A 144,179-nucleotide genomic window follows, 5' to 3' on the forward strand; every position below is an offset into this window, starting at 1 on the left:
AGTCACTCTCTCCCCTCCTCCCCTCAGTCACTCTCTCCCTTCCCCCTTCCCCTACTCTCTCCTCCCTCCCCTCCCCTCAGTCACTCTCTCTCCTCCCTCCTCCCCTCCCCTCAGTCACTTCCTCCTCCCTCCCCTCATTCACAACCCCTTCGGATGGTGCAGACGGAAGATCTCCGGGGGAGGTCCATCCCTCCCTCGCACGCGGTGCCGCCGCTACTGCTCGCCGGCGTTGCCACCGCTCGTGCTCCTTGCCGCGCCATTTTGGTTACTGGCAAGCTCTGACCGACGTGCTGCCCGCGCATGCGCGGTAGAGTTGCTCTTTACTGCGCATTTGCGGCACGTCGGTCAAGCTTCATTTATCTAGTAGATTCTGTCCCTTCCTGTATAGATTCCAGACTTCACTCTGATATCCATACAGAATTAGTTAAATGAAGTTATCAAATAATTTTGAGAATAGATATCTTAAAGGTTGAAACTTTTTAAAAATTGCACAGAAGGCTCTTGGGATTTTTCTTATTATGTCTTTTTATATAGCCAATTTCATCCTCTCAGTGCCAATTTCATCCTCTCAGTGCCTTTGTGATCAAGGCATCTGCCCCTTGAAAGCCAGACCTCCCATTTAACTCCCACAAGAAAAGAGCATGTGCACATGTGCGCGCGCGCACACACACACACACACACATACACACACCACCTCTTATTGCTTCAGAATACTTCCTAACCATTCTGGAAGATCCCAATCTTCACCACAAAAACGTTGTGAGAGCTGTCTTTCCTGCCCGTCTGCACTCCATCTTTTAATTCCTTCTAATAATAGTGTTGATAGTGGTGAAGTAACACTAGAAGGTGCTATTTGACAGAGTGTAGCAGTACTCTCACATCAGTCCTCCTGGTGAAGATTGAGACTCTCCAGCATGGTAAGGAAGCAGTCCAGAGATGGGTCAGAGATCTAAGAACATAAGAACATAAGAACATGCCATACCGGGTCAGACCAAGGGTCCATCAAGCCCAGCATCCTGTTTCCAACAGAGGCCAAACCAGGCCATAAGAACCTGACAAGTACCCAAAAATTAAGTCTATTCCATGTTAACGTTGCTAGTAATAGCAGTGGCTATTTTCTAAGTCAACTTAATTAATAGCAGGTAATGGACTTCTCCTCCCAGAACTTATCCAATCCTTTTTTAAACACAGCTCTACTAACTGCACTAACCACATCCTCTGGCAACAAATTCCAGAGTTTAATTGTGCGTTGTGTAAAAAAGAACTTTCTCCGATTAGTTTTAAATGTGCTACTTGCTAACTTCATGGAGTGCCCCCTAGTCTTCTATTATCCGAAAGAGTAAATAACCGATTCACATCCACCCATTCTAGACCTCTCATGATTTTAAACACCTCTATCATATCCCCCCTCAGCCGTCTCTTCTCCAAGCTGAAAAGTCCTAACCTCTTTAGTCTTTCCTCATAGGGGAGCTGTTCCATTCCCCTTATCATTTTAGTTGACCTTCTCTGTACCTTCTCCATCGCAATTATATCTTTTTTGAGATGCGGCGACCAGAACTGTACACAGTATTCAAGGTGCAGTCTCGCCATGGAGCGATACAGAGACATTATGACATTTTCTGTTTTATTCACCATTCCCTTTCTAATAATTCCCAACATTCTGTTTGCTTTTTTGACTGCCGCAGCACACTGAACTGACAATTTCAATGTGTTATCCACTCTGACGCCTAGATCGCTTTCTTGGGTTGTAGCATCTAATATGGAACCTAAGATTGTGTAACTATAGCATGGGTTATTTTTCCCTATATGCATCACCTTGCACTTATCCCCATTAAATTTCATCTGCCATTTTGATGAATTTGAGCTTGATGATCTTGTTTTCATGTGGAAGTCGAGGTTTGATGATATTGGGGAGCTCTGCTGGTCTGGCGCTCATGGGGGGAATCAGGGCTTGATGTCATGGGGACCTTGACTGAGGAGGAATCAGGGCCTAGATTGGGGGTATCAGGGCTTTGATCAAGGATTGGTGTTTGTTCAAAGAGGGAGCTGGGCCTTGACTGGGGGCTAATTTTGATGGTGAAAATGAAATCCACTATGCTCACCGCCATTTAACTTTGGGCTGCTTAGCACATTGGATTTCGATATGGACCATGTGCATGATATACTTTTAGTGTTAGTGTGCTTATTAATTTTGTATGCTCACTAAAGAGGCTTCATCTTACCTGGTCTGCAAAGAATATAGGGGTAGATTTTCAAAAAACGCGAATAGGCGTACTTTTGCTGGCGCATCAGGCGCCAGCAAAAGTACGCTGGATTTTAGTAGATACGCGCGGAGCCGCGCATATCCACTAAAATCCTGGATCGGCGCGCGCAAGGCTATGAATTCTGTATAGCCGGCGCGCGCCGAGCCGCGCTGCCTACCCCCGTTCCCTCCAAGGCCGCTCCGAAATCGGAGCAGCCTTGGAGGGAATCCTCTAACGCCCTCCCCTCATCTTCCCCTCCCTTCCTCTATCTAACCCACCCGCTCGGCCCTGTCTACACCCCCCCTTACCTTTCTCCGGGGATTTACGCCTCCCGGAGGGAGAAGTAAATCCCCGCGCGCCAGCGGGCCTCCTGCGCGCCGGGCCGCGACCTGGGGGCGGGTACGGAGGGTGCGGCCACGCCCCCGGACCGCCCCGGGCCGTAGCCACGCCCCCGCACCCGCCCCCAAAACGCTGCCGACACGCCCCCGAAATGCTGCGACGACCGGGCCCGCCCCCGACACGCCCCCGACACACCCCCCTCGGAGAACCCCGGGACTTACGCGAGTCCCGGGGCTCTGCGCGCACCGGTAGGCCTATGTAAAATAGGCTCACCGGCGCGCAGGGCCCTGCTCGCCTAAATCCGCCCAGTTTTGGGCGGATTTAGGCGAGCAGGGCTCTGAAAATCCGCCCCTTAGTGCATCCCTTATTAAGTGGTATTTTAGCCTGGATATTAATATTAAGTGAATGCTTGCTAACAAAAATGTAGGGCCTGATTTTCAAAAGCATTTAAATATATTTTACCCATGTTAATCACCTTTTAAAAGTTGCTACAATATATGCTATTGAACTGTCCATAGGTTTTACCCACATTACGTGCACTTAAAGTGGTTAAATGGCGTTTGAACATTGCTGTGATAGTAAGTTACATTTACATGCATAACTCCTTTGAAAATTCACCTATTAGTGCAAATTCTAGTGTATAGGTGTTTATATCTATGGAGGCAATTTTCAAACTATGAACTTGGGGGCAAATTCTTTGGGGATTTTTTACCCACAGATTTTGCACACTTTTCCATAAGCACATTTGCTCCTGACTTTTTTGTGGATTCTTTTTTCATGGAAAATAATGTGCATAAAATTGAAAATGCAATCTATGTACATTATTTTCCTCCCCCAACGAAAACATGCCTCAATGTGGCTAAAAGTTAAGGACCGGATTTTAAGATTTGTACGTGGGCGTAGATTTGTGCATGCAACCTGGCGCGCACAAATCTATGCCCAATTTTATAAAATGCTCGCGCAGCTGTGCGCATGTTATAAAATCCAGGGTCGGCGCGCGCAATGGGGGAGGGGTAAATTGTGCACCTTGCATGTGCCGAGCCCTAGGAGAGCCCTGGTGGGTTTCCCTGTTCCCTTCCACCCCCCCACCTTCCCCTCCCTTCCCCTACCTAACTCCCCCCCAAACCTATCTAACCCCCCCTCACCTTTGTTAAATAAGTTGCGCCTGCCTCTGGGCAGGCGTAGGTTGCGCGCACCGGCACTCGGCCGGTGCGCGATCCCCTGGCACAGCCACTGTCCCGGAGGCCTCGGTTCCACCCCTGCCCCACCCTGTCCACTCCCCGCCCCTTTTTTCAAGCCCCGGGACATACGCGCATCCCGGGAATTGCGCGCAGTAGCGGGTATAAACGGGTTACGCGCTTTTTAAAATCCGCCCCAATGTGCATATGTTTATTCAGGAGCATACATCTTTGACTATGGGGTCAGACAATGAATGTTTTATTATTTTATGTTATTTACTAGTTTTTTTAATTTGATTATGTATATTATTTTAAATCAGTTATTGTATGCTTATTTGTCATGGATTATTATAAATGTTACCTTGAAAACAGCTCTGAACATTTGTAGGTAGCAGCATAGAAGACTTTGGAACGAACAAATAAATAAATAAAGGCAGAGGCCATGCTGTGGAATGGGCATGATGTATGGAAATGTCACTTTGACTTGACCCTCTCCATACTTAGCTTTCTCCCCATTTGCCCACCACTCAAATACTTCTGTGCAGAGATGCCAGTGTTCAAGTCAGTCTAGCAGATGCCAATTGTGTGTGTGTGTGTGTGTGTGTGTGTGTGTGTGTGGGGGGGGGGTGGTTCAAATAGGAGAGTCATTTTGGAGGATTGGAGTTCTCTTGTGGGAGTGTAGGAGAATAGGAACTGAGCGAGATAGTAGTCAGGGTCATTTGGTTTATGCATTTGAAAATTAGGCAGAGAGTTTTGAATTGTGTCCTATATTTGATAGGGAACCAGTGTAGTTGCCTTAGGATTGGCCTTATGTGGTCTCTTGTTTTGTTGCCCACTAAGATTCTGGCAGCTGTATGATGTAGGAGTTGGAGGCGTTTGAGATTATATTGTGAGATGCTGGTAGAAAGAGAGTAGCAGTAGTCAATATGACTCGTGATTAATGCATGTTTAATGGTAGCAAGGTTTTGTTTCTCTGAGTGATAGCATAGTTGGCAAATGTGTCCAGAAGAACCTAACTACACTTGAGATGTGGGTTTTCATTGTGAGATTATGGTCCAGATGAACTCCTAGGCTTCATACTGAGTCTTTGGGTTGTGAGAGTCAGGCAAGAGAAGAGAAAAAATAAGAAAAGAAAGTGAAAGAAAAGATGAAATAAAAAACAGAAGACCATTTAAATGTAAAAGAAAAATAACCATATTATTATATAGATTAAAGAAACAAACATTAAAAAAATTATAGATTTTCAATAAAAATTTGTTTTAGCAAATATTTATCTGCAAATGTATTAAATTTTGCAACAGAACTTCTACATAATACCAAGAATTTAGCTATACAATGTTCTAACCCTTGGAGCAGAATTTACCCTGAGCTGCAGTGGGAGACTTGGAGCCTTTATTATAGCCCATGAAAAAGAAGTGAATTAGAAAAAGCTACAAAGAACAATTAGGGAAAGGGAAGGGAAAAGCCGGCAAAGGGCCTTGTGGTACTCCTTACGATGATCAATAGCCCTTATATGAAGGAAACTTGCAAACAGAGGCTTAGATTCATCAAAATGGAATAATTTTTGCATGAATAATGCCTATGATAAGGAAGAGGGGTGTGGCTTTGATAATTTTACAGTTACTGTACATGAGAGAGAGAGAGAGAGAGAGAGAGACTCTTTGGGGCCGATGCAGTACAGTGCGCTCAGCCGACGCGGAGTGAATGAGATAGCGCTCATCACATGCAAATGCACGTGAATGAGGCTATTACTCATTCACTCCAAATGCAAAAAAATAAATGTGCGTCTCAGATGCACATTTATCGCTCAGATATTAACGCCTGCCGGGAGCAGGCTTTAACAGCTGAGCGCATGTAAAAGAAGTACAGAAAAGCAGAAAAAAATGCTTTTCTGTACTTCTTCAGTAAACAAACAAACAAACAAAAAATACCTCGGCAGACTGCCGAGTTATGAAGACCGGTAAACGTGGCATCAGTTTTCAATATCGGCCATCTGCCAGTAATGAAAATGGCTACCGCTAAACTCGGCATCCATTTTCATTACTAGCAGACGGCCAGTTATGAAAACCAATGCTGAGTTTACCGGCGTCGGTCTTCATAACCGGCAGCCGCCACGGAGTCGCATTAGCAAGGAGGCGTTAAGATTGTGCAAGCGACCCTAGCGCCTCCTTGCTAGCGTGACCCCCTAATTTGCCTATTGCATGGCGCCCCCCTTGCGGGTACCATGTGTGCATTAAGAAATTTCCGCGAAAATTATTGCATCGGCCCCTTTATAAGGCTCTCATAGTAGATAACAATTTATATCACTATAGGAGGGCCAGTTAATAACTCGAGGTGAGGTTTTGGTGGTGGTCTAGGTGTATCAAGCTACGGCAAGAGAACATTGTAGAAATCTCATCTTTGTGTGATTTTCCTCACTCAAGATCACGTCAAATCTTCACTGATGTGTATTGTGCTGTTCGTACGTTTCACTATGCATGTAAAACTGGCCCCCAAACCCTAGATCACCACCAAAACCTCACCTCCTATAGTGGTATAAATAGTCGATTACTATGTGTACCACCCAAGAGGTTCTCTCTCTCTCTCTCTCTCTCTCACTCACAGAATTCATGATATTTATCATGAATTCCATTTTGGGCTTATCACACAACTTAACGCCAGGAAAAAAGGTGTAGTTATTAGGGATGTGAATCGTTTTAGGACGATTAAAATTATCGTCCAATAATTTTAATATCGTCTTAAACCGTTATGGAACACAATACAATACAGATTCTAACGATTTATCATTATAAATCGTTAGAATCGTGAGCCGGCACACTAAAACCCCCTAAAACCCACCCCCGACCCTTTAAATTAAATCCCCCACCCTCCCGAACCCCCCCCCAATAACTTAAATAACCTGCGGGTCCAGCGGCGGTCCGGAACGGCAGCGGTCCGGAACGGACTCCTGCTCCTGAATCTTGTCGTCTTCAGCCGGCGCCATTTTGGAAAATGGCGCCGGCCATAGACGAAAAAGATTGGACGGCAGGAGGTCCTTCCGGACCCCCGCTGGACTTTTGGCAAGTCTCGTGGGGGTCAGGAGGCCCCCCACAAGCTGGCCAAAAGTTCCTGGAGGTCCAGCGGGGGTCAGGGAGCGATTTCCCGCCGCGAATCGTTTTCGTACGGAAAATGGCGCCGGCAGGAGATCGACTGCAGGAGGTCGTTCAGCGAGGGTTCCGGCGCCTCGCTGAACGACCTCCTGCAGTCGATCTCCTGCCGGCGCCATTTTCCGTACGGAAACGATTCGCGGCGGGAAATCGCTCCCTGACCCCCGCTGGACCTCCAGGAACTTTTGGCCAGCTTGTGGGGGGCCTCCTGACCCCCACGAGACTTGCCAAAAGTCCAGCGGGGGTCCGGAAGGACCTCCTGCCGTCCAATCTTTTTCGTCTATGGCCGCCGCCATTTTTCGGCGCCGGCTGAAGACGACAAGATTCAGGAGCAGGAGCCCGTTCCGGACCGCCGCTGGACCCGCAGGTTATTTAAGTTATTTGGGGGGGGGGTTCGGGAGGGTGGGGGATTTAATTTAAAGGGTCGGGGGTGGGTTTTAGGGGGTTTTAATGTGCCGGTTTTTCGATTTTTCGATTTTTCGATTTTTAACGATTTTTAACGATTTTTCACGATTTTTCACGATATTTTACCCCCCCAAACGGCAACAATACGATTCCCTCCCCCTCCCAGCCGAAATCGATCGTTAAGATGATCGAGGACACGATTCACATCCCTAGTAGTTATTTCCAGTGTTAAGAATGTGAAATAACATGCATTATGCTATCACATGCTGTGATAATGCCCCCCCATTTTCATAGATCCCACCCAATCCCTCCCCTTTGAATAAATTCCAAAAATTTGATTTCACGCCATGCGTTGCAATAAATATCGCATGCATTATGGTGTTATCGCAGGCATTAGGGCCCTAATGCCTGCAATAATGCCATAACACATTTTGATGACTGACCATGAGAGTTATGAACAGATAGTTTCATGACAGCTGAAGGAGCCATAGGTGGCCCAGGGCACAATAGCCTAATTGCAGAGTATATCAGTTAAGTTAGAGAAGAAGTGTTGCCTAGAAGTGCTTTCACTGGACTACATTGCCAATCTCACCTCTTTTTGTAAGTTGGAGTCTGAAGAATTTAGAAACATAGAAACATGATGGCAGAAAAAGACCATATGGCCCATCCAGTTTTCCCATCTGTCCAATTAAATTAGCATTAGAATTCTCATCATTTCCTTAGAGATCCTCTGTATTTATCCCATGCTTTCTTGGATTCAGATAATCTTTTTGTCTCACCTCTTCCACTGGGAGGCTGTTCTACGCATCTCCCACCTTATCTGTAAAGAAATATTTCTTAAGATTACTTCTGAGTCTATTCCCTTTCAACCTCATCTCATGACTCCTTGTTCTAGAGTCTCCTTTCAATTGAAAAAGGCTCACCTCCTGTGCATGGAAACCTTTGAGATATTTGAATGTCTCTAACATATCTCCCCTATCTCGCCTTTCCTCTATTTAGATCTTTAAGTCAATCCTCATATGCTTTATAACAAAAATTACTGATCATTTTAGTAACCATCTCTGGACCAACTCCATCCTGTTTATATCTTTTTGAAGGTGCAGTCTCCAGAATTGTATTCAGCTTTCCAAGGGAGGTCGCATCAGGGACCTAAATAGAGGCAACAGTACCTCCCTTTATCTGCTGACCATTCCTCTCTCACTGCAGCCAAGCATCTTTCTGGCTTTTACCATTACTTTATTCACCTCTTTGACCACCGATCTTCAGATACAATTACCCCCTTAGATTTTGGGTTTATGGATTTCACAATGAGTTATATATCTTAAAAATAAAAAAATAAAAATGGGGGGTGGGGGTGTTTGGAGCTGTGCCCAGTACTATAGATGCTGATAGATGTCCAGTAACACAGGAGTTACATGGGGATTGGGGGCTAACATTACAGGCGATACATGAGCCTCATTCTGGATACCCTAATTATTCTGATTTCATTTCAATAGTTTGCATTAGACCCTTGCTATTAGCAGATTAGATTGCAGTATTATGCCTAAGGGAGTACAAGACAAGAGGTGAGATTTACAAGGTAATATTGGTCATCTGGATCCATAACTTGAAAGCAGAATAAGGTAGGAAATGAGTAACAGGGGCCTTGCAATGGGCAGATCCCTTGCAATTTGCTCAGGATGGATCTTTAGCCATGTCAAGAATTTAGATTGGCAGAAATTTCAAGGTACAACAAAACATACCTCCTTTCATGCAATAAGGAGATTACAGATAACATGGATAGCACCTTCATTCTTGGTCTGACATTACACCTCTGCTGTGTGGGTCTCTTGAAAAAGGAAATCTCAGGACTTGAAAGCCAATGTGTGAGATGAACTTAGTGTCAGCAGGACAGGACAGCTGCCAGGCTCAACATGATTGAGCATCATTAGGATACTCGGTGTTATCCAGATCCGAAGTAATAAGTCTGGAACAAATTATAGCTGACCACAGTTAGCAATAGGGGCACTCTTGCTGAAAATTCAGGTTAGGTTTCAGCTTTAGGTGCCAGTGTGTGTGAGACCTGTTATAAATTGGAATACTACCCCATGCCTGTGGTGTGGTACCCAATAGTGTTTCAGTGGTGGCAAAATGTCGAGGAGCACCCTTGAAGGGCTGCTCTCTCAGGAGGGGGGAACTCTCTTGGATGGGCAGCCCTGAAAGGGTCAAGTTCCTGATAGAGTGGCATTGCAGATCGGTCCAGCTTGTGGGAACTGCAGTGTGAGAAGCCACTGGATATTGCATGGCATGTGCAGGACATAAGCCCTCTTGTAAACATAACAAAGTGAGCTCCTTGGAAAAGCAAGAGGCCCCATAGTTCAACTACGGCTCAGTCTCGTGTCTGGGATTGCTATCACACCGAAGGAGGCTGTCACTGCTTTTGGAGTTGTCCAAGTTGTCCATGGTACATCCAATTTCAGTAGTAGTCCAACATCTTTTCTTTTTCTTGCATAAGTCAAGCATTTGTGACCGTTTTTGGAAGTTCAGGACTTACAACTTTTAGTTCATGTTTTCATTCCTTTCAGGATTGATTATTGTAACATCTTATATCTTGGTGCACCATTGACTCAAATGAGGCATCTGCAGTTGCTGCTGAATGCAGCAGCCAAGGTAATCTTAGGCCTTACAAAAATCTGATCATGTCTCTCCTGCTTCAAAACGTTGCACTGGCTTCCTATTCTATGTTGTATTAGATTTAAGCTTTGTTCCTGATATGTTGATCTGTTCATAAGGGCAATTACTGTCTTTATTAGACTTGCTGGTTCCATATACTCCGGAAAGAATGCATCATGTGACCTTTTACAGATCCCTCCCTCATCTGTTATTGGGCTCAAGAGGACTCGCTATTCATTATTCAGTTGTCAGTACTTTGGAATGCTCTGCCTTTTGATATTCATCAACAAATGAATGATCTGAAAGGCAGGAAATTAGTGAAGGCATTGTCGTTTAGTCAGGCCTTCAGTGATTAATGGGTCCGGGATTAGGACATTCCGGGACATTGTTTAATGTTGTTGATTTAATGTAGACATTTCCTCTCCAGAGATATTATTTGTTCGATCTGATGAGGATACTGTTGTGTTGATGGTTTTAATGGAATACTAGCTGTGCCCGGCCACACGTTGCCGTGGCTCAGTCTGGTTTAATTTCACAATGCGCATTAGCTCTGCTCCGGCCGTCCCAACTCCCTCCCCCTCTTCCCTGACGGTGGACGGACTGGCTCAGCGACTCTTTTGCCCTTTCCTCCTCCAGTGTGTAACTGTCCGGCAGTCCCTACTCCCTCCCCCTTCCCCAGCGGCGGAGGAACGGGCTGAGTTGTTTCTTGAAGTGCGTTGCCGTGGCTCAGTCTGGTTTAATTTCACAATACGATTTAGCTCGGCTCCGGCCGTCCCAACTCCCTGCCCCCTTTCCCCAGTGGCTGTACCCGGCCACGCGTTGCTGTGGCTCAGTCTGGTTAAATGGAAAAGAAAGAAAAGAGAAAGCGCACGTTTCTGCATTTGCTCTGCTCCGGCCGTCCCAACTCCCTCCCCCCCTTCCCCGGCGGTGGACGGACTGGCTCGGCGACACTTCTACCCTTTCCTCCTCCCCTCTGTGACACACAGCACGTACCGCAGAGCTCTATGGTCCACACATGCATGATAGAGCTGCTCTCTACTGTGCATCTGCGGTCCGTCGGTCAGAGCCCATTTATATTGTAGATAGCGTGTGTTGCTTTTACGTCCAACAGATGGTGCTGTTTTTGCAAAAAATCATGTTTTTACCTGTCACAGGTGTGACATCTATATAATATAGGTATATAAAAACACGCGCGAAATCGAATGCAACGTTGTGTCAAAATGTCAAAGCAATCGGTGAAGAACTTTCAGAGATTTAAGATTTTGAACAAACGAACATTTACATTTTTATTTATATAGATGGTTTGTATTTTCATTTGTGTCCTTCTATTTTTATGATATTTGATTATGTATGTTATTTTAACTATTAACTAATTTGTTTCTTTCTGATTAGAAGTGGTATATTAAATTCAATAATTAAGAGGTAATTGAGGATAAATAAGAGAGAAGGATTTGAAACTTAGAAAGATGCAAAGGAGAGTAGGTTGCCGTCCCTTTTTGCACCTTGCCATCTCTCTTCCCATTGTCCTTAAGAACCTGCCAATTGCTGCCTGCTAGATAGCTGTACTCCAAGTTCCTTGCTGATATGATAGCATAGTCTGCTGGGGGTATAACCCTGAAGTTGGAGTGGTCAGTACACTGGTAAAGTGAGTCAGATAGGTTCCAAATGGAACAGTGGCAGGGCGTCTTCTGCCTGTGATGGTCACCTTCTCCTTGGGTTGAGCTCTCAGGTGCTGGTGGTCAGCAGGGCTTAAGTAGTAGACCCCAAAGTAGAACTACACAGAAATGCAATGGGGCTGATTTTCAAAGCCCTATACACGTAAATCCAGAGGATTTATGCACGTAGGGGGGGTATGCACGCCGGGCGTATTTTATAAAGCCCCGGGATGCGTCTAAATCTTGGGGCTTTACAAAAGGGGTGGGGTGGAGGCAAGGGCGGGGCGGGGCGGTCTGGGGGTGGGGCGGGGCATGGCCAGAGTCCTCCAGCACAGCAGCCATTTGCCTCTGAGTTGGGGGATCGCGTGCTGGCAGACTGCCGGCATACGCAAACTGCGCCTGCCTCTAGGCAGGTACAAAAGATAGAATAACAATTTTGGGGGGGGGGGGGGTGGTGGTGGTGGTAGAGTAGGGCTGGGAGGGAAAGGTTAGTGGAAGGGGTGGAAAGGTTAGTTTAGGGAGAACAGGGGAAGCCTGCGGGCATTGGTGTGTGCATGTTATAAAATTGGGCGTGTGCATGCCAGGTAGCGAGCGCACATGTATGCCCACCCGTATTTTGTAAAATCTTTCCCAATATGAAGAACAAGTGAACATTGGAAACAGGAAGGCTAGATGAGAGAAATTAGCAGATCCGGGGAAGTGAGGAATATGCTGGAGTCTACGCTACAAGACGAATTCTGGAAGAAGGATTCTAATGAGGGGGCTGGAGAATAAGAAACAAGCTCTGGTAATATGCTGACTGGAAGAATGGAAATTATATATGTCCAGACAGGAAACAAGATGACCACCAGCAGGAAGCATGGGCCAAATAGCTGGAGGTGGGATTGACCAACTAGTCCCCAAAGCCCACAGAGGCTCCTGTTGGTAGAAGGTAAGAACTGCCTACTGGGACCTTACAGCCACCTACTATCTACTTACTCTATCTTCTTGTAAGGCTCAGTAGACTTTTACAATAGAGGATAATGGGGAACTTTTCAGTAAAATGTGTAACTGTGGAAGTATGCTCTTGTTCATGACCCAACCCTACAGGCAGGATCCTTCTTCTAAAACTATAAGTGCTCATTGAACACTAGAGGGGGAGAATGTTGATAGACTCCAGCAAGGGAGAGGCAACATCTGGTTGTGGCTCTTCTTGCTTTAAGAGAGGAAGAGGCAGATTGCCTTTTCTTTCCATTGGGAGAACATTGCTTAGTTTCTCCTGTGTAATGTGAACTGATGGTTGGAAGGAGTTCCTGGAGGGACCATTGAAATTAGTGTCTGGAAGGCTATAATGCCAGTTCCAGTGGATAGGAGGGCTTACAAAAGTGAGCATTTCACCTACCAAGAAGTGGGATAAATCTAGAGTGGGGGAAAAGGATTCATGGGCATTGTTGCTAGCAGCAAGTTGTTCTGGGCCAGAAATCCAGAGACCTAGCTGTCCTGTTGCTCTTCTCTGCTGTTTCTCTGTTGCCCACTGTATCTTCTATCTTTTTCTCTCCTCTTCTCCTCTCCTTCACATTTGTCTCTCTCCTGCTTCTTTCCTCTCTGTCTGTGTCTAGGCCTGAATTTAGGCATAGACAACATAGGCAACTGCCTCCGGTGTTTCAGTTCCACATGGCCATTTCTTTACCAAAGCTGACTCTCTGGCTTTAGTTTATAAAAAAAAAAAATATGGCAATAGGGTTTTTATAAAAAAAAAAAAAAATTAGAAAAAAATGTGTTCTTCCACATTTTCATTCAGTTTGCATACTGTTAAAATTATCTCTGCAAAGTATTTGCTGCACCCCATAATTTGTCCTGCTACACCGGTTATGCTCAATAAATGATTTATATAATGGCAAAAATATGTGAGCACTGGTGAGATTTGCACTCATCAGCCTCAACTCAGCAATAGGTTATGCTCAATTACTTTAAACTTGAAGTCGTTTTCTTTTCTATTTTTTTTTATATTACTGACAAAAAAAGAAAAATGAATAAGATAGTCATTGCTGGACAGTGACAGCAGAAGTTATATATATTCTTTCTACAATTTATTCACGGGCAAGGTAGTTGCTTGCCTGGCCTTCCCCGAAGAAAAGCTAGCGTTTGTAGCACTACTCCTCCAGATTCCCCCTTCACTTAACTGAGGTAATCTCACGGGGAAAGAGGTGGATGCCATGCTGTTGCCATGGAGCCTGTTTTTGTGTTTTTGCTTCAGCTTGAGGTTCACAGTTAATCTCTCTAAAGGACAGCCCTTGGAAGCATTTACCAGTGATAGGAATTTAGGATCAGATTGTTGATAGAAAGGAATCATAGACAAATAGTTTTAAACCCTGTGCAGCTGTGCTCATAAGAGAATGCACGTGTACACATAATGCAGTGTTTGAATACATGAAGGAAAAATGTTAAAAAAAAAGCTTACATTTTTTATTATTATTATTTTTTGTTATTTAAAACTGGCCTAGAAGTAATACCTACAAAAATAAAATTAAGAAGCTTTGAAAAGCAAATTAGCTAGTAGAGTTAATTGGATACGGTATTTACTTCTATCTAATAACCTTTTAAAACCTACTTGTGGCTTTACTTTGCTCTGCCTCTTGCATCTTAAAACAGACACAGAATAGAGTTGAATTAGCATAAGTTTGAAACTTGTGAGTGGTCACACTAATTGTCAAGGCTTCTGTTATACTTGCTGGATGGCCCTGCGAGCGGCTTCACTCACCCCAGACACTGCCGGCAAGCTCTGGCGGCTGGATGCTGCCGATGAGTGGCAGATGCCACTGCTCCTGCAGGACTTTCCTCTAGGTGCATGCGTGCCGAAGGTTTGCAGCCTTAAAGGGCCAGTGGTGGGAAAACCCATGACGCCCTTGCATGATGTCACAACTTGCTGCCTTGTTGCCTCAGCCATGTCTCCATTCAGTCCTGTTTCAGTCCTGCTTTGGTCCTGCTTAAAGTCTTTGGTGCTATTTCAAGTCAATGGTCCTGCTTCAGTCTTCAGTCTTGTCGCCAGCCTTCAGCCTGTTCCACGCCAAGTCTTCAACCTGCTTCAGTTGTTGGCCCAACTCTGCCTCAAGTCTTCTGCCTGCTTCAGTCTTCAGCCTCGCTCTTTCCAAGTCTTCAGCCTGCCTCCATCATAGTTTCCTGAACTCTGTCATACCAAAACTTGCTAACCCGCCGTTGACGCAAACCTTAGGGCCCAGCCCATGACTAGGCGCCAATTGTGCTACGGCAAATAGGGCTGACGTTCACAAGAATTTCAACCATAGCTACTGTTCTTTTGCATATCTTTCTTATACATTCATAATTCAAATCAGCTTAAAATATACGTCCATAGTAGAAAATATATCTCTCATTTCCTTGCTTCGGCCATTTCTGATCCAAGTGTAGTAAGCTACTATAAATCAGGTTCCTGCCCCTATGAACTTATCATGTGTTGAATCCTTACAATGTGGACTGAACTGTGTTGGGATCTGAGGGATGTGTTTTGGACATGCCAAAAAGGGGTTTTTAACCCAATAGAGACTACAAGCCACCTCAGCCATGGTGAAGGAATATAAAAATATGTCAAAACCCCTGTGTGCTCTCCTGTGAATGACAAATGCTCTGCAAGAACTAGAAGCCAGCTCTCACAGTGTTAACAAGATGGGAAAAGTGCTGTACTGTTTAGCCTGCCCAGAGAACAACACTTCATAGCCAATAGAGAAGGAAGCCAAAGGAATGCTGGGAGACCATTTAAGGAAGAAAAAGCGCAACTTGGCTGGCTCTGTGTGTGAGGAGCAGGGATGGCCAGAATTAGAGCCAGAAGCCAGGAAGAGAGGAGTGTATCTGGCAGCTCTGCAATCATTTCTTCTCCTGAAGAACTAATTATCAAGAGGGAGAGACAGAAGTCTGCGCTCTGAGGAAATAGAAAGACAGACAGCTGTTCTTGCTTCATAGCTGAGCTATATGTAAAATCCCAACAAGGGTCAGAGGAGCTTGGAGCTGAGATACTTCCTTTCCAGAGATATCCAGGCCCAGGACACATGGCTGGATCACTCTTCTAAGAGACTGAGTTAAGTTATCTAAACTTTGCACAAAGGGTATCATAGCAGAGGAGGGAGAAGGTTTATGTCCTTGCCTTTTGTCCCCAAATTTAGTATCTCATCTTAATTGTTTCAGCCTTTCAGCCAAAATCAAGCACCCTTGCCACAGCCACACAAAATAGGGCAGGGAAAGAGAAGCTGATGGACCATGGTCATTCTGTTAGAGACTGAAACCAGGCCCACTTTCTGTTTAGTACCCAGTAAACCATTTGGGGAAGAGTGACTCCTTCATTTTCTTGATTGTTTTTTTTTCCACACAATTTTGTATCTGGAACAGAGTACACCCTTTACAAACTGGTGACATTGGGGTGTATTTGTTGCCCCCCTTTTTGAGAACTCAGGGGTAAAGACAATTTTTGAAAGCTGTGTACTTCACTGCATTTCCCCATAACCTTTCTCTAATAGCGTTCCTCATTTTTTATTTACTATCCATATGAGTATGTTGGTCGCCCTGGCTAACAGGCCATACCCAGTATTATTTTTGCATTGCTTGATTTAAAATAAGAAAACTGCAAGTTTATATTATACTTCATTACTGTACTTTTCCCATTTAATTTTCTTGTTGGATTTATTGTCTTCTTACATAATACAAGTGAAAAGTTTAATTATTGTGATGATTTTATCTGGTCTGTGGTGCCACAAGTGACAGGTTGTTTGGGAAGGGCACTCAATTGTAGTATTGGGGTGACCGGGGCCCTGTCTCATCCCCCACTCAGGCTAGGAACCCAAAGAGAAATCATATTAGTATATATAGTTTCTCATGTGCTATTTACCCATCCCAAGCATGGGGGTACTTCATTGTCCAAAATGGGGGGAGATATAGGAACATGGGGTAATTAAATGTGAGATATAATCTCCACTCTGAAACTGAAAACCTGTTCAATGCAGATTTCAGAGGATAAAATAAACAACAACACATGGAAATGTAAGTAAATCCCCAAAAAACCCTCCCAAAATCTACAACATACTGTAAAACAATAGAATGTAAAACATCAACTAGTACTGCCTCAGCATGCTACTCAGAAAAATACACCACATGAAATGCTTTTTGCACATGCACAGGGAAATACATGGTAGATCTATTTTACCAGATAGAGCTAGACTTTCATATACCTGAGAGCTTTCTTTAAGCCCTTGGGGGGAACCGTGCCCTCTACATTTCTGCCTTGTGGTATTCAAGATCTATCTGAAAAGCAAAACAAAAAAGCACCCATTAGCAGACTGTATACAAGTGCAAAATAAAATATTAATTAAGAGAAAAAACTCATTTTATTTAGCAGCAGATCTTGGATTCATTAGCAAACAGGTAGATTTTAAAAGGGTTACGCGCATAAGTTATGTGCGTAACCCTTTCAAAACCCCCTGTGCACGCCGAGCCTATTTTGCATAGGCTTGGCGGCACGCGCAAGCCTCAGGATGCGCGTAAGTCCCAGGGCTTTGCTAAGGGGGCATGTTGGGGGCGTGTCGGGGGGGGCGTGTCGGGGGGGGGCGTGTCGGGGGGGGGGGGGGCGGTGCGACGTTCGTGGCGTTCCGGGGGTATGGTGCCGGGCCGGGGGCGTTTTGGGGGCATGGCCGAGGCCTCCGAAATTGCTCCCGGGCCGGGGAATCACGCGGCGGCGGCTGATCGGCGCAGGCGTAACTTTCACGATAAAGGTAGGGGGGGTGTAGATAGGGCTGGGGGGGCGGGTGGGTTAGGTAGGGGAAGGGAGGGGAAGGTGGGGAGAGGCCAAAGGAAAGTTTCCTCTGAGGCCTTTGCACGTGCCGACCCCGGAGTTTATAAGATACGCGAGGCTATAAAATCCGGCGTACTTTTGTTTGCACCTGGTGCGCAAACAAAAGTACGCGCGGGCGTACATTTATAAAATCTACCCCAAAGTGTGTGAACTCTATCTTTCTCACACAATAAAATATGAGGCAAAACATGCTAGACTTACTATAGTTGGCAGGAGGACTCACCAGGGCTAGTCCCCCTCATCCCAATAGCAGTCCTGGAGAACCAGCTGAAGAAGACTGGTGGTCAGTGGCTGGGGGTAGTGGAGAAGCTAATTCTAGTGCTATGCTGACTGTCAGTCGGGCAATGAGCATGAGCACATGAGTTCTGCATGCTAATACAGTGCCACTGGTAGGGTGATGCATTCAGAGCCGGATTTATGTTGCTGGCACCCATAAGTACGGGGGGGGGGGGGGGGGGGCATACCCTCACCCTCACCCTCACCCTCATCCTCATCCTCATCCTCTTCCTCTTCTGATATATCGGTGGTGGGGGCAACTCCCAGCTGCTTACCTAAAGCGGAGCTGCTCTGATCCTGTGCAGCAGTGGCAGCAGTAACCTAAAAGCAATTCAGTGCAGGGCCTGTGACCTGCAGCCTGCTGCCGCATGCTCAAAGCCCCGCCCCCTTCTTTCATGTGGGCTTCCTGTTACTATGGAAACCCATGTGAGAGGCTAGGGAATCTGCCATTATTGCTTATCCCAGCAAACCACAATTTACCTCCTCCGCACAAAAGGCCTAATTTACGAATTTTTTTCTGTAAGGTTATCAGAAACTCTGGTATATTGGGCGTAAAAAATAAGAACTGAACCCTGCTAGTGATTCATTGTTGCTTATTTCCAGTGATTCATCCCTTCCAGATTATTTCCCAGTCATTTACATTCCATTCCAATTGAACTGAAGGATTTTAGATTTTAAGGAAAAAATCACATTCATCTCTTTCAAATTTAATTTTTATTGTATTTAAAGAAGTGAATGCATAGATCTAGAAACAATAAAGCAAGTGTAGGATGCCAACCATATAGTATATAATTGTATGTTGGTTTCAGCACAACATAACAGGTTACGAGGAAAGAGAAGGCAGCAGCAGAAACATTAAAGAAAGAAGACTATGGCTGCCTGTGGAGAGCTAAATCAGGTTGATGATGTGAGTGAAGTGGGTCTTGACATGATTATTGGCGTAGTCAAGAAATGGTGCCTAGATTACATAAAGGGGCCTATGCAGTACACTTTAGTGTGCATGTTAAGGCCCTCGTGTGCACACTAAAAATAGTGTGCTATGCAGGAAGACCTTAAAGGTGAATTTTAAAAGCCCGACACGCGCATTACTTAGGGAATGCGTGAATATGTTGGGCTTAAGCATGCCGAACAGGTCTATAGTGCCCTAGGCAGACCAATATAACACCGCCCCCCCCCCCCGTAACCCACCCTGAGTTGAATGTGCCCATTTGCCAGTGGTAGATATATAGAGTTAAGGTCAACCTCTTACTGTTCTCTTTCCCTCCCCCCCCCCCCCCACCATGTTGCACAAATTTACAAGTGCTCCACGACTGCTTTTCACATTTCTAAAATGGCACCCTCCCACTGATGCTGCCCTAGGCAACTGCCTAGTCCTGCCTAATGGTTGCGCTGGCCCTGGCTATGTTTAGAACTTGGAGTTTTTAAAACGGGGCGGGGCGAGGGCATGGTCTGGGTAGGGAATGGGCACTTCAGGGCATGAAGCTGAGATGTGCACGTAAATACTTATATGATCCAGTGCATGCCGAAGTCCCCTGCTGCGTAACTTTACTTCTGCCATGGATGCCGTGTACGTTATAAAAAAAAAGATAGATCTGCAGGGTTTTAAGGATTGGGGATATCTGGGGCTATTAGTGAAGGCTATTAAACCAGCGGAGTTTGGAGGACCTATATCTTAACTGGACAAACTGGGGATGAACTGATAAAACTGGAAATGTCGTCAGCACATGCCCCTTTTAAAATCCCCCGACCTACGCGGTAGTAGTGACATTTGCGTGCACTTGAGCACACCCACTTAAAATTTGGCACACGTTTTTGCAGCAAGTCTGTTTTATAACGTGTGTAAGTTATAAAATAGCTGCATCCCTGAGCCTGGGCCAATGAATGTGTGCACATGTGCACCCTCACGCCGGTTTGATAGTTACCGTCCTACTGTGCATGTTAGAGTGATACGGAAAGATGTTAGTGTGAGCATTCAAAGATTTGCATGTGTATACGTGCAAATGAAGGAATGTCATATGCAAACGAGACTTTAGCATTTGGTAAATAATGTGTTATGATCAGGCTCATTGCTATTTCCCAGGCCCTCGCTAATACCTGCCTTGTAAATGTGTTAACTAGCTAACGTGCACTGTTCAGAGATCAGCTATTTACAAAAAGGGAGCCTGAAAAATGAAGGCCATAGACAGGAGATGGAACTGTCATAGGATCCTTGCTAGAAATACATTTGACTGCAGTTCTCTATGCCAAAACATAACACAGCTAGCACACATCTTTTTTTTTCAGAAATTCTTACACATATATACATATTCATTCATACCACGAATATATCTTCTCAAACAAGACAGTGACAGATCACAGGGGCTCTTCAAACACTGTTCCATGTCTCTCAAGATTATTAGAGCATAGAGTTTTCACACTGATGAAGAAATGGATGGGCTCTTATGTTAACGGCATAATTCTCAGGATCATTGCTGATATTGCTATGGTTAGTCTGGACATTGAGCACTGCAGGCTTTCAGAGGCTTCATCATGTGTATAGGCAGGCCTACATTTACACACACAGGCCTACTAGTCCAACATTTGGCAGGGGGGGGGGGGGGGTGACCGGCAAATTCTTGCCATTTGCCACTCTACAATCCAGTTGTGATCCTGATAGGCCAGTATGAATGAGGAATAAGCTTGCACTTATAGGACTGGCCTCCTATGTGGGTGGTGGGCCTTGTGAGCACAGACTTAGCTCCTACGCTCATTGATTAATAAGGATCGCAGCTGGAGCTGAGGTTCGAGGGTTGGGAAGCAGTACTGCAGCTTGGACATTTGCTGGATAGCGGCGTGTCACAGCATGGAGTTAATGTCGAGGGGCATTGGTGGACAAAATCCGACCCTGTGAATAGGGGGCCCAGCTCCACCCCCCTGACTAATCATAAAAGCTAGTGGGCCTTCCCCAGTCCTTCCTCCATTCCCTTCCTCATGTGAAAGTGTTTTCACAGGGTACTGAGGTAGTGACAAAGGAGACATACTTGTCGCATTTTCAAATGTAAATCCATCTTTATTTATACAAGGCAAATATATTTTGAAGCAATAGGTTACTAGATGACAAAGGACTTTGCTATCATTGATATTGTTAGGGTGGCCAAAAACCACTGTAGGCATTCAAAGGCTAGAGACTGAACTGCAATCTGAGCCTCAAAAGTTTCTATGAGCTGACCAATTGTTTTTAATTGAGTGTAGAGCTCAATTTTCTTTTTTTTAGGTATGAGGCTTTTTAAGTTAAACAAAATAAACTTTATTGATAAAAATATAAATTACAAAGCACTGCATTAGGTACATTGTAAATGCAAAGAAAAGTTCAAATGCAGTGCAAATCTTAAGATACTATTGGTTCTACAGAAAGTGAAATGAGGGTTAGAGCAGATACAATGCACAAAGAAACCATTTTTTTATACGATGAGTTTATTTATGGTTATTTTATGTCTTTGGATCTGTTTTAAATGTATTTTATGAATGCTCATTTGGAAGCCACCTAGAACATACAATAGTATGGCCTACAAATTTTAAAAATAAATAAATAAAATGTGGATAGTACTACCATAAATGTGAAGTTAAATAACTTGTGAGCTTTTAGGTTACATCAGATAATTATGCAACACTCTGTTACTAGCCACTTGGTATGTTCCAGTTACCCTTAGGCAGAAGGCAGTAATGGCCTAGCCAGAGTGCAATGGTCAAAGCACTTGCAGAGAGTATGTGAGTTTGATTTTGGAGAACATGAGAACTGTAGCAAGCTGGTGTATGTGGAAAGGCAGCAGTTTACATCAACCCAACTCTATTAATCATGTCAGCTTCATTGTGATGACCTACAATCACTATATACAGCATATATAGTGTTTATAGATCATCATAATGAGGTTGACATAATTAATAGTCCTAAAATATTGCCTTTATCAAAGTATTAAATTATGTGTATTCAGTATTTCTTTGTGGGAGCAAGAAGGTTCCAGTAACCACTAGGCAGAAGGAAATAATTGCCAGGCTAGAATGTATTGAGCATGCTCCTGTAGTGTGTGTGTGTGTGTGTGTGTGTGTGTGTATGTGATTTTGGAGAGCAAGGATATAGCAAGTTTCCAGAGAGGAACATGCACAGATTGATGTAAAATGTCAGATTTGGAGAGATCTCTGGTGAAGAGTGCACTGTGTGAGTACAGAGAGAGGTTTAATATAGTGAACTAAATCCTGGACATATATATCTGGGATACTGTGTGGATTGAATATATGTAGAAGATGAAACAGAAGTAATAACGTTTGTTAACATCTCGACTTACAACTTAATTTAACATTTGTATAAGGATTTAGAAAAGTAAATTCAACTGTCAACCAGCACATATAACATTGTGCCACACTGTTAAATTAAAAATGAATTGGGAATATAACCAATTGGTTTGAATATTGATTTAATAAACTGTACCAAATACATCATATGTGAAGTAGACTCAGAGTTACCTTAACTATAACCTGACAGCCATGGGATTGCTGAAGTAGAATATCACTGCACTGGGGCAAGAAATAAATATTACACTTAGCAATACAATGTGAATATTAAGTAAATATTACCATGTAATACACTGGAGTTAAGGAAATAAGCAGCAAGTAATACAAACCATATTTGTGTGGTAGATTAGCATAGTAACATAAGTCAAAGTTAGGTCACCACCAACCTGCCAGGGTTATGACCGTCGGTCGCAGATGGCTGCGACTGTATCTACTCACATCCTGTACTGCCCTGCTTCCCTTTCTGGGCCTGCTCGCGGCGGGGGCTAGCCTCTACCGCCATGTATCTCATGGTCCTTCGTGGTGGGCCAGGATGCCACCACCATCTAGGCTGACTCCGGGCCTTCCTAGGCGTGCGCGTGTGTGCCATTGTGCCCTCTTTTGAAGTTGCTACGGCGGGAACCTCAGGGGCATCCCTGATTGATGACATCATTGGATCTGGGTTCCTAAGCGCCGCCTTCTCTCCCTGCTAGCCGACTTGGCAACGAGTTCCATCGCTACTCTATTAGCTCCTGGCTCCTCCGACCTTTTGTGGCTGTCTCGGACCCTTCTTGGACTCTGGACCCTGGCTCAGGTACCTGCTCCTTGGGGGCCTCTGTGCGCTCCCTCTGGAGATGTGGTCTCCTGGCTTCCCCCGCTCCTCGGGCTAGCCCTGCGCCTTCCAGGAACTCTACCCGCCGGCTCCTGGCTCCTTGGGGTTGCTGCTGAGACACCCTTACCACTTGGGAGACCTATCTTTGTGCTTCCCCGCTCCTCGGGGCAGTGTCTAATTTCCACTCCAGAGACTGTTCATGCTTCTCCGCTCCTCAGGGCAGTGCCTACTTTCAACGCCGGTGTTAGCCGGTACTTCTCCCCTTCTCGGGGATATCTCCGTCATCACTTAGAGATCCGACTCGGGTTTCCCCGCTCTACGGGGTAGTCTATGTCATCACATCAGTACCTCCCTCGCTATGCAGCTCCACCTCCCAGAGTTGCCTCAGCAGTATACCTCCGGTGCTCCTTGCCTCGTGCTTCCCACTCCTCGGGCCTGCCTAGTGCCACCCTCTTGGAGATCTCCGCCCAGGTACTGCTCTCTAGTCTACCAGCTCCTTGTGGGGTCCCTCAGTGCTATGTCTCTCACCCCGCTCCTCGGGACCTTCCCAAAGATTCTCTCCCAGAGCTCCTGCTGTACCAGACCTTGCCTCCCAGTGGTGTGGACTTGTGGGGCTCCTCCCCACAGGTGGTAACAACTCCCACCTCGGGCCAAGGGCCCACAAAACCCACAAATCATAACAGCCAGAGAGACCCAGTTGGTTCCTAGGGTATTATAGCTTGTCGGCACTAGCCTAGCTTCCTTATGGCCTGCAGTATTCCTCAAATGAAAAAGTCATTTATTTCTCATCTTCAGCTACCGTCCACTGGACAAAATGGTCAGACAGATGATGAAATGGTAGGAGAAATCAGGGAAGCTAACCAATTTGGCAGTGCAATAATAATGGGAGATTTCAATTACCTCAATATTGACTGAGTAAATGTAACATCAGGACTTCCTAGAGACATAAAGTTCCTAGATGTAATAAATGACTGCTTCATGGAGCAATTGGTTCAGGAACCAACAAGAGAGGGAGCTATTTTAGATTTAATTCTTAGTGGAACACAGGATTTGGTGAGAGAGGTAACGGTGGTGGGGCCACTTGGCAACAGTGATCATAACATGATCAAATTTAAACTAATAACTGGAAGGAGGACAATAAGTAAATCTGCAGCTCTAACACTAAACTTTCAAAAAGGAAACTTTGATAAAATGAGGAAAATAGTTAGAAAAAAACTGAAAGGTGCAGCTGCAAAGGTTAAAAGTGTTCAACAGGCATGGACATTGTTTAAAAATACAATCCTAGGGGCGCAGTCCATATGTATTCCACACATTAAGAAAGGTGGAAGGAAGGTAAAACGATTACCGTCATGGTTAGAAGATGAGGTTAAAGAGGCTATTTTAGCCAAAAAAAATCCTTCAAAAATTGGAAGAAGGATCCATCTGAAGAAAATAGGATAAAACATAAGCATTGTCAAGTTAAGTGTAAAACATTGATAAGACAGGCGAAGAGAGAATTTGAATTGAAGTTGGCCATAGAGGCAAAAACTCATAATAAAAACTTTTTTTAATATATCTGAAGCAAGAAACCTGTGAGGGAGTCGGTTGGACCATTAGATGACTGAGGGGTTAAAGGGGCTCTTAGGGAAGATAAGGCCATTGCAGAAAGACTAAATGAATTCTTTGCTTCCGTGTTTACTAATGAGGATGTTGGGGAGATACCAGTTCCGGAGATGGTTTTCAAGGGTGATGAATCAGACGAACTGAACGAAATCACTGTGAACCTGGAAGATGTAGTAGGTCAGATTGACAAACTAAAGAGTAGCAAATCACCTGGACCGGATGGTATGCATCCTAGGGTACTGAAGGAACTCAAAAATGAGATTTCTGATCTATTAGTTACACTTTGTAACCTGTCATTGAAATCATCCATTGTACCTGAAGACTGGAGGGTGGCCAATGTAACCCCAATATTTAAAAAAGGCTCCAGGGGTGATCTGGGTAACTATAGACCAGTGAGCCTGACTTCAGTGCCGGGAAAAATAGTGGAAACTATTCTCAAGATCAAAATCATAGAGTATAAGAAAGACATGGTTTAATGGAACACAATCAACATGGATTTACCCAAGGGAAGTCTTGCCTAACAAATCTGCTTCATTTTTTTGAAGGGGTTAATAAACATTTGGATAAAAGTGAACCGATAGATGTAGTGTATTTGGATTTTCAGAAGGCGTTTGACAAAGTCCCTCATGAGAGGCTTCTAAGAAAACTAAAAAGTCATGGGATAGGAGGCGATGTTTTTTCATGGATTACAAACTGGTTAAAAGACAGGAAACAGAGAGTAGGATTAAATGGTCAATTTTCTCAGTGGAAAAGGGTAAACAGTGGAGTGCCTCAGGGATCTCTACTTTGACCGGTGCTTTTCAATATATATATATAAATGATCTGGAAAGGAATACGATAAGTGAGGTTATTAAATTTGCTGATGATACAAAATTATTCAGAGTAGTTAAATCACAAGCGGCTTGTGATACATTACAGGAGGACCTTGTAAGAGTTGAAGATTGGGCATCCAAATGGCAGTTGAAATTTAATGTGGACAAGTGCAAGGTGTTGCATATAGGGAAAAATAACCCTTGTTGTAGTTACATGATGTTAGGTTCCATATTAGAAGTTACCACCCATGAAAAAGATCTAGATGTCATAGTGGATAATACATTGAAATTTAATGTGGAAGATATGGTAGGCTGCGGCAGTCAAAAAAAACAAACAGAATGTTAGGAATTATTAGGAAAGGAATGTTGAATAAAATGGAAAATGTCATAATGCCTCTATATTGCTCCATGGTGAGACCGCACCTTGAATACTGTGTACAATTCTGGTCGCCGCATCTCAAAAAAGATATAGTTGCAATGGAGAAGGTACAGAGAAGGGCAACCAAAATGATAAAGGAGATGGAACAGCTCCCCTATGAGGAAAGGCTGAAGAAGTTAGGGTTGTTCAGCTTGAAGAAGAGACGGCTGAGGGGGGATATGATAGAGGTCTTTAAGATCATGAGAGGTCTTGAACGAGTAGATGTGAATCGGTTAGTTACACTTTCGAATAATAGAAGGACTAGGGGGCATTCCATGAAGTTAGCAAGTAGCACATTTAAGACTAATCGGAGAAAATTCTTTTTCACTCAACACACAATAAAGCTCTGGAATTTGTTGTCAGAGAATGTGGTTAGTGCAGTTAGTGTAGCTGGGTTCAAAATAGGAAATGTGGTTTGGTGATCAAATTGAAAAAAGAGGGTATATTCTTAGAGTGTTCAATGGGACTATCAAGAGCATCATTCGTGTGTTCCAATAGATTGAAAACAAATGGGACCAGATTGTTTAAGAAAGAGTAATGAAAGTTGAATGTGATTGGTTTGCAGTTTGATTGACAACTCTCTATTGGATAGCATCACAATATAAGCTGCTGCCTTTCAAATAGTGTTTAAATGGCGGTTGATTTTGATCACCATTAAGCTTCATACAGGTTCTTGAAGAAAACATATCATTTTGGAAGGTTGGTAGAAACAGTGGGCGAGAAAAGTCTTTTAAAATTTTACTATGATTGTGTTTATTTTTTGTATTAGGAACAGTTCAGAAAAGTCTCCCTGATGCAGCCATTAAGGTGAAACACTGGCCAGCTTGTTGGAGAGAGGACAATAATGTCTCATGTGAATTATCAGATTTGAAGCAAGAGTACTCCACCAATTTTGAACGAGCTAAGATAAGTACTGTGTGCTATCATTCATATAAAACGGAATGTTTCAAAATGCAGTTTTACAAAATAGTTTCCATTTTTGAGAATCAAGTATGAATGGAAAAGGAAATGGACTCTGTAAAATCATAAATACAATTAGAGAATTATATTATTAGTATTAGAGATAACAATCAGTTCAGTGTTTCTTTTTAATTAACAAAAAAAGAAAGAAAAATTTTAAATAATAAAGGTAAAATTGTTCATAAATAAAAATAAAAAGAAGAGGTTTTTTAGACCAATGATTTTGCCCTTTACCAGAATGACTTTTTAAAAATAGTCAATCTGGCATCTGACATCTTTTCCTCCTTGAAAACAAAATAAAAATAAAAATAAAAAATGTTTTGGAAATTTGAACTAATTAGCTTGTGATGTGGATTAGATAATTGAGTGCGGTATAAATTTTGCAGTTGCATATAACTCACTAATTGCCTTTATGTATTGAGTGTCACTCATAAACGATCTGGCATTGGTTCAAGAAGCCTCTGCAGTACTTTGGATTCCCACTGTAACCAGGTGGAGGTGACAAGTGAATGCCAGAAGTCCAAAAAAGAGCTGTTGCATCAGAGAAGCTGGTGCGAGGGCCAAACATTACACAGTTGTGTTCTGCACTTGACTGGGATCTGGCAGAGGTTTTGCACAGTCTCTGCGAGCTGCTGGACTTGCAAGGCTAAGCCTCGCAAAAGCTAAAGTGCTGGTGAGTCAGCGGAGCTCATGGCCTTTGGAATTTATCACAACGAGGGTAGTGGGCCCTTGTGTTGCAGTTAGGTTTGTGTATCCTATTTTATGCAAGCACAAGATAGGCTTTAACAGGCAGAAACTGATGAACCTCAGGAGTATGTCTTCTGCCTAGCCAACTGCCTCTCCCTTGGGTTGAGCCCACAGGTTCTGGCGGCTGGCAGCACTTTCCGGGCTTGATAGGTGATGATAATGGCTACTTTGGTGGTCAAGCAGAGGGATGCCGCAGTCAGTTTTGAGGTCATGGTAGGGTGAAGACAAGGCAAAGTCCAGGTCCGATATGAGGCCGAGGAAGGCTGAGGGCAAGGCAAAGTCCAGGGCTGATCCGAATTCAAGGCAGACTGAAAGTAATGCAAAGTCCAAGCCTGAACAGAGGTCAGGGCAGGCTGAAGGCATTGGCGAAGTCAAGGTCTGATCCAAGGTCAGGGCAGGCAGAAGGCACTGGCAAAGTCCAGGTTCAATCTGAAGTCAGGCACAAGGAGTCAGAACTGGAAGACCAAGACACAGGGCAAGAGGCACTGATGGACAAGGAAGGACAAGACAGAACTCACGAGGAAGTCACTAAGGAAGGCAGGAACCAGGAATGGAGGAGAATCACAAGAAACAAGACAGGAACACAGACTCACGCTGATCAACTTGCACTGCTTAAACTAGCAGAAGACCTGTTGTAAAGGCAAGGGCTAAAGATGCTGGTGGTTAAATTCCCTGGCAGGTGACATCATCAGGAGATGCCAAAGTCAGAGTTCCCGCCGTAGGGCCTATGAAGTGTGCGACTGAGCTCGTGCTTGCACCTAGGGCAGTGGCAGGGAGCATTGAAGGAGACTACTAACCACAGTAGATATGTGCGCTGTCTGACATCCTATTAGCAACATACATAGTCTTGTAGAAATATATGTACTTATATAGTCAAATGAACCTGTATATATTTGTACATACATACTGCAGCCTTGTTCACAGTCCCATTTGTTTTCCTGGGGTGAAGGGAGGGAAATCCCACCACTGACACATTCTTCCCTGCGTGGAGGCCCCAGGCACCAAGAATGTGAGGACCGATGGAGTCTGTCCAAGGGGGGCTCCCGCCAGGTTGGTCCCAGACCCAGGTAAGCGGTCAAGCGGGTGTTACAAATTGTTTTGCAAACCCATGCTAAAAACATTTTGCATGAGTTTATTGCATAGTCCTACATTTCTTATCATTGATGTTAAGGACACGAGTTTCTAAGAGAAATGTCTGCTGGAAACTTGGAATAACAGCTTATTAGACCAGGGCCTTAACACATTTACACCTCATTACAATTCATGGTCTAGCAACCTTTAAGAAGAAATATGCCAGTACAGGTTTGGTGAGCAGTTTGGAGTTCTCTGGAATAAATCTAGTAAAGCAAGTGCACAGCAAAATTCCAAGTTGTTCCCTGTGATATCTTAAATATTGCAGAAACTCCATCCTAAATCATTTGAATATGTGGGCATTCCCACCCATGAACAAGAATTTGCTTTTCAGACCATAGTCTTACCAGCAAGTACCAGGCACTTCTGGCCATATTTTGTACATTTTGGTCAGTGAAAGGTAAGTCTGGTGTAGAATCTTATATTTTGCCTCTAAAAGTGAGATGCAAAGGGAGGCTTTGCTTACATTCTCCTATATTTGGGAACATTTGACTTCTCTAAAGGACAGTATGAGCTTTTGTTCTCACTAATAAGCTCTTTGGAGAAGAGATTTGACTTCGCTCCCCTTTTCAGAGATGAGAAATGAAATAGAAGCATTGTTTATCCCTTCATTTTCACTCAAAAGTCAGCTTTATGACCCACGTCAAGGTATTCCAGCAGTCAGCACATGAAAATTAAATACAAGCAAACATAACTCTATACAGCGAGAAAATAACCTCTGCTCCTATACACTAACAAGCTGCTGAATTCCCCTTAGCAGCTGGCTGTCCCAGGCTTATTAATGAAAATTCCCTATAAGCTTGTTGATTCTTAAGCTAACCTATCTGGGCATTGTTTTCATGACAGTGGCTTAGCCCCTGTTTCTCTCTGAATGCTCCTTTGCTAGCTATTTGCTTTTCTGTTTTTCTCAGTTTCCTAATTTCCAGATTCACCTTAAAACGAATGCTCCCAAGGGTAGCATCATATCCTCACTGGCTTCCAGTGACTTCTTCAGAACTGCATCTAGTGGTCAGCTTTTCAGACTTCAGGAAAGATATGCTTACTTGCTAACAGACTGATCAAACCCCTCCTTCCATTTATATTGATAAGCACTTTTCTTAGATCTTTTTCTGTCTTTGAGTAGCAGAATCTTATACAAAATAGAGGTTTGATCCTGCAATTTGCCACAGTGTATACATGTAGACTCTAAGTGGTCTCTATGTTAAAAGCATAATCAAGGTCTTTCTATGGCATATATTGAAATGCCAGAAAAATCTGCAGCCTAATGTTTGCTGAAGCCAAATGGAAGCCGCCTAGAGCCAGCAAGGGAGAAGGGAGGAACTAATCCCTTAGTTAAAATGGGTATTGGAACTCTGACTTGGAATGGACAAGGAGAGGTCCCAATCATAATATTTTGGTGGGCTGAAGAGAGAGCCCCAACATCTGCTACAATAAAACAATCAGCGGCAGTTCAGATTTGGTGAGGTCTGCAAGTTGTTACAACAGAAGTCAGCCTCCACCATGGATCCATTCCTCTATTCTGTCTGACTCCATGAGAATGAACCCATGTCCCATTACCTCCCATCCGAGAACAAAGCGAGAGGGTGTTACACTTTCAGCACATGACCCTGTGATCACATTCGTCTGGAATCTCTAGAAAATTTGGTACTTCTTGAATTTTTTTTTTTAATCTGCTGGCAACTAGAATTTCTGCATGTTTGTTTTGTCTCTGGCCTCTTGCTGTCTCCTACCAGGAGTTCACAGCTTGTGTGTGACCCAACAGGGCCCAGAAGCAAGAAGTTTCTGGTGCCTTCTAGACAAATAATCAAAATTATTTTACTGCTAATATGTTTACAATGCTCTGCAATTATACTTCACACATGAAGCAGTGACTTCCAATGATCAGCTATGTTGAAACCCCTCTGATGAAACCCAGAGTTGTAGCTACCTTATGGTCAGTATGGCCCAGCCCGTATGCGCCATCGCCTCGAAGAGTGCTATGAGGCTGTTGCTGCTGCAGCCCAGAGGGAGAAAAATAACATGGAAGTGTGACAGGACCCCCCCAGTCCACCACTAAAAGCCCTTAGTTCCATTCCAGTCGATTTAACACCTCTCGAGCTATCCATCCCCTTGTGCCCTCCTCCCTGGGAGAGCCGGCTGACTATAAAGCAAAGATCAACCAATCCCTGGGAGAGCCGGGATTGTTGTTCTTTGCTTTATAGTCAGCCATTTTGCAGATTAAGGTGTGGCTAGTTTCAGTTCAGTGCAGACACCAGGCAGTAGAACTGGAGTTTTTTCCCCTCCCTGCCTCATCAGGTTTTTGATTTTTGAGTTTAGTCTCCTCTGTGCACACCCTGCCAGAGGAGCTCTTTTTGCTGGAAACCCTCGGGACTCCCATTCCAGGACTGAAGACCAGTGAGCCCCATTCTCTCCTTGAATGAGGCAAGCACCTGTGACAGGCTTGGCCGTGTGAGATGATGGAAGGCTAGGAGAATCCTATGTTTTGAAGGGACTCTTCCCCTTTGGGAAAGGTCATTCTCACAGGACAAGCAGGATGGTAGTCCTCACAAATGGGTGACATCGAGGATGGAGCCCTGTACGGAAAACTTTTCTGTCAAAGTTTCAACAAGCTTTGACTGACACTGGCACACTGGGTGCACTGAGCATGCCCAGCCTGCAATTATCCCTGTGAGCCACAGGTGTCTCCCTCAGTCTTCTTTTTTCCGCTCTGCAGTCAGCATAGCGGTTGGAGCTCTGTGAGGATTTTTTAACTAATTACCTCATGGAAACACTTAACTTTTCACTTCAAAAAACACTTTTCCCTGCACAGGTCTCCCTCCGCGTACGTTTTTACGACGCTCGGTGAGTACTAATTCTTATTTTTCGGTCGGTTCCTGTCACTATCTTAAGGCTGTTAACTGACTGAAGCCTTCCCTTCCCCCATTTTTCAGTTAGCTTTAAACAGCTTGCGAGTATCTCTGTGACACTCTGCTTGCTTATGCTAGTGGGGTAGGGATTTTTTCCTTAACTTTAGGACCTCTGTAGCTTCAAGTCCTTCGTTCCCTGGTACCCTCACGCAGTCGATACCCTATCGCTACACCGGGACCCTCCTAAACCGCCCTGGGCTTTTATATGTCATCAGCGCCCCTCCCCCCACGGTGCCCTGATGCCTTTATCCATGTTTTTTGCTTTTCAGTGCTACCAGGCTTTTTCCTCCTACGCACTGTTTTTTTCCTTGGGCTTCCTCGGTGCCGTCCCTACCCGGATGCATGCCATTGACGCACACGCTGTTAGTCACTGCCATGCATACTCGGGTCGCCGCCACCGCTGCCCGAGACACTTTTTAACGATCCCAGGGTCACTTCATCGATGCCACCCCCCCTTTTGGGGATGCCATCGATGCCCCATCCTCCCCACCGATGTCCAGCCCTTTTCCATCGGTGGGCATCGGTGCCACATCGATTCGTCGGTGGGCATCGATGCCGGATGGTCCCCATCGGTGGACATCGGTGCCGGATGGTCCCCATCGATGGACATCGGTGCCGGATGGCTTGTCCGTCGATGGCATTGGTGCCGGATGGCCGTCCGTCGATGGCATCGGTGCCAGGTCCTTTTGCATCGATGGACACCGATGCCCAGGTGTTTCATCCATGGGCATCTATGTTAGAATGCATCCATCGAGGGCAGTCGATGCCAGGCTGCTCCCATCGGTGAAATTCGATGCCCAGGTGGGTCCCATCGGTGGGTATCCATGCCGGCTCGATTCCGTGGATGGGCGTTGATGCCAATGCCAGCCTTATGGCTGGCATCGATGCCCATGCCGATTCCAGGACTGGCGTTGATGCCGGGATGGAATTCATCGACTGGGAGATCCATGCCATCGATTCCATACGTGTCCATATCGATGCCACCGACACACGTGTCTGGGGCACCGATGCCATGTACACTTGGAAATCTGAGTCTGTCCAAATCGATACCGTCAACGTCTGTGGCCCTATAGTTGATGCCCGTGGCCATGCCACAAACGGCATAAATGCCCGCCTCCATGCATCGATGCCCTCGACACCTCCGTTTTCCTTCGGTGTCCTTGACGCCCTATTGATTCGACTTCGACTCAGTCGATGCCGGTATCTTTTTCAATAACGGCAATGTTTTTCGATTATTCGATTCCACATCGTTTCAAAGATACCTATGCCACTGCTGTCAGTGCCTGTCACTGTCATCATTCTCCTGGCCAGTCATCGACGATTTTTCATACCCATTTTGATGATATCCTCGAAGCCCCTTAGGTTGCCTTCAATATCGTCAATACCGACATAGCACCGCCACATAATACCCTCGCCTCCTCACATTGCTCCATGCTTTGGGTTCTTTTTTAAGCCCCGTATTAGCTTAAGACACTCCATTGTGTCAGGAGCAGAGCAGGCGTGCTGACAGTTCGTCATCGATCGCCTTCCAGGACGACGAGGGCTTCCATCTCGGCGCTGGGGAAAGACCGGGCCGAGCACCGTGGCACCCATCATCGCCGACATCGTGATCGTCCGCCGCTGACGCCATCCAGCACATCGGTGCCATCCTTCTCCAGGCTGGACAACGCTCGGGCAGAGCGACATCACCACTGCCATCAGCACTGTTCCTACAGTTTTGGCAGTCCTTGGTGATCCAGAACTTCCGGATCCAGGTCCGACAGCTTCTGCATTGGCGTCACGACACATCGAGCCGCTGTGACGAGGGAAGGGAACATGAGTTCCGTTAGGGCTCCTCTGTTCCTGGCGTGCCCCACCGTCAAGTGGTGTGGGACTATGGCCATCTGTTACACTTAGCAGTCTAAACGCCACTCACGCCTGGCCTGTCTCCTCTGTACCTGTGCCACCATACCGGGTTTCAGAGCGAGATGGACGTTTACATCCCCGGCCTTACCCTCGAGGACTCCGGAGACCGTCGGAGTCAACAATCTTCACCGGCTCGTCTTGCGGCGATCCACGTCAGATGGTAAGTACCCGCTTCGGCGGCATTCCCATAGAGTTGTTTTCTCCCATTCGGACCGTGGTTCGAAAAGTTCTGGGTCATGTGCCTTTTAGAACTGTATTAGTGTCACATATCGCTATGTTAGCTATGTTAGCCACAATATCAGGAGAACCCCTCTATCTTCTTGGGATTGCAGCAGGGCTTCTTCTCTTGTCAGTAACAAGTCCCTGTGCCGACCAATGCTCTGACTCTTGGTTCCCTCCCAACCAAGGTCCAGCTGCATTGGCTGATCTGCTAAACATGAGATTCAGCAACCATTGCCCCATGTACAAGTCCACCTTGAGGCCTGGCCACAGGTCTCAGTGTCTCCTTGTACAGCATACAGAAATGCGGGTACCACTTACCGCTCACACACCTGCAGGAGCCTACATGATATCCTCCATTGGGACACCTCCTGGTCTCCCATCTGGTCAGATATCAGAGCGGCCACCCCACCTTGTACCAAAGTCCCGGTACACTCCCCCAGGCGCTACGAAGTGCAGAGGGGAGAAGGGAGGGGGGTTGGGGAGTTTTAATTGCACTATTCTTTCTTTTAACAGAAAATAGTTACTCTCCGCACATCCTGGACCTAAGAAAATCCAACTTTCTTTAGACGTCACAGGTACAATGGTATCTTTGGTTACCATCACTCCATACTGCAGTAAGTACATTATTTTAATGTTTCTATGTGCTTTATGGTGAGTCAACATTACAACCCCAAGCTCTGCCGCTGGCACCAGCTTCGGTAAGTGAACTGTCTCTTGCATCACTGTTGGTGAATGCTGTTTTCTCTGCGGAGTGTAACATCATTCACTTTCCTTGCATAGACTACTGCTAACCACTTTCAGTACATGCAAGGAGCTCTCACTTTTTTCAGGACTCACTATACATTTACTAACTGGGATTACTGTCACTGCCATAAATCCCTTCTGTAACACTTCTGGACACCACAGTCTTAAGACCCTCTTGTCCAGCATGCACACAGACATTCTGATACATTGTTATATGTCCCTGCGCATATTTTCCATAACCTCAGCCTTTCAACTTTTCATGGTTGGGCTATGGGGTTTCTTCCCACTATGCATTTTTCTCATAATTCAAAACTGCTATGGGTTATATTCAGTGACATTCTATACTCAATGGACCTAAGTGGTTTCATTGCTTTCGTCCCTGATTCTTATCCCAGTTCGAACTAGGACCTAGTCTCCTTCGACTCATGCTCGCAATTCCTTAGGGTTATAAAGTTTCTCCTGAAAGCTGTCAACCCATTATGCATCTATTGCACTCCAGCATAGTTTCTCATAAACTTCCTGGATGTTGCACCCATGAATTATGCCCTTATGCCTTCCAATACTGCTTTTGCAACAATTCTTTGTGCATACAGACAGACAGCATAGGGACAATGTGCTTTCCAACTCATAAGCACGCATTACCTCTTAGCTGCTCTGCTAGACAGCTGCGCAGCTCTACCCTTGGCCCTTGTTCACTTCATGCGTCCTTGGGCCACATATCTAAGAGATTTAATGAACGCTCTATCAGACCTTCTCCACGTAGGTTCTACCTCTCGAATGGTCTCAATTACATGTGTACAGGGCAAATCTTTTAACGCTGAGTTTAACTAAACTTTCCTCGGCGTCTGCATCATTCCATACGATGCACAGGTTCTGCTCCCTGCACATGTTTCCTATGCGTTCCCTTAGATGCCTTTTCTTCCATCAAAGGCCTCTTCAATATATCTCTTCTGCTGCCTCTCGTAGCCAGCATTCTTCTAATGTTGAACTGGGATGGGGTTCAGTATTCTTTTCCCCACTCCCTGACTGAGATCAGTATGCTTTCCCATACTTCTCAATCCATCATATCAGTAACCTTTTATTCTCTCACCAGTCAGTCCCAAATCATAGACTTACTGATGTTCTTAGGTTCTGGTAGCGTCACAAAACCTTCTAAACATAAATCTTGCCGTTTAATATGGCAGGCTTTACCTCCTGATGCTAAAAAAAAAAAAAAAAAAAAAAAAAAGAAGTATTACCCCTTTTACTTTTCCACCATTTTTTCTTACTCCCTCGGATTCTGTTCTCCAGATATCCTCCACATAGATACACCTTTCTCTTAGGAGGTGTATCGTTTTGGGAGTTGGGTTCCCGTTTTCGGTAATCCTCTCTGAGTCGGCTTACCATGGATTATCCACTGATCAAGCCGCCTCTATTTCTCTAATCACGGAATGAACATACATATTCTCCTTATAAGTCTCATACATTCTACGTTTGAGCCTTTCCATTCCTCTCTTCCACAGTTTGGCAAGGGAACTTCTTTCCCTCTTAATGTCATTCCTGCCAGCAGGGTCCGTGAGTTATGCACTCTTTCCATACTCACCTGACTCCGTTCCTCTGCCACTGAGTAGTTCTACGCATTCAACTTTCTATCCTTTTCAGGTAGATGTTGTATCTCCTTTCCTCAGGAAATACTCTATTAATTTTTCCTAACCTCTCTCTCTCGCCCTAGGGAGAGACTGGGTTTTCCACATTCCTGGACAGTAATGCTGCGCTTACATTCTATCTACATTGCACTGCATTCCATGTGAATTCCACTTGACTCTTTCCTTCATGCAAGGGTCAAGCTGCTACTTCCAGTGGCCACACAGACCTAATCCTTCTGATTAAGTGGTCTATATTTCCTTTCCTACCAACAAGCAGACATTTCACTACAACACTGTGGGTATCCACATACTGTTGTGTCCGTCTTAGCCTTAACAGCTTCCCTTTGGTTACTGCTGCTTGTACTTTTTTATCAGGTTGCAGCCTGGAGTCCTCTCCATACCTTCGCAGCCTATTATTGCTTACATTTGACTAGCCGGCATGCTCCATGTTTGGCCAGTCCGCCTACTCTTACTTTTTTCAATTCACTACCCAACATCCTTCCACGAACCCATTATGGTGTTGCGGATGCCCTCCGTTCCCATTTCCACCTCAGTCGTTACGCCTTTGCGCATCTGCGGTGTATCTGGTGCATTCCCGGGCATCCTCAGCTCGGTACTCACCCATTTGTGAGGACTACCATCCTGCTTGTCCTGTGAGAAAGCAAATGTTGCTTACCTGATGTAACAGGTGTTCTCACAGGACAGCAGGATGTTAGTCCTCACGAAACCCGCCCGCCACCCCGCGGAGTTGGGTCTGTATACTTTTATTTTAGTTTCGCTTGCGCTTTTTAGCTATAAGACGAGACTGAGGGAGACACCTGTGGCTCACAGGGATAATTGCAGGCTGGGCATGCTCAGTGCACCCAGTGTGCTAGTGTCAGTCAAAGCTTGTTGAAACTTTGACAGAAAAGTTTTCCGTACAGGGCTCCATCCTCGATGTCACCCATTTGTGAGGACTAACATCCTGCTGTCCTGTGAGAACACCTGTTACATCAGGTAAGCAACATTTGCTTTCTCACTGGATGGGCTCAGAGGACAGGGGCTGAACACCAGTGAGCCCATTCACCTCATGAATGGGGCAAACACCTGTGACAGCAGAACACCGGCCTGGGAAGGTTTTTGATTAGGAAAGTATTTTCTCTTTTGTTTTGTGAGGAGGTTTTTTTTTGAGCCACTCCTCCTCTCTGGGAACCAGGCTGGACTAGCAGGCCTCTGCACCACAGACTTATCAACCCGAGGATTCACCCTTTTCAGAACATCTAAAAGGTCCACGTAAGATCAAGGAGACCACACCTGGATCTCCACCCAAGTGATCAGGATACAGGGCTGGGTGATCGGTGAGAATCTTGAGAGCAAGGTAGGATGGCTTTTGCTATGCTGATAGGGGACCCAATACCTAGGAATCCAGGGAAAGCCACTGGGAGAGCTTTTAGTGCACAATTACCATCACTATGGGAAGCTGTTCCAGTTTGCTGAAGAAATGGACACCTACCCAGTATGAAACACCCTAAGTGAACAAGGAAGCATCTGTAACTGTGCACTTATTTAAAAATGGACTTTTATTTGCCTTTAACTAATCAGTAAATTATTATTTAACACCCAGTGCCTGGACCTGCCTGTTTTGTTCACTGCAACTCTCTCCTGCGATTGCCACAAATGCCAACACACAGGATCACTCACCACTGTTGGGCCATAGATGAGAGTCTCCCCCCATAAAAAGAATCCACCTCTGAGATAGAGAGCTCAGGAACTGGGAGGAGCGCTAACCGGAGCAGCCCCAAAGAACATAAATTAGATGTGTCCCTGAAGGGAATTACCATTCCCAAAAAAAGGGGGTTACAGAAGGAAAACTGGATTAGGGAGCAAAGTTATCTTTTCCTTGGTCTGTTCTGCCCTCTGTACTCCAAATTCTTCCCCTTCCCTCACGTTCCCTGCAAAGTAAGATGGGTGGGGGGGGGGGGGGGGGCCCTGGATTAGGGAACAGAGTGGCTTTTTTCTTCTCTGCTCTGTCTGCTCCAGCCCCTGCCTCACTCTGCACCAACTCTGCAAGCTGGCTGTTGGGAAGGGGGCTGGACCAGGAAGCAGAGGGCTGCTCTCTGCTGAATGAGATTCCCTGCATAAGCCCAGTGTGTCTACTAGAGATGTGCATTCGTTTTTGCCGAATTGGAAAATTGCAACGAAATTGTCCAATTCGGCATGTTTCAGGGAGCCCGAAAAAAATCAGGATTTTCCAATTTTTTCGCAAAAATTCGTTTTTCCGATTAGTGCGCACTAATGGAAGTCAGTGCGCGCTAACTCCCGTTAGTGTGCACTAACAAAAAGTAACAAAAAGTAACAAAATATAACGGTTTTTGTTAGTGCGCACTAACAGGAGTTAGCGCGCGCTAACGGGGAGTTAGCGCGCACTAACTAAAAATCGATTTTTCGCGAAAAAAAAGACCCGAACCGAAAAAAAACAACATTTTCCATGGCGGCCGAAAAACGAAGAACGACACGAACACAAAAAACGATGCACATCTCTAGTGTCTACTGCTAGGGGAAAGAGAGAGAGAGTTCTGGGTTTGGTTCTGGGGCATGGGACGGGAGGGGAGTGCTGGGCTAGTGCTGGAGTCATCCCTGGAGGGGCTGGGGGAGACCAGATATATGCACGACAGTGGTGGGGAGTGGAAGAGAGAAAGTTGATCCATACACGCCATCTTCCATTCCACATTAAATTGCAGTTTTCCAGGTATGATGTTTGCGGCGAGATAGGTGAGGAAAGTGGTTGGAGGGAGGGTTTGTCATTTCAGACTCCATACTAGCACTTTCCACTAGAAATGTAACCTGGCCTGGCTTTGCTTGGTAGTGTCCTCCAAAGTGGGGTAAGTCATGATCGCAGTCATAAAAAGAAAAAAAAAAAAAAAAAGAGACTGCTAGTTAGAAAACTAACCAAGTGTGAAGGAGAAGAATGCAACTGACAAGCCATATTGGACTTATGTCAAACAGAAAAATCTAGTGAGAGATTTAGCATAGTATTTGGAAAGTGAATGGATCAGCTAGGTATGTGGGAAGAGGAGTCAGTTATGCAAAACGGCTTTAGCTAACTGCAGCTACAGGCTCTGCAGTCAAGTTGTTGTTGTGTGAGTCCTGGGTGTTAGTGCTGTTATAGTATTGGCAGGGTTTTGTAGTGCATCACAATGTGCTTGGTTGTGCAGGGAGATTCCTTTGCTGTTAATGAGATCTAGAATGTAAAGAGGTCAGAATTCACTGTTATCCATCCAAATGGCAAGGATTTAAATACTGAGTCACTTATCTAGTTAAGTTTAAAGTTATCCGGCTAAAGGTAGCTGGATAACTTTTGCCGAGTTTATTCAGTGGGACTTTTATCCCGCTGAATATCTGGGACAAGTTATCTGGCCAACATTAGCCAGACAACTTGTGCAATAAATGGCCTTCTGAATATGACCCCCCTTCCACTCAAGTTTAATTTAGGCACTAATCATATAATTCAATAGAAGTAAAAGAGGCATGTCATCATCATGGTTTAAGCCTTAAAGGCACATGCTCCCTATTGAATTCCCATTGCTTAAAAGTAAAGATATTAATCAGCTGGGTAGAAGTTACAGGGTCAGTTTTGCAGGGGTTAAAGATCACGTTCATATAGACCTAAAGATCACATTTTTGAGCTCAGGATCACAATTATGTCTATTTAGAGATTATAAATAATAATAGTTTTATATTTTAAATTAACCCCCCCCCCAAAAAAAATACAAACCAAACCATTTAACAGAGTCTCCCAGCTCATGGTATCATGTGCTGTGTACAGAGTAAGTGCACAGTTTTCACTTGGCCATAGATACATTGCTTGACCTTGGCTCTGGATGAAGCTGATGTTGAAACAGCTGTGATTTAGTTCAAGCATTCTAACCCTGGCAGCTTGCTGATAGCTGCTGATAGCGGGGTCTGTAGAATGAAAGCTTTCTGGAGTTTAATAATCTTCGTACTCTTATTGTATTTGCCTCTGGTGGAGTATATGTGCTGCAGTAAAGATACAATTTGGGAATACTTGGACAGTTTGCACCTTCTGAGCTTTTGGAGCATTCATGTGTGAAGTTTTCTATGCTCCCGATTTGTTTTCACAATAATGTTGGAGCAATGTTAAGAGCATATGTGCCTGAGATGAGCAGTTAGCATCACTGGGCTGACTAGAAAGGTTGTGTGGTCTTTTTCTGCAGTCATATTTCTATGATCAAAAAATTATATTCACAAATATGCTGTAGTGTAAAATAGAGAAGGGCAAGCCAGCTCAGAATTAATTTGCGCCCCCCATCTGAACCCAAGGCTTCTGTGTGGTTTCAGATCTTCTGAGCACAGCTAACTCTGTCCTGATGTGGTTTGGATTAAAGTCAAGTTGACTTGATTAGTTATCCAAGACCTGAGCCAGCTCTGACTCAGCTCTGACTCACATAATTTCCTCAGCTCATCGAAACAGGACAAGGTTAGCTTTTGAATAAAATGCTCCCTTGGTATCTAACTGCTGCAAGATTGCTGCCAGAAGTTGTAGATTAGGTAAGCGAGCTGTCTATATCCTAAGAAATCGTCCTGCTCCCATTGACTGCGAATCTGGGCAAATCTGCTCTGAGATGTACTGAAATTCCAAGTTATTTTACATTAAAATCCAAGATGCCTTACTCAAAGTTTCAGAATGGAGGTGAGCTCGGGAAGTGTAAAGTAGACTAGAAAATGTGGATTTCCCTGTAAGTTTGGTTAGATCTGGCCTAGAAATCATAATAGAAATCTGAGTTGGACGAGCTTAATCTGATGCACTATCTGAGTCATTCACTGCTGTTTTGCTTCCTTTAAAGTGCATGGTGCACACTTACAGATAAACTATGAGGGGAAATACCGAAAGATTTATCTTGTTGCAAAAGTTTGGATCAGTTTACAAACATGAAAGGTGAGGGAGGTTATTATACATGAAATACATGAACTTTACATTTTATGATCCCAGCTGTGAAGTTTGGCTACTTTTCCATCAGTGAGCTGAGGGACAGTCTAGTAGTAAGAGACAGTAGAGAGCTTTTTTAAAAAGCCCCACCATGGAAATGAAGGTCTGGGGTAGTTGAAAAGTGCAGCAAGAGCATGAGCCTCAGCCCTCCTTCTGCATTCAGGGGCCAGCTAGCAGTGAGAGAAATGCAGTAGGAGCATAGGCTTCACTCCTGCCGTTGTGTGCAGGACCATGTGTGTGAAGGTGAAGTCAGTGGCCACCACAAACCTGAAAGTGGACCCAGGTCACGGTGGCACTTAGTCTGCTGGTGGAAGGGGGCAGCTCTGGGATAAAATAAGCTCTGGAAAAGCTCTAGCTGCTCTAATAAAGCCAGGTAAAAATAAAATAAATAAAACATAAATCCCAAAGAGACATCAAAAAATGGAGCGCCACAGCATAAAGAGGCCCCACTGTAACATACGTAAAGCAAAAATGGTTCCACACTGACAAGAGGGGAAAATGATAGAGCTGTGATATCTGCCAGAACAGTCTTGGTGCAAAGATTTTGGTTTTTCCTGATTTTTGTAAGAAAGCTCAGGAATGAAGGAAAAAATTCCTGACAATGTGACAGGAAGTTCTAGCTTTCAGGGCATATTTTATAATTTGATACCCATGTAAAAGTGTTGTTAAGCTATAAAATGTTACTTGTGTTTTTTCTTTAACTCATGTAGTTGAGTTTTTTCATGATACTATGAAGGTGGAGGGGGTGGGGGGGAGGGGCTTTGGCAATCTAAGTTATCCTTGTAAATGTATTATTAAGTTCCAGGGTGTTGAGAGATGTTTTTTTGGAACTATTTTGATGATTAAAATAGTCGTTGGTAATCCCCTTGATTCCATCCTTAGAGGGGAAAAGAACCACTGCTGAGGAAAGTCGCCAAGACCTCATAGTTTATTGAAGCCACATTAGCCAAGCTCTATTGCTATTTCCTTTATGCATCTGTATTTCCTTAATATATTAATCCTTTTGTAGCTCCTTCCTCCATATTTAGTAGTCTAATTTTCAAGAATATCAGAGATTTGTAATTTCCTGTCTATTGGTGTTTAATTTTGCTTTTTTTTTTTTTTATTATTCTGAGCTTTATTGCTTCTGTAGAAATTTTTTAAAAATATATAAACAAATAAAAAAACAATCATGGGAATGGAATCAATCATTTGTATATCATAAATATTGAAAATGAGTGCCCTCTGGTGTGGGATCTTATGAGGGGAAGCACAATTCTAAAGTTAAAATACTGTATTATTGTCAAAAGTTTATTTATTTATAAAATTTCTGTACCATCTATCAGCATTTCTGGGTGAGTTACATTATTACACTCATAAAATCAACAGTGAGGTTATAAATATAAAACCGATACAGACCAATAAATAAATAAGATAACAATAAAACATAAAACAAAGTTGTGTAACAACAGCATGACTTTGTTACATTTGGGCACTAACTGTAGCCCCTTGTCTGTATTTTTTCTGTGATGATTAATAACATTTAAATTACAACCCCCCCATAAAACAAGCTTGTTGCACTGGGACAGAAGAGCACTAGGGGGCGAGAGTTGTGTGCCCCTGCGGTAAGACGTACCTCGTCTGGGAGTGGAGATGGCCAGGCCCCTGCCGACCTGCATGCCTTTGTGAGATCAACCACACAAGGTTGGCTTCTGAGTGGTCCTCCGACTACTCCAAGCCCTTTCGGACCTGCCACAGGGAGCAGCAGAGGCAGCAGGCCGGACATGAGGCAGGACGCAAAGTAGACGAAGGCCAAAGGCACTGGAGCTTGGAACATAGAGTGAAGATGAAGACTTGGAACTCACACATGGAGGAGATGGAGGCAAGAGCAAGGACCTCCGAAGACCCGGACACAGTTCAAGGAAGAAGCTCGGAGACGAGACTCAGAGCCAGATACCCAGAGACGGGACTCTAAGCCGGAGCAATGAGGCGGGACTCGGTGGAAGGGAGGTTAAAAGCCAGGATCAACAGGAGACTTGCGCAGCCAAAGAGACAAGGACGTCAAAACACTTGGAAGACGAAACATCTGGACCACTTGGAAGACAAAGCATCAGGATCACTTGGGAAGACGAGAAATCAGGACCACTTGGAAGACAAGACATGGAATCCAGAGATCAGGAATGCCAGGCAGGAACAGGGAGCAGAGGAATCCTAAGGAGGATTAGTCCCAGAAGACTAGCTCCTTGCCAAGGCCTTGAAGGAATGGCTGAAGAACCCTTTTGCAGGGCTGTCATGGCAACTCCCTGGGAGCAGCTACCAGGTGGACCACACCACGCTGTCCCTTTAAGAAGGGGAAAGAGGCATGGCCTCACCCCTTAGGAGGGGCAGGAACAGGAAGTCCAGGAACCTGGACAGCAGTGTCCCTGCCACTGACGAGTGGGAGAAAGCTGGGCCTCAGGGCAGGTCCCAACGGGTGGTGGCATGCTGCCGCTGAAGGAAGGAGTTTCAGGACGGCCTCCTGGCCGCAGAAAGGCCCTGGCTGCTGTGGCCTCCCACTGCTTCAAAGGGAATGACAGCAAGATGGCGGCCTCTGGGCCGCGAGGTGACGGCACCTGTGGCCTCCATGCCGTGGGACAGGTCCCGGCTGCTGCAGGCTCTGGGCTGCACATGTAAGAGGTGGCTCATGGCTCCTGCCATGGGCCGAATCGCAACAGCACCCCCCTCAAAGGGGGTTCCCTTCCCTCCTTCAGGAGGTCAAGGATCCAGGGCAAACAACGGAACTAGACAGGGAACAACAACGGAACAAGACAGGGAACACAAGAGTGAGCAAGGAAATAATGGGGGAAACAAGAACAAGGATCAACACAGAAACAATGGAACAAACACCGAACAAGGCTGCAAGGAAACAAGCAAGGAAACAAGCAAAGAACATGGAAGCATGGAAACAGGAAACAAGTACAGAAATAGGAACAATGAGGAAACACAAGAAAGCAGGAGCAAACGAATGAACGAACAAGGAACAATGGAAAACACAAAGGAACAGGCAACAGAGGAACAGCAAAGCAAGGAACAAGCGGAGAACAAGGAACAAACGGAGAACAAGGGACAAACAAGGAACAAAAGAACTCAGAGACTTCAAGGAGACCCAGAAGGGAATTCAGGGTAGGAACAGGCAACACTGATAACACCAGGTGGGATGCAGGTGCCTCCTGCAGGTCGTGGAACCCCAACCTGGGAATGATGTAGGAAGAAGGTCTGGATGCAGGTGCCTCCTGCAGGTTGAAGAATCCAGACAGCTGGCACCTCCAGCAGGTCGTAGAAAGGAAGTCCCGAAAAAAAATTCTGGGGTTCGGATACAGTCCAGGAACAAACCCGGGACAAGGCTGTCCCACCGGGCACATGGCCTTGGCAAACTGTTGCACTGGGATGGAAGAGCGCTAGGGGGTGAGAGTTGTGTGCCCCTGTGGTAAGACATACCTCATCTGGGAGTGGAGACGGCCAGGCCCCTGCCGACCTGCACGCCTTTGTGAGACCAACCACGCAAGGTTTGCTTCTGAGTGGTCCTCCGACTACTCCAAGCCCTTTCGGACCTGCCACAGGGAGCAGCAGAGGCAGCAGGCTGGACATGAGGCAGGACGCAAAGTAGACGAAGGCCAAAGGCACTGGAGCTTGGAACTTGGAGTGAAGATTAATACTTGAACTCACACATGGAGGAGATGGAGGCAAGAGCAAGGAGCTCCGAAGACCCGGACACAGTTCAAGGAAGAAGCTCGGAGACAGAGCCAGGTACCCAGAAACGGGACTCTGAGCTGGAGCACTGAGGTGGGACTCAGTGGAAGGGAGGTTAAAAGCTGGGATCAACAGGAGACTTGCGTAGCCAAGGAGACAAGGACGTCAGGACCACTTGGAAGATGAAGCGTCAAGATCACTTGGAAGATGAGATATCAGGGCCTCTTGGAAGACAAGACATCAGGACCACTTGGGAGGACGAGACATCAGGACCACTTGGAAGACGAGACATGGAATCCAGAGACCAGGAATGCCAGGTAGGAACAGGGAGTGGAGGAGTCTGAAGGAGGACTAGTCCCAGACGTCTAGCTCCTTGCCAAGGCCCGAAAGGAATGGCTGAAGAGCCCTTTTGTAGGGCTGACGCGGCAACTCCCTGGGAGGAGGTACCAGGTGGACCACACCTCCCTGTCCCTTTAAGAAGGGGAGAGAGGCACGGCCTCGCCCCTTAGGAGGGGCAGGAACAGGAAGTCCAGGACCCTGGACAGCGGCGTCCCTGCTGCTGCCGAGCAGGAGAAAGCTGGGCCTCAGGGCAGGCCCCGACAGGCGGCGGCGTCCTGCCGCTAAAAGAAGGAGTTTCCGGGTGTCCTCCTGGCTGCAGGAAGGCCCTGGCTGCTGCGGCCTCCAGGCTGCATCAAAGGGAGCGACGGCGGCCTCTGTGCCGCGAGGTGACAGCCTCTGTGGCCTCCGTGCTGCAGGACAGGCCCCAGCTGCTGCGGCCTCTGGGCCGCGCAGGTAAGATGTGGCTCTTGGCTCCTGCCACGGGCCAAATCGCAACAAAGCTAGAACATAAATTACATGAATCAGAAATCATACTTGAATTTAGCATTAAAAATCTCCGTTTAACTCTGCAAAAGGTAAAATTAAATACACAGACCTCATTCACATCAAACAGAAAACAAACAAAAATTTACAACTGTAGCAAAAAAAAAAAAAAAAAATTGTGATCCATAATTATGATCCTAATCTCATCTACCTAAGGGTGAAGTTTAGTTTATCATGGCTATAGATTCCCTGGGAAACTGGGATATAGGTGACAAAGTCGTGTGGGTGAAGGCATAAATTATGGGAAAGATTTGTAATCGTGATTCTTAAAAAAATTCCCGCCACAGTGACACCAATCTCTAGCAATTAGCAGTTCGTGTTACACACTATAACATGGGTAAAATATAGAGCAAGACATTATAAAATAAACAGGTAGCATTGTCTAAATTTGGAAAGGTGCTTGACAAAGTAGGTCAGAAAAACCGACTTTCTAATATCTATGAACTGCCAAATTTTACTAGATCTTTTTCTTATCTAGAGGCCACATTTTATACATGCACTCTTAGCTTTTCCTAAGAGACCTGAATTGCATAAAAGTCTCTGCTATGATCTACAGGTCTACATTATACTCTACCACAATTATTATATACAATTTGTTTCTTAAAAAAATGTGCTTGGTTTATCTTTAATTTTTTTGTACTGTAATTAAAGGAAATAATAGTAATTATTTAGGGGAAATCTGACTCATGTTTTACTTCTAATGTTGAGGTAAGGGATGAATAATTTAAAAGTGTGGCCTCTGACTGTTGGGATACTGATATAATTTGTTTTCAGGAACGAGAATGCAAATGCAACCAATAAATTGTGGTTCAGGACTGTACTGGAATAGCATCCATTATAGATAAATAGTTTCTCTGTTCGCTGGTGGTGCGTGCTAGGAAATCAGTAAACTGAGGAGCTCATACAGTAGAGTACTTGTGAAATGTTCCCAGCTTACTGATGATGCCATGTGCCTCTTTCTTTTCCAGGAATTTCCTCCTCATGCTGTATGAAACATGACTTTTCATTTAGCACATTGGCATTTAAAAGCCATTGACCAGACAGTCAAAACATTGCTTCGCTTGCAGTAGCTTATGTCAACATAATTTTCCGGCTGTCATAAAAGGTCACAGCTTTGTGACGCCGAATAACAACACAAGCGTTATTACCAACACAAATGTTAACACAAGCATACTGCTAAATGAGATCTTTCTCATCCTGAGGTTTGGTTGCATTTAACGCCTTCAAGGGCAATAAACCAACTGTTAATGAATTCCATAGTGGAAATTATTTACAATATCCAAATAGAAGGAATAAAGTTAAAACATATCATGAAAAGATTGAGGGTGAGATTGCCTCTAAATGTCACAGTTGACTCCTGAGGGCACTGATATTGTTTGTTCTACTAAAGACTTGATTCAGGCACAGAGAATAGTACCCGACATTCATGTTTTCACTACCAACTGTCATTAAAAATGGTTTATTTGGAGGCTGAGAAAAACATATTTAGCATGGCCAGAAAAAAGATATTCAGGGTATTTAAGAGGCAGAGCAATTGTAGATGTTCCAATAACTTCTTCTGCTCTGGCTTGACCTGATCCACTAGGGGGATTAATCACTGTGTGGTAACTTGAGTGGTAGCAGCTTGGGGACAGCCAAGGGAAAAAATGGAGGCAGACTCTAGCTGTTCCTTGAGTGCGATTTATTTACAGTGAAAACCCACAACATTGCAGTGCCCATCAAAACAAAACAACTTTTAGGCAGCTCACCTTGGCCTCAGGTATCTCATATTTGAGAAAGGAAAGTGCAAAGCAAAATAATCACTTGGAGGCAGCTCACCTTGACTTCAGGGAAATTCCTAACTTAAAGCTAGCAGGTTTTAACAATTTCAGTCTCAACCTCAAATGTAGCAGTTCTTCTCCTACTGTGGGACTCTCTTCCCCAGGGCCCATCTAACCCTTCTAGACCTCAAAGTCTTATACTCTGGTGAAGGGCTCCTTCCTTCACCCAGGATTCCCTGCAGGTCTCAACCTTAAGGAGGGCCAGGCGAGACAGCTGTGCCCGGTCCTTTAAGGTAGTCTGAGGGAGTTTTCTGCACACTCCCTCACATACCCCTACATTCTTTCCTCTCACCCTGAACATTTTTATTCTTGCTTAAGGCAGGTCTAATATTTTGGGCCTTCCCTTTTTGCCTCTTATCTCCCATGATTTTCAATGGGAAGAAAAATCATTTTTCTTTTCTTCTCCTAGCATGGAAAATCATGAGAGCTGGACTGTACTTTGGTTCCTATTATCCTTTCATATGCCATAAATCTGGACTATGAAAGAGTCTCAGGAATTAGATTTTAAATGGTATATGTTTGTTACTGTTCCTCATCACTTTTAAAGGGACAGTACCACATAGTTTGTTTTGTATGCTGCAATTTGGACAGAAAGAACAAACTGGAAGAAGGGATGATCCAGAAAAGCTGGTCTTGCATCTTCCTATTGCATGGTGCTTTCTCAATCAGGCAAAGAATGGGAATTTCTGATATCTGCAAATTTATAATGGGCAGCAGCACCAGAATGGACTTGTCTGATACTTTAGTTTTCAGGTGATGAAATGCTTGTGGGATACTATTCCTTGAGATGTCATTAGATTTCTTTCCCACTGCATCAGTTCTAGGCATTGAGATAATGTGAGGTTGATGGAAGTGCAACTGGATCCTGTGGAGGACATATGGCATATGTTCTTGCTGATGGCACACTCTCAGCCTTGTCTTAAATCCATTTCATGTAGGATGCTGGGACGTGCACTTGAAGCAGAGTATCTCTTTGTCATGTGTGAATCAGTTGTAATGTATCCATAAGCGTGCAAGCGTGTGGATCACTGTGGTGGTGATTGAAATCCATGGTAGAGCATGCATTGGGTTGATCTCTGTTAGGTATAGTGTATACTTCATTGAGAGACTGTATTATCTGAGTATCTGTTATCTCATCTGGCTGCAGATATGCAAGGGAGCAGCCATGCTCAGCAAGAGCTAAGATATAGTCTCTGGTACGCTGTATAGGATCCTCTGAGAGAACCTAATCAATCTTGTCTCTTCCCGCTTTCCTGTCCTGCAGCTGCTTCAAGGCTCTTAGTTTGGGCTTCTGCAGTAGTTGCTTTTCTCTCTCATCATAGCATTTCCAGCTCAGCATCTAACTGAGCCTTCTGCTTGTGGCTGCTGCTGTGGCAATCATGGTGTGACTTTCTGTCATTTTCTTCAAGTCTAGCTCTGGCTAGCTTTATGGCAGCTTCCTGTTTACTGAAGGAAGCACGTGCCTATGCACCTTCTGCTTCTGTATGTGTCCTGGTGATGACCGCACTTGCTGAAGACAGATTTGAGCAGACTGATTTCAATGACCTTGAAGAACTGACAGAGCATTTGGAAAGGCTGAGACATAGTTTCCTTTAAGTTTTCAATTTTTTCCTGTGCTTATGCAATAGTGCCCTACACGAAACTAGCATGTTTTAGATCAATGTCCTTGTGCAAGTCTCCTTCTTTAATACTTTCTTCTGTATTGGTTATTGTTAGGAATGCAAGATATCTATCATATCTGACTGGAGTTGATACATTTTATAGCTATACTGGAGTTACCTTATGGCTTGTTTAACTATTCCTGTACCAGAAGAATTAGGAATCTCATGATTCTTCCCATGTTTTATTAATCTTCTTTAAGTAATTCATTCTCTCAGATTCATAATTCTCTCAAGCCTTGAATGTCAAAACATGTTTTCTCTTAGCAGCAGTGGTGTCTGGGAGGACAGTCTCATTTGCATTTTCACAGACCCCGACATTTTCTGAAGAAGTAGCCTTTGCCATTCTTTGAAACAATAAATAAACACTGGCAGGATCAGATTACAAGGCTCTCTGCAGTTGGGTAGCTAACAAGAGGCAACAATGTTGGATGCTCTTTCAGGTTGCTAAGCAATTGCACTTAAGGGAGAGAGTAGCAGGTTTTGAAAAGTTCTGGTAGCTAAATTTCTAAAACTCCCTGCTCCTTGGCTGAGTTGCACAATGTGAATGCCATGGAGAGATGCAAGCAATAAATTAAGTCCATGCTTAAATTGAGAGTGGGGATCTTCTCACTTCTCTCACTTGAGAGTCCACAACTAGACAATTCCTGGAGCCTCTAAATCATAACTTCTTTAGTTTTTAAGCTTCCACTGCTTTTCATTGTCCTGCCTTTAGCTCTTAATCTCTAGCTTGAGTGCCTAGATAGTTAAACTTTCTTCCCAGCATCAGATACCAGAAAAAATTCAGATCTTGAATATTGAGCAACATTTATTCGAATGATGAACAATTCAACTCTCATGGAATGAGAAAATATCAAGAATAGTACACAGATAAGAGAGACTAGGGATGTGAATCGTTTTTCAACGATTAAAATTATCGACCGATAATGTTTATATCGTCTTAAATCGTTATAGAACACGATACAATAGAAATTCTAACGATTTATCGTTAAAAATCGTTAAATCGTGTTAGTGCGCACTAACTCGAGTTAGTGCGCACTAACTCGATTTAGTGCGCACTAACTGAAAATGATACAAATAAACACTTTCCAGGTCACTGAAGGTCAGTTAGGAATGAATATGTGTTCCTATTGGCTGGCTGCCCTCTTATCTATTGATGTTACCAAGGTTACCACTGAGGTGATGGTTGGGGGGATGGGAAATGGAACTGGAAACTAACGAACACCAACAGAAAATGAAACAAAGTGTTCACACTTCCCAGGTCAGTAAAGGTCACTTAGGAATGAATATGTATGTATGTATTCCTATTGGCTGGCTGTGCTCTTATCTATTGATGTTACCAATATGGTTGGGGGGATGTGAAATGGAAACAGTTGGAAGCTTGACAAAAAAAGTAATGTAATGATCAGCACTCACGTGACTAGAACTTGTTTGTTTATTATTTTTGTTAGCAGGCACCTGAAATGCTAGTGCATGTTGAATTTGCCAATCACTGTGCATTTTAGAAAGGTGGTCCTGGCTGGAACTGTACACAGTTCAAATATATGTAATTGATTGTTGGTAAGTGTATTTTTTAAGTAGCCACACTGGCACCAGTATGTTTACTTTTCCTCCTACTTAACTCACTAGCTCAGCTTTGTAAGAAGGGCTTCTCTGCTTGTGTGTTGTTTTTGTTTGGTGTGAGGAGAGCAGAAACATCAGATCTTTATTCAATCTACTACAGTCATCTCTTACAGTGCCCTATCCCTATTAATACCAGGAGTGTTGTGATCTTCCTGCACACAGTGCCCTAACCCTGATACCAGTCTGAGACAGCTCCCTCCCTGCATTACTAGTGAGAGGCTGGCTTCACAGACAGGGGGGAGCTGCCTGACCCTCACTCCTGACTTCCCCCATGTCCCAGCTAGTGAATGGTGTGTGGGTGAGGGGGGGGGGGGAGGATGGAGAAGTCTGAGACAGCTCCCTCCCTGCATTACTAGTGAGAGGCTGGCTTCACAGACAGGGGGGAGCTGCCTGACCCTCACTCCTGACTTCCCCCATGTCCCAGCTAGTGAATGGTGTGTGGGTGAGGGGGGAGGGGGAGGATGGTGAAGTCTGAGACAGCTCCCTCCCTGCATTACTAGTGAGAGGCTGGCTTCACAGACAGGGGGGAGCTGCCTGACCCTCACTCCTGACTTCCCCCATGTCCCAGCTAGTGAATGGTGTGTGGGTGAGGGGGTGGGGGGGTGGATGGTGAAGTCTGAGACAGCTCCCTCCCTGCATTACTAGTGAGAGGCTGGCTTCACAGACAGGGGGGAGCTGCCTGACCCTCACTCCTGACTTCCCCCATGTCCCAGCTAGTGAATGGTGTGTGGGTGAGGGGGGGGGGAGGATGGTGAAGTCTGAGACAGCTCCCTCCCTGCATTACTAGTGAGAGGCTGGCTTCACAGACAGGGGGGAGCTGCCTGACCCTCACTCCTGACTTCCCCCATGTCCCAGCTAGTGAATGGTGTGTGGGTGAGGGGGGGGGGGGGGAGGATGGTGAAGTCTGAGACAGCTCCCTCCCTGCATTACTAGTGAGAGGCTGGCTTCACAGACAGGGGGGAGCTGTCTGACCCTCACTCCTGACTTCCCCCATGTCCCAGCTAGTGAATGGTGTGTGGGTGAGGGGGGGGGGGGGGAGGATGGTGAAGTCTGAGACAGCTCCCTCCCTGCATTACTAGTGAGAGGCTGGCTTCGCAGACAGGGGGGAGCTGCCTGACCCTCACTCCTGACTTCCCCCATGTCCCAGCTAGTGAATGGTGTGTGGGTGAGGGGGGGGGGAGGATGGTGAAGTCTGAGACAGCTCCCTCCCTGCATTACTAGTGAGAGGCTGGCTTCACAGACAGGGGGGAGCTGCCTGACCCTCACTCCTGACTTCCCCCATGTCCCAGCTAGTGAATGGTGTGTGGGTGAGGGGGGGGGGGGAGGATGGTGAAGTCTGAGACAGCTCCCTCCCTGCATTACTAGTGAGAGGCTGGCTTCACAGACAGGGGGGAGCTGCCTGTCCCTCACTCCTGACTTCCCCCATGTCCCAGCTAGTGAATGGTGTGTGGGTGAGGGGGGGGGGGGTGGATGGTGAAGTCTGAGACAGCTCCCTCCCTGCATTACTAGTGAGAGGCTGGCTTCACAGACAGGGGGGAGCTGCCTGACCCTCACTCCTGACTTCCCCCATGTCCCAGCTAGTGAATGGTGTGTGGGTAAGGGGGGGGGGGGGGAGGATGGTGACGTCTGAGACAGCTCCCTCCCTGCATTACTAGTGAGAGGCTGGCTTCACAGACAGGGGGGAGCTGCCTGACCCTCACTCCTCCGGGGTATTGTGATCTTCCTGCACACAGTGCCCTATCCCTGATACCAGGGGTGTTGTGATCTTCCTGCATGCAGTGCCCTATCCCTATTAATACCAGGAGTGTTGTGATCTTCCTGCATGCAGTGCCCTATCCCTATTAATACCAGGAGTGTTGTGATCTTCCTGCATGCAGTGCCCTATCCCTGATATCGGGATGTGTGCAAGAAGATCACAACACCCCCGGTATCAGGAATAGGGCACTGTGTGCAGGAAGATCACAACACCCCTGGTATTAGGGATAGGGCACTGCGTGCAGGAAGATCACAACACTCCTGGTATTAATAGGGATAGGGCACTGTGTGCAGGAAGATCACAATACCCCTGGTATCAGGGTTAGGGCACAAGTTCTAGTCACATTGACTGATCACATTACTTGTTTTGTCAAGCTACCAGCTGTTTCCATTTCCCATCCCCCATATACTGTCAGTAGGAAACTTGGTAACATGAATAAATAAGAGGGCAGCCAATAGGAATACATATTCATTCCTAAACTGACCTTAACTGACCTGAAAAGTGTCAAATTGTATCATTTTCAGTTAGTGCGCACTAACTCCCAGTTAGTGCGCACTAACTCGAGTTAGTTCGCACTAATCGGAAAAAACGATTTTTAACGATTTTTTAACTAAAAAATCGTGCCTAAGACGATTTTCTTGCCCTGCCACACGATTTCTATCGTTAAGACGATATGGAAAACGATTCACATCCCTAAGAGAGACTATGATAGCCGTGATAAGTTCTGTCTGGAAGTGCAGTAATCTAAAGTAAACAACTGGAGTTGTAGTAGAAGCTTTGGAGTATGAATGGGTAAAAATAAATCTTCTGTGAAGCTTGAGGCAGGATTCAGAAATAACTGTTAACTTGCCAAGAGCCTTCTATCTGGAAGTATTTCCAGGAAGTAAACTGTCTCAGGCTGCTTTTGGTCAGGGGACCATAGGAAAAGGAGTGGGGCACAGAGAGAGAAAGCAAGCAAGCAGGAACAGATCCAATAAGAAGTATAGAAACATTCAAACAATAACAAATCAAGATAGAGAAAATTTGTACCCTGTAGAAAATCTAAGTGACGCAATCTTACAAGATGATACAGGGTGGCAGTATACTGAAGAAACATACAAATACACTGTGGAAACAAAACAGTAGATAGCAGGATGAATTAGGTATGACACATGGGTGATGTCATCTGATGGCACTGAATGAACCCATCTCTCTAGCTCAGTAGAATTTTTACTACTAAGCATTTCTAGGAATTACTCCATGCATGCAGCCTCATGAGCCCCTCAGTTGATTATTTATTTATTTAGAACTTTTATATACCGACATTCATTTGCATATCACATCGGTTTACAATAAACAGGGAAAATAACATTGGAAAGGAAAATAAAGTTACAAATAATAGGGAGATAAAGGAACAAGGGGGGAAATAGGATAGAAATTAAAGAGGGGTCAAGCGGACCAAGGAAAGGCGTTTATAAATTTACTTGAGGCCTAAATAAATAAACTTAGGCATGTAGGGTGGGGGGGGGGGGGGGGAAGGGAAAGGGAATGGAGGGATGGGAGCTGGGAAGGCTAGTACCAAGGGGGGGAGGGGAGAGGTTATGTAAATGCCAGTTTGAATAGCCAAGTTTTTAGTTTTTTCTTGAAAGTTTTTGTACAATGTTCTTGGCGTAGATCAGGGGGCATAGCATTCCATATTGATGGTCCAGCTATGGAAAGTGCTCGTTCTTTGGTGGAGATGTGTTGGGTGAGTTTGGGTGAGGGTATGTGGAGGCATCCTTTGTAGGCAGATCTGGTGGGTCTGTTAGAGGTATGGTATTGTAAGGAATCGTTAAGCCAGTGTATATTCTGGTTGTGAAGAGTTTTGTGAATAATTGTGAGACTCTTGTGGAGAATTCTGGAGGGGATCGGGAGCCAATGGAGGTCTTTAAGAATTGGCGTGATGTGTTCTTTTCTGCGTGTGTTGGTGAGGATTCTAACCACAGAGTTTTGCAGCATTTGGAGAGGTTTGATGGTAGTTGTGGATAGGCCTAAGAGTAGAGTGTTGCATTAGTCAATTTTTGTAAATAAAGTGGCTTGGAGGACTGTCCAAATGTTTTTGTGATGAAGGAGGGGTCTTAGTTTCTTTAGGACCTGATGTTTGTAGAAACAGTCTTTGGTGTTGTTGATAATTTTTTTTCGATTGAGTTGGCTGCTAATGTGACCCCTAGGTCTCTTACATGCTGGGAGATTATAATGGGATGGTTCAAAGGAGTGGGATTGTGGTGATCCTGAGAGATGATAAGGAGCTTGGTTTGGACGTGTTGAGGGCAAGATTGAGATTTGTGAGGAGTTGGTTGATTGACGTGAGGCAGTTGTCCCAGGTCATGAGGGATTTAGTTAAGGATTCTGTGATGGGGATAAGGATTTGGACATCATCCGCATAAATATAATGAGTAAGACCTAGGTCAGCAAGGAGTTGGCATAGGGGCAGAAGGTAGACATTGAAGAGGGTCGGGGAGAGGGATGAGCCTTGAGGAGCCCCATGAGTTAGGTTAATGGGGTTAGATTCATTATTGCCTATTTTGACCTTATAGTGTCTATTGTTGCGAAAGGATTCAAACCAACTAAGGGCTATTCCGGAGATGCCTATTTCCGAGAGACGCTCTATAAGAGTGTTGTGATTGATGGTGTTGAAGGCGGATGAGATGTCTAGCATAGCTAGGATGTATGATTGGCCCTTGTCTAGTCCTTTGAGGAGGGTATCTGTGAGGGATATTAAAAGTGTTTCAGTGTTGAAGAATTTGCGGAAGCCGAATTGGGATGGAAATAGAATATTATGTTTTTCCAGGTGATCGGTAAGTTGAAGGTTAACCACCTTTTCCAAAAGAATTCCTAAGAACGGAAGGTTGGAGATTGGCCGAAGGTTTGAGGGGTCTGATGGGTCTAGGTTTGGTTTCTTTAAAATGGGTTTGAGGATGGCTTGTTTCAAAGCGGTGGGAACATATCCGAGGGAGAGGGAACAGTTGATAATTTCTGCTAGTGGTTTGGCTATAATGTCTGGGATGGTCAGAGGGTATTTAGTGGGGATGGTGTCCAAGGGGTGTGAAGCTGTTTCATTTTCTTTAGTAGTGTTACTATTTCTGAGGGGGAGGTAGTATCGAAGGAATCCAGGTTTTTGGGAATGGCGTTGGGGTGAGGGGTGGAAGGTGGGAATCATAACATAAGCTTGGTGATTTTGTTGTGGAAAAACTCAGCTAGTTCGTTGCATTTGTTTTTGGCTTCATTATATGAGATGGGGGGGGGGGGGGGGGGGTGCCGTTTTTGTAAGCTCTGAGACATATGAGAAGAGGACCTTGACGTTATATTGGAAAATGTGGATTTTAAGGGCGTAGTAGTCTTTTTTGGTTTTAAGGAGGGTAGTTCTGTAGGCGTGGAGGGCGTATTTATATGCAGCTAGCAGGGAGGGGGAGGGATACTTGCACCATTTCTTTTCTTTAGCTCTTAGTTTTTGTTTGAGTATCTTTAGGTCAGAGGAATACCATGGTTTTTTTGTGTTAAGTGTGGGGTTTAATTCTTTGGACACTAGTGGGCAAATTTTGTCAGCAATGTTATTAGTTATCTTGTTCCATGAAGAAAAGGCTGTGTCAGCATTGGAAAGGTCTAAATTATCAAGGGCGTTAGTGAGAGAGAGAATAAGATCATCTTTGGTGCAGGGTTTTCTATACTGTATAGTATTAATGTGTTTTTGGTTGGGGCAAATAGTTTTCTTTATGGCGAGCTTGGTTGTTATAAGTGAGTGGTCGGACCAGGGGACGGGGGTGCAAGCAGGTGTGTCAGCGGGGAGGAGGTGAGAATTTACAAATATCAAATTGAAGGTGTGGACTGCTTTGTGGGTAGGGCTGATTATAATTTGTTTAAATCCCATAGCAGATATGGAAGATAGGAAAGCTTCGCAGGAGGGGGATGGGGGAATAGAATCTCAATCTACGTGGAGATTGAAGTCCCTGATGATAATGGCAGGGGTGTCTATATCTATGTGTGTTGGCTATGAATTCTATGAGAGGGGAAGCATTGTGATCAAGGCCTGGAGGAGTGTAAACCAGGCAAATTTGTAGTTGTGAAGATTTGAAAAAAATGATTTCAAATTTGGGGGCAGTGTTGACCGTCTGAGAGATTAATTTGAGTTCCTTCTTGGCAACTAATAAGAGACCTCCCCCTCTTTTTTTATGTCTGGGTAGGGAGAAGATATCGTAAAGATGTGTAGGGAGTTGGTTCAGGAGGACAACATCCTCTTGTTTGAGCCATGTTTCTGTTATAGCACATATGTCTGGCTGGCTGTCTAGTAAGAGGTCATTCAGGATTGGGTTTTTTTTATTTAGGGATTGGGAGTTAAAGAGTATGAGTGCAAGTGTGGTAACGCTGAGAAACTGAGTGAGGGGGGAAATCATGATTGGCACCAGAGTTCTAAGATTGGAGGGAGAAGAGAGGGGTCGGGGGTTTTTGAGTGGTGGGACTGGTATTTGAGTAAGGGAATGGAGTAAGTTAACATGTCCAGATGATGGTGTGTGAATGCGTAGAGGGAAGACAGAAGGTGGCGAGGTTCTAAGGCGAAAATAGATATATAGTTTGGGAAATAGATATATAGTTTGGGAAGTGAAGAAGTTGTGAGGGGTAGAGTGAGGAAAGGTATAAATTGGTGCTTCCTGGCAGGCTGGGCAGGTTGGGAGAGAGGAGAGGAGGTTGCAGCACAATAGTGGCTGCACAAAGGGGCACACCAAGGGGCAGGTCCCTTTGGTCGCACTCCTTTGGCGTGCGACACCTCAGGTCGAAGCCTGGCTTTAAAGGGCCTCGGAGTCACAGCAGGTGATGTCAGAAGTGCACTGGGCCTCCGATAGGCCAGGGGGCTCGTAGAGGGGCGGGTCTTGGGCGTCGATCGGGCCTCTGGTTTCAGCATGGGTCGGGCGGTCGGGCCTCGGCGTGGATGGATGGTCGGACGGTCAGGCATCGGCATGGGAGTCAGCGGCAAGGCTCTTACCCTGATGGGTGGCGCCAGTAGCGCGAACCTGCAATATCCCGCTTTGAAGAGGGACGTCTACTAGGGATGTGTAGAGGGATGCCATACGTTGCATTCGTGATTCGGATTTGTCGGGTAGCAGATACGTTGCATTCGGCCGTATGGCGCCCCGATGCGTTAATACGGCAATTTCTATTTGTGTCCCAGCTAAAATTAAAATTAACTACAACCCCCCACCCTCCTGACCCCCCAAGACTTACCAAAACTCCCTGCTGGTCCAGCGGGGGGTCCGGGACCCATCCCCTGCACTCTCACACCCTCGGTGCCGGTTTCATCATGGCGCCGATAGCCTTTGTCACAGGGGCTACCGGTGCCATTGGTCAGCCCCTGTCACATGGTCATCGGCGCCATTTTGTGCTCCTACCATGTGACAGGGGCTGACCAATGGCCCTGGTAGCCCCTGTGACATAGTATGGGCAAAGGCTATCGGCGCCATTTTGAGTACTGGCATCGAACGGCCGGCGTGCAGGAGGTCGCTCCGGGACCCCAGTTGGACCCCCAGGGACTTTTGGCAAGTTTGGGGGGCCTCCTGACCCCCACAAGACTTGCCAAAAGTCCAGCGGGGGTCCGGGAGCGACCTCCTGCACGTTGGCTTTCCAATGCCAATACTCAAAATGGCGCCAATCGTCTTTGCCCTCTCTATGTCACAGGTACCGACGGTCGGCCCCTGTGACTTAGTGAGGGCAAAGGCGATCGGCACAGATCTTAATTTTTGGGTACTAGGCAGGTTCTTATGGCCTGGCTTGGCCACTGTTGGAAACAGGATACTGGGCTTGATGGACCCTTGGTCTGACCCAGTATGGCATGTTCTTATGTTCTTATGACTCTTGAATATCAAACGCTTGTGCTAGTTGACTCCAGTGCAGGGGGTAATTTTATACTCAGAAGACTGGTTGAACATCTTCGGATTGCTACCATTCCGAGATCCACTACACTACTCCTTTCTTCAATCCACGGTGAGTCACTATCTGGAGAGGTTTCCTGTTCTACGCAACCTGTATGCCTGAGCACTGGATCTCTTCATGTCCTCGATGAAGCCACCCATCCCATTGTACTTGGCCTACCCTGGCTTCAAGAGCATACCCCCCAGTTTGACTGGGCCACGTTGGAATTATCACAATGGGGTGCAGCTTGCCACGATAGATGTCTGAAGAAGATAACTCCTATGCCCTGCATGGCGACCTCTACCAGCCCACCTAGACTACCACCTCAATACTCTTCATTTCAGGATGTCTTTTCCAAGACTGCAGCAGATATCCTACCATCACACCGGTCTTTCAACTATGCAATTAATTTAAAACCAGACTCCGAGCCTCCTAGAGGAAGAGTATATCCGCTCTCCCTTTCAGAGACTGAGGCCATGTCGGCCTATATTAAAGAAAATCTACAGAAGGGTTTCATTCGTCCCTCCAAGTCTCCAGCTGGAGCCAGATTCTTTTTTGTTGGCAAAAAATGGATCCCTTTGCCCTTGTATCGATTACAGAGGTCTCAATGAAATCACCATTAAGGACAGATACCCTTTACCTCTGATTTCAGAACTATCTGACTGACTTCAAGGGGCCAAGATTTTTACAAAGTTAGACTTAAAAGGGGCATACAACCTAGTATGCATTTGCCAAGGGGATGAGTGGAAGACGGCCTTTAACACTCGTGATGGCCACTTCGAGTATTTAGTGATGCCATTTGGCCTATGTAATGGCCCCGCTGTTTTCCAAAATATGATGAATGAGATCCTGCGAGACATGCTATATCAATGTGTGGTTGTGTACTTGGACGACATACTAATTTTCTCTCAAGATCCACAGAGCCACCAAGTAGATGTCACCAGAGTCCTACAGAGGCTTCGAGAGAACTGTCTTTATGCCAAGCTTGAGAAATGCGCATTCCATCAGACGTCCTTTCCTTTCCTGGACTACATAGTATCCAACATAGGATTTAAGATGGACCCCCAGAAGACTAGAAGCATACAAAGCTGGCCACAACCCACAGGGCTCAAAGCTCTCTGCTGTTTCCTCAGCTTCACAAATTATTACCGCTCATTCATCCACCACTACTGTACCCTGACGGCACCACTCACTGCCATGACTAGAAAAAGAGTCAATCCCTCACAATGGTCTCCCGAGGCCTTTGCCGCCTTTCAAGGAGGCCTTTCTAAAGAAACCCTGCCTTCATCACCTGGACCCACAATGACCATTCATTGTGGAAGTCGACGCCTCTGATGTCGGGGTGGGAGCAGTGCTTAGCCAGCATAGTGACAGTCATACTCTACATCCTTGTTTTTTTTTCTCAAGGCGATTTTCACCTGCCGAGAGGAACTATGGCATTGGGGATAAAGAGCTGCTAGCTATCAAGCTAGTCTTCGAAGAGTGGCACCCTTGGCTAGAGGGAGCACAGCACCAGATAACTGTATATACCTATCACAAAAATTTAGAATATCTGCATCATGCGCAACGACTCAAACATCGACAAGCCCGATGGTCACTCTTTTTCAATCGGTTTGACTTCATACTCAAATACCGTCCTGCTAACAAAAACACAAGGGCAGACCCCTCTTACGTTCATTCACACCAGAGGATGTTCCAGATGCACTTTGCCACATCATCAGTCCAGAGAAGATAGCACTGGCTGCTACTCACGCTGTGCCAGCGGGGAGAACCATAGTACCTCAGAACCTGAGGAAGAAACTTCTGACGTGAGCTCATGATTCTCGTTTAGCTGGACATCCAGGGCAAGCTCGTACATTATCCACTATTGAAAGATACTATTGGTGACTCTCATGAAGGAGGACATTAAGACGTACATTGAATCATGCGCCACTTGTGCCAGACAAAAGACCCTGGCCGGTCACCCATGGGGTCTTCTACAGCTTTTGCAGCACCTGAGGAACCCTGGACGCACATCGCGACAGACTTCATTGTTGACCTGCCTCTTTCCAGCGGAAATAACACTATTTGGGTAATGGTAGACTGCTTCTCGAAGATGGCACACTTTGTGGCATTGCCAGGATTACCATCAGCCCCAGAATTGGCTAAGCTGTTCATTCAGCATATTTTCCGCCTCCACAATATACCCAAGCACATCCTGTCAGATAGAGGCATGCAAGTCATGGCCAAGTTCTGGTGATCTCTTTGCAAGAAGTTGAACATTTCTCTAGATCTAACGTCAGCATACCACCCTCAATCGAATATCAAACCGAAAGAACAAATCGAACTTTCAAGCAGTTCTTACGCTCATATGTCAACTCAAGACAGAATGATTGGGCAGAACTACTTCCATGGGCTGAGTTTGTCCTAAACTCTCATCCTTCTGCTGCCATTGGCTCTTCACCTTTCCAGATTGTAAATGGCCATCAGCCACTACCACCTTTACCACTACCCTTGTCGATATCTTCTCCGCTGCCCATGCTTCTGTGGAAGAACTTCATCAACTATGGAGACAGACCAAAGGCCTTTTGGAGAAGGCAGGAGAATGGGCCAAGAAATGTTACAATGCTCATCACAGAGCTGCACCTCAATTCCAACTGGGAGACAAGGTATGGCTCAGTACCAGATACATACGTCTCAAATTGCCATCCATCCGATTCGATCCTCGCTACATTGGCCCTTTTGCTGTCATCTGCTGCCTGGGACCAGTAACATACAGCCTAATGCTTCCGTCATCAATGAAGATACACAAAGCCTTTGTTGTGTCTGTTGCTGTCCGATGTCTCTGCTCCGCCCACCTTATCTCGTTGGCGACTCCCTCCGGGGTTGATGGAAGGATAGCTGCTGCGGCGTCTCCAGGCCATCCTCCTCCGGCGTTCCTGGACCGGCTCGACGCTGCAAGCCGCCATGTTGACCAGATGCCTTAGGTTGCACGCGCGTGGCCTGACTGATGTACCGGTGTTGGCGCAAACCTCGGGGGCGTCCCCCTGAGATGACGTCATCAGCTCCAGATATTTAAGGTCTCAGTTTTCGCTAACAAGATGAAGTTAGCAAGGGTATTGTTGCGGATGGGATTCGCTCTCCGCAAACCTACCTACTCTGCCTCCTCGGACTTCACTAGAGGTACCACCCGCTCCTCGGGGGCCTCGCTCTCTCTTTTTCTTTTCAGGTCACAGTCCAGAACTGGTACTCACTCCTCGAGGGCCCACGTCCCGGACCAGCTCCTGAATACCACTTCTGCTAAGAGGTCATCACTGCTTACAACATTAGTGAGTTTCCATCTATCTCTCAGAGCTTTCCCTGGGGCCAGGTACTCGACTCTCGAGGACCTACTGCATTCCAACTCCTGGGCTGCCTTAAGAGACTATGGTGTGAGTGTTATCATCAAGGACTTGTTCCAGAACTCTGCATATCCTATCTATTCACTTTCTTAGTTTCTCTACAGCTCAGCCACCTTGGGATTGCTGTTCCAGTATCTGAGGGACTTCAGCTCAGCCGGGCACTTCCAGCTCACTACTGCCACCTCTGGTGGTTTAATATATTGTCTAATAAAAGAACTAGTGTGTGTCTGTCTCCTACACTAAGCCTGATCAGTGGTCCCTCTTGGGATCTCCCCCGAGGGTGTGGTCACCTGCCACTGGTCCAAGGATCCACCCACAACTACTCCGTTAATAACAGATTGCTAATTCCCAGCTTTAACAACAGAGCTCTAGTAACAGCCTTCCATGTATTACTTCTAAAACCACTCATCCTCTCCAAATTCTCCAAAAAGACTCCAGACCCACAACCTCTTTCAGCTGAAGAGGACATTACGTACACAGTTGATGCTATCTTGGATGTCCGCAAGAGAGGAAAGATTTAGGAATACCTCATATCATGGGAAGGTTATGTACCTGAGGAGAATACCTGGGAGCCAGCCACTAACATCCTTGACAAGGATCTTCTTTGATAATTTCACCTAATTCATCCAAGGAAGACAAAACCACCTGGGAGGGGCCCTAAGAAGGGGGGGGGGGGGGGGTGTACTGTTGCTCCCGTCGATCTCAGATGGCTGCGACCTTTGTTGCTCACTTCTCTTTTGCCTGCTCCAGTGATTTCAAGGAGTCTTTCGGCCTTAGCCTGCAAACGCTGCTCTTCCCGGCATCCCCGGGATGGCATGGGTGATCCCGGACACCATCTTGATGACAGAGTTACCTAGGGTATGGGTGTGCGCATCAGCCTCCCGCTTATTCCCATCAAGGCGGGAACCTCTGGGGCGTTCCCACCTGTGACGTCACCCGCCAAGAGGTATTTAAACCCTATGCTTCCTGACATCCAGCTAGTTAGCAAGGACTTCCGTCTTGTCTGATTCCACTCCTATGGAGATATTCTCTTTGCTTCACAGTACTCGTTCCTGACTCCTCGGGGACCTATTGTGCTCTGGCTATCTGCTTCTCAGAGGGCCATCTCATTTGCAGGAAACTACTACTTCTATCTGTGAGTATCATCATCTACCACCTTGGTGACAAGACCTCCAGCGTACCCAGTACCTCGGGCCACTACCGAGTGCTCTCTGTTACCTGCCTCATCTCTACTAAGTGAGTGCTTTTGTCTTCTCTGCGCCTCTGCTACGAGTGCTTCTCTCTCATCTCCACCTGATTCATGGCGTACCCACGCTGCGGGCCACTACCGGATCACATCTAAGAAGTATCTCTACTCCAGAGGAACTGCCCTGGTGTACCCCGCTCAGCGGACCACTACCAGGAGCACCAGCTTCACACCACTTCACTCCGGACTGAGTCTCTGCCCACCTAGTGGAATACCTACATTCCTGCTCAATAAAATCTATTACTGTTGTCTGACTATTGAGGCTAGAGCCTGTCATAGTGAATCCCCACAGGGCTCCTCCCTGTGGGTGGAGCCAACTCTCACTATGACCCAGGAGTCCACAACCACAACAAACAATAACAGGTAGGAAATCATTTGAGCCAGTCAGATAGTAAGAGCTATAAACCAGCCTCTCAAACTTTCAAACTTAGGAAGCAAAGAGTTATGGTGATGAGGCCTCTCTCGGGGGTTGTTCTGTTTCTAAGCAGGTGAGGAGATTCGCTGCCTCAGATGTGGATTGCAACCATTGTGGCCCATTAGGTTTGGCCGGGTAGACCAGCATGAATTTCACGCCAAATTTATGTAGTCGAGTGCAGTATGGGGAAAATTCCCTCCGTTGAGACAAGAGTCGCATGGAATAATCCTAAAACACGAGGATATCTTTCTGATCATAAATCAATTTTTCCCCCGCCTGAATTTCTCGTAAGAACTCTGTTTTTTGCATGAAGTCCAAGAACTTCACGATCACTACTCGGGGTCAACTGGCCTCTTCCCTTCAGGGACCCAAACAATGCTCCCACTCTACATGCAACGGGCCACGTGGTGTCACCAGGTCCAACGATTCCGCAAGCCAGGTTTCCAAAAAACTCACCAGGCCTCATCTGAGATTGACTCGGGCAGTCTAATGAAGCGGAGATTATTCCGTCTCCAGCGATTTTGTAAGTCCTCTAGTCTCTCTTCCTGCTTGGTTACAGTCGCTCGGAGCTGTGTCACTGTGGATTCCAAGGGCAGCCATGGCATCGTGGTTCACTGATACCCGCTATTCCAAATTTTCAAATCGATTATCCAGAGCCGCCACCCTATCGTTGACTTCGGAGAGTTTCGCGATGATCTTCTGGAACTCTGGTTCCAAAGCTCCAACTGCTGCTGTTTTAAGTTCCGTGACCATGGCTCCGGAAAGCGAGGCCGCCTCCGAGACCTGTCCCACGGGTGCCATCTTGTCATCGGTGGGGCGCGATTTCTCTTTTTCCTTTTCCTTCTCTTTTTCACGTTGGGTAATCCAGACTGACATAACCGGTAAAACTGTCACAGCACTCCTGGTGTCGTGCCCTTTCACATAGGTAGTAGATCAGGGTGTAGAGGCGGCGATGGAGGCAGATGTGGGTGTTAACGGAGACAGAGCATCCAAATCACATCCTGCTCTGTTCAAGGCATCACGTGATCTCCCTGACTAGGGTTTTAAACCAATTTAATTAGTGCTCTTTGCTCCACATTTGGAGCCTTGGCATCTTCTTGCTTTCATTCACTCTGGGTAGCTGTTTTGCACCTCTCATGATACTTTGGGGTCTTCATACCACTCTTTCACTTCCTTTCACCCGCTATTACCGCCTTGGGGGTTTTCTGCCTCTTTTGGTGCTTTGTTCCCCTTTCATGGTGCCTTGAGCTGATCATGCCACATTTGATGCTTCTTTTCCCCTCTCATACAGCCTTGGGAGATTAATGCACTATTGGTGCCTTTTTATCTTACTTTTGCAGCCTTGGGGTGAATTGGTCACTTTGCTGATGTTTTGCTCCTTTGTTGGTGTCTTGAAAAACTTCTGCCATTGTTGGTACTGTTTTGCCCCATTGCAGATCCTTGGACTCTTCGTGCAACATTTGGTGCCATGTTAACATAATCTTGATGCATTGGCATGCCTTCACCCTTCCTATAAGCCACTCAAATAAAGAGCGTTGGGATTATTTTAGATACTAATTTAACTGCGAAAGCAGCTTTTTTCAAAATTAAACTTCTCTGACATTTAAGATCATTATTAGGAATATATTAATCTAGAACAGTACTTCAATCTATTCTATTTTCAGGTTTTGATTACTGTAATGCCTTATATTTGGGACATTCTGGATTGACATAGCGATCGTTTACAAATTGCCCATAATGCTAATACCTGATTGTTATCTGGCATGGATCGAAGACAGCACATTGCACCTGTTCTCCAGCAGTTATATTGGCTGCCAATTCAATGGCATATTAGATACAAGGTAGCGATGATTATTCACAGATTATTAGAGAGTCCAGAATCACTGTGGATCAGTGCCTTATTAAAAATGTATGTGCCATCAAGAAATTTACATTTGTCTCAATTCAGGTTCCTGACAGTACCATCACTTAAGATAGTATGCCTCTCTGATACTAGAAAATGCGCTTTGTCTATGACAGGGAGTATATATTGGAATACATAACCAGAACATCTAGGTATATAACATGCTCAAACAGCTTCAGGAAATTGTTAAAGACCCACTTATTTTTATAGGCATTTAATTCTGAAGTACACTAGTACTACAGTGCTATTATTTTTTAAAGGCATTTACTTCAGAAGTAGAATAGTAATTCTGGAAGCAGTATGTACTATTATATGTCACATATGTAGGCCCTTGGGCTGTGGCATGCTTGACATAGCCTAGCAGGCAAACCTACTAGGCCCATGTTGACAGCAGGTAGGCTTGCTCTTACTAGGACTAAAGCTGGGGCTTCATCTATACCAGCCCTGTTCTCCACAGGTTGAGCTCATGCGTTCCAGGGGCTGGCAGGGCTTAGGTAAAAATCCCGTAAGGAGTGGTCTGACGAAGTCAAGTCTTGGGCAGAGATCACGGTTGGCAGTGAGCAAGGGTATCCGAGTTCAGGCCAAGGTCGGGACAGGCAGCAAATAGGCAGGTCCAAGCTAGGGTCAGGGCAGGAAGCATTCCAGAAGAGTAGTCAGTATCCATAGCAGAGGTCAGGAACAGGAATCAGGCAGAGCCAGAAGACAAGGCAGGAACCAGCAAAGCAAGACAGGACAAGGCAGAGCAAAGGAGACAATGAGCAGGGAAAAGAGATGACAAGCAAGGCAAAGCACAAAGAGAGCAAAAAACAACATGCACTGCAGGAGCAGGAGGACCTGTTGCTGAGGCACTTGTCAGGAACGTGGCTGGGGTTTAAATTCCCAGCCGCGCTGACATCATCAGAAAGCGCCATAGTCTCTTTCCTGCTGTGGGGCCTTGAAGTCCCTATGAGTGCGTGCATACACGTGCTTAGGGGAGGCTCAACATGCTCGGCTGGGAGCATGATGGAAGCTTCCTTGCTGCAAAGGAGGTCCAGCGTCGTCCTGTGGCATTTCGGGTAAGTGCGGTTGGTAGTGGGGCCAACGTACGACTGGCCCACGTTACATTATATCTTGAAGATCAACTAATAACTAGCTGGGTTCAAAAAAAGTTTGGATAAGTTCTTGGAGGAGAAGTCCATTAACTGCTATTAATAAAATTGACTTAGGGCTTAGCCATTGCTATTAATTGCATCAGTAGCATGGGACGTTCTAGGTGTTTGGGTTCTTGCCAGGTTCTTGTGGCCTGGTTTGGCCTCTGTTGGAAACAGGTCGCTGGGCTTGATGGACCCTTGGTCTGACCCAGCATGGCAAGTTCTTATGTTCTTATATTGCCTGACGACCTTATCTCAATGTCTTTTCTGTTGTTAGTTTATAGAGTTTTTATTGAGGTCATTTTATGTGTTTTTATGTTTTTATTTGCTGTTTGTTATCCGCCTTAGCACTCTTCTATGCATTTCATATAGGTGAACACTTGTTTAGGCATGAAAAATGGATTTCGTCTCTGTTTGGATAAAAATACATGTAGTGTAATAGCACATGTACTTCTATCCACTGTGAAAGTATGAAAGCAGTGCCTGTCCACATCTGAAAAAAGGGGCATTTCTGGGGGACTATCTCTATGCATGCAAATGCCTTTGTTAGCCATCATTTTTCACAGGCTCTTACCTCAAGGCCAGTGCTAGCTTTTATGCTGCCCCCCCCCCCACCCCACTTCATTCAATCTCTGTCCCAGGCTTAACAAAAAAAAAAAAAAGCCAAGCTCCCTCCAGTGATACAAACTTTAAAAACTGACACATCCTCCAACCCCTTGATCTTCATCCCCTCCCCCACAATTCATGACCAGTGCAAGGGTATTAGATGCCTTAAGTAAGCCTTATAGCCTTGCCCCCCCCCCCCCCGCCCTCTCTACACACACAGTTAAGAATTTATGGATTTATAATAGATTTAATATTAAAAGGATCATCATACAGTATTCTGAGGTAAAGCTATCACTTACATTATATTTACATGTATTGCTTTGGTGCCATCCAGAAATCCCTACCAAAATGAACCCATATGGTATTAGGCCTACTGTAGCATGTGTGCTTGACCCTCAGAAAGCCATGAGTAAACTAAATTACAATATAATAAACCTCCCATACCAAAACAGCACTAACTGCCAGCACTCAAACATAATCAAAGCTACCTATGAAAAAACAACACTATAAATATATCATGCCCTAAAGTACCAATACATTTCCAATTAGGAGAATGCTTAACATCAGTCAAACATGCAGAATGCAAACAGACCCTCACCAAATGCAGAATAAAGAAATCATAACGTTTAAATAGAAACATACAGGCAAAAACTGAACTATAAACCACAACAAGCCAGACTCTCTTTGGAGTGCAACAATGAAAAAACAGAGCTATCATCATTTCTCAAACATCAAAACAACAAAATCAAGAAATATAATACATACATAATCATAATGGTAAAAACATACTAATAAAAATATTTAAAAAATAGTAGCCAAATAGAAGATTGAATCATTAAATACTCAAATACAATTTTTTAAAAATTTTCCCAAACATCAATAAAATATTTCAAAACATCAGACAAATAACACCTAAAAAATTAAACTAATAAGGATATAAAAATTCACTTTTTATTTCCAGTCCCTCTGAAATTGTTGTGGATTAGTAGGATGGGTGCACACGCTTTCTTCTTTCTTTCTTTTATATATATTATCTACACACACACACACACACACATATGCTCACACACACGCTCTCTCTATCACACTCACCCAGATGTCTTCAGATCTTCTTTGGTTGGGATCTGCCAGTAGCCCTAGGCCCTACTCTTCAATTTGGCTGCTGGCAGATTGGGATCCACTGGCAGCTCCATCCTCACACATACTCAACTCCAAGCAAGGTACCATGTCCCCGCCCCCCCCCCCCCCCCCCCCCACACACACACACATACCCTAAGCAAGCGCCCATGTTCTCACATACATCTCCCCTAGGTAGGCGCCCATTTTCTCACAAACACCCCTCCCCATGCTCTCATACAGACACACACACCTCAGGCATGCTCCAATTCTCCCTTTCTCTCACACATACACATAAACATCCCAGGCAGGCTCCAATGCTCTCTGTCACACAGTCAACCCAGGCAGGCAAGTTCCCATGCTTTTTCACACATACATCCCTCCTCCAGACAGGATTCCATGCTCTCTCACACACATACAATCAAGGTAGGCTCCCATGCTTTCTCCCACGCACAACCCAAACAGGCTCCCATTCTCACACATACACACCCACATAAACAAGACAGGTTCCCATTCTCACTCACATAAACACACACAAACCATTCTCTCACACACAAAGCCCAGGCAGGCTCCCGTGGTCAAACACACACAACCCAGGCAAACTAACATTCTTCTCTCTCATACACAATCCAGGCAAGCTCCCGTGCTCACACAGAAAGACACCACAGGCAGGCTTTCATACACACACACACACACACACACACACACACACACACACACACACACAAATCAGGCAGGCTCCCTCTTTTCACCAGCAGCCCCACCAGTGCATGTCTTTTTCCTGTGTTGCTGCGGCTGCTCCTTGTGCCTCCTTAATGAAAATACAGGATCTGTTGAGCTGCTCCTTCTCTTGTACTGGACCTGCATTATTCAGAATTCGCAGAGTTAGCACTTCCTCTATGCTGATCTTGTACATCATGAGATCAGCATAGAGGAAGTATTAGCCCCACGATTTTTTAATATCATGGAGCTGGCACAGGAAGAGGATCATCAGAATAGGCTTCCTCCTCTTCTTTTTCCAGTCAGATTGTGCTTGGGCCTCTACTAGTATTTTTTCACCGTTGGTAGGATGGGTTCCACTGGTGGCTGTATCGTCCTCTTTTTGTAGCGCACCAGGGCCTTTGCAATCTGTAGCACTCAAGGGTCCTTGGCGATCTGTTGCACGCGGGAGATGCTCGGAGGCCTTTGCAATCTGTTGCGCACACAGGCCTTGGCAATCTGTTGCGGGAGCGCTAGGGAGCGATCCCACTTCCAGGAGATGAGATGTACCCTTAGCCCTTGGCAATCTGTTGCGCTGGAAGGCCTTGGAAACCTGTTGCACTGGGACGAATAGAGTGTGCCCTTCGACCTCAGTGAACCGGGAGAGGAGTTCCGAGGAAACGCCGAGGCAGGTGAGACGGAACCTCATCTGGGCGGGAACCGGAAGCCCAGGCCCCCGCTGACCTGCACGGCCTCCGTGAGACCAACTACACAAGGTTGGTCTTTGAGTAGTCCTCCGACCACTCCAAGCCCTTTCGGACCCGCTGCTGGGTAACGGCAGAGGCGGCAGGCCGGATAGGAGGCAGAGGTGGACAAAAACCATGGATACAGGACAGACTCAGGTGCTGATGAATCAAAACTGAAGAAAATGAAGACTCACGCATTGAAGAAGACGAAGACTCAGGCACTGGAGGCATGGCATGGCAAGGCAAGGCTAGGCATGGCAAGGCAAGTTAAAATCAAGCAATTAAAAGTCCGAAACCTCCAAGAGAGCGTAGGACCTCCTGTCGCTCAGACACTTGGCGAAGAGCAGCACAGAAGCGCAGGATGGACAGCAGCCCCTCAGGGAGTCCTGGAACAAGAAGGAAGCAGACAGGTGGGCAAGGTCCCTCAGGCGCCCTACAGAACACAGTCAGGCTAGTTGCGGACCACACTGTCCCCTACGCGCCCTACACAGCCGGCCAGCTGGTCGTGGACCACGAGGGGAGCGGGGCAAGCCCAGGAAAGGAAAGACATGTGGACTCACAGACATCAGGACAGGCGGACATCTGGACATCAAGAAAGATGAAGGCTCAGGAACATCAGGAACTTGGAACTTCAAGAACTTGGAACATCAGGAACAGATGAGACATCAGCAGAGACCAGGAACATGGACGATGAGGGATCCCAAAATGAAGAAAGGAAATGCCAAGCAGGAACAGGAAGCAGGAAGTGCAAAAGAGGACTAGCCCCTTGCAATAGCAAGGAAGAACTGGAAGCAGAGTCCTTAAATAGGGCCGTACGAGGAGACACCCAGGGAGGGGTCCACATGTGGGGCCCGGGGAATATCCGGCCGTGGGCCCTTTAAATCTCAAAGAGAGGCGCAGCCTCGTGCCTAAGGAAACAGGAAGGAGTGCAGGACCTTGGACAGTGGCGTCCTCACCGCTGAGAAGGAGGAGGAGCTGGAGCAGGCTGCGACCAGGCCCGACGCTGGAGTGGCGGCGTCCAGGCCGCAGAGCGGGCTGGGCCCGCGAGCAGGAGTGCAACACTTTTTTTCACTGCCGGTGGGATGGAGTCCACCAGTGGTTGCATGTACCTCTTGTTTCTTCTTCCTTTCTTGGGCTCCTTATTCACTTTCACTGCTGCACCTTCCAATTGTCCTGTCCCATGCAATTGCATGATTTGCTTGCCCACTAGCCCTGGGCCTGCTTACGTTAGTAATTATTATAATTGCCAATGTTATTTAATAAAGCAGATTGCTAAAAAGCTACAGGTTCATGCTGGAAATTAATCTGTTGGTGACCTTGAACCACTCTATTAGATGTAACTGCCTTCAGCTTGCCCAGAGTAACTTGCAAATTGTTCTCAGATGCCCACAGTAATCAATTTTATTGTACCACTGATATGATCCTTTATTGGGGAAAACCTTCAGGCACCATCAGAGAACTGAACATTGATCTAGGCAGTGCTAATTAATCATTGGCAATATTTTGGAATCAGACAGTGCTAAAGCTTGGGAGATCAACTTGAATTTCAAACAGTGGCAAATCAGCAATGGGGAAATGCTCCTATATGTGCTGCTGGTCATGCTTTTCTTGTGAATAGCTGCTGCCACTCATAGTTTTTTCTTTGTTTGTTTTAGGCGGGGGAAGGGGAAGGGGAGGGGGAGGAGGGAAAGACTTATCTGCAACCAAACCCACATACTTTTAATACTTAAATTCTGGCTCACGGCCTTTTCTTCTGACTGTTTTAATTGTCCGTACCCCTTTTTTCTCATCCTTCAGATTTTTTTTGTTTCAGATTAGAAATGTTTCTTTAAAAAGTAAACTCTTCTTGACTATGTGTTTGTCCAGGATGAAGAGGACGGCATGTTATCACTGAGCCCTAGCCGCTGCCAATTCTTCACTCTTTTCAGAGTCTGGCGGTGATCAGTATAAAATGTTCTGAACCCTATAGCTCTCCAGTCTAACAAAAGTAACCCCCTGAATGCAGGGCTGCCCGAGTTTCTGTTGATGTTATATTTTAAAATATTTAAATATTAATGTGTTTAGCAAATGCATTAGGTCTGGAGTGATAAATCTAAAACACATATAGATGGTTATCTCAGACATTAAAGTTAGACAGATGGCCTTTTGGGTATCAGGGATTGACCATGTATACATTATTAATTTGGACTCTTACATGTCATTAAGTCCCAAACCCATTTTCTTTTATACTTCCTCATATGCTTCAGGCAGCAAGACTAGGTACATATTGACCTTTGCAAAGTATATCATAGATCAATATGATAAACTTTAAAGAAAATGGGCCGCAGCGGTGATGCTCCCAACCTACAATAAAAGGTATCTTTCAGGAATCGAGAGGCCAACAGTACAATACAGACTTGTAAAAAGACTATAGAGTAAGATGATACAGAGAGTCAGATAAAACATCATGCCCCACTTCCTATGGAGGCCAACTGTTTAATGGAAAACATCTTACTAATGACCTCTTATGAATAACACACAAGTAATTGGTAAGAGCATAACATTAAGCTATAATACAGCCTCTGCCATCAGAGAACAAATTCAATAAAAAAAGATGGTGACAGCTCAAGGATACATTGCATGTTTCCAGTTTATGATGACATTTACGAGAATATGCTACATTTCATTAATTTATTTTTGTTGATATGTACTGTGTATGCTATATCTGAGATTGTGGCCACTCGCCACACATCTTTTCTCTGGTATGTCCTTTCAAAAATAGTAAATCCACCACCTTTAGGTCTTAGAAAGATGGCAGTATGCAGATTCTAGACTGTGCTTTAGCTCTTCATATCTTGAACTCCTTTGAGACTGTAACTTCAGACCCCGATGAATCTGGGTCTCAGTTTGCCTGACGTGACAAAATGAAGCCCTATATAATTATTGGACCCATCACAAAATAAAATCACTTCAAATCTCTAACCATTGTTTTCAGATGTTATAGCTAAAATTACCGCTCCTTGAGTTTTCACAGGACTTTACTACAGCTGAGAATTAGCATCTATCCTGATTTATTATTATGATTTACTTGATTACAAATCATTAATAGTGCCACCAACTGGCAATGTCTATACATGGATCCTGTTCTGGATATGACCCATCCAATATAAATAAAAAAACCTCTTTTTAACTGAGTTTATTTTGTTTCCTAGCATCTTTGAAGCTTTAGGTTTATACATACTTCATCAAACTTCTCAAAGTTTAATAACTTCTATGAGAATAAAATGCTGTAACTTTTCTCTTCTTCAATTTTGTACCATATGGATAAGGTCCTGATTCATCTGTTTCTTTTGGCACAATACAAGATTGACATGATTTTGTAAAGCATGGTATTGGTTTGTGGGAAATCCGCTTGCTCCTGTTGAGGTACTGATTGATCAACTATAATTGCTTATCCATGGCTGCCACAACTAATGTTTCAGTTCCTCCAGAACTTTAGTTAGGGTTGAATCATTTCTCTGTCAAATTGTGCGACATGGCATGGAGCATTATGATATTGCACATCTTCCTTGGATCTATAGGCAAGGAGCTGCCAATGTGAACAGGCAGGAAAATCTCATTTTCAAGAGACCAAATGTTTTCCCTGTCACAGACCCTAAGGCAGTATTGTCCGTACTATACTTTCTTCTGCATGTTTCCAACACTGAAGAAATATATCATTAGCTCACACAAACAGGCTTCCTCTCTCTCTCGTATACATATGCTCACATATACGCTTCCTCTCTCTCAGACACACATGCTCTCACACACATGCTTCCTATCTCTCATACACACATGCACTCTCTCTCATACACATATGCTTCCTCCGTCTCACACACACTCTAAAACACACACGCATGCTCCTTCTTACTCTCTCACACACATACACACTCCTTCTCTGATATACACACATGCTTCCATATACACATATAGTTCCTCGCTCTCATATACACATGCTTACTTGCTGGGGGTGCCATTTTGGAATGAGCCCATCCCTATGCACCCAGAAGTGTATACATGCACGCAAAACCATGCGTGTACTTACTATTCCTGAGTATGTGTATACACACATAGTTTTGCGTGCATGTATACACTTCTGGTCGCATAGGGATGGGCTCATTCCAAATTGGCACCCCCAACGAGTAAACCTAATTTTTCAGCCCAGGATGTGGCAAGGCTGGCAGGGATGATCATATGTAATGAGAATCTTTTTGTCTCCATCTGTGGGGTGTACACAATGCGAAAAATGCCAGATATACTGAAAGGAGCAATGATAAAACCAATCATTAAGAAAAAAAACAGTGATCCCCTTATCCTGAACAACTATAGGCCAGTATCGAATCTTCCCTTATTAGCTAAACTAATTGAGAAAACAGTACAGAAACAGCTAGCTGAACACCTAGATGACCATAACATACTGTATCCATCGCAACACGGATTTCGAAAACACTACAGCACTGAGACATTGCTCCTCTCTCTAACAGATAACATTCTAAGAGGCTTTGATAGCAGTAAACACTATATTCTAATAATGCTCGACCTATCGGCAGCCTTCGACACAGTTAACCACAAAATACTACTAAATAGACTAGAAGAAATCGGACTACAAGGCAAAACATTAAACTGGTTCAGCTCATATCTAAAAAACAGGTTTTTCCAAGTTCAGATCAATAACACATTATCAGAAAAAATCAACCTCAAAACAGGGGTTCCGCAGGGATCAGCCCTGTCTGCGACCCTTTTTAACATATACATGCTGCCATTATGCCACTTACTGGCAGGACTTGGAATTATACATTACATTTATGCCGACGATATCCAACTAATTCTACCTATAGATGACACAATTGAGAAAACATTAAATCTAGCTAACATGTACCTAAGCATTATAAAACAACTACTGACACAAATGGAACTTGTTATTAATATTGATAAAACAGAATTTCTACACCTAGAACGGAAAAATACTGAAACCAGCCAAACCTCAATAATCCTCAAAGATAACCAGAAAATTGAACTAGCTGGAAAAGTACGTAACCTTGGAATAATAATGGACCCTGAAATCAATCTAAAACAGCACATATCACTAAAAGTAAAGGAAGGATACGCAAAACTCATGGTACTCAGAAAACTAAAACCACTACTAACTCAAAATGATTTCCGAACAATTCTACAGGCACTAATTTTCTCCAGCACGGATTACTGTAATGCCCTGCTGCTAGGACTACCAAATACTACGTTAAGACCACTTCAAATACTTCAGAACACAGCAGCTAGAATACTAACTGGAAAAAGGAGGCGGGACCACATAACCGAAACCCTAGCGGAACTACATTGGTTACCGATTGAACACAGAATTAAATACAAAACCCTATGTACCATCCATAAACTAATTCATGATGAGAAATCAGACTGGCTAAACACAGCATTACGTGTATGTGAAAGAGGAAGCATATGTGGGTAAGAGAGCATGTGTGTATGAGAGGGAGCATGTGTGTGTGTGAGAGCATGTGTGTATATGAAGAGAGGGAGTGTGTGAGTGTGAGATAGAGGGAGCATGTATGAGGTATGAAAGCATGTCTATATGAGAGCGAGGAACTATATGTGTGTATGGAAGAATGTGTGTATATTAGAGAAGGAGTGGGTATGTGTGTGACAGAGTGAGAGGGAGCATGCGTGTGTGTTTGAGAATGTGTGTGAGATGGAGGGAGCATACGTGTATGAGAGAGAGTGCATGTGTGTATGAGAGATAGGAAGCATGTATGTGAGAGCATATGTGTATGAGGGAGAGGAAGCCTGTTTGTGTGAGCATGTGAGAGAGAGAGAGAGAGAGAGAGCATGTGTGTGTGAGTGAGAATGAATGTGTGCATGTGTGTGTGTATGACAGAGAGGAGAAAGTTTGCATGCCTTCCTCCCCACCCCTACTAATCCATGGCAATCTCGGGATGACTGGAAATCGAAAGTTCCCAGGTATGTAGAGGGGGGAATTTTTAAATCCTTATTAGTTTTCATTGTTAACTGGTATTTGATGTGTCTGATGTTTTGAAATATTTCATTGTTGTTTGGGAAATTTAAAAATAATTTATATGAGTTTTAAGTTATTGGATGTTGTATATGTCAGTTGTTTTGAAATATTCTATTAGTATGGTTTTATTATTATTGATGTTTTATGAGGAACGGGGATGTTTCTGTTTTTCCACTGTTGCAATGCATACAGAGTCTGGCTTCATGTGGTTTCTAGTTCAGTTTATATCTGCATGTTTGTATTTCTACTTTGGTTTCTATTATGTATTTGGCTGTTACGCTCCGCGGCCACAGATGGCTGTGGCCGCCATTGCTCACCTCCCTTTTCACAACCTTGGCTCCGTTGGGCGAACTCGTGGCTTCGGCCAGCTACCACTGGCCTTCTGGCCTCCGTTCCCGGGCCTATCCGAGCAGTGTGGAAGCTCCCGACCACCATCTTACCCATGAGGTTCCTTAGGCACGCGCGTGCGCTTACCGACCAGCTTTAACCACGTCATGGCTGGATCCTCGGGGGCGTCCCTACCAGATGACATCACTCTGCTCTCATATTTAATCCGGCCTGCCCAGATAGCCAGCGACTTGGCAATGAGTTCACTTGCTGTTGTTCCAGCTTCTACTCTGCTTGTTCCGGTTTGCTTCCGTGGTGTGAGAATACTGGGTATCCACTCCTCAAGGGCCCCCCTTGACTCTTGGCTATCCGCTCCTCGGAAGGCCTTTCACCCGGTTTCTGACCTGCCTTCTCCTAAGGCTTTCTATGGGACTTCTGCTTGCTTCCTTTCGCTGTGAGTACCACTTCTGGATCTGTGCCTTGATTGCTACGTGGGAATCCCGCTGGTGTACCCTGCTCTGTGGACCATTGCCGTGAGGACTCACTTCCGGGTTCCCCCCTGCACTGCAGACCTGCGCCATGTATCATGTGAGGAACCCTTGCCGGGGCACTCCGCTCTGCGGATCACTACCGTGTTCTTCCACCAAGGAACCTCCCTGTTTTCTCCACTTCTGATTTAGTGTGTTACAGTGACTGTATTTTTTGGCACCCCCGCTCCTCGGGTATTGCCACTTCCTCCTTTGACTCTTATCTCAAGCAAGACTGGTGTCAGCAGTTGCTGCCATTCCATGGTCCACCTCCAGGGGTCACCCTCCACGTCTCCACCTCTACGTCTGCTGTATCTCCATCCCACAGCCGAGGCTCCGCCTCCTGATGGTGAGGCCCTGAGGGGCTCCTCCCCCTGGGTGATTCCACCTCTCACCTCGGTCAAAGGGTTCACTCACTTACTTATCCTAACATTGGCGAGGGTCTGTCTATGTTATTCATGTGACTGAGGTGAATAATTTTGCTAGCGTGTAGTTTATATATAGGGGATCTATAGCAGCCTGACTTGTTCTGTTTCCTATTTGGAGATGTATTGGTGTTTTAGGGCCTGATATAATGTTTGCAGTGTTGCCTTTTTATAAATAAGATGATTAATCTTTGAGTCTTGTAGTTAGGGTGTTATGATATAGAATGTTTCTTATAGATTCTGAATACATTTTTTGCAGAATTTTTTTATTATTCCTGGTAGTAGAGGGAGTTTTGTTGCTGTTATTGAGGTGATAACTGAATTTGAATATTAGTTTTCTGTGGTGAGTGGTAAGGGGAAGTGTCCTTGGTCTGCACTGCATCCTTTGTTGGGGGAGTTTCTGTGAGCGCAGGATATTGTAGAATGTGAAGTGCAGGTTTTATATTGGGATTTGTCCCACTCCTTTGTGAAAACATTTTTGATTGATGCTCTTGAATAATTTTAGTGGTAGTTTTACTAGATGGTAGTTTTACTAGATGGTTGAAACTGATCAGATGTTTCTTTGTTACTTAGAAGGTTCTTCTGTCTAGAGATGCAACTGATATGTATGCCCTACACCTTGCGATAATATTGCAAAATGTTTGTAGCAGTGCTTTATTAGCAGGGGTATCCTGTCTCTGCATATATGGAATTTGGTGACAGGAATGTGTGGAGAGAGCCACTGGACCCCTGCCAAGATCAAACGATCAGGGTAGTTTCCCTGTCATAGGTGATTTTCTTCAAAACAATAATTATAATTTAAAAAAATACCATGATTGGTGGGTGGGTTTGATAGGGAAATATGTGCACTAAACCTCTCTCCACATCTCCCTTTTAGTGATGTGAGCCTGTCTCAAATATTGCTCTCACTCTCTGTCTTTGCGCTACAGTATATCCTGACCAGTCTCCTTCTCACTCCACCAGTGCATCCCCGCAAGTCTCTCTCTCACCCTCCACCAGTCCGGCTCCAACTCTCCTCATTCTCCAGCAGTCCAGTCCCACCAGTTATTCTCTCTCTCTCACTCTCCACCAGTCCAGCCCCACCAATTGCTTTCTCTCTCACTGCACCAGTCCAGCCCTGCTAGTCAATTTTTCTCACCCTCCACCAGTCTAGCCCTGCTAGTCACTCTCTCTCTCTCCCTCCACAAGTTCATCCCTGCCATTCACTTTGTTTCTCTCTCTCCACCAGCCCATCCCCATCAGACGCTGTCACTCTCCACCAGTCTTTCTCTCTCCCTCCACCAGTCCATCCTCTCCAGTCTGTCTCTCTTCCTCCACCAGTCTATCTCTCTCTCCCACCACCAGTGCATCTCTGCCAGTCTGTAGCTTTATCCCATCCCACTTCTCTCTCTCTCCAGTTCATTTCCTCCGGTCGCTCCAGATCTAAACAGAGCAAGCGTGTGTAGATCAAGCCTGTAGATACACTACGTAAGTTACTGAATATGAGTACATCCTTTCACATTGATGGCGTGTTTTGTAATTATATGTATTCAGTTTATATCAGTAAGCAGTATTTAATAAGTTGTATATATTATCAATGCATCTGGTGTGTATATATAATTATTTCTGTGTTATTACATTAATAACTTTTCTATATATGGCACATATCTGCAGGTAAATATGGAAGAGAAGCATGTGGGGGTCTGCAAAAAGTTTAGAGATTGAAAAGGGTCCACGCTCCCAAAAAGGTTGGGAACCTCTGCCTTAGAAAATCCAAAAAAAGCATCAAGGTAACAAAAATTAAAACAAAACCCAAGCAAACAGTCAAATGAAATGCCAATCAAAACTTTTGAGCATCCACATCCCTAATCTCCAATGTCCTAATGGCACAAGGACAAATGTTAGGGTGTTGGCACAAGGTAATCGTATGGCAAGGATATTGCTGTAAGCATATAATAAAAATCATTAACCACTAGTAGGGGGGCAAACACATAGCATGCATAGATGTCTAAAAGGTTAGGGATAATCTATAGGTAGGGGGATCAAGGGTAAGGTGACAAAACATGGGAACAAAGTCAGCATGGCCAGAGGATGTGGTTAGTGCAGTTAGTGTAGCTGTGTTTAAAAAAGGATTGGATAAGTTCTTGGAGGAGAAGTCCATTACCTGCTATTAATTAAGTTGACTTAGAAAATAGCCACTGCTATTACTAGCAGCAGTAACATGGAATAGACTTAGTTTTGGGGTACTTGCCAGGTTCTTATGGCCTGGATTGGCCACTGTTGAAACAGGATGCTGGGCTTGATGGACCCTTGGTCTGACCCAGTATAGCATGTTCTTATGTTCTTATGCTATTTTGGATGCTCCTGAATTTACATCTCACATCTAATAACTTATTGTCCTTCTTTCCCATCTGTACAGGTGAAAGATCTGAAGAAAAAGGCCCGTGAGTTGCACTGCTTGGGAGAATTGTTGATGCAGCTGTGCATGAGGCAGAAGCAAGCCACAGGTATGTACACAGACCTCCCCATCTGGGAAGGTTCACCATTGTCTATCTATGTGCAGCTTCCATCATATACCCAACTATTGACTATCTATCCAATCCCAACCTTGGCAAACCTTTAGTTTTAACATTTCCCTTCAATCGCACATTAGTAACACATCCATAACCCATTGTTCTCCATTCAGCACAATGGAGGCTGAGGCATTACACCTGGGTCATTGGTTGCCTTGACAAGAGCCGTGACTCTACCAACAGTCAGCGGCAAACTCAGTCTTTAATCTGGGTGTTAGTGGTAAACCACAATACCTTAAACAGCAAACCATTTTTTCTCCATTCTAACAAGGCTGCTAAGTGGCAGCATCAGGACAGAAAATGCCTCAGAATCAAAGGCAGCCTCCCAAAAAAAGCAACCTGCCACAGCTCCAAGTACACTATGTTGTCACCAGGCTCTAATTGTTAGTCTTACAGATGACTTTTTCTGTAACATCTATTATTCTGCTTTGCAACTACTCATTGCTGAAAGCAGCACCACCACAACTTCTGTCACATCACCTAGCCTCAATCCATCTTATACATGAAAGTAACACCTACAGCAAACTCGCAGATTTTATGATGCTTCAGCTCGCACTGCCATTCACATCAGCTGACAGCTTTCCAAACACTTTTGTCTCTCTCTCAGGCACCAGCAGCTCATCCATAGATGAAGACGAAGAGATGAACATAGCCTCTCCTGTTGGAGCAGCTGCAGCTGCACAGCTGCCACAAGGAGCATCAGCCATACCCCTCCCCCCCCCCCACTACAAGGCATCCCCAGGCTCATAGGAGACAGGCCATCCCAAGGAAGCTCTCATCATTGCTGTCCCAGACCTTCTGGCTCCCATTCATGTTCCCTCTGTAGGGCTTCCTCCCCGTGTTGCCTCAGAACCTCTAGATATTGGTCTTGTAAGTACCCTGCCATTGCAAGGGAGAGAGATGATCATGATGGGGGGGGGGGGGGGGGGGGGCAAGTTACAGCCGAATCTGGGCAGCACCTCATGTCTGTGGAGGCTAGCTCTGTGGCTGGAGCACCTGCTCTTAGCCCAGAGGCCCAGACTCTCGTGGCTATGGGTATAGCCCCCTATGCCTAGCAGGTCCTGTGGCCTTTTATGCTATGTGAATAGTTATCACTGTAGATTTTCTTTTCTTATCCCTAGTTATGTTTAATTTCTTTTGGTGGCAGACGCACCTGTTCTCTCTGTTATCAGGGCCCATTTTGCCTCCAGCCCTTCAACCACCTCAATGTGTGATTTTTATTTTTGTCCCTGAGACCTCCATGCTGACTATTTATGTTCAAAGCAGCTGTTATACTTGAGTATGTTTGTAGACCCTAGATTGGGCTGAGAGTTGACTCCACCCACAAGGAGGAGCCCTGTGGGGACTCACCATGATAGGCGTGGCCTCAGCTGAGACGGACACAACAGCAAAGAGACTTTATTATACTGGAATATAGGATAACCCACCAAGTGGGAAGAGAGAGTCACAATCCAGAGGAAAGGGTAGCTCACTGATGATATCTCCGGTAGTGGTCCGCGGAGCAGGGTACGCCGTGGAATCCCTTCTTTGATGAAACTTCCTGTATTGATCCGATGCTGGCCCGCAGCGTGGAGTACGCCGAGAATCACAGGAAGATGTTGCGAATAGAGCAGGAGGTCAGCGGAGCTGAATAGCAGATGGTACTCACTCTGAAGTGTGCAAGGAAGGTTGCTGAGGTGATCAAGGTAGTGGCCCGAGGCCCGGGGTACACCGGAGGTTCTGTCAGTTGAAGGTAGCGAAGTCACAAGGCTGAACCAGACAATGCCCAGAGTAGATGAAGAGAGACTCCAGGCAGGAAGGCCCTCTGAGGAATGGATAGCCAGAACATGACAAGGCCCCTGAGGAGCGGGTACCTAAAGTGTTCAAGTCTCTAGGTCAGGAACGAGTTCAGTGTAGCGAAGCAAAGCATCTCCGAAGGAGTGGAATTCAGCAGGAAGGAAGTTCTTGCTAACTGGTAGGTAGCTCGGACCGACTGGCTCAAATACACGCAGGCAGATGACGTCATGCGGAGGGGACGCCCCCGAGGTTCCCTCCATGACGTGAGTAAGACGGGGCCTGGCGCTCGTACGCGCGCATGCCTTAGGTAATACCCGATTCAAGATGGCGGATGGGAGTGTCCACGCCATTCCAGGAATGCTGAGGAGAGCGGCATGTGGAGGCAGAGGTCGCCAATTGTCCGAGAATTACTGGTGCAGGCAAAAAGGAGGTGAGCAACAAAGGTCGCAGCCATCTGCGACCGACGGGCGCAACAGCAGCTTTGGCAGGCTGTTCATACCTGGTAAGTATCCCAACATACTAACCACGTATGGCCCCCAGTCCACTCCCCCTCCCCCCCATTCCCACATCATCCTCACATTTCTACTCATGCAATTATACTACCAGGACCCCAAGGACAGCACTGGGATTCTCACACATCACTAAATTTAACATTAATGTACACAGAATAACTTTATTCTCCTCTTGCTCCCTTCCTCCTCCTCCTCTCCCCATCACTCTTGGAGATGGTGCAGACTGAAAGAGAGGGGGGGGGGGGGGGAAAGGACAATTGCAACCCAACAGGGGATATCTCTTCACCTCCCGAGCAAACCACTGGTGGCGTGCCTGGACTGCACGTCCCAGGCTCTTTGGACAGCTTGCTGCATGGTCTGGGTAGGTAGGGGAAAAAGCAGCAGATGGGCCTGGGTGGCAGAAGAAGAAGACACGGCCAAACTGCTGCTGCTCTCTTCCTCCATGCCACCCGACCTGCAAAGGGGCGTGGGGGATTCTTATGGAAATTGGTAGACTGTCTCTTCTGCTCCTCCCCCCCCCCCGGGTAGTCAGATGTGAATCGCTGCCTTACCAGCAGGAGCTTCCATTGCAGTCCAGCTTCCTTTTCCTTTTTTTAAATAAATTCACTGATGATCTGCAGAGAGCAACTGAAAGCTCACCCTGCGGTGAAAAAAAACAAGCAAACCTTGGCAACCTTGGAGAAAGGAGGTAGAGGGAGTGAGAGGATCTTGAGGGGTGTTGGGAAGATCATGAGTGAAAGGTGCGGAGTGATTGCAGGGGAGTGAGTGAGAGATTTGAGGGGTGGTGGGGAGAAGGAACATGAGTAAGAGGTGCAGGGTTGATTGAATGGGAGGGAATGAGGGGTGATAGGGAGTGTGAGTGTGAGTGAGTTGTGCGGGGGTGATTGGAGGGGAGGAAGTGAGTGAGGGGATCGGTAGAGTTGCAGGGGGGTTAGTGAGTGATGGGTCTGGAGGTGCTGTGCTCTGTGAATGAGGAGCGTGAAGGAGTGTTTTAGAAGAGACAGTGAGTGAGAGGACTGGAGGGGGCTGTAGGTTATGAATGGGAGAATCGCTATCTGGAGGAATGGGGTGAGTGGATCATTCCTTCCTCTCCTGACCCCTGACCCCCTTTGTCTCCTCCCCTCCCCTTGATCCCTCTCCTTCCTCTGTGTCTCTCTCCTTCTCCATCCCTTATCCCTTTAACCCCCCTGCCTCTTTTGAGATCCCCTCTCTCCCCATTTCCAGATCCCTTCCTCTCCAGCACTAATAACTATGATCCTTTGTCCTCTAATAAAGAACGACTTAAATTAACTGGACACAGAAATGCCAGAAAAGGACTTTATTTTTTTTAACTATTAATTTTATTGTATTCCTAATTTAACAACCACAACTGTTGCCATTACAAACTTTAAAAAAAGAGATGACATCACATCTCTTGCCCACCTCTGACATTGCCAGTGCCCATACATAATCTAAAACTTGAGGTTGCACAAAATATAGTTTTGTGCAACCTCAAGTTCTCTGGTACCTCTGGTACCTCAAAACAGTACCAGAGAATAAGCTCCCCTAATCAGTGGGAGATCATAGACATCCTTGAGCACTGTACCGAGTCATGGGCTGACATCTATCAGTTATAAAGTGAAATAAAAATCTACAGCAATCAATATGCAAATACATGTGAAATTATGCAAATTTGCCATAGAATTGCACAGAAGTTTGAAAACATTTGCCGCAGGAAACTGGGAGCTCTGGATATAATGTAATCAGAAAAGACAAGGACAAGCATCAATGCAAGCACCTATCCTTTAGATATATGCATTAGGGGGCCATGCCTTAGGCATAGAAAGGACATGAAGCCACGGCATGCACACACATGTACAAGTACAACAGAGAGGGACAGGTGGAGGGATCATATACTGTGGAGAATTGTTTTTAATTCATTGGTCTTCCCAGGTAAACCCAGAAAGAATCTGTAGGCACCTTGACTGAAAATTGTTTTGTATACATTTCCCATTGCTAGGCTCTAATAGCAACTAAAATGTACTGCAGCTACAATAGCCCAAAGGCAACTTATATCTGAGCAAAGTAATCAATGCTGCACTTTAAGACTGCAGTTTCCCGAGATAACAGACATCAATTTGTATAACCTTCCAAGGTGGACATTTGTCTGAGCCTTATGTACGGAGCTTTTGAAGTGGACTGAGTTGTTTTTCAGACAGTGCCAGAGGAATCCACAGGAAAAAATGAATAAACTAGTCGGGTTTTGAAATATGCTTTCACCTCTATTACTTCTCAGGCTTGGTACCAGTTTTAGTAAGAAACTAAGTGAATTATTTAAAATTCAGGAAGCTGGTTAAGGCTTGTCTTTTTTTCTCTCCAGCAGAGGAAGTGAGGCAGAAGATGGGTTTGGGTGCTGTGAGTGGTTTTGTGTGGGCAGAAGGGTGGCAGTCAGAAGCTAGCAGGGTTTTTATTTATTGGTATGCGTTATCTTATTATGTATATGGAAGCTGTGAACTGCTTTTATTATATTTTGTACTGGTGAGGTATATAAATATTTTAAAGAAATAAATAAATGTGTAGGAAAGCATTTTTCATTTCAGTTTGTTTTTCATTTCATTTTCTTTTGGTTCATTTAATGTTTTATTGGCTTGGTTCAGTTTCCTGAACTGAAAAAGAAAATTAGAAAACAAATCCTCCCATACCTTAAAACAAACCAAAACATTCCTCCCTGAGGCCCTCCAACCTCCCTCCTACCCAGCTGGACTAAGATGAACCCAGCTAGGGCTACCCTGGACCTTTCTTACCCATCACCCCCCTCCCCCCACCTCGCTTCCATCCCCACAAGAAAAGTACTGGAACTGGGTCTCCTTGGCTGGGCGGAGACTGGCCTAGCAAGGCCTCTCCAGGCCCCTTCCACCTCTTGGAAACATCTTCTGGGGCCAGGGACCTCCCTAGCTGGCCCCACTTAACCCCTTTTTGTGGGATCTGCATCTGCAAAATTTTTGGATATTTTCAGGCAAGGTCATTTTTTGGTTTGAATGTGCAGTTCATTATAAATGAATGCAAACCCATAGTATTTGGGGCTCCTTCTGCCTAGGGAGGCACAAGATGGTTGCAGTGGCACTGTATCAGAGGCTGGACAACCTTCCCCACCAACAGGTTCACCCCTTCTCGCAGCTCAATTCCTCGTGGCCCTTTGGGTGCTGATTGCAGCCAATAAGATCAGGTAGGAAGCAGAGCAGCAGAGGTAGCCACGCAGGTGCAGAACAGCTTCTTCGTAAAAGTGCAGGAGGATCATGGGAGCACTTTATTTGTGCTGCTGCTGCCGCCACTGAATCAACAGCCCTCTTAAGCACCCTGTTGCCACCACCATGTAGAATGGGGACAGCTGGGACCCGGGCTGCTGCCAAAAAAACAAGGGGGTAGGAGAACATAAGAATTGCCATGCTGGGTCAGACCAAGGTCCACTGAGCCCAGCATCCTGTCTCCGACAGTGACCAAATCAGGTTGCAAGTTCCTGGCGCATCCCATGAAGAAGATCTAGTTTCTGTTACTCACTCCCAGGGACAGCAATAGCTTTCTTTACCTTTAGTCTACTTGGCTAATAACGTATTATGAACTTCTCCTCCAGGTCCAAACCTCTTTTAAACCCCGCTATGCTAGTCACCTTGATCACATTCCCTGGCAACAGAATCCACAGCCTGATAGGGCTCTTTGTGAAAAAGTACTTTCTACAATTTGTTTTGAATCTGCTGGTTGTTAGTTTCATGATGGGCCCCCTTGTATTAATATTATTTGAAAGGGTAAATAACCATCTTTTATTTACCCATTCCGCCCCACTCTTGATTTTATAAACTTCTTTCGTGGTTTCTTTTACAAAGCTGAAGAGCTTTAGTCTGCGTAGCCTCTCATCATAGGAGAGATGCTCCACCCCCTTTGTCGCTTTCCTCTATTCTGCTATTTCTCTCTTGAGAAGGGGTGACCAGAACTGCACAGTCGCACCATGGCTCGTTACAGAGGCAATATGATAATTTCTTCTTTCCTCTTCATTTCTTGTCGGATCGTTCCTAACATTCTGTTTACGTTTTTGACCACCACACGAAGCCAAGGATTTCAACGTATTTTCCACAAGAACCTCAAAGTCCTTTTCCCATGTAGTGACTCCCAATACAGAAGTCAGCATCATAGTTGGGATTATTTTTCACTTTGCATTTTTCCACATTCAGTTTAATCTGCCATTCAGTTGCCTAATCTTCCGGTCTCACAAGGTCTTTCTTCTACAGTTCCTCACACTCTGCTGTTGCTTTAACAAATTTGAATAATTTAGTGTCATCTGCAAATTTGATCACCTCACTTGTAGTTCCCTTTTCCAGATCATTTATGAATATGTTAAACAGCACAGGTCCCAATATCAATCCCTGTGGTACTCCACTAATGATCTTTTTCTATTTTTCCTACCTTCAATTTGTGTTCTTTTAACCAGTTACCAATCCACAATAGAACCCTGCTTCCTATCCCATGACTTTGTAATTTCCTGAGGACTTTGTAAAATGCTGATTGAAACTGCATATCTTTACAACAATAACTTATCTAACTATATAGAGAGATACATATTTACATATACATAGATTGTCAATGGTCCTAAAGGCTGGTAAGGCCTGCTGCAAAGGGGAACCCCTTGCCATATGCCTCTAGTAATTGGAGACTTGAATGTCTTGGGCTATAACAGCATATTGTTTGCAGAGAGAGCCCAGGGGGGTTAAGCTCTTGAAGGGAGATTAATAGTAGGAAGCCTTTGGGTGGGGTCCCTTTGACTGATACCCATTCCTGTAGTAGAGGTTCAGTGGGATGTGAGAGAAAAAAGTATGACTGAAACAGTAATTTTTCACAGTTTGTGTACTTTACCTGCTTGCAAGCGAAGAGGCTCATCATGGCTCAGATTTTCCTGGCCCCAGTGGTTAGCATCAGCCAGGCTGCTAAGCTTCAGTGCTGCTTGACAGTCCAGAGGCAGCTATTGAGCCTGAAGAGGATGGGTCTCATGAATCTGCTACTGCCAGACAGGAGGAGGAAATGGGCACGGAAGGACACGAGGAGCAGAAGCAGGCAGAGTATGAGGATGGGAACTACCCAACATATGATGAGCCAAATACTCCAGATCTATTTCCACCAGAGAAGAGGGAGGAGGAGGGATGTCTACAAGGGGAAGAGATGAGTGAATTGCCATGAAACCGATGTGAGGTTGCTATTCACTCCTGCAGAGAGCTTCTTGCTCGTCTAAAATGATCACCTTGCAGACTTCCTTGATGGTTTACAGCAGGCTATGCAGAATATTAAAGAACTGCTGCATGGAGAGCTGCATGGAATTAGACAGGTACTATAGGAGGAAATACATGCAATTAGCAACAGTTTGAGGGAGATGCTTGAGTGCATGCTTCCATGGCAGCCATAGCTAGCATAGGTCAATCCCGGGTAGCCCCAGTCCTTTGGATGCCATTTCCCCCTATAGTTCTACCATCAGAATGCTTTTCACCTCCTCATGCAGTTCCACTACCAGTACGGGCTACACCTTCCCCTGTAGGTCCACCACTAAAAAGGATGCTTCCTCCGTCTATAGCTCCACCATAACCAAGGATGTCTCCTCCCACTACAGCTCTAGTTCCTCCAAGGATGCTTCCTCTCACACTAGGCCCTCTATTGTGTTCAAGTCCACCTGTTCTGCTGTCACTGTTTTGTCTTCATCGTCCATGCCCCCTGCTGAGGTGCCCCATGCCTTTCTATCTTCCACTGGCCCCCAAATCAGAAGCTTTCAGAAGCCTGTCTCGCCTCTGGGGCCTTCCTATAGTTTTACCCCTTTGCCAAAGCCTTCTGTGTATGTAGCCTTTGAAGGCACACTAAACAGTGGTCATATACTAACAGTGATCATATACTCCTTTGCACAAGCACTAGACTAGGCCAGTCCAAGATGACAGCGAGCACACAAAAAAGAAGGGATATCCAAGAAAAAAAATCAATGTCCGTTGTACCTATATCTCCTTTCACTTGTTAATGAATGTACATTCACCATGAAAATGTTTTTGCATTAGACTGTTCCTTTCATACACAGCTTGGTGGTGTATGGAGCTGTATCTCCATAATTTCCTCCTCTTAAATGTTGTTTGCCTCCTCCTCATCATCATTGGGCACTGTAAGATGTGTATTCTCACTCTCAGGAGGAGGCAGGCCATGGATTTTGACAAGGTTATGGACATGCAGCAGACTAAAAATATTTCACAGACCTTCATGGGAACACATCCCCCTGATCTGTCAAGGCATCGGAAATGTGCTTTGAGCAGGGCAGAAGTTCTCTCTCTCTCTCTATGATTGCACTGGACTGCCTGTGGGCCCAATTGTAGTGGTCATCTATGGCAGTCTCAGGATGTGCCAGGGGAATCATGAACCAAGTTTTGAGTACATTTCCTCTATCACCTGTGGGAGGGAAGGCAGAGGGAAGTGAGATATTCAAAGCTTTTAACCATTTACCAATCCACCAATCCCCCAATTTCCTGAGAACTTTGTCAATTGTCTTCTGAAAATCCAAATGCACTATATTAACTGGTTCCCCTTTATCTACACGTTTATTTGCACCTTCAAAAAATTCTAAAAGGTTGGCAAGACAAGACTTGTCTTTGCTAAAACCATGTTGACTCTTTCCCATGAAACCATGTCTATAATGCCAGTGTGGCAGACCCTCCCAGTCTGGCCACTAGGTGCCACTATCCCTGTCCTTGGAATACACTTACACAGGAGCCATCCATACCCTTCAGGCCCTCCCACCAGGAGGCTTTGGATTGGATGACTCAGGGTTATTTAGCTCAGCCTTTTTAACACTTGTGGGGGTTCAGTTTGAGGAAGCAGTCAAAGAGTAAAGATGTATTTTTTCCTCACTCTGGTAGAGCCTCCCGGGCTTGCCCTAAGGAGTTTTCTTTCAGAGGGGATACCTCATTGTGCACTCTTTGCCAGAGGGTCCTTCTTACTTTCAATTATAGAAAGATAGATTGTTGAGCCAGAAACCCTTTAGGGGTAAAAGACCTGTGAGCCTACTCTAAACCCTAGCTAGGCAAGCACCAGTGATGGATCCTGCTGCGAGAGACAGTGAAGGCTAGAGGAGTTCTATTTTTGGAAAGAACTGTGTTCACCCTGCTTCTTTGGGGAAAGTCATCCTCGCTGACCGTACTCAAACAACAGGGGCTGAAGATCAGGGAGACCATTCACAACCTGAATGTGGCAAGTGCCCTGTGACAGCATGAACACCAGTTTAGGAAGACGCATTAAGTATTTTTGGACTTTGAGTTAGTGGGGAGCCTTTTGGATCCCCCTTCCCCACTGGGATTGCAGTGCTGAGGAATTAGCCCTGATCCCCTGGTTTTTCCGTAAGAGAAATCCCAGAAGTAGCAGCTAAGGATAAAAGAACAGCTGCACCAAAGGAAGGAAGCATCAGAGAAGGCGATCCTCCAGATCCCTGCCCAACAAGGAAAGAAGTAAGATCAAGGAGACCCCTCTGGATCTCCAATAATATGGGACCAGGATACAGGGCTTGGTGTTCGGGAAGATGCTGGACTGTAAGGTAGGATTTTTGTATGCTGGAAGGGGACCCCTGACCTAGGAATCTCGGTTAAGCCACTGGGAGAACTTTGAGTGCACAATTTATACCATAATTTTATTTATTTATTTATTTATTTATTTGTTTTTAACTTTTATATACCGAGGTTCCTGTATGGGATACAAATCACCCCGGTTTACAAAAAAAAACACTTTGCCCAACTTATCCACAATGAAACACTCTAATTGTACAAGAATCAACTGGGACTGCACAAGTGTTTAAAGATGGACTTTATTTTTGACTTTAAACTAATCAGTAAATTATAATTATCACCCAGTTCCTGGTCCTGCCTGTTCTTTTGCTGCATCTCCCTCCCACAGCTATACCCACTCCCACAGGATCGCACACCATTGTCTGGGCCATAGATAAGACGAGTCTCCCCCCATAGAAAGAATCCCCCCCCCCCTCCCGGGATCAAGAGTCAAGCTTGGGAAGGAGTCAGCTAGCTGGAGCAGCTAGGAAGGTTATAGATAAGATTGTGTGCCCTTGGGACTCAACACCGACAGGTAAGGGGTACACCAGTGCTGTTTATCAAGAATGGCTTCTACCATTTGCCTGGCACTGATGTCAGGCTTACTGGTCTATTGTTTCCAAGATCATCCCTGATGCCCTTTTTCAAAAATTGGTTTCACTTTAGCCACCCTCCAGTCTTCAGGAATCAAGGTTGTTTTAAATGAAAGGTTATGGATTACTAGAAACAGGCTAGCAATTTCATGGTTTAGTTCTTTTAGAACTCTGGGGTGGATGCCATTTGGGCTGGTGATTTGTTACTCTTTTAGTTTGTCAGTCTGATCTATTACATCCTCCATTATCCAAGATTTTTGTTTTAGTTGCTCAGAATCTCCACCATTAAAGAATGTTTTAGCTGTGAGTATATTCCCAACATCCTCCTCCGTAAAGAAAGAGAGAGGCAAATAATTCATTCAATTTTTCTGCTATTTCCTTGTCCTCACTGAGTACTCCTTTTACTCTTCTAGCAGCCCAAATTACTCCCTCACAATCTTTTTGCTTAAATGTACTTGAGGAGGCTAGAGGAGAAAGGACTGCCATTACCTTGTATTCAGCTGCTGCACCCGGGGGTAGAGACGCTGCCCCAACGGAATTGCCGGATCATCACCACCAGCTGATTGTTTCCTCTCCGGAGGCACGTGAATGCATTATACCGGAAGTGACTGTATAAAATCGGACTGCTAGCGGCGCGCAGCTGACGCCGGTGCGCTGCTTAAGCCGCGCGCGCTGAAGGGGCGCGCGGTTAAGCAGGACTTAGCCGGACTTTGCCAGGATTGCGCCGGGAGTAAGCCGTTTTTATAGTACTCGAGTTGGGTGGAGAAAGGTTGTTTTTCAATATAAGTAAGTTTTCAGTCAAATCTGGTCTCCAAGTGGAATCTTAAATAATTGCACATTTTATTCCAATACGATTTTCATTTTTTAATTATTTGCTACAAGAAAAGTTTACCTCCACTGAAAGATGTCACACACTAAGAGGAAGGCCAGAATAAGGCCCCCTAGTGAGATGGCAAATGAAGTGGGTCAAAAATCTGTATTGGAATGGCTTGACCCAATGAAATCCCCTTTGGTGTTAGCCGCTGGAGGAGTTACATTTGAGCGGAATGTATCCTCCCTTGCTACTGAAATATCTTTAAGCCCAGGGGAGCCGGAGCCTCCATCACCACCCGGTAGAGAAGGGGTCACACCCCCAAGTGGCCCGAGTGGTATCTCTGAGGTAATCTTGAACCCGAAGGCTCTTCGAGAAGAAATAGGGACAACTAATGTAAATTTAAGTGAGAATAATCTGGAATATCCAAAAGATCTAGGTTCTATAGAAAATTCTATCTCTGATTTAATAGAGACAAGTACCCCTAGAAATGCTGAATTTGTAAAAACTCAAGGTGAGGATGTGGAGGTAATAATTAAGACAGATAAAGTATGGGTAAAACCGGCAAATGTGACAATGGAAAATTTATGGTCCTATATGGAAAAATTAGATACCTCAATATGTAAATTGACAGATGTAGTGTTAAAAACATCAAAATCATCAACACAAAATACAAAAGACTTGGGTCAACAGAAAGAAGAAATAAATAAGTTAGATAAATGGGTATTACAACTTGAAAAAATTCAAAATCACCAGATTCTGAAAGAAGGAGAAATAGATAAGAAATTAGAACATGTAGAAAATGCCATAAGATCGCTGAACTTAAGAATTAATAATTTCCCTATTACAAAAAAAATGAATCCAATTGACTTATTTAAGATTTATGTAACCCAGGTGTTAAAAATACCTGAAAATTGTATGCCGGTGATAGTAAAAGCTTTCTACCTGAGAGTTAAGAAGAAACATCTTGAAATAAAGCAAACAGGAAAAGAAGGGAATGAATTGGAAATGGATAAGGAAGCAGAATCCATAGGTTTATCAGATTTTTTGCAAAAGTCTTATGATGAAGTAGAGATAAAAACTAGAGATACCTTATTGATACAATTTGCTTTCTCTACAGACAGAGACAATATACTGAGATCTTTTTTTCGAAATAGGGAAAAAATTTTCTACGGTCAAAAAATCTGGGTTTTCCCAGATTTAATTAAAGATACTCAGACTCGCAGAAAAAATTTTCTACAATATAGAAAAATGGTTCTAGAGAAAGGGGGAATCTTTATATTAAAATATCCTTGCAAATGTTTCATTAAATTAGAGGGGAATAACTATGTTTTTTTGGAGCCCCAGGGTTTAAAAGATTTACTCGAGACTAAAAGACCGGCATAAGTTAATGGAAAGAGGTTAAGTTATATGAATGTGCAAATTTAGTTATGTTTATATTAATAGATTTCGTAATACTCCGTTCGGTATGATAAGATTCCATAAATTTCCTTAGTAGAAGAAATGATAGAGTGTATAGAAGAGAATATTACTGTGATGTTGTAATGTGATATATGACAATTATTACTTAGTAATATACAACTTTATCATGAATCATATTTCATTGTTAAATTGTTTATTGTAACTATTTTATGAAAGCAATAAATAAAGAATTAAAAAAAAAAATTACTTGAAAACATTTTTATTATTAGTTTTTGCCTCACTGGCAAGCTTTTTCTCAAAGTCTCTCCTGGCCTGTCTACTGTTTCGCATCTAACTTGCCAGTGCTTGTGTTCTTGCTTATTTTCATCATTTGGATCTGCTTTTCATTTTTTTTGAATGATGCCCTTTTAGCTTTAACTACCTCCTTTACCTTAACATTAAACCACACTTTTTAATGCATGGAATACATTCAGGGACCTTAATTTTTGGTTTTTATTTTTGTTAATTTTCCCAGGAATTTGTCAGGATCTATTTGTGTCAAGAACAAAAACAGGAGAAAATCAATGGAATAATGTGACTCGTTATTTTTCTGGGTTAAAATATCAGAATTTATTTTGGTGGACAGAAGCCAGGATCTAATAAGGGTCAAGATAGGGGCTACTAAAAAAAAAATATATATATTTGCCTGTGAAAAATAGCATACTCTCTCCCCTGTCTGGCACAATGGCTAATGTTAGATAGCACAGCTGGCTGGCAGGCTTCTGGAGCAGGAGCAGTTGGAGTGATCCATAGCTTGTGAGGTTGGAGTATACTTTGAGTTGCTTAGAGATTTTTTTTGTTTTGATGGTTTATGGCTGTGGTGGTGAAAGGTATAAAAAAAAAAAGCCTGGGCTGAAGAGAGAAGTGTTGTGTTGCTGAAATTAGTTGCTGGCAGCCAAGCGAGCACAGAAGAGAGAAGATGAGGTCTCTGGCTGTTGTGGGGAGGACCTTTCATTGCCACCCACAGCGCTAGGGAAGAGATTGCATTAAAGCAGTAGCGTGCTGCAGAACTGAGGGGCATGGGAGTTGTTTGTTTTTATTTTTTCCTAGAAAAAAAAGAAAATGCTTCCTGCAGCATCGAGGAGGGAATAGGAGAGGCCTCAGTCATGGCAGAACTGCTGTCTTCTACAGCTGTCCGTGGCACTTTTGGGAAGGAGGTGGAGCGCTGGGAAAAATTAAATGCCGCTGCTCCCGCTGTTCTTTCCAACCATGGCAGTGGCACAGGGGAGTCTTCGCTGCTGCAGCTTTAAAGGGAAAGGCTGTAGAAAGCATCCTTGGCCTTGGGGAATCTTCTGGCGCTAAATCTAGGTAAAGACCGAGTATGACAGTGAAGTCACAGTAATGTCTCTTCCAGATTCATGGTACTGCAGGAGGAAAATAAATATAAGCTATAAACAAATGAAAGAATAAAAATAAAAGTGAGTGGTGGGTGAGATGGTTGGGGGGGCCCTCATCACATAGAAAATATAAAAGACAAGTCAGAAACGACACTAGAGACACCGCTGGATTTGTGGGAAAAGATAGGCATAAACTGGGCAAAATAAAAATGCTAGAGTGCTCCAACCAAGCCCCTGGCACATCTAAAATCCCAGGAGGTATCTTTGGGTGCCAGAAAATTGTTAGGAGTGTGTTTAATTTTTGAAACGAGCTCCATTCCAGTCAGTTGAAAGTGATCCAGTCTGGGTTTTCCCTATAATCAATACATTATGGCTCGAGCTTGTTTCAGAGCCGTTGTTATAGTGATCAAGTGGCCTTGTGGCAGGGATGAGAAAACAACATGATAATTTGACTGGCAATAAGAACTCCAGCGTTGTGATGTAACCAACTTCCCTGAGTATTTCAGTGAATTCTAATGCCATTAAAAATTATTAGAGCTAGTAACCCCCTGTAGCAGAGGGGTTATGTGAGCTATGGAGAGCTATATGAGGAACAGCAGTGTACGTTATGGGCACTATATTTTAGGTGACATCAACAGAGCATGGATACCACTGGAATGAAAAGCATTTACAATTTTGGGTTAGAGGCACTAAGCCACGATGTTTTTCTCAGGAGGGTTCCCACTATCGCGGGAGGGGGGTTGTCACCAGGATAGTGGGCTCCTCCCCTGAAAAGGAGTCACAGCTTGGTAGCTCGTTGTTTTGTCTCACAGCAAAGCATCATGGAACAAAACAAAACAGCTAGTGGTCCTTTAGGTGCGATGGTGGCCCCAACCTCAAGGGACTGCCATCGTCTTAAAACGTCTTAAAACTGACCACATAAAAACGTCACAGCAAAAAAAGATGAAGTTGAGCTTGGATCATGGCTGACCCCCCCGGCTCAAACCGGGGCCAATACTCATGGCAAACCTGACATCCCAAATTGTAAAAAAAAAAAAGTTTAAAGTCCTCATACAGCGATGGAGCCCCTCACTCCCAACCCTGGCATCATAAAATAAAATGTGTCCCTCACCCCCTTTCCAAAAACATACAGGCTACAACTGATCCCCCCCCCCCATCCCAACAGAATCCCAAAATTGTTGGGGGTATACTGATTAAAATATGGCATCCCCCTGCTTCCTATCTAAGCTGTTTCTTCTGCTCTTATAATCTATTTAATCTATCTTGCTTGCAATGTTGATACTGACTTCCACTTTCAGTCTTCTATCATTTTTTTGGTGTGGCGGTGGCGCTGATTTATCGAAGCTTTTACTATAGATAGAGAAGAGGAAAAAAATAAAACCTTTCATAAATCAAGTTTATTGTGTGATAAAAGCAAATTTTAAAGCAAATTATCATTTTTGGGGATAAGCTGTCATTTCAAAATGACATGAAAATATCAGAAATATTTGTCATATCATTTTATTTATTTATTAAACATTTATAAACTGCCTATCAACATTTCTAGGCAGTTTACATAAGAATATTCATAATAAAAACCAAACATTAAGACATAAAATAAATTTAAATCAATCCACTAAAATAAGTAAAATAAATAAATATTGCATCAACTAACATAAAACCAAAACAGACAAGTAAAATCAAGCCGCTGTAAAATCTGACAGACTAATATTGCAATAAAATCCTAATCTGTACTTTAGTTTTAGTTTTATGTTGCCTCCCTTCCGAAACAAAGTAAAAAATAGCATGTATGTGGTTTATGTCTTTTTAGTGCATGCAGATGATATACATGGGAAATCAAAATCATATGAATGAATGATATAAAAATGAAATGAAATGATATAATGCCACAAAATAGACATTTTTGTCATACATACCCCTATTCATTTTATCATCAATTTTCACTTCCTCAAAGTATTAGTGAGAGGTCCCAATTTATTTTAATAAGTCTAATAGGCTAGATTTAGGTTTTTTTTGCCTGTTTAAGAAAGGTTAGCTCATATCTCTCTATATATAGATAAATATATCTAAACTTAATAAAATACATTTCCTTGACATGAATAGTGATTCATGATCCTTAATCTAAATAGCAATGATAGGATAGATTGAAAAATGTAAATCATTAGACTCTGAGATCACCTATGCTTGATTGAGAATCCCTAAAGTTGGATCAGAGTATTTCTGCTAAGGATCACTATATAGTAGGGATGTGAATCGTTTTTTGACGATTTAAAACAATCGTCAGATATATTTTAAATCGTCAAAAATCGTTAGAGCCGCGATACAATAACAATTCCCCCGATTTATCGTCAAAAAATCGTCAAAAGTAGCGCCGGCGCCATTTTGAATATTGGCAATACGGCGCGAGTGCAGGAGGTCGCTCCCGAACCCCCGCTGGACTTTTGGCAAGTCTTGTGGGGGTCAGGAGGCCCCCCAAGCTGGCCAAAAGTCCCTGGGGGTCCAGCGGGGGTCCGGGAGCGATCTCCTGCACTCGTGACATCGGGTGTCAGGAACCAAAATGGCGCCGGCGCTACCTTTGCCCTGTCATATGGTAAGGGCAAAGGGCCACCGGCGCCATTTCTATTAATGCAGCCGTGGCCCGAGAGCGGGAGATCGCGGGAGATCGCGCCGGGACCCCCCCACTGGACCCCAGGTAATTTAAAACATTTGGGGGGGGGGTTCGGGAGGGTGGGGGATTTGTTTTAAAGGGTCGGGGTGGGTTTTAGGGTTGTTTTGGTGTGCCGGTTTTCCCGCCCTCCCCCGATTTACGATTTTTAACGATTTTTAAAAAAACCCAAACATGACGATCAGATTTCCCTCCCCCCCCCCCAGCCAAAGTCGATCGTTAAGACAATCGATCACACGATTCACATCCCTACTATTTAGTTTGCTTTTAAGAGCTATTTTTGACACTTATCCTATACTGGATATTGGAGATTGAACTGTGGAAGATTTAGAGGCTTGATGGCATAGTGTGCTATCCTTTTACTCCTGGGAGCCATGGTTCAAATATAATGGCAGTGCCAAATTAAATTAATCATTCACATAGTCTGATACAGATCAATCCATTTGTAAATCTTTGCACAGGCAGGGGCTAAAAAGAGAATACCAGCAAAACTGCAGTTAAGGTGCACCTGTAAGCTTTGGGAAGTGGTTTGTATGTTTCCTGACCACACAGTGTCTCTCTCTGGTTAGTACAGTTAATCTCAATTTTTCATGATCGTCAACAAAATCCACTTTAATAAAAATGAGAAAATTATATTTTGACTTGAGTATCTTAGAAAGAAGGATAGAATTTGGTAACTGTAACTTCAAGCATATTGACCTTAGCAGTATTGGATTTCCTGAAAGTCTGGAACTGGCCACAGAGTTTATATTTTACTGAGAAAAAAATGTCTCAAAAGAGATAATGCTGCTCTATGTTGCTGTATTATTCTTTTGAATGTAGCTGGCAGGCTCTTAGGGATCTGACAGAAGTTTGACGTCACTACAGGAGGTAGCATATTACCGTGAGAGGAGAGAGTTGTCTAGGTTTTAGAATTAACAAACACTCTTGACCTCCACTTCTGGGTTCCTAAGGATTTATTTTAAAGCAACTCGGGATCTGTAATTTCTCATGCTTCTAAATAAGACAAATATATACAGATATAATGATTAATTTGGGGAAGGAAATGGACTTTGACCTTCCTGAAGGTTCTACAAAGATTTAAAAACCTCTTTTCAGAAAATAGTGACTTAATAATGAAATCTTGTACACTGTCTTAGCAGGTCAACAGCTGTTAGGATTTTTAATGTTATGACCAGGAGAATAGACTGAGAAGAATTCCAGCTGAACAAATGATCTAGAGAACATAGGGCAGCTTATTAAGGAAATAAAACTGGACAAAATGATACTTTTGAAAAGATATAAACAATATGCATATTCTTGCAAAGTGGAAATAGTTTTCATCTTTTCTCATAAATTACAAAGAGAGAACATTTTGTTGTCTATATTTTCTGGGAGAAAATAGTAAAGGCTATAAAAGCGATAGGAGCATGATGGTTTTCTTTGTTAACAAAAGTTTAATTTTGCCAAGTTAACATCCATGTACATTTGATTCACTAAAGATTTTCTCCCATTTTGTGTCTATAGGAAAGACCATAAAGGTGAATTTTCAAAGAGCTGCGCTCACAAAAAGCAGCATATACACATGTAAATAGCACATATTCGCACGTGTGCTATTTTATAAACCTCGACATACATGCATAAGTAAGGGTCTGTGAGTAATTTAGGCATATAAAAAAACAGATGGGCCAGGGCGTTCCAAGGTCGGGCCAATATTTACGCAAGTAAGATGCTATTTTATAAGCAATCTACTCATGTAGGTTTGGCAGCTTACTCATGTATATTTATACCTGCTCTATATAGAAACATAGTAATGATGGCAGAAAAAGACCAAATGGTTCATCCAATCTGCCCAGAAAGTTTCTTATGGTGGTAACTGCTGCTCCGTGTAGCTTACCCCCAAGCCATATGTTAAAGATAGTAATATTTACAATCAAAACTAAGCAACTGCCAAGCCCATAACAAAATTACCGCTAGCAACATTTTTACAGGGTGAGCAGCCTTCTTGGTAATTCAGACAGTGCTGTTTGAATGTGCTTTGCTTTTGGATGTGGCCGTAGAAGCAGTCCTGCATTTTTCCCCTAATGTCTACGAATCATTCATTACCTCAGCCCGTGAAAGTCACAACCCAGCGTTGGCTGTCACCTGAATCCAATTCCTTTTTTACCCTCACTTTTGAAGTAGAGAGTGATGTTGCAGTTGCAACAGTCTCATGAAAGCTAATGGGTTAAGGGTAGTAACTGCTACTTTGTCCAAGTTACCCCACGTACCCATTTCTTTATTTCCATACTCTAGCTTTTAGGGATCCACAGTGTTTATCCCATGCCTTTTTGAATTTGTTTACTGTTTTTGTCCTCACTATCTCTTCTGGAAGGGCATTCTGGGTATCCACTACCCTCTCTGTAAAGATATATATCCTGAAGTTGGTTCTGAGTCGTCCCCCTGGAGTTTCATTTCATGACCCCTAGTTCTACTGTCTGTTTTCCAATGGAAAAGTTTTGAAGTTTGTGCATCATTAAAACCTTTCAGGAATCTTAAGGTCTATAGCATATCTCCCCTGCACCTCCTATTTTCCAGGGAATACATATTCAGATCATTCAGCCTTTCTTCTTAAATCTTCTGATACAGACCGCACACCATTTTTGTCACCCTTTTCTGGACTATCTCCATTTTGTCTTTATCTCTTTTTAGATATAGTCTCCAGAAATGAACACAGTAATCCAGGTGAGGCCTCACCGAGAACCTTTACAAAGACATTATCACTATCTTTTTCTTATTGGTTATTCCTCTGTCTATACAGCCCAGCATTCTTCTGTCTTTAGCTATCGCCTTATCACATTGCTTCATTGCCTTCAGATCACCAGGCATTATCACTCCTAGGTCCCTCTCCCAGTCCGTACACATTAGTCTTTCGCCCTCTATCACATATAGCTCTTTTGTATTACCACACCCCACATGTGCACAGTTCTGTACTTCTTGACATTGAATCCCAGATGCCAAGTCTTCAATCACTTTTCAAGCTTTCTTAAATCTCTTTATTTATTTATTTATTTATTTATTTTAAGTTTTTTCTATACCGGCATTCGCGATGAGTATCGCATCATGCCGGTTTACAATTAACAAGAGGTGCAGGAACACAAAATAATAATAAATGATAATAATAAACATTAACAGGTGCTGATAGAACGATTGCAGTTACAATAAAACAAGGGAATTACCCAACTTGGAACAGAGAAAGGGGCTAGGAATTTAACATAGAGAACAAGTATGCCAATTAATGGTGTGAAATAAGGTACGGCTTTTGCAACGTTAAAGAAATTACCCTGTTGAGGTAGAGTTTCTAATTACCATGTTAAGAAAAGGTCTAAGCGTTAGTTAATGGAGAAATTAAGGTTCAGTTGGGGTCTGGAAAAGCTTTCATAAATAACCACGTTTTGAGTCTTTTCCTAAATGTAGGAAGGCAGGGTTCTTGTTGCAAGTCTGGTGGAATGGAGTTCCATAGAGTCGGTCCAGCGGTGGAGAAAGCCCTGTCTCTGGTGGTTATGTGCCGAGTTGTTTTGGTGTGAGGTATTTGTAGGGATTCTCTGTAGGATTCTCTGATGGGTCTGGCGGATGTATATTTTCTGAATGGAATTTGAAGGTTAAGCGGAGAGTATTGATGGATGGCTTTGTAGATGGTAGTTATGGACTTATATATGATTCTGTAGTGGATTGGCAGCCAATGTAGGTCTTTGAGGATTGGAGATATGTGGTCTCTTCTCCATGTGTTTGTTAATATTCTCGCTGCCGTGTTTTGAACCATCTGAAGGGGTTTAGTGTGAGATGATGGGAGACCTAGTAGAATAGAGTTGCAATAATCTAATTTAGTGAAGATTATTGATTGCAATACTGTTCTGTAGTCGTGAAAGTGGAAAAGAGGTTTTATTCTTTTTAAGACTTGGAGTTTGTGGAAGCAGTCCTTGGTAGTTTGATTTATAAAAGATTTTAAGCTTAGCCTGTTATCAATGATAGCTCCTAGGTCTCTTACTTGTGAGATTTGTAAGTTGGGTGGAGGATTTGTGTAGATATTACTGTTTTCAGAGGAAATTAGAAGGAGTTCGCTTTTTGAGGAATTTAGTATTAGGTTTAGACTGGAGAGGAGTCCGTTGATTTTTTGAAGACAAGTTTCCCAGAATTCTAGAGTTTTTGTGTAGGATTCTTTGAGGGGGATGACGATCTGGACATCATCTGTGTACAAAAAGTGTTTAAGGTTTAATTTGGTTAACAGTTGGCAGAGGGAGAGCAGGTAAATATTAAATAGCGTGGGTGAGAGGGAGGAGCCCTGCGGAACTCCCAAAGAGGAAGGATAGTGCTGAGATTCTTTATTGTGTATTTTGACCTTGTAGCCTCTGTTCCCCAGGAATGAGTTGAACCAAGACAGTGCAGTACCTGTTATTCCAATGTTCGCTAATTGATTTAGTAGGGTGGAGTGGTTAACCGTATCAAAGGCTGCTGATAGGTCCAGAAGGATCAGTAAATAATCATGACCTTTATCAAGGCCCATGATGAGGTAGTCTGTCAGGGATATGAGAAGTGATTCAGTACTTAAAGATTTAAGTACTTTAAATTTAAATTTAATTTAAGTACTTTAAATTCTCTCTGCTCCTTCAGGCATGTCCACTCTGTTGCAGATCTTAATATCATCTGCAAATAGACAAACTTTACCTTCTATCCCTTCTACAATGTCGCTCATAAAGATATTGAACAAAACTGGTCCCAAAACCGATACCTGTGGCACTCCACTTAACACCGCTATCTTTTCAGTGTAGGTTCCATTTACCATTGCTTGCTGTCTCTCGTCAGCCAACCAGTTTGTAATCCAATCCACTCCACCACCTTAGCACCGACTTCCGAGCTTCCCATTTTATTAACATACCTTCTATGCAGGATTGTATCAAAAGCTTTGCTGAAATCCAAGTAAATCACATCGAGCGTTCTTACTTGATCCAATTCTCTAGTCACCCAATCAAAAAAATCTATCATATTTGTTTGACAGGACTTTCCCCTGGTGAATGCATGCTGCCTTGGGTCCAGCAACCCACCAGACTGTAGATAATTTACCATCCTAGCCTTCAGCAGAGTCTCCATTAATTTTCCCACCACTGAGGTGAGGTTAACCGGCCTGTAAATTCCAGCCTCCTCTTTGCTCCCACTCTTGTGAAGCGGGACCACCACCACTTTTCTCCAATCTCGTGATACCACTCCCATTTCCAGGGATCTACTGAACAGGTCTTTCAGCGGACCCACCAGCACATCTCTGAGTTCCCTCAGTATCTTGGGATGTACCTCATCCGGCCTCATGGCCTTGTCCACTTTCAGATTTTCTAGCTCTTCGCATTCATTCTCTTCTGAAAACAGAGTTTCGGCTACCCCACCTACAGTTTTGTTAAGCAGCAATGGTCCTTCCCTAGGATCTTTTTTATTGAACACTGAACTGAAGTATTTAGTTAATATTTCTGCCATTTTTCGTTTCTCTCTGCACATTGCTCCTTGTCATCTTTCAATTTCACTATACCATTTTGGGCCTCCTTTCCTTCTCTGATATATCTGAAAAATGCTTTGTCATCTTGCTTTACTCTTTGGCAATCCTTTCTTCCGCTTGACCTTTTCCTTTCCTGATTTCTTTCTTTGTCTTCCTCAATTTCACAAGTATTTTTCCCTGCGTTCCTCTTTTTGGGATCCTTTATAATTCTTGAACGCTGTTCTTTTTGCCTTTATTTTTTCAGCCACCTCCTTTGAGAACCAGATCAGTTTTTTTTCTCTTACGTTTGTTTATTTGATTAACATATAGATTTGTTGCCTTTGTAATAGCTCCTTTTAATTTGGCCCAAAGTTGTTCCACCTCACTCATTATCTCCTAGTCTTCTAGTTCTTCCGCCAGGAATATCCACATTTTGACAATTCAAAACTCAGCTCTTTGTGTGACTTCTCTGTATCTTATTTGCAATATCAAACCATACCATCTGATGATCACTGGTGCTCCCGTGACATTATCCCCATTTGTGAGCACTAGGTCGAGTATCTCCTCCTCCCTCGTGAGATACATTACCATTTGTTTTAGCAGAGGCCCTTGAAGGGCATCCACTATCTCTCTACTTCATGCAGATTCCACAGAGAGGATACTCCAATCCATATCTGACAGATTAAAATCTCCAGCAAGCAACACTTCTCCTTTCTTTCACACCTTTTGGATGTCTTTGACCAGATCTCTGTCCAGTTCTTCTGTTTGAGTTGAAGGCCTGTGGACCACTCCGATGTAAATGAAAGCACCATCTTCTTTATTTTAGCCCAGCCCATAATGCTTCTTCTTTACCCCACATACCTTATATTTCAATTTGCTTGGATATTGTATTTGAGCAAGGTTTTCAGCTAGGGGTTGCCCCAAAAAAGTGATAAGCACTAAGCAGGCATATAAATGAGCAAAATTCTCTGATTGGCAAGCATTACTGCAGTAGAAACCTCAAAGTGATATCTCGAGATTAGTATGTATATTGAAACATACTACATTGTCATCTGAGACTGCAATAATGATACGGAAACACTGGTATGTCCTTGCACTTCATAAAATTTCCCACAAACTCCTTCTGATTGCTTTTTTGCAGGGTCCTAACATTTGTGATCAGATTGTGCATTCCTTTTTTGGAGAATGTCATTTAAATTCTAAAGGATAATATTGTAGGTATAATAAATATGACTTCTATTACAATACGGTAGTAGGTGCGAGCTGGAAAGATTCTGTGACTGGGTATTGCGTATATAGAAGATTGGAAGATGGCCAATTTAACCCAGATATTTAAAAAGGGCTCCAGGGCTGATCTGGGAAACTATAGACCGGTGAGCCTGACTTCAGTGCTGGGAAAAATCATGGAAACTGTTATAAAGAATAAAATCACAAAACATTTAGATAGACATGGTTTAATGGGACACAGCCAACATGGATTTACCCAAGGGAAGTCTTGCCTCAAAAATCTACTTTTTTTGAAGGGTGAATAAACATGTGGACAAAGGTGAACCGGTAGATGTGATGTTTTTGGATTTTCAGAAGGTGTTTGACAAAGTCCCGCATGAGAGACTTCTAAGAAAACTAAAAAGTCATGGGATAGGATGCGACGTTCTTTTGTGGATTGCAGGTTGGTTAAAAGACAGGAAACAGAGAGTAGGATTAAATGGTCTGTTTTCACGGTGGAAAAAGGTAAACAGTGGAGTGCTTTTTAATATATTTATAAATGATCTGGAAAGTTGTATGATGAGTGAGGTGATCAAATTTGCAGATGACACAAAATTATGCAGAGTAGTTAAATCTCAAGCAAATTGTGATAAATTGAATGAGGACCTTGCAAGACTGGAAAATTGGGCTTCCAAATTGCAGATCAAATTTAAAGTGGACAAGTGCAAAGTGATGCATATAAGGAAAAATAACCCTTGCTGTAGTTACACAGTGTTAGGTACTATCTTAGGAGTTACCACCCAGAAAGAGATGTAGGCGTTATAGTGGATAATAGGGATGTGAATCGTTTTTTGACGATTTAAAATATCGTCCTATATTTTTTAAATCGTCAAAAATCATTAAAGAGTGCGATACAATAGAAATTCCCCCGATTTATCATGAAAAAATCATTAATCGGGATAGTGTCCACTAAAGGGAGTTATTTGGGGGAAGGGTGGGAAAACCGGCACACCAAAACAACCCCTAAACCCACCCCGACCCTTTAAAACTAATCCCTTACCTTCCCCCACCCTCCCAAACCCCCCCAAAACGTTTTACATGTACCTGGTGGTCCAGTGGAAGCCCCGGGACCGATCACCCGCTCTCGGGCTGTCGGCTGCCACTCATAAAAATGGCGCCAATGGCCCGATAAAAAAACCCCCCACCCAATCCTTTAAAAGCACCCCATTAGCTTCCCCCACCCTCCTGATCCCCCCAAAACAATTTAAAATTACCTGGTGGTCCAATGGTGGTCCCGGGAGTGATCTCCCATTCTCGGGCCGTCGGCTGCCACTAATAAAAATGGCGCCAATAGCCCTTTGCCCTTACCATGTGACAGGGTATCCGTGCCATTGGCTGGCCCCTGTCACATGGTAGGAGCACTGGATGGCTGGCGCCATTTTTAAGATGGTGCCGACCATCCAGTGCTCCTACCATGTGACAGGGGCCGGCCAATGGCACGGATACCCTGTCACATGGTAAGGGCAAAGGGCCATCGGCGCCATTTTTATTAGTGCAGCCGATGGCCCGAGAACGGGAGGTCACTCCCGGGACTTCCGCTAGATCACCAGGTATTTGTAAAAAGTTTTGGGAGGGTTCGGGAGGGTGGGGGAAGCTAAGGGGTCAATTTTAAAGGGTCGGGGTGGGTTTTTTTTTTATCGGCTTGGGTCTCACTAAAAAAAATTAGCGATGTGAATTGGAATTGGAACCGATTCCGATTCACATCTCTACGATCAGATTTTTTTCTGCCTCCAGCCGAACCCGATCGTTAAAACGATTGGGCACACGATTCACATCCCTAGTGGATAATACCTTGAAATTGTCGGCTCAGTGTGCTGTGGTGATCAAAAAAGCAAACAGAATGTTAAGAATTATTAAGAAGGGAATGGTTAAGAAAACGGAAAATGTCATAATGCCTCTGTATCGCTCCATGATGAGACCGCACCTTCAATACTGTGTACAATTCTGGTCGCCGCATCTCAAAAAAGATATAGTTGTGATGGAGAAGGTACAGAGAAGGGCAACCAAAATGATGAGTTGCATGGAACGGCTGCCCTGTGAGGAAAGGCTAAGGAAGTTAGGGCTGTTCATTTTGGAGAAGAGAAGCCTGTGGGGGGGATATGATAGAGGTCTACAAAATCATGAAAGGACTTGAACAAGTTAATGTAAATTGGTTACTTACTCTCTCACATAATAGAAGGACTAGGGGGCACTCACTCCATGAAGGTAGTAAGTAGGACTTTTAAAACAAATTGAAGAAAATTCTTTTTCACACAGTGCATAGTTAAGCTTTGGAAATCATTGCCAGAGGATGTGGTTATAGTAGTTAGTGTAACTGGGTTTAAAAAAGGTGTGGATAAGTTCCTAGAGGAAAAATCCATAAACTGCTATTAATTAATAAGCAATAGTAGCTTGAGATTTATTTAATTTTGGGTACTTTTTAGGTACTTGTGACTTGGATTGGTCATTGTTGGAAACAGGATACTGGGCTTGATGGACCCTTGGTCTGACCCAGTATGGCATATCTTATGTTCTTCGACTGATTGCACCTCTAACAATGTTGTGTATGCTCTGATTTGCCTATGTCCCAAATCAGCAGAACCAGGGGTCACGATTTGAAGCTCCAGGGAGGAAGATTCAGAACCAATGTCAGGAAGTATTTCTTCACGGAGAGGGTGGTGGATGCCTGGAATGCCCTTCCGGAGGATGTGGTGAAGACCAGAACTGTGAAGGACTTCAAAGGGGCATGGGATAAACACTGTGGATCCATAAAGTCAAGAGGCTGCCAATGAAGAGTGGGTGACTCGCCAGAATGATGGCTACTGCCTGGAGTCAATACCCTTATTAAATAAACATACACAGGCTTGACTCCAACATCGCTCTAAGCTTCAACAGCAAGAGGAAATGTGGAAAAAAGGATTCACACTCACAAAGAGGGGAGTAGCTGGCTTGTTACGGCGGTTACTATCCCAAATCAAATAAGCCTGATACTTCACTTTCAATGCATATACAGCATAGTTCTCTGATTCAACGGCAGGGGAGAAGAAAAACTGATACTTCACACATCCAGCAGAGCTCTCTGCTTCAACGGCAGGGGAGAAGAAAAGAGGGTTCGCACTCACAAAGCGGGGAGTAGCTGGCTTGTTACGGCGGTTACTACCCCAAACCAAATGGGCCTGATACTTCACTTTCGATGCACATCCAGCATGGCTCTATGCTTCAACGGCATGGGAGAAGACTTATACGTCACGCATATCCAGCATAGCTCCCTGCTTCAACGGCAGGGGAGAAGAAAAACAACCAATAAGGGCTAATAACATAGTCTGGGTAAAACAAATAAGCATGGGTGCAGCTTGCTTATTGCGGCGGCTACTACCCCAAACTAATCAAGCTAGATATTTCACTTGGATGCAGCTCCATCACTGCTCTCTACATTAAAGGTGGGGATGGAAGGGAAATAGAACCAAGAGCTAAGAGAAACAGATAAGTATGAGAGAAAATATGTGTGAAGCTTGCTGGGCAGACTAGATGGGCCATTTGGTCTTCTTCTGCCGTCATTTCTATGTTTCTATGTTTCTATGTTTCTATATATGGGTCGTACCTGGCACTCAATCAAGAAAAGATTAAAGAACACCGGTCTAAGGTCAACACGTGGACTGCAATTGCATCAATTGTACAACATTTTATTGAATATCAACATTCTTTTGACCAATTAAAATGGATGATCATTGCTCAGGATTTGAAATCTGTGCATGGGTGTGATTCCCATACCCAACTGAATTATCGAGAGCAGTTTTGAATCTATATGTTCAATAATGTGGCATCTGAGGGTTTAAATGATGAATTGGATTGGGCATCAAATGATACTGTTTAAATAAGATGCCACTTTATAGAGTTTTTTGTAGGCAACTGCTGAGACGCTGCAACACTGGAGTGCTGTTTATCTGCCAGAATGAAGTATTTTTCCCTTGATGAAGGATTCATTATTTGTAATGTGGCCACATCGGGTTTCACATCTATGAGTGGATCATTCCTGTGATTTATTTTTGAGGTGGGTTGAGAAAGTATTTTATGAGCTTTAAGGATTATTGTTAATTCATTTTGAGTATTTGAAATTCATTATTGATGACATTTTAAAGATATTGCATTTTGTTTATATTAAACAAAATTCTCTAAAAAATAGTAATTACAAAATATATACATTTGACTGCATTAAAGTAGGTAGTTGGTTGGTAGTTAATGATTAAGTATAAGAGCCATGGTAAACCTGGATGGTACTGGTTTTGGCCGTGTATGAAACTCCTGCCTTCCATCTTTAATATATATAACAATAAGGAATTGAGTTTTGAAAGTATAAAGTTTGTGCTATTAGGTTTATACTCCTTGGGTGGAGAATTGTTGGTTGGTTAGGTCATGGTTAGTCTTTAAGTCAGTATGACCTAAGTTCTAATTACAATTATCTACAAGCACAGCATATTTTGTTACTGATAAGAAAGGATCATTCATTTGTGTATAATTAGGAAATCTTGACCTTTTGTTCCTACTAACCTTGGCTCTTGCAAACACAGCAAAAATGAGTTTAATGAGTATAAGTTCAAAGAACATTAATCTTCTATCATAAACTAAATTGGTCAGAGAGCTACAATAAAACTTTAATTTTCACAACTCCATGTCTTTGGGCACCAATATCTAGGTCAAACCAACTTCATTTCATTTAATCAATTCAACTTTCTGTTGCTGCAGTATCTTTACAGTTTTCATTTTCTTCTGCCCTCTGGTATGCCTGATCTATCTGTAATAACACCCCATTTATCCCTGATTAATTTTTAAATATTTCTTTTTTATGGCTCTTACTATGGCCTAGATTCAATGAAGCCATTCTGTCTCTTCTGCTGCTTTCTTTTCATTTCTTACAGAATTCTAAGTACTCCAAATTATACTCAGGATGAAGCCTTCAGTTTGTGAAACCCCCCCCCCCCCAAGGTTTTGTATCCTTTACATTCCCTGCCACCCCTTCAGTCATCCATTTTTCTTTTAGATCCCTTCCTATCTTTAACGCTACCACTTCATATCTCCATCTTCTATTTTTTATGCTTTCTCTTGTAGCCTCTAATTCCATTCTTTTTTATTACCCTGACAGTTCGCCATCTCCTTTCTGTATCCCTCCATTAACAGCCTCAAACTCACTTTTGTATCCATCTCCCTGCAACCCTCCATCTCTTGTCAGTATCCTTCCACCCCTGCAGCCCTCCATCTTCCCTTTGTACCCCGCCCTTGCACTCTTATTTCCTCTCTTTATCCCCCTGCAGGCCTCTATTCCCTCTGGATTTTCCTCTGATCTATTGTCCTCTATCTCCTTTCTGTATCCCTCCCCCTGTCATCTACTGTATCTCAATATGGCCTCCTCTAACTCCTAGTGAGGCCCAAACCAGCTATTTCTTCCTTCTGAACAGGGCTAGGTCTATGTGGCTGCAATAGCTGGGCCATTGTTCTTCATGTTAAGGGTTAGTGCTATAGGGTTATTCTGCTCCCCACCATCAAGATTAATTTGAGTGTAATAGAGTGAAAATACAAATAGAATTCTACCAAATTCTATTGACTAGAAACAGAGAAACATAGAAATGATGGCAGAAAAGGACCAAATGTTCCACTCAGTCTACTCAGCAAGCTTATGCCAGTATCTCCTGCATTGTGCAGGTTACCCTCATGCTTATCAGTTTCCCAGACCATGAAAGTTAGGGCCCTCGGATGCTGTTTGAATCCAATTTCTATTAACCATTGCCATGGAAGCAGAGAGCAATGATGGAGGTGCATCCAAAGTATCAGGCTTAGTGATTAAGGGTAGTAAAAGCTGCCTCAGCAAGTTACCCCCATGTTAATTTGTTCCACAAACCGTAAAAGTTGGGGCCCTCGGTTGCTATCTGAATTCAATTCCTCTTTTCCCACTGCCTTTGAAGCAGAGAGCAATGATGGAGTTGCATCAAGCCTTGATACTGTTATTTGTTAAGGGTAGCAACTGCTAAACCAGCAGATTACCCCCAGTTACTCCGATGTACTCTTATCTTTATTTCCATCCTCTAGCCTTTAGAGATCCATAGTGTTTGCCCCATGCCCTTTTGAATTCCTTCACTGTTTTAGTCTTCACCAACTCCTCCAGAAGGGCATTCTAGCATTCACTACCCTCTCCGTGAAGAAATATTTCCTGATATTGGTTCTGAGTTGTCCTCCCTGGAGTTTCATTTCATGATCCCTAGTTCTATTGATTTCTTTCCAATGGAAAAGGTTTGATGTTTGTGCATCATTAAAACCTTTCAGGTATCTAAAGGGCTGTATTATATCTCTCTTCCAGGGTATACATATTCAGATCCTTCAGCCTCTCCTCATAAGTCTTCCAATGCTGATCTGTTACCATTTTGGTCACTCTTCTTTGGACCACCTCTATCCTTTCTATATCTTTTTGAGATACAGGCACCAGTACTGATCATAGTACTCCAGGTAGGGCCTCAACAAGACCTGTACAAGGGTATTATCACCTCTTTTTTCCTACTGATTATTCCTCTCTCTATGCAGCCCATCATTCTTCTGGCTTTAGCTATCACCTTGTCACATTGTTTCGACGCCTTCAGATCATCAGTACTATCATACCAAGGTCCCTCTCCCAGTCCGTGCGCATTAGTCTTTCACCCTATCACATACATCTCTTTTGGATTGCCGCACCCCAGATGCATGACTCTGTACTTCTTGGCATTGAATCCCAGATGCCAAATCTTCGACCTCTCATCAAGCTTTCTTAAATCACGTTTCATTCTCTCTACTCCTTCATGTCCATTCTGTTGCAGATCTTAGTATCATCTGCAAATAGGTCGCTCACAAAGATATAGAACAAAACCGGTCCCAAAACTGATCCCTGTGGCATTCCACTCTTTCTTCAGAGTAGGTTCCATTTATCATTACATGATGTCTCCTGTCAGTCAATCACTTTGCAATCCATGCTACTAACTTGGCACCCACTCCCAAACATCTCATATTGTTCACGAGTCTCCTATGTGGGACCATATCAAAAGTTTTACTAAAATCCAAGTAAATCACATCCAGCGTTCTTCCCTGATTCAAATCTCTAGTCACCCAATCAAAAAAATCAATCAGATTTGTCAGATGGGACCTTCCCCTGGTGAAGCTATGTTGCCTCGGGTCGAGCAATCCACTGGATTGTAGATAGTTCACTATCCTTTCCTTCAGCAGAATCTCCATTTATTTTCCCACCATTGAGGTGAGGCTAAATGGCCTGTAGTTTCAGCCTCCTCTCTGCTCCCACTCTTGTGAAGCTCTTCTCCAGTCTTGTGGGTCCATTGTTTTGAAGTTTCTATTGGAAGGAAAGAAGAGGGATATTTTAAAAGTTTGTGAGGAAAACAGTTATATTTTTTGGCAATCTTCATGTATGTATGCATTTATTTAATTTTAAAGTTTTTAAGACTACACAAATCAGCCAAAGTCACCAAGGCGGTTTCCATTAATCACCTAGAAATGACGGCAGAAAGGGACCAAATGGTCCATCCAGTCTGCCCAGCAAGCTTATGGTAGCATCTGCCACGCCATACAGGTCACTGCCATACTTAGTTTCCCAGACCATAAAAGTCAGAGTCCTTGTTGGTGGCTGTCTGGGTCCAAATCCCCATTATCTCTTGCCGTTGAAGCAGAGAGCAATGTTGGAGTTGCTTATTGATTAAGGGTAGTAACAGCCACATCAGCAAGTTATCCCCATGCTTATTTGTTTTCCCAGACCGTAAAATTCAATGCCCTTGTTGGTTGCTGTCTGAATCTAATTCCCCTTTTCCTTCCCCTCCTCCTGCTGTTAAAGCAGAGAGCAATAATGGAGTTGCATCAATAGTATGAAGGTTTATTGATTAAGGGTACACAATAAGTAATCATATACACAATAAGCTCCTTAATATGTAAGCTTCCTGCACAGTGAGTTCACACTGCAGGGGAATGTAGAGGTTTAAGCAGGGCCTTCATTCTATCTGAATCTATTGATAGATTTTAATGTTAAATGTTATCCATTTTAGCTGCAAAAGTGGGGTTTTCTATTGCCTTTGCTCTACTCCTATTGTGTTATAAATATATCCTGTGGTCTCACAACATTGTTTTGCTATTATCAACCACTGTGCTCTGTCTTCTTTAGGTTCAAGTATTCAGCAGGAAACAGCAGTAGGTTGGCTACATGGAGACAGAGACAGAGGCAGTGCCCCTGACCATGCAGCTCTAGTTACAGCTCTGCTTCTCTTATTTTCTCACATGCCCTGCAACCATTGCTGTGTTGTGGAATGGGTTTTATATCTCCTGCTTCTTGGAATTTTCCATCTTCTCTTTGATCTATATTTCCTTCTCTTCATTTGAATTTCATAACTCTGCCCTTAGCACTAGTAGTACCCATACAAGAGGGAAAGCACTGTTGGTTCTCACTTCTCATATTGGCTAGGCTAAGGATCAATGTTATCAATTTATTAGTAATACCTCCAGGGGACTGGGGAATATAAACAACTTCTCCTCCCAGATATGAAATCTGAAAATGCACATTTTCTTAAGCATCAATGCACATAGAGAATTTCCCGGAGGTACGGAAGGGAGGTTAGAGCAGAGGAAATTACTAAAACAAAGAATGAAAATAAAACAATATATTTACTTTTACATTATACATTTAGACTATTATACTCTTTAGAAAACAAAAACACAAGTTCTTGTAGTAAAAGAAAAATCTATCATCATTGGAAATAATAGAAAAATTAGCTTTTTGCAATGTATAGTAACAAAATCACTGACTCCCTTTCAATTTTCATTTCAGTCAAATTTAACGTGTGTCCCTAAAATCTCCAGTGAAATTCTGACCAGAAATTAGCATGTGATTTCTCAATTCAATCTTGTATGTTTGCCGAATGCTTTACTTGTATGACCCCTGTCTTGGTGGTTAGGCCTGAAAGGCAGGGGTCACATGGGTTCCCGGGGCCAACTCTTTTCCTCGCTGTCCCTCTCTACCACAGTCCATAGGACCCAGGATTTGGGTTCTTATTGACAGGGGGCGGGGGAAAAGTAGGAATGCTCCTCCTGGGCCCAAGGTATTGGGGGGTAACTCTCAGATTCTCTGTACTGGGGAAGTATCATTTCACTTTCAACAGTAAAGGATGTGAGTGCTGGCAAAATTACTCTAGACATTCAAGTTGGGTGTCCAAAACAAAATTATTTGTAGCAATCCTTATCCTTAATTGGCAAATAGTGGCACTTTCAAGTCAGTCCTTGGCACAAATAGCTTATAATCACAGTTCTCCAAACTTTTTAAAATCTGTGCAAGAGTCTCAGAAGCTGAGCCAGATAAAAAATCTCACCCTCCAGGGCTTGGAAAAGCAAGGCTTCCCAGGTATCCTATTTTGGATGGAAAAATCCCTTTCCAAAAATTTTGCAGACAAAAATTCAGGATTTCAATCTCTGCACAACTTCCCACTTATATCTCTTCTTCCTTGGGTGAAGAATAAAAAAAGGAGCCTCCAAGTGAATATATGTGTTGACCCTTTGGGATTTGTCACCATTTGGCCCTAGATTTTACCCTTCTTGAGCTAGGATAGGAGAGGTAGCAGCAGAACCATAGATAGTCTATGGCCGATATAGCCATGGCCATAGGCGCCAACCACCATGGAGCACCATTCACAATGTGGCTGTCAAATTGCCTCCCCTTCTCCCGATACAAACTTGGTCCTCAAGAGCTCTGCTGCCGTTGATAGGAGAAGATGAACTGCTGTGTCTGCTCTTGGTGTCCTCCTTCCCCTCAGGGCCCTCCTTGAAAAGGGAGGCGGGAATCACTGTTGGAACAAAAATATCAACACTGCCGCTTGGCCAAGGTGGCCTTTATAGGCTTTATTGTGCTTCTCCCGCCCAGCACTCAACAGCAGAAGGCGCAGTGTGGTCCATGGGGCCACCAGAAGAATAAGTCTTTCACTCTTCCCCTGCAGTCAGAAGCAGGAGCATCACCACGGCCTGCTGGCCAGAAGATGCAACTTCAGTCAGGAGCAGAAGCAGAGCCGACTTGAGACTAGAAGGAGGGTCTGGTGGACCCTGAGACTGGAGGCTGCTGCTCCTTGTACTTTGAAAGAGGAAAAATGAGAGCAAGAGCTCTGTGTATGTGTGATTGAGCATGGCACAGAAAGAGCGTTTATGTGTTGAATTGAGCATGACAGAGAGAGACCGTGTGGGTGTGAGCATGTGTGTGTGAATGAGCTTGAGAGACTGTGTGTGTGGTGTATGTGTGTGTGAGGCTGAACATGGCAAAGAGCATGTGTGTGCATGTGTATCTGATTGAGTATAGCAGAGAGCAATTGCGTACGTCTGTGTGTGATTGAGCATGGCGGAGAGCATATGTGTGCACATATGTATGTGATTGAATATGGCAGAGAGCGATTGCGTATGTCTGTGTGTGATATGAGCATGGCAGAGAGCAATTGTGTATGACTGTATGATTGAGCATGGCAGAGAGCATGAGTGTGCATGTGCGTGTGCATGAGATTGAATATAGCAGAGATCGAGTACATGTGTGCATGAGACTGAGCATGGGAGACAGAGAGGGGAAAGTTTGTGATCAAAAACCCCCTAATTTCTGTCTTTTAATCTGTGACAATATCAGGAAATCTAGAAATCAAGTTCCTGTTGTGTGTGCCAGCCACGGTAGCCCTGCGGCTCGGCCCCCTCACCTTTCTCTGGCGAATCCAGGGCCTAGTTCCTCATCTCTGGTGGTGGTGGGCCGCCGGCTCCGTCCTTGGGCCACCCCCGGTGCCTCAGCTTCAGCTACAGACCTCCGTGCTTTGCGTCGGGCCTCTCCGTGTTGCCCGTAGAGAGACGCCGCCGTTCAGCGCTGCGCCCCTCCCTAGGCGCGCGCGCATCAGTGTCATTTATGAAGGGCCCGTGGCAGGAACTTGGCCATGACCCCGGATGATGACGTCACCGAAGCTCTGGTATTTAAGGCCAGGCTCGGCTTCCAGTGAGTGCCTTTGCAACAGGTCTCCATTCTGGTCGTGTACTTGTTGCCTCCTGGTGATTCTCCTTCGTTCCTGAGTCCTGATTTTCCAGCCCTTCATCGCATTGCCTTCTTGGACACAACCTTTGCATTGCCTGACTACGCTATTGACTCTTTCCAAGCCCAGCCCTCTGCATTGCCTGACTATTCTATTGACTCTCTCCAAGCCCAGACCTCTGCATTGCCTGACTACACCAAGCCCGGACCTCTGCATTGCCTGATTACGCCATTGACTCTCTCCAAGCCCGGACCTCTGCATTGCCTGACTACGCTATTGACTCTCTCCAAGCCCAGACCTCTGCATTGCCTGACTACGCCAAGCTCGGACCTCTGCATTGCCTGATTACGCCATTGACTCTCTCCAAGCCCGGACCTCTGCATTGCCTGACTACGCCATTGATTTTATTGTCTGACTACGCCATTGACGCTCTCTAAGCCCGGACCTCTGCATTGCCTGACTATGCTATTGATTCTCTCCAAGCCTGGACCTCTGCATTGCCTGACCACGCTATTGATCTTCTTACCCAGACCTCAGCCTTGCCTTGCTACCGCTCCTTGATTGCCGCTGGCCCCGACTCCAGCTTGCTCTACGATGCCTCTTCAGTCTACATCCTGGACTTGGCCAATTCAGGCTTCAGCCTGTTCTTGTTTGGGCGCCCCCTGTCTGACTTTGGTTCTGTTGGCGCCTGGGTCTCTGGGACTCTGCCTCATCCAGTACAGACTTCTCCGTTTTCCTGTTGTTGCCTCTGGGCTGACCTCTCTACCTTTCCACCAATGACAACATATGGAGGCCCACTTAAGCCCAGCCTGCCCCGGTACCCAAAGGCTCAACCCACGGGGAACGAGGGCTAGTATTGCTGAAGCACCAGCCAGCCTCTGTCCTTCAGCCCACTCCGCCTGCTGACGGTGGGGACTCGTAGGATCCCTCTTATGGGTAGCGTCAACCACACCTCGGCCCAAGGGTCCACCTCCGGCACAACAGTTCCCAGGTATGAAAAGCAGAGGATTTAAAAAGAATCATTACATTTTTAAATTATTAGATGTTATTTGCTGTGTCTGCTGTTTTGAAATATTTTATTCACATTTGGAAAAGTTTTACGAGTTTTTAATTATTGGATGTTCGATTCATCAGCTGTTTTGAAATGTTTATTCTTTTTATTACAGTGATTTTATTAGTATGCTTGATGTTTTATATTTTTTTATTTTATTGTTTGTTTTATGACGAATGGTGATTTTTCTGTTTTTCTATTGTTATACTGCATACAGAGTCTGGCTTGTTGTGGTTTCCAGTTCAGTTTTTGTCTGTATGTTTCTATTTATATTTTAAGGTCACTTTATTCTGTATTTGAGAGTCTCTGTGTTCTGAATGTATGACCGAGGTGAAGGATTCTTCTAGCTTGTTGTTTCTGTGTATGTATCTGTTAGGGATGTGAATCGTGTCCTCGATCGTCTTAACGATCGATTTCGGCTGGGAGGGGGAGGGAATCGTATTGTTGCCGTTTGGGGGGGTAAAATATCGTGAAAAATCGTGAAAAATCTAAAAATCTAAAAATCGCAAAACCGGCACATTAAAACCCCCTAAAACCCACCCCGACCCTTTAAATTAAATCCCCCACCCTCCCGAACCCCCCCCAAATGAGTTAAATAACCTGCGGGTCCAGCGGCGGTCCGGAACGGCAGCGGTCCGGAACGGGCTCCTGCTCCTGAATCTTGTTGTCTTCAGCCGGCGCCATTTTCCAAAATGGCGCCGAAAAATGGCGGCGGCCATAGACGAACACGATTGGACGGCAGGAGGTCCTTCCGGACCCCCGCTGGACTTTTGGCAAGTCTCGTGGGGGTCAGGAGGCCCCCCACAAGCTGGCCAAAAGTTCCTGGAGGTCCAGCGGGGGTCAGGGAGCGATTTCCCGCCGCGAATCGTTTTCGTACGGAAAATGGCGCCGGCCATACGCGTATGGCCGGTGCCACGAGACTTGCCAAAAGTCCAGCGGGGGTCCGGAAGGACCTCCTGCCGTCCAATCGTGTTCGTCTATGGCCGCCGCCATTTTTCGGCGCCATTTTGGAAAATGGCGCCGGCTGAAGACAACAAGATTCAGGAGCAGGAGCCCGTTCCGGACCGCTGCCGTTCCGGACCGCCGCTGGACCCGCAGGTTATTTAACTCATTTGGGGGGGGTTCGGGAGGGTGGGGGATTTAATTTAAAGGGTCGGGGGTGGGTTTTAGGGGGTTTTAGTGTGCCGGCTCACGATTCTAACGATTTATAATGATAAATCGTTAGAATCTCTATTGTATTGTGTTCCATAACGGTTTAAGACGATATTAAAATTATCGGACGATAATTTTAATCGTCCTAAAACGATTCACATCCCTAGTATCTGTAGTAGCTTGGCTTGTTCTGTTTTCCTAATAGAAGGTGTATTGGTGTTCCAGAACCTGGGGTAATATTTTGCAGTATTGTCTTTTCACAGGTAGGGTTCTTACTTTTTGAGCGCCGGCAGTTAGTGCTGTTTTGGTATGGTAGATTTACTGTATTGTAATTGTAATTCAGTTTACTCATAGCGTTCTCAGGGCCAAGCCTAGACCCAACACACATTACGATAAGCTTAATATCATATGGATTCCAAGAGTCTTTTTTGCAGGGTTGGCACCACAGCAGAGCATGTAAATACAATATAATATACATGTTGTAAGTGATATTTTTGTTTCAGGAGATTGTGCTTTGAATGTTCTTTTTCATGTATTCTAAATGCATGTGGGACGGGTATGACTGGGAGGGTTGGGTGCAAGGCTTTAAGGGGAGGGTGGAACTGGCAAACAACATGCTGGGATTTAATTTTGAAATTCCTGCATGTGCTTTATGATAGCAGGTGCAAAGTCTGTGGATGTACAAGGATCCACAATTCTGGCTGGCTCCCAGATTTTCAAAAAGAAACTTGGTGAGTGTTGCGTCCGTCGGTCTCAGACGGCTTTGCCCTACATGCCTCACCTCTATTTCAGCCTTTTCCACCAGCCTCGGGAGAATGGCGTCCGTAGTGTCTCCTTGCCGCACCCTCCGGTGTCCCCAGAGTGGCTTTGGCGCGGCGTCCCGCCATGTTGACCTGAGGTCTCCTAGGGCGCATGCGCACACCTCACATCTCATAGCAGTGTTGGCGTGAACCTTGAGGGCGTCCCCCTCCAGTGATGTCACTGCTTCTGACTACAAAAGGTTGCCCATTTGCTGACTCTCGCCAAGTTAGCAATGGATTGGATTTGTTCCGGTCTGAAGCTGCTCTGACGCTTCTGTTACTGCTGGAAGCTATCTTCACCTTCCGGGGTTCTACTAACTTGGGTACCCGCTCCTCGGGAGCCCTTTGCTTATTTCCAGGTGCCTATCCTGAATCCAGGTACTCGCTCCTCGAGGGCCTGTGTGTCTGTCCTGGTGCCTGCTACCAATTCTTCTACCTGCTGGAACACTACCTATCAGCTACAGAGAGTGAGTACTACTTCTCCCAGTCTGTTCATCTACAGCTCCTCGTTGTCTATCTGCATTGGGCCCTATACCACCATTGTGGAACGGGACTTCTCTGCCGAGGATCACAGACTGTTGCTACCTATCCTCTCTCTACTGCTTATTGGGAACTCTACTCAGCTACATGGGAGTGTGTAATAACATCTGCCAGTCCATCTCTCCTACAGCGCCTCACTGGATATCTGTATCGGGGCCTTATACCACCATTGTGGGATGGGTCTCCTCTGCCGAGGATCACAGACTGTTGCTATCTAATCCACTCTCTACTGCCATCTCTGGTGAACCATACAAGCTGCATAATAAAGATATATTCTCTGTGTTTGTGCATCTGAGTCTAGCCTGGTGCTACAGTTCCCTACGAGGCTCCTCCACGTGGGAGTCACTATCACTTTTGCCCCTAAGAATCCACCAAATACCTCGAGATCATAACAGTGAGCAGTTTCCAGCCTCTTACATTAGGTACATTGGATATTTCTGATGATATTGAATCTTCTGCTCTATCCATGATACAGGTACAATTATTTTCCATGCTCATTATTCCAACATTAGAAACCTAACTAATTTAAATATGGTGAATTATATTTGATGAATGGATATATAAATATTTTGTCTTATTTGCCAATCTTTTGATAGTTCTGAATTTTAATCTGTATGTAATGTTGTATTCCACTTAAAACTGTAGACAGAGTGAGCTATACATTTTTATAAATAAAGCCCATGGTGCTAGGATCCCCAGGAGTAAATAGCTGGGTCAAAATGAAAAATAGAAATGAAAGCCCCCCTACATGTAACAGAGCCTATCCCAGCTCATGGTGCTGTATGTTGTGTTCATGGTGAGGGTGTACTTTTTCACTTGGCCGTAGGTGCCAGATGGCCTGGCTACCACTCCGGGTAGCGGTAGGGAAAGGGGAGGCAGGATTCTGAACAACTCCTCCCTTGAGGTTGCAGGAATGGCTGCTCCCTGGGATTATAAAAGCAGCTTGTATCAGTGCAAGAGTGGGAAGTGAGGCTTTGATTTGTGCAGTTAGAGGGATTAGGAGTTTTTTTTTGGGGGGGGGGGGGGTTTGCCTTGGTTAGATTTTGGCTCTTCCCTTGGGGGTCAGGCCCCTTTCGTCCGTGTTCCCTGAGATTGAGGTGAGGGGGAATTTCCCTCCCAGTCACTCACTGTTTGGCTGGATGTCCTCCAAAGCATTTTGTGGGACCTTTGATCGATTTTGGATTTTTCTTTTGTGAGACCCCTGGTTTTGGGCCTGGGATTATGGAGAAGTCTTTTTTCCTGGGGGGACCAGGATAGGAAAGACTCCGCCCCTCCATTCCTTAAATTTGAGGGTGATGTTAAGGTAGTAATACCTGTCTTTTTTTGTCTTTCAAAATAACATCCAGTCAGTTCCTTGCTGTGAAGCATTTCCTCTTGCAAATATAAGAAAAAGAAGTTGCAGGGATCCTTTTCTTGTCCCAACTGTAACAAAAAATTAAATCTTGGCCAGCAGAGGGAGAACAATTAAGTAAATATATGCTCCTAAGTCATTGACTTGTATTCCCCCCCCGCTAAGAACCACTGTTGACCCCGACATTACTAAGCCATGCCCCACTCTCTCTCCTATGTAACATTTTAGATAACAAGTAAATGAAAATGTAATTTCACACGTAGGTGCAGATGCTGGCCGCATGAAATCGTGGAGACATAAAACCCAAGCGTCTAATAATAACAGATCACAGGAACCAGCTCCCCCGGACTCAAAAGCTGTCAGGGAGAAATTTACAACGTTTCAAGCAGTCAAGTTCAGTTCAGTTTAACACACCTTGCAATTGTCCTAATATTGGGGCCTATTTCCCTTATTCATCCTAGAAGATCTCCTAAGTAGAAGCTCATCATTGGCTACTGCACCTAGGACGCGCTAATCACACTACTATCATAGTGCTGCTGTTCTGGTCACTCCATCAGTTTCCCTCTTTCTCATTAGTGTACCAGAATGTGTTTATTCAGTTATTATTGTACCAGTCTACTTCGCTTTCTTCCTCTCATTCCTGCTTAGATTCGGAGTATCTGTCAGGTTCAGGTGAATTTTTTTTTTTTTTAGAGGAACTGTTTTCACCCTTGTTTACTTCATATTCTAAATATGGGAAAATTAGCAACTTCCTATTGGTTTCAGTGAACCACTTTAGTTATAACACTGGGTGCACCACTGAATATCCCAACAGTTAGCCGGATAAATTGCTTTGCTGGCTGAACAGTGGTTGAAAATGGACCCCTATGTATTTTTTTAAAATTTATCTCTAGGCAAGGACAATTTCATTGGAAAGTTTTTGAAGTTTCTTACACTCAGGTGCGATGCATTGTCCTCTAAAATAGAAGATATATAAATATTGGGGTCTACTTAATAAAGATTTTCTCCCCTTTTATTTCTATGGGAAAAATGCTCAGTAAACTGGGCGCACATAGCTTGTTAAACAAAAACAAGAAGATGATGTAATTAATATCGTCTGTTTGCAATTGTATAATTAATTTTGAACACTTATGACATTAATAGGCAGAAAATTTCAGATGTCATGTTTGAAACTGCTTGTATTTGGAAAGTAGATTGAAACTCAGTGTTTCTACCACTTGCAAGATGACTGAACATGCAGAGAAACTAAAGCCTCCTTTGGGTAATGTTGGCAATCTTCTATATCATCAGAGCTCATCTGAACTGAAATTGCTCTTCTTACCAATTGAAAACACATTCTAGTGTTAGTCTCCAGTGCATACAGTAAAAGGAATGCATTTGGGAATGGCCTTGCCTGGTAAAATCTGAAAGGTCCAGAAGGTCCAGCTTCCCTTGCTGGTTAGAAGAAACGTTTGGTTTATCTGCTGGGTCTGTCAAATCATTCAAGACAAATATATAGCTTCAATCTGAAATGTAAATGGCAATAAGAATTAGCCGTAGAGTAACAGAATGAGCAGTGGACAGATACACTGAATAATGTATTGTGAGCCTGCAGATCAATGGGGTTAAAATTATTTATCAAATGTATTACACTCCAATTGACTATATGACATTAATCTGGCTCTCCTTGGTACTCGGAGTTGAGGATTTTTCTAAACAGATCAGAGAAAAGAGGCACATTTAGAGGACAATGTTCAAAACTACGTGGGTACTTTTTCCTAGGGCCTCTGCACCAGTTTTCAAAGGGAAAAGGTGCAAGCCTGCTTTCCTTTTGAAACCTATGCAGGGAAAAAGAGAACCTGCTGAGAACTGCATCTGCTTTTTCTGCCAGGTACCTTTTCCCTGAAAAACTGCACCCATACTTTTGAATATGCAAAACTACTTGCGTTGCTGCCTCCCTTGACCTGACCCCCATCTCTGAACCCCACCTATTTTTCCTGCAGGTTGTGGATCCTCCTGGTGCCTACTTTTACCCCGCATGGGGGTGGTGGTAATTTTCAGACAGCCTGTTTACATGGGCAAATGACTTTTGAAAATTGCTTTTCCTGGTATCTCTTCATGAGTAGTCCTATATTTAAAAATAATTTTTTGTTTAACACCTTTTCCTGTCCGTGGGACTGAAGGAGGCACAAAGCAGCCAGATATGAGAAATGTCCTGCAAAGAATAGGTCCAAGTGGAGCAGAACACCTCCACTTCATTGGAGATACAGCAAGAAGAATGATCACTGATATCAGTCATAGGAAATCGGATCTGCACAAGGGGTGCACCAGGTGGGCCAACTGGTAGTTGCTTCGCTTTCCAAGAACAAGAGACCCCAGCTCCTCTGAAGCATGCAAGCAAAGACACAACAGAAAATGTCAAGTCTCCCATGTCTTCACATTCTCTGTGCCAGTACAAATTGTGCTCCTCGCTTGCAGGGGACACTGCCACTGTCATTCATCTATGTGTCTTTAACCTCTGTGAAAACTATGGGGAGAATTTTCCAACTGCCCGCATTGGTGCAAACTCCAAGTGTACTTTTTACACGTTGTCTTTGCATCAATTTTCAAAAGGGAAAGCATGCAAAGACTTTTACTTTCAAACTTCCTTTCAGGGCCATCAGAAGGGAGGGGCGACCACCTGAGGGGGGGGGGGAAGGAGGGGCACCACCACCATGCCTTATTAGTAAGCAGGGCACCAGTACTCCATGTTGCCCTCCTCGGCTGCGATGGTAGGAACTCCTCTAAGTCCTTAACGTGGCTGCTAGTATGAGGCTGCCTCGTTGAATGTGGACCCCCTCCCCTCCCCTTAGCCGGTTGGAACTTCATTGGAAAACCCTTCCCCGACTTCCTGGAGCGCTGGTTATTCCGGTGAGGTACCTGCTTGCTGCAGGTACAAATCATCATTTGCACCTGTTGGGGTAGAATTTTGTTTGAAAAATACATGCAAAGATTTGAAAATGCAACCTAAACACGCCCTCAGGAATGCCTTCTTTCAATGCGGCAAAGGAGTCAATGCACGCAGTTTTATCTCCATTGAAGGTGGGAAATATTTAGCCAGTCACTATACGCAGGCAAAATGCTTTGAAAATTGCCCTCTCTATGATGTAGTTTTTCCTGGTATATTTGCCTTCTTGGCAGTACTTGGTGCTGTTTTGATGTATGCCTGTGAAAATGTGATCTATGCCTGTACTATTTGGGGTTACAGTTCAACAGCTGATGACTTTGCCTTTTGTCTTTCTCCAGAAGACACTTCAATGATAGTGAAATAAATGTTGTTGATGAGCCATAGGATGGAACTATTTTTGTAATTTGTATGCAATTCAGAGGTTTTGTCTCAAATAAAAATGCATTTATTTTTTTTAGGAAATCTTGTGTATCTCTCTATCTCTTTGGATACTGGAAGAAAAGGAAATCTCTAGCTACTGAAATCCATGCAGAAAGAAGAGGACTGCATAATCCAAAGCCCACCTGAAATAATAAAAGTCATCAAGACAACTCCAACACATCTCCATAATGTACAGTACTTACTGGCGAGGTCTTGGCCCAGAATCCTGTCACTGAAGCTCCTTTCCCTGCAGTACTTGGATCTCTTCCTATGTTCACATATGCAATGATTATGGCTTTTTTTTTTTTTTTAATCGCAGCTTGTTAGAAACTGGGGAAAGCCTAATCAACTCAGTATTCAGTATTAGCACGCATATTAATATATTTACATTTGCAGCCATGACATCATTTATCGACATTATAGATACAATACATAATTATTACACATGACAATGTGTTTGTTGCTCAGTAAACATGTCATCACACTTTAGATCAGTCCTATAAACAGGGCTGAATTATCAATACTTAATCATGACTTGGGGGTAATTTTCTAAAGCATTTTCACATGTAAATGTAACTACTATTGTAGCAATTTTCAAAAGTCATTTACCTGCGTAAAGTGTACTTATGGACAATTCAATGGCATATATTGTAGCAATTTCAAAAGCCCATTTACATAGGTAAAGTGTATTTACACATGGAAAACCCATTTTTAAGAATGTAAATGCTTTCGAAAATCAGGCCCTTAGACTAAGTCTAAAAATTGCACATGTAAGGAATTTTCTAAACTGGTGTCTGTGAGCTTATGTTCATTAGATGCCTAAGCTGGGGCAATTAAATAGGCATGCTGGTGGTATAGTTTCAGTTTGGACAGATGCAGCCAATCCTTATCTAGCTATTTCTCAATTTCCACAAGACAATGTGCCAGAGTTTGCAATGTTGCAACTTGGAACCTAAAAGTAGATAAAGCTGCAAAATATCACCATACAGGAGATACCTTACCTGGAAATTTCTAATCAGTTGACCCAATGGCAATAGATGGCATGCAAACTAAAAAGGAAAGGTGATATAATGGATCCCTACAGGATGCCAGCAAGTACAGGATAAGATTTGTAATGAAAATTACCCTGTCTAACAAACTGTGTCCTGTTGTTCAAGAAAGACACAAACCATTCAAGAACTTTCTCCTGAGATCTAATGATACCAAGTGGTCCAACAAAATTTGGTGATCCAATAAATCGAATGCAGAAGTGTGGTGCAGAGATGCGGTCTAAAAGAAGCAAAAGGCCATCCTAACCCTTATCCCTAACAAGATGGAGGTGATCAGACAAATTCAACAAGGTAATTTCTGACCCATAGTGCTGAATGAACCCAGACTGAAAAAGGTCAAAGCAACCAAATATCTCCAAACCAGAATTGTTAAGCTTTTTAATGTCCAAATTGGATTTCTTTTTTTTATCAAGGGCAGAATGGCATCAGACTTTAAGATATGAGTAAAAGCACCCAGTCCAAAGACATGTTAACCCTCAAAGGATAAGGCCTGCTCTGCCCTTCTCTAGCTAGTTTAACTAAAAATGATGAGCAAGGGCCTTAAGGACTATTAGTAGCCTATATAGAAACATAATGGCAAAAAAGACCCTATGGACCATTTAGAATTTCTTTGAGTTCTTTCTTACTAACCTGCCAAAAACTTATCCCAGGTAACAGTGGGTGACATACAGTTCTGTAGTGTTTCATAACCAGTTTCCTTGCCTAATTTGATTTAAGGTTAACACAAATTTTGGATACAATTCTCTTAAAGAAACGGGAAAAGTTCTCACAGTGTTCCACTGAAGACAGAGGGAAATTAGGAGGGCAATAAAGATTTAATAGCACACTTTTGTTATCATGGATTTAAAGACTTTTCTATTTGAGCAGAGCAAAAGTGCTTTTTGGTAGATACAGATATGAATACCTACAGTACCTGAATGCAATCTACTTTAAATGCCTGAAAAAGTGGAATATAAATTGGGACGGTAACTTTTAAACAGACCCAGGGGGGCACATGTGCACACGTTTGTCGGCCCACGTCCAGGGACGCAGCCATTTTATAACATACGTACGTATATGCGCACATTGTAAACTAGCCTGATCACATGCACATGTGTGCTCAATTTTAAGTGGACACGCGCCTATGCATACGAATGCCGCTTCTACCACATCAGTGGGGGATTTTAAAAGACAAGTGTATCAACGTCATTACCAGTTTTCCCAGTTCATTCCCAGTTCATCCAGGTAAGAGATAGGACTTCCAAACCCTCCTAGTTTAATAGACTCCCTTTTCCCATGTTAGCCCCAACCCTTAAAACCCTGCCGATCTGTCTATTTATCTTTATTTTACAACTCACATGTCTTCCATAACAGAAGTAAAATTACGCAGCAGGGGACCCCGGTGTGTCCGCTCAATGGCCAGCTGCACACGTCCCTCCAGCTCCTCCTCAAGCATTGTTGATGCCAAAACCAACTGGGAGGGAGGAGGCATGACCAGATCCTCTTTGGAACTGAAAGGAGGATTGGTGGCTGGCACCAAGACCGATGGAGTCCATGGTGCACCCCCAGCATGAGGGGCAGAATATCCTTGCCGCAGGGTCACAGCGAGGGCATCACAGCCTGAGCTGGTATATCCCTGTGCCCAGCACCATGATTCGATGAAGACTGGTGCCGATGCTTCCTCGGCTTTCCCCAGTGTTCGGCACAGTGCACGCGCAAACTCAACAAATTTAAAGGGCTAAAGGCGGGAGAAGCCAGTTGTCCTCAGATGATGTCACTCTTCAGGCCATATAAAAGGCCCCTGCAGACACCTCTCCAGTGCCTTGGCAATAGGTTATCTACCCTGGTAGTGTGCATTGCCTCAGCATGTTCCTGATCGTGATCTTGTGTTCCTGTTTGTGTTCCTGAGTTCCTGGTTCTTATTCCTGTTTCCTTGACTCTTGATTGGCAGTCTTGGTCTGTGTTCCTGAGTTCTTCATCTTTGTCTTCCCTGTGGTCAGTCTTTGGTTCTTCATCTTCTCTGTGGTCAGTCCCCAGTTTCTTGTCTTCTATATTCAGTGCCTTCTCTACCTGCCCATGCTGTTCCTTGCCTCCCTACCTGCCTCTCTGTCCTTTGATTCCCTTGGATGGATGTCTGATTTAATCTCAGCTTGGAAGTATGACTCTGATTGGACTCCACCTGCCTCTGACCACCACCTGAACTCTGACTTTGATTGAACTCTGCCTGCCTCTGACCATTGCCTGAACTCCGACTCTTATTGTTGCACCTTCAGTCGCAGACGGCTGCGACCTCTCATGCTCACCTCTTTTTTTGCTGCACCATCAAGTCTGGGAGAGTGGCGGCCTCCGCCTGTCACCGCCGACCTTCCTGGCGTTCCTGGGATGGCGTGGATGATGATGACTGCCATCTTGCTTCTGGAGTCACATAGGCGCATGGGCCAGCCATGTACAGGTCATGGCAGGAACCTCGGGGGCATCCCCTCCGGATGAAGTAGTCTCGCTACCTGTTCTTAAGCAGACCATCCCTATGCACTGATGAGTTAGCAAGGAGTTTCCTCATTGCTGAATCCACTTCACTTGGACTATCGGTTCCAGTTCCTGGCTTGCTGTGTGAACGCTCTGAGTACCTGCTCCTCGGGGGCTCTTCTTCATTCCTAGGCTATCTGCTCCTCGGAGGGCCTTCCTATCTTTGAACTCCTGTTTGTTCTACTTCTCAGGACTTCCCTTGGAACCACACCTCGTGAGTACCTTCTTCGTTCTTCAACTCTACCAAGCCTTGCTGGGATTCCTTGTGGTGTACCCCGTGCCTTGTGCCACTACCGCGCTCTCCTCAGCAGGATTCTCTTCACCATTCCCTGCGGTGCAGATTACTGCATCAACTTCCTCAGGAACCTTCTGAGCTTCCGTACCTCTGACTACCTCAGCATCACCACCATTGTACAGTCATCCTCGGCATACCCCATGCTGTGGGCCACTACCGAGTAGCATACCTGAGGTAATTGCTTCATCATTGAGAAGGCTGTCTGACATACCCCACTCTGTGGGCCACTATCGGATCTACACATCGGAGGTAATTGTTTCACTGCTGAGAAAGCTGCCTGGCATACCCCACTCTGCGGGCCACTACCGGATATCTACATCTGAGGTATCACCCTGGGCATACCCCTTGCTCAAGAACTGTATCTCTACTGCAGTCCCCGCTCCACGGGTTCTGCTCTTTCTCCTCTATAATAAAGTCTCTCTTAAAGTTGTGTCCTAAGCCTCTGAGACCGCGCCTACCGGCGGTGAGGCCCAAAGGTCTCCTCCCTGTGGGCAGAGTCATCTCTCACCTCACCCCAAGGTTCACATCCATACCAAAACATAAAACTTATTGAACTCCGCCTGCCTCCAACCACTGCCTGAACCTTGACTCTGATTGTTCGCTGCCTGCTCTGACTGCTGCCAGACTCTGAATCTGTCTGTTTGCTTCCTGCCTGGGACCCTGGCCTGTGACTCAACTCCCTCAACGGATCTTCTACTCAGTCGCAGAGGCCCGCGCCTAAATCTTGCTGGGGAAAGTGGGCTGGTATAGATGAAGCTCCAGTTGGGCCTCTGCCACAGCCAGCTCCGCCAAATGATGGTGGGCACCTGCAGGGTTCCTCCCTGCAAGTTGTGCAACTCCACCTCTGTCAAAGGGTCCACGTCCTCAACACTTCCAAGACACTATCAGATAACAAAAAATATTCTTAACAACCTTCTCCTATTTTTAAACAGGCTGAAATTTTGCATGTAAAAGTTGTTTTTTAAGGATCGGTATCATTTTTCCTGCAGGAGACTGTGATGCTTACTTTACAAACTGATAATAAATGTATATATTAGCCCAGACAACATTCACAACATCTCTCTTATTATATTGTAAGGCTTTTATTTTTTGTGGTCACAGTCTTCCACCTTCTTTCTCTCATAAGTGTCAAGCCTCACAAAGCAACACTTGTACTTTCCACACTTTCCACAAATAAGCAAACCTTTATACACATATAAATGTTTTAATTTTTAAATTTTTCAATATATTACAAAAGATAATAAGGCAAACATGGTATACAGAACAAGAAATAATTTCAAAACAGGCAATATAACTTATAAAAGGAAATCAATATCTGTATAATCCTGATTCCAATAATCATGGGGGAGAAAGAAAAGAAATTAATCTATCAAGGAAAGAAAAAATACAATAAAGAGGAAAGGAGTCAAATCAATTCTAATTAATTAGGTCACCTTAACTTGTAATCAGCTAAGAAGAATTATTATGTTGAGTAACTTTATCTGATATAAACGTTTCCAAGTGTAAGGGGTCAGTAAACACACATTTTTTTGCCTGAAAAGTTACAAAAAGTCTGCAAGGAAATTTTAAGAAAAAAAAAAAGCATTAATAGCTAAAGCTTTTGCTTTTCAGGGAATGAAAATGTCTCCTTTGGGCCAGCATGGCTCTTGAGACATCAGGAAATAAGCATACTTTCTGACCAAAAAATAAAACATTATTATTACTGAACATTTTTTTTTAAACATTATGGGCCGGATTTTAAAAGGGTTACGCACATAAGGTACCCGCGTAACCCTTTTAAAATGCCCCTGCGCGCGCCGAGCCTATTTTGCATAGGCTCGGCATCGCGCGCAAGCCCTGGGACGCGCGTAAGTCCCGGGGCTTGCAAAAAGGGGCGGTCGGGGGTGTGGCCAGGGGGCGTGGTGTCAGCTCAGTGGCGTGTTCAGGGGGTGTGTGGGTGGGCCGGGGGCGTGGCCGAGTGCCCCAACATAGCGGCCTATGTCGGGGCCTGCCACGCCGGCAGACAGCCGGTGCGCTTAAGTTAATACTGCCCAGAGACAGGCGTAACTTTTTGAATAATGGTAGGGGGGGTTTAGATAGGGCCGGGGGGGGGGGATGGGTTAGGGAGGGGAAGGTGCGGGGGGGGGGGGGGGGGTGGAAGGAAAGTTCCCTCCAAGGCCGCTCCGATTCCGGAGCGGCCTCGGAGGGAACGGGCAGCGCGCGCAGGGCTCGGCGAGCGCAAGTTGCACAAATGTGCACCCCCTTGCGTGTGCTGACCCCGGATTTTATAAGATACACGCGGCTACGCGCGTATCTTATAAAATCCATCGTACTTTTGTTTGCACCTGGTGCGCAAACAAAATTACGTGCGCACGTAGATTTATAAAATCTATCCCAAAATCTTTATCTAATTCAGAACAAAAGGATACCAGTAAAGTAGCCCTTTTAGATATATCCACCACCGACTCCTCTAAAAAGGTGGTTATTCTAGGATTAGTTACCAGCTCTTCATTCTCTCTGTTCATTATCACTGATGCCTCTTTGCCTCAGTAAATAAAACATTCTAGAAATAGCTGGGATATTGTCATCATAAGCCATATTTCTTTAAGAAATTTAAACATTTCATAAGCTGACAATAGACAAGTATATGGAAAATTAACTAAACATATAATTTTAGATCTAAACAAATTTTCACCCTTTTCCAACTCAGTATGCAACATCAACTATCTTTAATATGCATATTCACAGTATTTTCTAAAACTTGAACATTTGAATTTAACAAGTGTATTCTCGAAGTACCTACAGTGAAATCAGCACACCTAGATTTGACTCGTAGAAGAGCTTTTTCAGTAGCAGGTCCAACTCTTTGGAATTCCATCCCCGAAGAAATCCGACTAACATCCAACACAAAAGATTTTAAAAAACTTCTCAAAACCCACCTTTTTACTCTAGCATATAAAATCAGTTAACAGACCAATATACACATTTTAAAGCTAACATTTTTATATAATATATTTTTATGTGATATTTAAAGTGATGTTTGAATGTATTGATTGTAAAGTGCTTTGTTTTATTATGTATGTTATATTGTAAACCGCTTTGACGGTCAGTCCTCTGCCCATACTGCGTTTTATAAAAACTTATAAATAAATAAATAAATAAAATAAGGGGCAGATTTTCAAAGCCCTACGCATGTAAATCCAGGAGGATTTACGTGTGTAGGAGGGTTATGTGCACCGGGCCTATTTTCAAAAGGCCCGGCGGCGCCCGTAAAGCTCTGGGACGCGTGTAAGTCCCAGGGCTTGAAAAAATGGGCGGTCCGGGGGCGGGGACATGGCCAGAGGCCTCTGTACGGCTGGGGGATTGTGCACTACCACTCGGCCAGCGTGCGCATGTTACGCCTGCCTCTGGCAGGTGTAACTTCAACAACAAAGGTATGGGGGGGTTTCAGACTAGGGGGGGGGGGGACAGGTAGGGGAAGGGAGGGGAAGGTGGGGGGAACGGGGAAAGCCAGCTGGTCTTCCCGAGGGCTCGGCGTGCATAAGGTGCACTAGTGTGCACCCCCATGCGCGTGCCGACCCCTGATTTTATAACGTGCGCGAGGCTGTGTGCCGGGTAGCGCGCACAAATGTACGCCCACGCGTATGTTATAAAATCTGCCCCTAAGTGAGTGTCCATGGGGCCAATAATTGGAAGGAGAGCAGGGGAGGAAGTTACAATTTTAGCCTTCCTTTTCGTTCCCATTATACCAAGCAAAGAGGCAAACAAAGGAACAAAGCCTGCGCGGCTTAGTCAGTGCACCGCACAGTCTGGGAATTTAAAGGGCCAGCAGATGCACAGGGATGATGTCGCTCCTGCGATGAGCTGGATCAAGGCAGATGGAAACACCTCCTGGGTGCCTCTGGGAACTGACCAAGCCCCAGGTTCTCTGACTCCTTCTCCTCCTCTGGAGCTCCCCGACGGTGCACCGCATAGCCTGGGAATTTAAAGGGCTGGCAGACGCAGAGGAATGATGTCGCTCCTGTGATAATCTGGATCAAGGCAAATGGAAACACTTCCTAGGTGCCTTCGGGATCCGACCAAGTTGCAGGCTCACCAACTCCTTCTCCTCCTCCGGAGCTCCCCCTAAACCTTTGTACACATATTAAAATCCTTATATTCATTCTAAACATTCATAAGATTACACTGGTCTACATTTGAAAAAAAGTTTTCTGCTGACCTAATTATTTTTCTGATTTTACCTAAATGAAAGGTGCTGATTCCAAATATGAAGTAAAAAAATATGCAATACGTCACATTTTTTCATAAATGAGATGTTTGATTAAAGATTATAAAGTCGAATATCAAGAGTAATAACAAGTTCTGAAGAAGCGATAGCACATAATATATTTGTTTCATGCAAAAAACGAGTCTATCATCTAAACAAGAGAGCAATAGTTGTGTAAATTTTAATTGTTAGGGAGAAATTTTCTCTTTTTGGATGCTCTGGAATAGTTATAATCAGGGTTGTCACGCTGTAAACACCAGCAGTAGTCTGCCATCATGTTTGTGTTCCATCTGCCTTGATATCTATGTTCCATGGTCTTGATGTCTTGGTGGAAGCGTTCTCCTTGTTCTTCACTCATAGCTCCAAGATTTGAGGGGAAGTAGTTCAGGTGCCTATCAAAGAAATGCAATTTGACACTCATATTTGCTCCCAGTCTTTGAAAAGCAATCAACACATTTTGAACTAAAAGGTTATAATTTTCAGCCCTGAAGTTGCCAAGAAAGTCTGTAATCATATCAGAAAAAGCAGACCAAGCATCCTTTTCTATCATTTTCATGGTATTGAGGAATTCTCTGTCTTTGATTAGAAGCCTAATTTTCGGGCCATCAAATATGCCAGTTTTCAACTTCTCATGTGAAAGAGCAGGAAATTTGGAAATTCAGCATGTCTTTCTGCGCACTAATTATTTTTTTTTCGTATTCAGCATATCTAAATAATAATGTTACGTTATTGCTATAAGAGTTTATGAGTAGACAGCGTTTTGCGGAAAAAAACTGATGTGACTGGAGGAAACGGATGTGATTTTTGGATTCAGCACACTAAATACATAAAGATCACATGTTATCTTGTAGTCAGCAAAATTGATGTAGACCAGTGTAATCAATCCCCAAGAACTGCAGAGATCATAAAAAACATAAAATACTAGTATATTACTCAGCTATATTAGCAAATAGGACTAAACCACACTAACTACTTAAAGAACTACATAACACTAATATATACATTTATTTATGTATTAATTTAATGGTGAATTTTAAAAGCCCGCACACACAAAACTGGGAGATATGCATACAAGTTGTGCTGGCATGCACTGAGCAGTTTTTAAAAGCTGTCTGGATACAGGCATACTTGCCGCTATGTGCAAAAATGAAAAGTCCCAAAAAAGGGGCAGGGTATGGACGTGGTCTGGGCAGGGCATGGGCCGGCACTATCCATCTTGGAGCCGCTGCTGAACTCTCTACATGTGCTCATTGATGTGTTACTGTCCTAGCTGGCATTGGGTCCCGGGATGCCCCAATGCCTGGTGGGACACTGGACCCCCCCCCCCCATCGATACAGTGTTTGTGGCTGGTTCCTCCTCCAAAGAAGCGTCTCCTGGACCGGCCCAGCATCTGAGGCCTGTGGCCCCCCTGTCTAATGCTGTTGGTGTCTACACCGCTGGACGAAGGCCGAGCACCCAGGGTCCCATCCCTGATCCATGAAAGAGAAAATGAGGAGCCTTATGACTCCTGGGGGATGACTCAATGGAGGTCTTCAACGATGCCTCTGATGGTCTCCCTTCAGACCTTTCTGCTCTGGAGGAGTGAAGGAGTTCCCCACCTGAGGACCTTACTTTTGCTGGGTTTGTATGGGTGATGGCGGAGGTCATCCCCTTTCAGTTGTTAACTGAAAGGGATGCCTAGCACAAAATGCTGGAGATCCTCCAGTTTGTGGAGCCTCCAAAGGAGGTTGTGGCAGTCCCGATGCATGACATCCTTAAGGATTTGCTATTGAGGATCTGGGAACACCACCTCACAGTGCCTCCTATGAACAAGAAGACGGACGTGATTTATCTCATCCAGAAGGCTGCTGGATTCGACAAGTGCAGCTGCCCCACCAGTCGGTGGTGGTCAAATCTGCTTTCAATAGAGCCAAGCATTCTCGGACCCATTCCTTGGTGCCCCTTGGAAGGAAGGTTTTTCAGGGAGTTATGCTCATTGCCCACATAGCTTCTTACCAGTTCTGCTTGAGCCAGTATACACAGGACATCTGAAAGCAGGTTCAGAAGGTGGTGCCTCAAAAGCAGCAGGACACCCTCAATCGCCGGTACATTAGGGCCTGGAGTGTGGAAAATACAAGGTCTGCGTGACCTACAATGTTTTCGAAATGGCATCGAGGATATTTGCAGGGTGAATCGGCATTCACAGTGCTTTGAATCTCTGACCAGAGATTAAGGAAAGTCTCGCTGATCTGCGGTGCACTGGAGAGAATATCTTTGGACATAAGGTGAAGGATGCAGTGTCCCAACACTGGGACCATCATGAGACCCTTCAGCATCTCTCTAACAGCACTCCAGACTCATCCTCCTCATCTAGGAGATCTGTGAGATCGAGGCAGAAGAAGTCTTTCTTTCATCAGAGGAAGTACTATCCTCTGCCATCGCGCTCCCATCCACAACTTTAGAGCTCTCATGGCCATCCCAGGCAGCAAAGAGCTCCAAAGGTCCAAGTGGTACCTCAGTCAAATCTTGGGACAGGATTTTGACTGGGTCGTAGGGACCATAGCCTGGTCCCCTGTAACGGTGGCGATGGATCCACCAGTTAGGGGAAGGTTATAGTTCTTTGCAAACCAATGGCTCAGTGTAACTTCAGACCGGTGGGTTCTTTCCATCAACCATCAGGGTTACCAATTAAACCTTTTGGATGCCCCGCCAAATTGCCCTCTGAGCCTGTTTTGGGGTTGGGTAGCACATCAGAAGCTGCTTGTGGAACTCTCTGCCCTCTTAATGGCCAGCGTGGTCAAGCCCATTCAAAAGGGCAAAGAGGGCAGGGATTTTATTCCAGGTACTTCCTGATTCCAAAGAAAACAGGACTCCATCCCATCCTAGATCTGAGGGCCTTGAACACATTTCTCCAAAAAAAAAAAGTTCAAAATGGTTTCCCTGGGCACCTTGATCTCCTTACTGCAAAATGGGGACTATCTATGCTCTCCCAATCTGACGGACGTATACACTCACATCGAGATCTTCCCCAGTCAATGGAAGTATCTCAGATTTGTGGTGGGAAAACAGCACTTCCAGTATTGTGTGCTGCTGTTTGGGCTCACATCAGCCCTATGTATCTTTACAAAATGTCTAACCATGGTGGCAGTGCACCTGTGCAGGATGAGAGTGCATGTCTTCCCTTATCTGGATGACTGGCTGGTCAAGAGCACCTCTCAGGTAGAGGCCATTAGGTCCATGCGCCTGACCATCCAGGTGTTGGAGTCACTAGGGTTCATTATCAACTACACAAAGTCTCATCTAAGCCCTTCCCCACAATTGGACTTCATAGGAGCCCTGCTAGACATGGCTTAGGCCAAGATCTTCCTGCTTTGACAAAGGGCCATCAACCTGATGGCCATAGCAGCAGAGATTCAACAGAGCCAGCAGGTGTCAGCTTGGCACATGTTGAGGTTGTTGGATCACATGGCCGCAACATTTGATGTCACTCCCTTGGCACACTTGTATATAAGAACAGCCCAATGGACCCTGAGGTCTCAGTGATGTCAAGCTGCTCAGAGCCTCCAGGACTGCATCTGAGTCATCAGCCTCTCCAGGACTTGTTGTCCTGGTGGCAGGTAATTTCAAATTTGGAACAGGGGATTTTCTTTCAAAGTCCTACTATCAAATTTTTCTTAATCATGGATGCATCTACTCTAGGTTGGGGAGCTCATGTAGATGGGCTCAGCACTCAGGGTATCTTGATTGCCCAGGAACACTGTTGCCAAATCAACTTTCAGGAGCTCCAGGTGATCAGGTATGTGCTATGGGTTTTTAGAGATTGGCTGTCCAACAAAGTTGTCCTGATTTAAACCAACAACCAGGTAGAGATGTGGTATGTTACCAAACAGGGAGGTATGGACTTGTACCTCCTGTGTCAGGATGTGGTTCATATCTGGTCCTGGGCTCTCTCTCATGGGATGGTATTCAGGGCCAAGTACCTGGCTGGAAAGGAGAATGTATTAGTGGACAGACTGAGTATTGCCTTCAGACCCCAAGAAGTCACAAATCAGATCTTCTACCTCTGAGAAAGCCCAGATTTGGATCTATTCACAGCACCTTGAAACAGGAAGGTTCTTCAGTTCTGCTCCCTGTACAGGACATGTGACAAACCATCCTCAGACACCCTCGCCTAACATTGGGGCAAGGGTCTTCTGGTTTATGTATCCTCCACTTCATTGGTAGTGAAGACTCTCTTGAAGCTTCGCGAGGACAAAGAGATTATGATCCTCATAGTCTCTCATTGGCCAATCAGGTCTGGTTTCCACACCTTCAGGAGTTGTCTATCCAGAAACCAATCAGTCTGGGGACTTCCCTAGATCTCATTACACAGGATCAAGACAATTTGAAGCATCCCAACCTCCAGGCCCTATTGCTCACAGCCTAGATGTTGAGAGGTTAATTCTGCAACTACTCTTAGAGAATGTGTCTCGGGTCCTGTGGCTTCTAGAAAGCCTTCCACTAGAAAGTCCTATGGACTGAAGTGGAGAAGGCTTTCCATGTGGTATGAGCAGAAGGCCTTAGTTCCTTTCTCCTGCCCCCACAAAACTGCTTGATTACCTACTACACCTATCAGAAGCTGGCTTTAAAATCAATTCCATTAGGGTTCATCTAATTGCAATTGGCACATACCAACATGGTGTAGATGGTACACTCATCTCTGTACAGCCTATAGTTGAATGCTTCATGTGGGGCCCGCTTCAGTTGAAGCTTTTGTTTATGGGGTCCAGTGCAACCGAGAGAGGCAGGACGGGAGGAGCAGGCCATGCAGCAGCAGCAGCAGTGGTGATGAAAGAGCAAAGTGCTGTGGGGAAAAAGTGTGGTTCAGTGTAGCTGTGCACTCCGTCCTCCTGCCACACGCATTGAAATTTGGATCATCAAGTAGGAGGTTTATCTTAATGAGATATACCCACTGTACTACAAGAAAACAAACATAGAAAGCAAATGGAGAGTAATCGATTTTAAATAAAATTTACATGATATCAGCACATACTTATATAGTAATAAAGTTGTATCAAATGTTGGACTCCAGCTTGTATGTATACCTTTAAAAAAGGTATAGATAAGATCCTAGAGGAGAAGACCATAAATTGCTATTAATCAAGTTGACTTAAGGAATAGCCATTGCTTATTACCAGCATTAGTAGCATGGGATCTCTTTGGTGTTTGGGTACTTGCCAGGTTCTTGTGGCCTGGTTTGGCCTTTGTTGGAAACAGAATGCTGGGCTTGATGGACCCTTGGTCTGACTCAGTATGGCAACTTCTAAATGTTCTAAATGTTCTAAGAACTCTTGCTGTGACTTGGGACCTCAATGTGGTGTTAGTTCAGCTGTTGAAAGCCTTTTGAGCCACTGCACACTTGTGACCTGAAGTACCTGACCTGGAAAGTCATATTTTTGGTGGGGGTCACTTTAGCATGCAGAATCAGCGAGCTCTAGGTCTTAGTGACTTATCCACCTTATACTAAGTTTTTCCAAGATAGGGTGGTCCTGTGTACACACCCTAAGTTCCTGCCTAAGGTGGTGATGGACTTCCTTCTTAACTAGTTCATCATCCTGCCAACATTCTTTCCCAGGACCCATTCGCACCAAGGCAAACAAGCACTGTGCAGTTTGGACCGAAAGAGAGCCTTAGCCTTCTTTTTGGAGCAGACAGAAGTCCATAGAAAATCCACCCAACCTTTTGTTTCTTTTGTTAGAAATAGGTTGGGCATTGCTGTTGCCAAACAGATACTTTTGAATTGGCTAGCAGATTGCATCTCCTTCTGTTATGTCTAGGCAGTACTGCATCTTGGGGCTCATTCTGTCAAAGCCATGGCAGCAATGGTGGCCCACTTGTAAGCAGACTCCATTGAGGAGATCTGCAAGACTGCGACGTGGAGTTCTCTCCATACATTCACATCTCACTAGGGATGTGAATCGTTTTCCATATCGTCTTAACGATAGAAATCGTGTGGCAGGGCAAGAAAATCGTCTTAGGCACGATTTTTTAGTTAAAAAATCGTTAAAAATCGTTTTTTCCGATTAGTGCGCACTAACTCGAGTTAGTGCGCACTAACGGGAGTTAGTGCGCACTAACTGGGAGTTAGTGCGCACTAACTGAAAATGATACAATTTGACACTTTTCAGGTCAGTTAAGGTCAGTTTAGGAATGAATATGTATTCCTATTGGCTGCCCTCTTATTTATTCATGTTACCAAGTTTCCTACTGACAGTATATGGGGGATGGGAAATGGAAACAGTTGGTAGCTTGACAAAACAAGTAATGTGATCAGTCAATGTGACTAGAACTTGTGCCCTAACCCTGATACCAGGGGTATTGTGATCTTCCTGCACACAGTGCCCTATCCCTATTAATACCAGGAGTGTTGTGATCTTCCTGCACACAGTGCCCTATCCCTAATACCAGGGGTGTTGTGATCTTCCTGCACACAGTGCCCTATTCCTGATACTGGGGGTGTTGTGATCTTCCTGCACGCAGTGCCCTATTCCTGATACCGGGGGTGTTGTGATCTTCTTGCACACATCCCGATATCAGGGATAGGGCACTGCATGCAGGAAGATCACAACACTCCTGGTATTAATAGGGATAGGGCACTGCATGCAGGAAGATCACAACACCCCTGGTATCAGGGATAGGGCACTGTGTGCAGGAAGATCACAATACCCCGGAGGAGTGAGGGTCAGGCAGCTCCCCCCTGTCTGTGAAGCCAGCCTCTCACTAGTAATGCAGGGAGGGAGCTGTCTCAGACTTCACCATCCTCCCCCCCCCCTTACCCACATACCATTCACTAGCTGGGACATGGGGGAAGTCAGGAGTGAGGGTCAGGCAGCTCCCCCCTGTCTGTGAAGCCAGCCTCTCACTAGTAATGCAGGGAGGGAGCTGTCTCAGACTTCACCATCCACCCCCCCCCCTCACCCACACACCATTCACTAGCTGGGACATGGGGGAAGTCAGGAGTGAGGGACAGGCAGCTCCCCCCTGTCTGTGAAGCCAGCCTCTCACTAGTAATGCAGGGAGGGAGCTGTCTCAGACTTCACCATCCTCCCCCCCCCTCACCCACACACCATTCACTAGCTGGGACATGGGGGAAGTCAGGAGTGAGGGTCAGGCAGCTCCCCCCTGTCTGCGAAGCCAGCCTCTCACTAGTAATGCAGGGAGGGAGCTGTCTCAGACTTCACCATCCTCCCCCCCCCCTCACCCACACACCATTCACTAGCTGGGACATGGGGGAAGTCAGGAGTGAGGGTCAGGCAGCTCCCCCCTGTCTGTGAAGCCAGCCTCTCACTAGTAATGCAGGGAGGGAGCTGTCTCAGACTTCACCATCCTCCCCCCCCCCCTCACCCACACACCATTCACTAGCTGGGACATGGGGGAAGTCAGGAGTGAGGGTCAGGCAGCTCCCCCCTGTCTGTGAAGCCAGCCTCTCACTAGTAATGCAGGGAGGGAGCTGTCTCAGACTTCACCATCCTCCCCCCCCCCTCACCCACACACCATTCACTAGCTGGGACATGGGGGAAGTCAGGAGTGAGGGTCAGGCAGCTCCCCCTTGTCTGTGAAGCCAGCCTCTCACTAGTAATGCAGGGAGGGAGCTGTCTCAGACTTCACCATCCTCCACCCCCCCTCACCCACACACCATTCACTAGCTGGGACATGGGGGAAGTCAGGAGTGAGGGTCAGGCAGCTCCCCCCTGTCTGTGAAGCCAGCCTCTCACTAGTAATGCAGGGAGGGAGCTGTCTCAGACTTCACCATCCTCCCCCCCCCCTCACCCACACACCATTCACTAGCTGGGACATGGGGGAAGTCAGGAGTGAGGGTCAGGCAGCTCCCCCCTGTCTGCGAAGCCAGCCTCTCACTAGTAATGCAGGGAGGGAGCTGTCTCAGACTTCACCATCCTCCCCCCCCCCTCACCCACACACCATTCACTAGCTGGGACATGGGGGAAGTCAGGAGTGAGGGTCAGGCAGCTCCCCCCTGTCTGTGAAGCCAGGCTCTCACTAGTAATGCAGGGAGGGAGCTGTCTCAGACTTCACCATCCTCCCCCCCCCCCCTCACCCACACACCATTCACTAGCTGGGACATGGGGGAAGTCAGGAGTGAGGGTCAGGCAGCTCCCCCCTGTCTGTGAAGCCAGCCTCTCACTAGTAATGCAGGGAGGGAGCTGTCTCAGACTTCACCATCCTCCCCCCCCCCTCACCCACACACCATTCACTAGCTGGGACATGGGGGAAGTCAGGAGTGAGGGTCAGGCAGCTCCCCCCTGTCTGCGAAGCCAGCCTCTCACTAGTAATGCAGGGAGGGAGCTGTCTCAGACTTCACCATCCTCCCCCCCCCCCTCACCCACACACCATTCACTAGCTGGGACATGGGGGAAGTCAGGAGTGAGGGTCAGGCAGCTCCCCCCTGTCTGTGAAGCCAGGCTCTCACTAGTAATGCAGGGAGGGAGCTGTCTCAGACTTCACCATCCTCCCCCCCCCCCTCACCCACACACCATTCACTAGCTGGGACATGGGGGAAGTCAGGAGTGAGGGTCAGGCAGCTCCCCCCTGTCTGTGAAGCCAGCCTCTCACTAGTAATGCAGGGAGGGAGCTGTCTCAGACTGGTATCAGGGTTAGGGCACTGTGTGCAGGAAGATCACAACACTCCTGGTATTAATAGGGATAGGGCACTGTAAGAGATGACTGTAGTAGATTGAATAAAGATCTGATGTTTCTGCTCTCCTCACACCAAACAAAAACAACACACAAGCAGAGAAGCCCTTCTTACAAAGCTGAGCTAGTGAGTTAAGTAGGAGGAAAAGTAAACATACTGGTGCCAGTGTGGCTACTTAAAAAATACACTTACCAACAATCAATTACATATATTTGAACTGTGTACAGTTCCAGCCAGGACCACCTTTCTAAAATGCACAGTGATTGGCAAATTCAACATGCACTAGCATTTCAGGTGCCTGCTAACAAAAATAATAAACAAACAAGTTCTAGTCACGTGTGTGCTGATCATTACATTACTTTTTTTGTCAAGCTTCCAACTGTTTCCATTTCACATCCCCCCAACCATATTGGTAACATCAATAGATAAGAGCACAGCCAGCCAATAGGAATACATACATACATATTCATTCCTAAGTGACCTTTACTGACCTGGGAAGTGTGAACACTTTGTTTAATTTTCTGTTGGTGTTCGTTAGTTTCCAGTTCCATTTCCCATCCCCCCAACCATCACCTCAGTGGTAACCTTGGTAATATCAATAGATAAGAGGGCAGCCAGCCAATAGGAACACATATTGATTCCTAACTGACCTTCAGTGACCTGGAAAGTGTTTATTTGTATCATTTTCAGTTAGTGCGCACTAACTCGAGTTAGTGCGCACTAACGGGGAGTTAGTGCGCACTAACTCGAGTTAGTGCGCACTAACACGATTTAACGATTTTTAACGATAAATCGTTAGAATTTCTATTGTATCGTGATCTATAACGATTTAAGACGATATAAACATTATCGGACGATAATTTTAATCGTTGAAAAACGATTCACATCCCTACATCTCACTATTGCTTGGATAGGGATGGACGACGCATTAGTAGGTTTGTCCAATCTAGTCCTTCAGAATATGTTTGAGGTGTAGAATCCAACTGTCTCCCACCTAGGGCCCATTGTTTGGGTTCAGGCTGTCTCCCATTCTTTTACTAACAGCATCATTGATGTTGTGCCCATTGGCACCTGGTTTGGGAGTCTGTTAGTCCCCTTTTTTTGTTGGGGGACAGCCTGAAGTGTTACAGTTAAGCAATTCTGCTTTACCCCAACCTAAACACATTCCCAGAAACACCTAATAAGGCTGAAAGTACATGCATTGGGAACCCCACCCTTGTACTTTTTAGACGTTCTGATGAGGCCAATTTTCAGATGTGTCAATTTACCTTCATATATCTCTAGTTACCTGGGCAAATGGCTTTAAAAAATGTTCTCAAGAAGCATTCTCCTTTGCTTTTATGTAGCACTCATAGGATTTTCTGTTGTTAAAAATTTTGCATAGCATAAACTAACAAGCAATGAACTACTTACAAACTCATTTATAACATTTTAGAAAGAAGGCTAACATTGCAAACTCTTTTCCTGAGCTATTCATCTTTATAATAATGCTGATCTGAAGGTCTATAATGGCAAATGGCTACACATCCAAAGAATTCTATTTATAGGTTGCTTTCTTCGGTTCTATGGCTTTGTTACAGCACACATTAAAGATAGGCTGATCCAGCTTTCATTAGCTACAATCAGTCATTTGTGATTTCAGAGCCCAGTGATTTAGGATTCATTTTCATTTTTTCCCCATCCTGTCCTCTGAAATTTAGATCATCTTGGATCATGATCGACATTAGGGAACTTGACTCTTTTATTTCCTCTACTGCAACAGCCTGTTAGGCTCACACGAATAGATATATGTGGGGAAGAAGTAGTAGATATTGGGACCCTTTACTCATGTTTCGAAAGAAGACACAAAACTTGATGAAAAAAAAATGGAAGAAATGTTTTACCCTCTTTGTTGCAAGCACTTTCATTTCTTCTTATCTTGGGTTCCCAAGCAGCTCATGGGGTTCCGAATGTGACCTCTCTGACCATTTTGTTAATGCTCCCGGTCATCCAGAAAACACAGACGTAGGTAAGTAGGAGACTGATATTTTTAAATGTCATTCCTGGAATTCTCAGTGAGTGAACAGTACAGATGATGGCAACCAGAAGGGAAGCAGCATCTTATGAGGCTGATTGATGACATCTACCAGTAGTGCTCCCCCTCGTGATGAACCTGATCACTCTGATAGGCAGGAGATATGAAGTAGGCTGCCAGCACCCAGCGCTACAGCCAGGCAACAAGATTGATATACCAAATTTCCAAAATTCCCAATACATTATTTATTGTGCCTCAAGTCATGATTGATATCCCGATTCCCATTACATATCCCTCAAAATGGAAAGGGGTAAGGGAGTACACATTGACAACAACACACAGATCATGTCTGAAATTACATAGTTATCTAATTTTGGAAATATGTTTTTTCTAGCATTGATTGTCTTATACTTTGCACAACATTGTTATTTCACCTGGAGGTTATATCTTTTAAAGGAACAAGAGAAAAGATGTAGTAGCACATGAACTTTTGAGATTGCATAGGATCCCTTTTTCAGATGTTATTTCATTTGAAAACAATATACATTATACAGTTGATACACAAGAGAGCTATTGGATTAGTGCTTGCTAATTACCCAAGGATATTTATGGTACAGTCCAAAGCAGTAGGTTTTTGAGGTTCCAGCTGTTAAACAAAATAATAAATTGAGAAGCATCTCATAATTCAATTCTATGATGACCAAGCAATTTGGAAAAAAGGAAAATGCCAGAATATTGCCTTCTCTGATTAGTCTGAATTTATAACCAAGCCATAATTATTTTCTTCACAAAATGCCCCACCTCCCAACTTTTTTTGTTATAAAAACTGTATTCACATTTGATTCCAATATAAACTTTTCTATCTAACATATATGTCCTATATGGAGGTGATTCATCCTTTTTTGGTATTGGAAGCTGCTCTCTAAAGGAAATCTGCACAAGACAGGAATGTTTGAATCAGATCTCAAGAACAGTAGGAGTTGCTTCTTTAAAGATTATGCACAGGTAAAACATAGGAGTGCCTTCTGCTCATAGCAAAATTCAAATTTATCATGAATAGGTATAATAAAGTTTGAATGAAAAATTATAGATACATTATTTTTTTGTTGTCTAAAACAGTTTTGAAAAGGTTCATCTTAAAAGGAAACTCAAATTAAGAAAATGGATCATGGTTTCTCTTCTGTCCTTCCTTATGCTCCTGACCACTATCTGGATCCCTACTTCAGGAGCACCCATTTGGTGATTAGGGCTGCGACTGAATAGGGAAGAAAGGAAAGAGTGAGTGAGTGTGTGACAGAGATACTACCATTGGGTCATTTTCATTTATAATTAAATCCTCTGCATAGGCCCATGTTAGGGAAAAAAATATACCTCAGCATTTCCTTATCCTACATGCACAGTTACAATATAATCATATTTTCAGAGCAACTGTTGGACATTTCTGTTGTTAGATACAGATAAAATTATAATAAATTATTATATTAAAACTCCCTGGAGGTTAATATTCAAAAGCTACTTAGCTGGATAAATATTTATTTATTTATTTATTTAAAAACTTTTATATACCGGTATTAGTATGCATACATCATACTGGTTTACAATGTAACTTAAAAGGCAGAAATAAAAGGTAACTTAAAAGGCAGAAATAGATCTTATCTGGCTAGGTAGCAGCTGCTGAATATTTAGCTATGCTCAGTGGGGTAGATTTTATAAAGTTGTGCACACGTATACTTTTGTTTGCGCACCAGGCGCGAACAAGAGTACGTGGGATTTCAATAGATACGCAAGTAGCCGCGCGTATCCATTAAAATCCGGGGTCGGCACAAGCAAGGCTGCCCAAAATCAGCAGCCTGCGCGCGCCAAGCCGCGCAGCCTGCCTCCGTTCCCTCCGAGGCCGCTCTGAAATCGAAGCGGCCTCGGAGGGAACTTTCCTTCGGCCTCCCCCCACCTTCCCCTCCCTTCCTCTACCTAACCCACCCCCCCAGCCCTATCTACACCCCCCCTACCTTTGTTGCGAAAGTTACGCCTGCTCGAGGCAGGCATAACTTGTGCACGCCGGGCTGGCTGCCGGCGCACCATGTTCCGGTCCGGGGGCTGGTCTGGAGGCCGCGACCATGCCCCCGGAACGCCTCCGGGCCGGAACCACGCCCGCGGCCCTGCCCCGGATGAAGCACCGCCGCGTCACGCCCCCCGACACGCCCCCGATGACGCTCCAGTCGCGACATGCCCCCCAGGAAAGCCCCGGGACTTATGGCACGCGCAGGGGGGGTTTGGGGTAGGTTTTCGCATGTAACCCTCTGAAAATCTACCCCAGTGGCTGCCACTTAGATGTATAAATCACTTTGGTTACGTTTTTAGCTGGATAACTTGTGGGCATGCAATAGGCATAAGGGGGCAGTGCTACTTAGCTGGATAAGTTATCCGGCTAAATAAGCGATATTCAGACTTAGCCAGATAAGTTGCACGTCTAAGTTAGACTTGCTCAATAGCAGGTCTAAACTTAGATGGATAAGACTTATCCCAGCTAAGTAGCGATTTACTTGGGGATATTCAGCTGCAAAGCCGTGCAGTTTAATATTCTGTCTAATTTACCTAGACAAGTCTATCCAGCTATGTTTTGAATATATCCTCCCCTGGTATTCAGTGGTAGCTCATGGGAAAATTCTATGACAAGAGAGAGAATATATTCAGTTTCAGTGGCAATTCTAGTAAACATTTGATAAACATAAAATATTTTTTTAATTGAAAATCTTTTATAATCAAATCTGATTGGAGGGGTAAAGGAAAGAGAAGAATAAGGACAGTGGGTAACTTAAAGGTCTGATTACTAAGGCTTTCCCAATGTAGACAGAACAGGAAAAAAAGCCTTAGTAAATCAGGCCTTAGGTTTGCAATGCTGACCTCAGGGAGATGAGGACAGACGTAAGAGGAGAATGTTTTACAGCTAGCGGACTCCACACCCTACCTCCCCCCCCCCCCTAAATATGCTTATCCAATCCTTTTTTAAACACCGCTACACTAACTGCACTAACCACATCCTCTGGCAACAAATTCCAGAGTTTAATTGTGCGTGGAGTGAAAAAGAACATTCTCCGATTAGTTTTAAATGTGCCACATGCTAACTTCATGGAGTGCCCCCTAGTTTTTCTATTATCTGAAACAGTAAATAATTGATTCACATCTACCTGTTCTAGACCTCTCATGATTTTAAACACCTCTATCATAT

The sequence above is a fragment of the Rhinatrema bivittatum genome, chromosome 2, assembly GCF_901001135.1.
Source record: "Rhinatrema bivittatum chromosome 2, aRhiBiv1.1, whole genome shotgun sequence".
NCBI lineage: Eukaryota > Metazoa > Chordata > Amphibia > Gymnophiona > Rhinatrematidae > Rhinatrema > Rhinatrema bivittatum.